Source organism: Vanellus vanellus (assembly GCF_965231255.1).
Source record: "Vanellus vanellus genome assembly, chromosome: 1".
NCBI lineage: Eukaryota > Metazoa > Chordata > Aves > Charadriiformes > Charadriidae > Vanellus > Vanellus vanellus.
The window spans coordinates 194,628,935-194,766,288 of NC_138905.1; the positions used below are offsets into that span (position 1 = coordinate 194,628,935).

At 39.6% G+C, this 137,354-nt stretch overlaps 1 protein-coding gene across 1 annotated transcript; it reads left to right on the plus strand.

Annotated features, from left to right (window-relative positions):
• Nucleotides 1–13,776: 13,776 nt before the first annotated feature.
• Nucleotides 13,777–112,183, plus strand: TRPC4 (transient receptor potential cation channel subfamily C member 4; the record flags this gene model as incomplete). The annotated part of the gene is made up of 10 exons (XM_082498224.1): nt 13,777–14,154; nt 37,398–37,916; nt 71,470–71,806; nt 86,416–86,555; nt 94,724–95,037; nt 97,273–97,468; nt 99,144–99,338; nt 107,471–107,512; nt 109,354–109,443; nt 111,417–112,183. The coding sequence occupies 10 exons, from the start codon at nt 13,777–13,779 to the stop codon at nt 112,131–112,133; spliced, it is 2,928 nt and encodes a 975-aa protein (XP_082354350.1). The 3' UTR covers nt 112,134–112,183.
• Nucleotides 112,184–137,354: the final 25,171 nt, after the last annotated feature.

Genomic DNA, 137,354 nt, shown 5'->3' on the forward strand with positions numbered 1-137,354 from the left:
GAGTCCAAGACAAACACATTCCAACTTAGAAACCTTAGCAAGCTGTCTAAATTTAGGTAGGTTGAATCTAGGTACAGCACCACTCAATGTGGTTAATACCTACAGTATTTACCTTGTACGTTCACTAGTATGAGATGGATGTCATTTTCTTTACTTGAAAAAAACAGTAACACTACAAACTTCTCTTTTTAACCACTTGGTGTTTTGCCTCGCTGGAGAATCTGATAAACAAAATAAAATAAAATAAAATACAAAATGATGGCTCGTATTTATGTTCCACCTATCTTACCTGATAAAATAAAGTGGTGGCAAGTATACTTAGAAGAAAGTTTTCAAGAACAAAGTTCATACAATTCACAGGGAACATTTGACATTCATAACCACAAGAGGTCACAAAGTCAGAGACTTTCTGAGTACTAACAGAGGCGGAGAACTGTGTGATACATGTAAGTATAGAGAAAACTGACTAAAACTCAAGCACTGGGGAGGAAGCTGATTGCTGCAAGGCTGGATGAAAAAATGTCATATATACGCATCATTGCAGAATTAAGTACATGCCTCATGAGGTTTCTTTTGCTTTGCCCTTGAGACCAGTTATTTCACTATTGCAGGAAGCGAAGTATAAATTTTAGTCTAATCTATCTAGGAGTGCAAATTAAAAGATTAAGCATTTATAGAATAAATAATTATCAAAAAAAAAAAAAAGTTTTTTTCCATACCCTGGAAACTTATTAATTGAAAACAGCTGAGGAGGAAAAGAACATTGGTTATCATCAGATTGAAGATGATGATTATGATACAGCCTTGAACAAGGCAATTGTAGATCTAGAACTTAATCAAGCAAAATATGTAAGCGTGACATAGAGAAGTCTTGAAACCATTGTACGAGAAGCATGTCTTGGAGTAAGATGTCAGATCACTCAGAAAAGGTGATATAGCAAAGGAATAGTGCAAACATGGAAGGAGACTCAAGATTCAGTTCAGTTGCCCACTTGTAGACACCTATTACCAGTTGAGTGCCTGAGGCTACCAGGGGTTTGAGGTGTGATGCAAGAGCTGGAGGGGACCCATGCCCTTTCAGAACAGCAGCTGGGTGACATGTCAGGTACCCTGGGGCATTTGAGGTGGCATCAATGTGCGATCAATGGGCTGGAGCTGTAAAGGACCCAGATTTGTGCAGCCTGGCAAAATGAAGTCTAAAGGAAGACACAGCTTTCTCTCCATATATTCTGGAGGAAGGATGGTCCTGACAGCAGTCCTCAACAGCAGAACCTAATTTAGGATTGAGGAAATTATCTTGTCAGAGAAGTGAGGCTCTGTACACCACCACTTACAGGAACAGTGGAGGGGAAGGTGGGTCAAGCAGAGGGATCCCAACTACTTCTAACAGGGAGTCTGATCTGTTCAAGGAAAGATTGTCTGAGAGAGCTGCCTGTGATAAAGAGCCTGGGTTTGGTGACCCACAGAGCCTCTTCCAGCTCTGGCTTCTCAAGACCAAGAAGCAATGCTGATGTTCTCTTGACCTTCCTTATGACAGAGTTCAGATGAGGTATTTGTGCTAATCTTTAAATCTGTGACTCTCTCATAACATCTAAGCTTCTTGATAGCTAAAATAATGTTTCAAAGATTTCCTGGTAACCAAGTTTCATTTTGCTGAAATTTTGATAACATTCCCTATACTCTTCAGCTTTTGTGTGGTTGTCTTGCCAAGTAAGTATTCCCAAATTGAGAATTGGTTGCAGCTCTGAGTTAGGCTAGTTTGTGTTCAGATGAACTTGTCCTTCTGGTTCTAGGTGCAGGAAACATACCACAGATGCTTCAAAATAAAGTTGCTTACTCCCTAGTTCCAGAGATAAATCTGAATGATTACTTTTTAAACTAGATGAGTAAAAACTTGGCCTAAAAGAGTGCAGAAGCCGTCCTCTGCCAGTTTGAAATCATGACAACATGCATTTTCCACAGTGAACATTTTCAATGGCCAACAGCATCCTGGCCTGTATCAGGAACAGTGTGGTGAGCAGGACTGGGGAAGTGATCATCCCCCTGTACTCGGCACTGGTAAGGCCCCACCTTGAGTAATGCATTCAGTTTTGGGCCCCTCATTACAAGAAGGACATTGAGGTGTTTGGAGCGTGTCCAGAGAAGAGCTACAAAGCTGGTGAGGAGTCTGGAGGACAAGTCTTATGAGGAGCGGCTGAGGGAATTGGGGTTGTTTAGCCTGGAGAAGAGGAGGGTGAGGGGAGATCTTATCACCCTCTACAACTACCTGAAAGGAGGTTGTAGAGAGGTGGGGGCTGACCTCTTCTCCCTGGTGACAAGTGATAGGACAAGAGGAAATGGGTTTAAGTTATGTCAGGGGAGGTTTAGATTGAATATTAGGAAAAAATTCTTCACTGAAAGGGTTATTAAACATTGGAATAGGCTGCCCAGGGAGGTGGTGGATTCACCATCCCTGGAGGTGCTTAAAAAAAGGGTAGATGTGGTACTTAGGGACATAGTTTAGAAGTGTTTTTTGTCAGGGTAGGTTAATGGTTGGACTTGATGATCTTAAAGGTCCCTTCCAACCTCAACAATTCAATGATTCTATGATTCTATGAATATCAATTTTTTCCTATTTCCGTCTCTGTCAAGTATAGTTTTCCTGTAAATAACATACTGGAATAATAATATGTTTGGGAGAGGAGTCGTTATTGAGGAGAAAGGACTTTACCGAATACTTCAGAAAGCAGCTGATAAGTGAGTGTTGAGGAGCTAGATTTGTTGTTAAGATTTTCAGGTGATCCATTTTTAAAGTTTCTGTGTTGTAATATGGAGACATACGTTATTCTGACTTTTTCCCACTCCAGGAATAAAACAAAAAACTTCCTGAAGGATGCTCAAAGTATTTCAGCTATTACCAAGCTCACATAACTACTGCTAGGGATCAATAGAGCACTATATGCCCTTGTAAGTCAGGGACTCCACATGACAGCTTTCTGGTTTCATCACTTCCTAGCGATGAGAATTCTCATATTGTTGCTATTTAAATTTTTCACTCCTGTTCTCATTTAGCAGGACACTTTTAATCCTGGATTGTGATTTGGGCATATGCATAAATCACAATTTGGCCATGAAGGCAAATTTCTGGAAAGAATTGTTCCTCTGGATTTAAGCAGCCTTATATAATACCTCATCAAGCTATTCATTAGGGTATGTTCTGTGCTATACATTTAAAGGTCCTGAGTGACATGAAGCTGTCATTTTATGACTTCTGGTAAATAGGAGTTGTCAGACTTCTGGTTTTCTATTCTATTCTTTGAAATCTTTATTGCTACAAGGGCAGGAAGGGGTTAGTCATCATATAAGAATAGAATTTATTGAGAAAAAAATTATTATTTTTGTCAGGCTTTGGTCCAGATACTAATTAGGTTTTGATGTTAAGCTAGTTAAATAACCAAATTATATATTTGATTGATTTCAATCAAATTCTTTTGTTGGGGTATCTAGCCAATGAGCAACCATTTCTAGACTTGTATAACTACATTCTGTGCTACCTAACTATTTAGATTATGGAACATTGTCTACTACTGAGTCTAATTGGTTTGCTTTGATATCAGTTTCATTTTGATTTGATCAATGGTTACAATTCTTTTTACTTGAGTTAGTGCGATATTATTGGTAGCTGAGCTTAGGTAATGTTTTTCTGATTTTATTTTTTTATGAAGTCTTTTAATAAAATACATTAAAATGCACCAACTTACATGTCTCTGAATAAGCAGTGTGAGGGCAGAACCATTAAGGATCTGCGTGGAAACAGGCCAATACATTTCAAAGACTGAACAGTTCCCCCTAACTAGTCTTTATCTCTTGCCAGCTTTTGTTTTATTTTAGTTCACCCTCTTTCAAGGCTTCCCACAAAATACACATACCACTCTGAGGGCAGCAGCCAGTACTAAAATGTTTATGTGAGTGTATATGTTTGTACACAGATCTCTTCACAGCTGGCTCTCTATCAGCCCTAAACACTAAAAAGTGTTTTAACTTACCCTCGGGGTGGCTTAGCTTGTACATCTGAAAATGGACCCACATTGGAGTGTTTTTATTAGCAAGCTTTACTAAAGGTATTTGGGCAGCCTGTCCACAACCTCCCTTTTCTGGCCAAACTGCACACTGCCTGGAGCATCATCACGTGAAGGATGGGAAGACGTGCAGATCTGGATGTAAACACATCCTGAAGCGTAGAGAAGTCGCTGCCACTTGTAGCATGACTCCCACAAGCAACGCTCATGTCCTCTATTTCCCAGGGTGCTCTGCCTCCCCTCCCACTTCCTCCTCAAGTGAACTTGTACAGTCAGACCCTTTCTGCCCAACCGTGGTTTGATTTCTCAGCAGCAATTGTGTACTTATTTCTTCTCCCATGGCTTTCCTCATTTGGAGAAAGACTGCCCACCCTCTCTGTAGGCAGGGGACAGCCCACTCTCCATGTCTCTCGAGAACTGTTGCTGTGCTCTATGAATGCTGCAGGATCATATCCACAGAGAATAAGGTCAGCACTACTGTCGGAATGCTGGAAGAAGGCCTTCTGTGTAGCCAGATGACACTGAAGTACTTTCTCTTGAAAATTATTTTGGAGAGCTCCTTGAATTTACCCAGGAGAATAACACCAGCCAAGGAGACAGGGAGGTCAGCTCAACTGGATGGTGCGGTCACTCATTAAGATCATTATCTGCATTATTGCCTTCTCTGTCCTTCCCACCCCAAACTGGCTGCTTACTGCATATGGGCTTGGCTGGCATCGGTCATGCTCCATCCTTTCAATGAACAAGTTAATGTCAGTCGGTGGAAAGCAGTCTTTCTCTCCTTTGCTCTGGTTGCAGGCTTAAACGCTTCGGTATTCCCCTCTGAGCAGGAACAAATAGTTCAGGCTTCAGGGTCATTCCCTCGCTTTCCCAAGGATATTTGCATACTGCTACCCATCAGCAAGAGATAACTACGCATGATGTTTTTTTCAAGGACTGCCTCTTTCTAGTTGAAATAAAACTGGGAAGATGAACTAATTCAATATGTACTAGAGAGCTGTTATCATCCAGGGATCTCCTGTGAGCTTGTGGTCCTCATTCTTTTTTCATGTGGGGACCCATCTGATTTTTCATCCACAAGGTAAGTGAAATTGGGCTCAGTTATTAGCTGTATTTGAAGAATTTAATTGGATATTAGGAAAATTATTTTTCACTGAAAGGGTTATTAAACATTGGAACAGGCTGCCCAGGGAGGTGGTGGGTTTGCCATCCCTGGAGGTGTTTGAAAAAAGGGTAGTTGTGGTACTTGGGGACATGGTTTAGAAGTGGTTTTGTCAGAGTAGGTTAATGGTTGGACTGGATGATCTTAAAGGTCCCTTCCAACCTCAGCAATTCTAGGATTCTATGATTCTAATTAAGGTCTTGAATACCTCTGATTTTAACAATTATGCAGATTTGCAATACTGCGTGCCCAGCCTCAAATCATCCTCCCCCTATATGATCTCTTAATAATTTCTAATATCTCTTGACAATATTTTTTCCATAAGCTCCTAAAATGGCTCTTCTGATACTTTTCAAAGCTCAGGGTGATACCAGTCCTGACCTTAACTGTCACTGTTTCAAGAAAAACCTGTCATTCTCAACTAAGATCTGCTGTGATGTCAGCCCTCAAAGATGAAAGTTTCCCCCCATTTGATGTACCCTAAGTGAACTTACAGAACATCCTTACACTATATATGAAGCACTATGATTTAAAACCAAAAAAAAAAAAATGCTATGAAATTGCATCCTGTCTTAAAACTGACAAAAAAAAAATTCTAAGCAAGTAATCCGTGTCACCGCATTAGAGGTTTATCACATTCAGTGTCAGCATTTGCACTCTCCTGGGATTCGATCCCTTAAGCTGCTAATAGTAAGACGCCGGTAGAATTTCATCTGTCATATATCCATTGTGTCTTGGCCCCTGGAAGTTGTTCTTTCTAGCTGATGTCCTGCCTTGCTGATTGTGAAGCCAGAACTCATATGAGCAGACAACATGACAGCCTGCTTCCCATCATCCACTGACAGCTGTATGCCATGTCGTGTTCTTGGCTTTACTGCAGCTTGGATTATAGGGTACTTTAAACCAGAGTGCAAACAAGAGGTTTAGCGCTCTTCCAAACGAATCAACAGCCTCGTAGGGAACAAATACCAAATTGCGCTATTCAGTATATCTCCTGCTTGCGTGACTCCGTGTTAAAGTCCAAATTGCTACTTTTGCTCTTGTTCGCTTTCAAGTCTGAAGCTGATCATGGTTCTAACAATGAAAAATGACTTTCGGATGAGGACCCCATATACTGTATTGCCAGCTGTAACAATTGTAACATAAAGGGTGCTAGAAGGCACAGGCGGGCGGTGGAACTCCATCACCTGCACCTGAAGTTGTTAGAACAATCCTTGGAACGGTGTCGGCTCAAGCCAATTAACATCTTCCTATGCAATTTCCAGTCATGGTTTAGGAGTGAGCACGGACCAGAAATTATTCCCAGTAGAGACTTCTCATTCAGCTGTGCTATATTGGACCAAGAGAGTTTAACAGGATGGGCACAGCCTATCCAGTTCACCTCAGTGCTAGAGGCGTGTTTAAGTTACTGGACATTTGGTTATACACCAGTATCTGGATTGATCCTGGGTTCAGAAATCAAAGGTTTATCTGCATCTCTTTTGTTCTTGTTGAAATGAAACAGTCTGTCCTGATGAACTGAAGAGAAGGAACTTCATGCTTCTTTTGCACTGGGGTTTATCAGAGCAGTCTTGCTTTCAAAAATTCCCTTTGAACATCATTTTTACTGTGTATCGAATAGGATTCAGTGTCAGATTAAAGCCGGTATATCACAGATCTGTTTTACAAAGACAATTTCATACTTTCATGAATCTAACAAATGTCAGAAACTTTCCTTTGCCATGAAAAGTGCGTATAAAATAGTTTCAAAAGATCACAGAGTTATCAGCATGTTATTCACTTGTCATAAATGTTCTTGTTTCCTGAGCAGGGTGATTCCATATGATTCCATAGGTACTTCTTATGAAGTTTCACATTTGTTTGGTTTTTTTTTTTTTTTTGCAAATAGTCTGAAAAGCAAACTCAGGAGCAAACCCAGAAGTTTACTTTTGATGACGTCATAGAAGAAGCTTTATCATATAATAATGCTATAATGACTCTAACTTAGTGATCAGTGATGGAAATAAAGTATCTTTAGGAGGGTAGCATCAGTGAGGATTTCAGAAGCTGCGTGTACAGATACTACGGAACACACCTGTGTGAATCCAGCTGCCCATCTGCTGAAGGAGATTTATTGTCATTGGGTGTCTTCTCCTGTCTCTGAAAGGGTTACAATACCTAAGCACTGTGCCCAGCAATAAAAGGGGCTTATCACAGAGGCCCTTGGTGCCTGCTGCGGGGTCACTCTGATACTTCTTTCTCACCATCGCGCCTGGCTACAATAGTGTTTTGAGGTAGGGGACAGCATGCAAGGGAAAGCAAGTCAGTGTCCCCTGGAAAAATAGTGAGGATATCATCATCTGTTTAGTGGGAGCAAATAAGGCAAAAGCAGAGGTTGAATAAAAGCCAAGGAATTCTGATTGCAGTTTTTTTGAGCTTTAGCTTTGATGGGTTAGTACTTTTTAGTACTGCTCATTACAATGTGTATGTGTATATACACGATACAGCAGCAAAAAGTGATTTCCAATGATTTATGCTAGCATCCGTAAAATTAATGTTTTCAACTTTTCTTTAAAAATATCAAATTGTCAAATAATGATAAACAGAGTAGAAAAATTAAAGGTTTGCAAAGAAGGCAGAATGTTGCCATTCCTCCTTGAAAAACAACATATGAAATATACAGTCCCATATAATTTGAAATTGTGGTCTGTAGCAGGTGTGAATGAAACTGCCTGTTAAGAAAGAAATCTTTTCTCATAAGAATCAATTTTCTGTCAAAGTATTATGGTTTTCTTCTTTTGTATATTTCTTCCTCTCAGGTGCTGATGATATTTCCCTGACATCTGCAGAGGGCAGGAAGCACTATATATAGTGTGTGTGTTTCTCTGTGTGCTTTGGTGGGTATTGCTGCTGTAGGTCTGTCTAATCTATAGTAGCTGACTATCTTAGTCAGTATATTGTCTTCAAGGATCATAGTTTGTTGCTTTTGTTTTTTTTTTTTTTTCTTTTAATGCTGGATTTCTGAGAGAGGGAGAGATGCTGGAAAATCCAATAGCTCGGTAATTACCAGACCCTCCTGAGAAAAGATTTAATTAAGATTCCTCCTCATCTCAAGCAACTATTCAGAGTTCTAAGCTACTGGCTATTCCAGGTCTGTGGAAATTTTTTAGATGAATGGAAATTTTTCTGCTGGAAATAACACTGAAATGCTGAAAACCTGGCTCCATTGCTGAGCCTATTCACTATTTTTAATTACCAGTGTATATGAAAATGTAAGCTTTCTGTACCTCAATATGCTCTCTGACACTGGTTTCCTTACTTTCTTCTAAAATCCAACCCAAATTTAATTTGGAGTAAAGGTTAATGCAAATGTGTCATAGACATTTTTTTAGCACAGAACGTAATTGCGACTTTTGCTTCCAAAAAGATTTTTTTAAAATATGGAAGAGGATTCTAAACCTAATTGACTGTGTCTTCAGTTTAGAAAGGAAATGAGGAGTAACTGGGGGCCTATGAACAAGGGAGAAAGGACTGATCAATACAGTAAGCTAGGTTTTAGAGGTCCCAAAGTCCAATAATGTGAGAGTAGCCATAAATCAAGCTGAGGAGGCCTTTGAAAGGGAAATTAAAACCAAATTAGTTTTTAACCACATTAATGGAAGGGTATGACTTTTCTCATCCTAATGTAGCTGTCTAAAACAAGCCAGACAAATTACACTCAATAAATGCCGTACTCTCAACTGAGGGCAGGAGTCAGTTGCTAAAGCAGAATCTGGGGTTTTGGACCATTTGAGATGCCCAGGACATTGGCACAGGGCTTGCATTGGCCAAGGGCTGGCAGGTGTGGCTTGGGACCTGCCAAGGAAACTTGTGCCCTTCTGTAGAAACAGTGGAAGGTGGGGTGAGATACCCTAGGCGATGCAAAAATATGATGATAAATGTCAGTATTTAAATAAATCCACTGTGCTCCTAAAATTAAATGAGATGAATCTTCCATAGGAGGTTGGCTCTGTGCCCCATTTGGACACATTTTATGCCATTGGAGATGCGCTAAAGCATTCTGCCTGGTTTCCTGTCATTGCAAATTGCTTGACTCTAGAGGTGAACAGATCCATTATATTTCATGTGTTATAATTACTTAGCTTATAGCTAAAAATTTTACCAGTGTCAAGCTGCAATGTTTTGTAGATTTAGTATTGTATTTTCAAAAACTACCCCTATGTTCTTAAGTATATTTTAAAGTATATAGTATACAACATGGTCAGACTAATGTCATGAGAGTCATTGAATATTTTTTATAATAATGTATATAACATTATTCAATATTTTTGTTAATATTTTTTCTATAATTTATACAGCTACCTTGGTAATGAATAGCATAGGTGCAAATACCGCTAAAGAAAATCATAAGGACAATGTAGAATCACGGAATGGTTTGGGTCAGAGGAGACATTGAAAGATCATCTAGTCCAACCTCCCTGCCAGGGACAAGGACACCTCCCACTAGACCAGGTTGATCAAAGCCCCATCCAGCCTGGCCTTGAACACTTCCGGGACTGGGGCATCTACAACTTCTCTGGGCAACCTGTTCCAGTGCCTCACCACCCTCAGAGTAAAGAATTTCTTCCTAGTAGCTAATCTAAATCTACCTTCTTTCAGTTTAAAACCATTCCCCCTCATCCTGTCACTACACTCTCTAAAAAAAGTCCCTCCCCATCTTTCCTGTAGGCTCCCTTTAGGTACTGAAAGGCTGCAATAAGGTCTCCCTGAAGCCTTCTCTTCTCCAGACTGAACAACCCCAACTCTCTCAGCCTGTCTTCATAGGAGAAGTGCTCCAGCCCTTGGGTCATTTTTGTAACCCTCATCTGGACTCACTTCAACAGTTCCATGTCTTTCCTGTGCTGAGGGCCCCAGAGGTGGATGCAGTACTCCAGGTGGGGTCTCATGAGCGCAGAGTGGAGGGGCAGAATCACCTCCCTGGAGCTGCTGGCCACGCTTCTGATGCAGCCCAGGATACGGTTGGCTCGTGGCCACCTTTTTATCCACCAGCATCCCCAGGTCCTTCTCCACAGTGCTGCTCTTAATCCTTTCGTCACCCAGCTAGCTGACCCTATTTGATGCTGGTTTGTTTTTTCTAGTTGTGGGAAAGTTAGGCTAAGTGTTTTATTGGTTTTTAACTCTATTTGGAGAAACATGCACTTTCAAAACAGATATATTTTCAGCTATGATGTAATTATCTCATAAAGATTAGTTGGAAATGAATACCTCTTCTTTTTGCATGCAGTGAGGCTGTTTGTCTAGCATAAATCTTATTCCTAAAACATTTCACAGCTGGGTTTACAGTTAGTCACCACAATTTCAAAATATTCTGTGCGTGTTGGGGCCTAGTATTCAGGTATTCCATAGACATTGTATCTTATATAATCTCGTCATACAAAGTGTCTTAAAGAGTAAGTCTCATCCTTACAAATCTTGATATTATTAAGTTTTAGCTCTTTTATTGTAGGTGCTGTACCTAAGTCCCTTATCTGGATTAATAGAGCGTGGATTAGTAGATCAGAATACTGATCAAGGTACTGTCACTTCTTAAAGCAGTAGTAATTTTCACTGCTATCAGCGGGTTCAGTGGAGTCATCAAATGTCTTGCAAAGCCAGTGGTAATAGTTTGTTTTTTCTTTCAAAAATACAAACCAGCCCACAGATTACATAGAAAGATGATATTGTGATATTTCTCCAAACTGGTCAAAACAATTTATTTTGGTTTACCAACTCCATTATATGTTCTTCCGAGAGTCAGAGAGGGTTCCTCCAAATGCTGAATAAATTGTGTTAGTTATGGCACATCTTAAATATACCCAGTCAGAACTGTGGGGATGACAAGCAAGAGCAGAACAATATTGAAGAGCAGTTCTTCTCTTTGTCTTGAACTTCCTTCTCAGTCCATAATTCCCTTCACAGTCTCTAATTCCCCTCACCAATTTCAGTAAAGAGACAAAAATAATTTGTCCAGGATATGACTTTGAGCCCCGTGAGTCTGAGCATTTGGATGCCTCAGGTACAATCTGTCACGTGGTGTTTATTGGCTTCTGGTTATGCTGAGTTTCTGATGGGTCATTATATTCCTATTTTCAAGGCAAGTTATCACGTCTTTTTCTCTTCTCTGAAGTATTTTTATTCTGTCTCAGGTGTATGGACTCTGTGGAAATTATAATTCCACTTTTTCTAAGTTTTGCACCACAAATTGTTTATTTTCTTTTATTCCCTTGGCCCTGGTCTAGTGGACCTCTTGTTTCTTTAGACTCTTCTTCCTGCAGAGGAACTCAAAGCAAATGGAGACTTCCTTATCACTGCTGGCTACTCCTAGCTCTTACAGCTCTCATGGTGTGCCTGGGAAAGTTTCTTATATGCATACATTTACATGTGACAGAACAGTGTCAGTTGTCACACAACACCATCTACCTGTAGATAAAATCAAAATAAATGTGGGGTTTTTTTTTTGTAAACACCCATGAACCGTATCTTTGATGTATATATCATCTTCTAGGAGTGCACTGTATCATCAATCAATCTCTACTTTCTAATTGCGCGTAAACATATATTTTTTTGTTATGACAACAATCTATTTATGGCTGATTATTTTCAGGAAGTGGTACAGGCAAGAGAGGAAGACTAGCAGAGGACAGATTAGAAGAATGACAATGTGTGTTTAATGTATCTCTTCTAAAAGAGACAAACTAAGATTAGATCTAATTTTGCCCATTCAAGAATCATGAAGAGGTAAACACAAGAGGTTCCAGCAAGTGATTTCCTTAGAGCTTACAATGAAGCAATAATAGACCTTCCCCAGACTTATAAAAGCAAAGAACACTCCCCCCCCCCGAATCATCCTAATGAAATCATAATAGATCCCATCTGTAAATCACTGTACTCTTCTTCTACCATAAGCATCTCTATGATGCCCAATTTCACTGATCCAAGTTAATTGCTGGTTTAATTCCCAATACATGGGGAGAGAATGATTCGTTTATTAATTCCTGAGCTTTCAGAGAGAGGAGCTTTTTAGCAATAACCTCCCAGTTGCAGTCACTCAATTTTCTGCAGGAGTCTTGAGGAACTCTTTCTGTAGATATTAAGAAACTGAATAATGTTTATCCATTGTTGTGGGTTAAACCAACATCTGCCTGACAGATATGAAATAGACCCATTGTGAGAAATAAGTCATTCTGAAATGGCAGCTGGAGTGAGGCAGGATGTCCTTCAGGATCCAGCACCAGATGACAAGTTGTAAGCAGTAGAATGGAGCCCTAAATCTCCATGGCTATAAAGGGAATATAGCAACATACCTTTCTTGTAGATACCTACTTGTGCACATCTACATTTAAGTCTTATTAATTTGGAGCTGAACGTACACGACACTATTCTTCTTGAATTGAGCTTGCAATTTTGAAAGGCAAACTGGTAAAATACAGTGCACTGACAACAAGAATGTGATATTTCTGTTCCAAGGGTACAAAACTGTGTAATGTGCATGTACTTTATTTTGCTTAGAGTGAGATTAACAGAACACAATGCACAGACTGTGCAACATCTAGCAGCCCAGACTGCAGACTGGTACCATCTTGGAGGGCGAATTGGGAAACTTTTTGCAAGGCATTACAATTGCTCAGCTTCTGTACATGGATCTGGAGGGGAATTCTTTCTAATGTGTCTCCTTTGCTGTTTCCTGCCTGCCTCAAGCCCTGTTGATCAGCTCTGCAAAACAAAGAAAACAACTCAGTAACAGCCTTTGTACTTACCTCTCATCAGACTGTGTAAGGAGACTGGAACAAATGAATTACTATGTTCTTCACAGTGTTTTGTGAAATTTTTGATGAATCAAACCCTCACAGTAATAAAAATATATATTATCTTTTGCAAATTAGGATCTCAACAGAGCTTTTTTTTATTTTAATGCTTGAAGGAAATGGAGGAAAAGGCAGTGGGTTACTGCAAAGTGCATTGTCAGCTGAGAAAATGACAAGAAACTACAGTTCTTTGACTAATAAGCTGTTCAGCCCCTAACTGAAGGAAATATTTTTGTGTACCCTGCTCTTTTAAGTCAAATTTTTCTCTTCCCTCTTCTCTCTTTTCTTTTTTCTTTCTTTTTTTTTTTTTTTTTTTTTTTGCTTTTATGTAGAAGATTGAGCCAGGAAAAAATTAGCCTGTTAGAAGGAATTATTTTTGCAAAATCCTTGCAAGTATACAGAGTAAAAGCAAAGGAATTAAATGCTTTATTATATGTAAGACTTCAGAGTTGTTTGATAGTTGCAGTGTTTCAGTATTAATTCTAGTTTAGAACGGAATAGTTCAAAATCAAAACCATGATTATTGTCTGCTAGTCCTTGGGAATTTATCTCATTGTAGTTTTGTTCTATTGATAGAGACCATTTGTACTTGTTTCAACATCACTTTTTAGTCTGAGTTTTAAATGCTTATATATTGCAAATATTAATTTGGTGCACTGTATCCCCAAAATATATTATTGATTTAATCTTTCTTTTCATATTGCAGAGAAAAAGTATTAGAATGGCATAAAATATGGCCCAGTTCTACTACAAAAGAAGTGTCAATGCTCCCTACAGAGATCGTATCCCTCTTCGTATTGTACGGGCAGAATCTGAACTGTCTCATTCAGAGAAAGCCTATCTGAACGCCGTGGAGAAAGGAGATTATGCCAGTGTAAAGAAAGCTTTGGAGGAAGCAGAAATTTATTTCAAGATCAATATTAATTGCATTGATCCCCTGGGAAGAACTGCACTCCTTATTGCAATTGAAAATGAGAACCTTGAGCTCATTGAGCTGCTCTTAAGTTTTAATGTATATGTGGGAGACGCTCTGTTGCATGCCATACGTAAGGAGGTAGTTGGTGCTGTGGAGCTGCTGCTAAACCACAAGAAGCCCAGTGGGGAGAAACAGGTATGTGCAGGATTTTCTCTATGTTTGTAGTCTACTCTGATGAAAAGAATTGTGCAAAGGGAGTAAGCAAAAAGAAAAACAAAACCAACCATCATCCATCCATACAAGTATTTAAAATCAGAAAGTCAATGACTTTGATGCTGTATGCATTGTATTCATTTGTGTTTAGACATCATAGAATAGTTTGGGTGAGAGGGGACCATCAAGTCCAACCACGCTGCCATGGACAGGGACATCTTTCACTAGACCAGGTTGAACAAAGCCCCATCTAACCTGACCTTGAACACTTCCAGGGATGGGGCCTCCACAGCTTCTTTGGGCAACCCGTTCCAGTGCCTCACCACCCTCATTGTAAAAAAATGTCTTCCTTCTGTCCAATCTAAAGCTGCCCTCTTCCAGTTTAAAACTGCTGCCCCTTGTCCAGTCACTGCAGGCCTTTGTTCTGTCTTTTTCATAACCCCTCTGTATATAATGAGAGGCTGCCATAAGGTCTCCCCAGAGCCTTCTCTTCTCCAGGCTGAACAACCCCAACTCTCTCAGCCTGTCTTCAGAGGAGAGGTGCTCCAGCCCTCTGATCATTTTTGTGGCCCTCCTCTGGACCCACTCCAACAGGTCCATGTCTTTCCTGTGCTGAGGGCCCCAGAGCTGGACGCAGTACTTCAGGTGGGGTCTCACAAGAGCAGAGTAGAGTGGGAAATCACCTCCCTGGAGCTGCTCGCCATGCTTCTTGTTGTGCAGCCTAGGATACAGCTGGCTTTCTGGACTGCAAATGCACATTGCCGGCTTTTGTCCAACTCTTTATCCACCAGTATCCCCAAGTCCTGCTTGGCAAGGCTGCTTCTCTCCATCCCTTCATCCCCCAGCCTGTATTGGTACCAGGACTTGCCCCAGCCCATGTACAGGACCTTGTTCTTGGCCTTGTTCAACTTCATAAGGTTCGTATGGTGCCCCCTTCTCGGACCAGTCAAGGTCATCTCTGTCATTCAGTCAAATCTGCATAGGTCCACAAGGCTTATCAGTTTAATGTAGTTAAGTCACATGAGATCTAGCTTCCAGTAAGAAAGGGTAAAAACATCCTGCATCCTTCTCCCCCCAGCCTGAATAACAAGGTTTTCCACTTACAGCTGAGTGAATTGTTAACTGCCTTCTATATAAAGTCAGAATTGGGCTCACATTTAACTGATCGTGCACAAAACCCCCTTCTTGGAAGTAAGTGCAGTAAGAAAACTTAGACTTCTTCAAGTTAGAGCTTCACATCCATTATAAACTCAGGAAAATCTAGAAGTTGATAAAACAATTAGGTTCTGCATGTGAGAGCTCTTATATGGTAACATTATTCCTGCAGATATTTGTGGGAAATCGTTAATCATTCAAAGGTGCAAATCATTCCAAAGAGAATAATAATGGTAAGATGTGGTCCATTTGAATTAATTATGAAACTCTTTTTAAAGTCAATGAAGGTTTCAACCCCTTTGTGTGGAGGTCACCATCTCCCAACTTAGCAAGGTAACGCTGAGAGACATGACCCAATTAATCAGAACTTCAGCCCTGTCTCTAGTAGTCATCCATCTTATGAAGTACAGCAAAGAAGGTACAAACTCCTCGCACTTTCTCTCTTTCTCTCTCAAAGGAAAACGTCATTACATACAGTCTTATTTGTGATAAATGTGATACCTACTGTGCTTCCCCTTGCACTGCCTTAAGACATGCCCAGGGCGGGGGCGGGGGGAACTAAATGATCTTTAAGGTCCCTTCCAACCCAAACCATTCTGTGAGTCTATGATTCTATGTCTAGGAGGTAGCTAGCCTCTTGCATATCCTTCACTATTTAAGAAACTAGTGGAGACAGGATAACATAGCCCATAAATTCTGATATTCCTAGGACTCTTCCAGGAAGAAAACCCTTAACAATAGTTACAATACTGTATTTTCATCTATCTCAATTTTCATGTATTATAGGTACTGTATTAATGTATTTCAATGAATAGTATGTTAAAATGATTACAGCCCTTTCACAGATAATGCATACAATATACTTTAATTACAGTATAATGTACTTGCTATGGATAGAATTACAGATAATAAGTAAAGAGTATAATTTTTGCTGATGAAATAACATGAATTCTATGCTTTTTTTGTTATGGAAAGAAGAAATATAGTAGGTACAAATGTGCATGTCTGCCTTCTCTTCTAGAAAGTAAAAGCAGATCTCCTTTATAATGACAACAGATTTCTCTCAGAGAAAGGGAAGAAAACTAAATTGACTTTATGTTTGGCTTGTTTCATTATTTCTCAAATGATAGTGCAGATGAGGATTCAATGCATGGGAATTTCTCAGCGCTATATACCAGGACCCAGAAGGCTCAGTGCACAGCCCCATGCCAAGCCAGTTAAACCATCTGGGTCTCCATTCTCCAGCCTCTGTAGTGGAAGTTGCCGTTTGCAGAGTGGAGTTCATCTCACCTGATGGTAGCCATCCAAAGCTCTGTCTCATCTGTGATCTGGCTGCCTGGGCTCCCCTTGCCAACGGAGAAAAAAGGAGATCCCTGGAGAGCAACTCATGCTGTCTTTCTCAATTACTTGTCTTAAGACAGCATAAACCACTTTTTTGGACTAGCTAGAGTGTCTACAAGTTTACCTTACACTAGATGCCTACATTTCAGGCTTTTCTTTAGATTTTCAGAATTATGTTTTGGTATATGCCACAGCTACGGTAACGGAAACACTTGAATACAAATAGTAAAACTTGGTTTAGGTGAGCTTCATGCTATAGCAGACAAAAACTGCCTTTTTGAGTGCATACTACAGTGTTAAATTAGCCACAAACTGCTTTGCTCCAAACTAGAGGTTAGCTGTCTCGGCTGGAGCTTAAGCATGTTGTTTCAGGGCCAGACTCCACTGCTGGCTGGCATGAAGAGTTCTGCTTCTCCTTCTCTTCCTTGGTTTCCCTTGTTGCAGTTGCGGAAGGTCTTCCCATTACTGTGAAGCATGAAGAATAGTCATAAGTCATGCGAACAGAGGCATCTCCTGTTGTGTCTGTACAAGGCTAGGCTTGCCCATTGCAAATGCAAATGTTGCTTGCGAGCCAGTGCTCGCAAAAAATGGTCTTTAAACAGATTATTTACACATCCATGCCGTTGTTTGCACGAGGGACCCCAATGACCATTCAGCTTCTACCGACGTCATATGTGTAGATAATCACATTGGTTCATTTTCAGGAACAGATCACGCTGAAGAGAATGCGAATGTGGATGACATTTTTGCAGTAAAGCTGCAATGAAGCAGATACAGTTGTGTGTATTTAATATAATCAAAAGTACCTGCTGGCTGAAAAATCATTGCAGTAAAGATATAAAATCTGAGTGCTTAGAATTATATACTAAAATTTACATTTTCAGTGTTTAGACAGAAAGATACTTTTTTGCCCTGGAGAATCAAGTTTCTTTTGAAACTCTGTTTCAAACTGCAACTTGACTTTTTTGATTACTTTTATTTGTAAACATTTGCCGTATTATTTAGATGATGATTCATTTTCAGACTCTCTGCTAATGATAATATGGTATCTTTGCCTGTTTGGTTTTCCTTCTTTGTGTAAAGCTAGTCATGTCTGGTAAAATCCTGGCCCCTTGAAGTTACTGGAAGTTTTGCCCTTGATTCAGGGAGGTCAAGATTTCACCCTCTTGCGGTTTTGGGTTTTTTTTTGCCCCTGATGAAAAGTTATTCACAGAGGAGGCAGATAATAGGGAATAACAGAAATGCTAAATACTGCCAAGCTCAAGGAACAGTTTAGATTCACAAATATTTAATTAGCAATGAAAGTTATGAACGTTCAAATGCAGAAAAAACTGATATGACTCATGATTTACAAGTAAATGGATTAGCTCTCACCATTTTTTATGTTAACGAGATAATATACTATGTATGATGCGTAGCTAATTTCAGCTTCACCCTCACACAATAATGTAATTATATTTGTAAAACTAAGGAATTTTTAAGGACAGGATTTCCTACATAATTCAAGAGCTCATTGACAATTTCAGAAAGCCAGAAAAAAATGTCCTCTTGTATCAAGAGAAAGCTACAGTTCTTCAGGACAGATGAGATGTATCTTTTGAAAGAATTGATTTTTCTCCAAAATTTAGTTCTTCAAACATTTAAATCTTTAAAAATAAAAGGGGAAAAATATAAAAATATGTTTATTCTGACCAAGAATCAATGCATTTAGTTAAAATAAAACATTTTTTGCATTTTTGGAAAAGTTTTCCAACCAATATCTTCAAAATTAGGAGATGCCACTGAATCTTACTCTTTAGTACTTCCTCTTCAAAATAAAACAAAACAAACCCAAAACCCAACAGTGAGTTCTTGTCTACTGACCACTCAGCTATTGAGCTCTACCTAATATCTATAGGTAATGTGCTTTCCATTTCAAAGACCGCATGGGTTACAGCTGAAGATGATTATCAATATATGGATACATCTGGTGCCACCTGGTGACTACAGATAAGGCATGTGTGTTTAACAGCTTTGAATTCTATTTGATTCCTTCTGTTACTCTGCGAGTGAGTTTTTTGTGGTATACATTCATACAACTCAGGAAAAGGTTATTTTGTCACTTGCATTATATTTTCTACACTTTTTTAGCTGTACCAACTGCTAGAGCACATGTAAAAGAGGGTAACATAAATTAAGGTGAATGACTTGAGGAAACTTGTCCTGGTACTTTTAAATTACCAGTTCTTCAAAGCCATATGTCCTGAATTATCTGCCAAGTCACTTGTTGCTTACCCTGATGGATAGTTGAATGCCAAATTAAGAGAGAAAAAAAAAAAAAAAAGCTGTTCTTTAAAATGTAGTATCTGCAGAAAAGGTTTTTATCTTGTTAAATTGCATGCAGCATCCACAGATGGGATGGGAGTTAGGTAGCATAAAAAATGAATAGAATACTTTTATCTAAATCACAGCATGCTCTCCACTTGAGGAACAACCCAGGCATTGATCTCTAGCTGGGTGGTTGACCGTCTAGATACGCATGTCTGTTCAGAGAAGACTGAGGCAGAGGCGTAGCTGTCTTCTAAGGATGCTACAAAGCACATAAGTAAAGCTGAAGTCTCAGTTATTAAACTTGAATGTGTAGCATTATGTTAGCTGACAGTCTAGATCCAGGGCATGGGAACCTGACTGCAATGTTTACAGGCATTGCCTGGCTAGCAAACGCACGTGGTAGTGCTCTTATGCCTCTCTGTTCACTGTTAGATGTCGATCTTGTGACAGTGTGGGTATTTTTATAGGTGGACACCCCAGGGACAGCTTTTTGCAGACGTCTAAAAAAAAAAAAAAATACTATGCTGATGCCAGACTGGCACTGGCAAACATAAGGGAATTGCTAGAGGAGGGACAACTTTAGGACAAGGAGGGAAGTGATGACAGTGATACGTCCCTGGTTCATTCCTTCTGTGGTGTGGAAGTCAATGAATGTGAAAATGCTGCTTGGGACAGAGGGAGTGTCATGGTAAGTACGTGGAAGCTGGCTGGGTTCAGCCCCTACGGCTTTCCTCCCGTCAGTTTGGAACTGAAAAATTAGCAGCCATGAAGGCAGTTTTGGAGGTAAATATCCTAAGTAGCACATTACTCAGTCTGTGGGTGTTTTGGATGCACGGATCAAATGTCATTCTTACACTATCTTCCCCAGAGGTGCTGGTGTCCTCAGTGAGACTTATATCCCTGTATTCCGGCCACTGTCCAGACAGGTTTCTCTATAAACAGGAAGATCTTTCTACCTGTAGTGAATCAATTCCTTGTACATCATCTCTGCATTTCCAGGGTGTCCTGGCAGGGTATATGATACCTGATTTTTTCTCATCTCTTGTTTGGTCAACATTAGCAGAACAGGCAATGCGTAAGAGTCAGCGCATACTTTCTGATGCCCTGGTTTAGGGAACTTTTGTAAGAATTGCTTCAATTAACTCCACCTCTGCAAAAATGCCGTGAAATGTGCATTTCATTTCCTGAAGGGGAGCCAGAAGGTCTTTGGGATCAGCTTGACTCCTCTCTGTTTTTTTGTGCTGTGCTGTGACACCATGTGCAGAGAAAAGAAAAAAATTGCTGGAATTAGGAATCTGAAAAGAGACCATACCCGCCTCCTGTACCTTTCATAGCTTGTTCACTCCCTTGGGACAACCAGTAAGGTCACATCATTAACTGTGTTATGAAAAATCCGTCTTCTACTTGTGGTGCTAAGAAATGTTATACATGTTGAATTTCTCCGTCTCATACTTGCAACCTCTGTTTCTGCTGCTTGCTCACCCCCACAGACTCAGTCACAGTCCCTGCCAGTCAAAGTCAAACCAGGAAGCCAGCCCTCAGCTTCTTCAATGTGGACTTCAGACATTGTTGGCCTCTAAAAATACACATCCATGGCACAGACAGTTTTTTTTCATCAGTTTTCCTGCATTTTTCTGGTGGTGTCTCAAAGGGCCAAGAAAGGATAAGTTCAATGCATTGGCTAAATATTGGGGAAAAATAGCATTTATTAGAACAGACAAAACCCAAATGACCAAAACTTAAAAGCTACAGATAGACATTTCTGAAGGACTGAAAGAGATGCAGCATATTCCTTGGTCAAGAGCCTGTTGCATGTGGGTACCAGAGACAGGGTAAAAAGAGCATGTGGTTAGGAAATGGTAGAAGATACTGATACCTGAATTAGCATCTCAGTACCTTCATGAATTTCTACTGCTTTTTCAAGGCTAGAAGTTAGTTAAGATGGGATTGGACTAGATGATCTTTAAGGGTCCCTTCCAACCCAAACCATTCTATGATGCTATGATGCAAAGTTGGATATGATCATAGTAGGGATTGCCAATGCCACCTGGTAACAGTGGACCTGGAAATGTCGACCCACCCCACAGTAAGACATACTCACTTTGCAGAATCCTCTTCTGCCACTTCAATTCTCCCCATAATTCCCGTGCTTTTACAAACCTGGTTAGCTACCGTTTGGGTTGCACTCAGAGCTATGGATTCAAGTTTCTGATTTCACTGCCAGGTTCTGAGTCTCCCTCAGGAAAAGCATAAGGATAGTTACCATCTCCTCACCAGACAGATGGTAAGCAACCCTTCTTCATCAATATTTAGGGGCCCCTTCAGTAGCCTCTGTGGTCACGGCAGGCTTTATAGCTGGGATATTCCTGAGCAGCTGGGTAAAAGGGATGGTATCTTTTAGCCTTTATCTCTGAGTGAAAGGACCGAAATGATAGAGATGAAAAGTTTAATGTAGGGGGTAAGGAGAGCAAGCTGTGATTTTATGCTTTTATGTTATAAGGAAAATGGCATCTGGAAGAGATGGGTCAGGTGAGAAGTGGTATGTAAGAAGAGAGCACCACTTTACACACCAGATGTGAATCCAGGAATCTAAACCAGCCATAAAGATCCTAATGCTGCTGTATGCCACCTGCACAACGCTTGCCATGGACATTTTAGCCATGTGTGAACAAGAGGATCCAGGACATTTTGGAGTTCCCAGGTCCCAGGTTGTGTGATGGTAGCATCTTCTCCCAGGCACCAGTCCATCATGCCACATCTGGGTGTTGAAAGAACTAGCAGAAAGCTACAGGGAGGTCTGACCAGCCTCCTGATCTGGATGACAGGCAGACCATCACCTCAGAGTTTGCTCTGGCATTTATGCACCACTCAGTGTGTTAGCAGCCACTGTGAACTCTTGGACAGGAAGAGCTGTCCAGGTTGATCAGTAGGGAAGATTGCTATCTTGGGACTTTTTGAAGGTGGGGAGAGAAGGGACCTTATTTTGCTGTGACAAGCTAAGGTTATATTTTATAAATCTTCACGCAATTAGCTGATTGATAATTATTTGGAGTGGGGGAAGTCAGAAGAGAAGAGGAGGTGTTGACAATAGGAGTTGTCTTTCACTTGAATCTACTGCATGCAGTTCTGATCAGAATAAACAATGAAAGGTCTTATGCCAAAACGTGTCTCAACATCTGATTTTTTTAGCAGTGTTGCCATGCAGTTTTGGAGAGAATGAAAGGATGACCCAGGAGGAGGGAATGGTCCTGTGTGAGGATATGTCGAGGATGTTGTACAGTATAGTTTCTAGGCCACTGGAGCAGGCTGCTACGTGGATGTTCAGGCACTTACCTAAACTGTCTGGGAAGGGACACAGACAGAAGACTAGACAGCTTTGTAGGCAAAGTGCCTTCAGTCTGGCAGCATTCCCAGAAATAGATAAAAAGTCTAAAGGTGAAAAGTCAGGAAACAGCATGAAAGCAGCACAGAGTCTAAAGAGCCATTTTCTGTTCCTGAGATGCTGGCAGCCTAGATTCTGCACTGCTGACAGAGCTCCTATAAGGTCTGACAGAGCTCCTGTCTCCTAGAAAATTCCCCACGTGTGGCCTCATACCCTTTCATGTCTCTTAGTATCTTCTTACTTCTTGAAATTGCCCTTTGAGGAGTCCCAGGGTCCTGAGACAAAATCAGTGCTCTTTTCTGGAGCTGCGCTTATAGCCCAACTTCAGTCTCAGTCAGGCTCCTGTTAGTACATGCAGAACATTCATTCAGCTTTGGTCCATTATTTTTCTTGCACGCCTCCTGAGATACCATCTTCCTAGCCCTGCATTGTCCCACAATCCAACAGTGTCTTGAGGAAGTTGCAATGTTGGGGTTGTACCTCCTCCTGGTACATCATGGAGAAGACCAGGGAACATATACAGGTTTTGGGCCCAGCATACCTGCAATGGACTTAAACTACAAAGATGTTGTTTTAAGATGTTAGTTTGAATTTTCACCCAGTTGCTGAACTGGGGCTTATATTGGTGAAGCCAGGGGCAGAAAGAAAAAGGGTTCATGAGCACTGCACGATGCCTTGTAGTTTTTCTTATCCAAAACTCTTGCTCCAGTAACTTTGGAAAATATCAGTCACAATCATTTATGTAATGCTCTTCGTCTGTTGAGATTAAAACATCATTTTTGTTTTGAAAATGTCTCCCACAGAAGTTCATGAACTAAATGCCTTTTCTGAATGTTCTGATTAATGACAGTCTAGCTAGTAATGAGTATGGAGGAGGCAAGGCAAAGCTATTTTGTCGGGCTTGAAGTATACAGCCTTGAAGTGGAATGTGAGGTCACAAAGTTGCTTCTTCCCACTCCTAGCTGCCTGAGTGGGTAGCTGAGTATTTTTTCCCAGTGGAATCTGATTAATTTGACTTTTCTGACAAGTTTTAGTACGTTGATAGACAGAAATGAACGGGAGAGGCTATGTAGGGGATATTTCAGTTTATTGATGAAATAGATATGGTGACCTATCCACATGTTGAGTCTTTCACGTAATCATTTGGGCACATGAAAACAACATGTAGGGGTATACCGTAAAGGTGGAGATAACTAATTACATATGAGATGGAGATATGGATTCACTAAAGTATTGTTCTTCGATGTTTTAGAGGTATGCTGGCTGTTTTCAAGTTCAAAAAAAGCTGCACGTAAGTGTCATTACATCTTGGCAATAACCCCATATTGTCTGTGTTTATATGCATCAGAGGTAGGGTGGGTGGCGGTGTAGAAAAACCTGTGACAATTGCTAAAGAAAGACTCCAGAAGCTGGTGCCATCAAATAGAGCTGCTAGCAATTTCAATATTGAGGTAGGCAATGTGGTCTACAATATGCACCCACCACCGTGTAAAAAATGGTAAATCATAATATTCCAAAGTTGAAGCAGTGGCCAAAAGAAGCATGCCAAAATACGGGGAAGCATGATAATTTCTTGACCTGTACAGAATGATGAGCCATTTTTTATTGGCAACATAAAAAAAATCTATCTAGCAGGACCCTTACAGATAGATTCCTGGCAGGTACTGTTATTGATGATGACTTACACCAGCTGTGAATCTAATCCTCCGTTTTAGCAGTTTGCAGAAGTTCAGAAAATATTGATGATGACAAATACAGATTTAATTCAAAGACAAGTCGCGAACCGAGCTTCTACCAAAACTTTAAGTGTTATAGATTCAGAAAGATTAAGTGCTTTTCTGTCATTATTTGCTGCCTTTTTCACACTTCCTGTTTTCAGCTTATGCTGGAAATGAATGCACTTTTCTACCATGAGATTTGCAATAAACATTTGAAAAATCTAAGAACAAAATCTTTAGAAAAATCTAAAATAATTCAAAATCTTTAGAAGGTTAATGCAAAAATGAGGTCTGTCAAAAAGTCAGATTTCTCCCCAAAAAGTCACATTTTCAGTGTTGCTTTTTTTCCCCTTTTTATATTTGTTGAGCCCTACTTTACAGCAGTCACCTAAGTTTACAGTCGGAATAGGGACAGCATACAAATAAAAAAAGAAAGTGTCCAAAATCTCTGCCTTCTACAATGAGTCGTCCTGTACTGCCATCTTCATAAGACTCCATGACTGGAATCCTTTTTGCCAAACCTTCTTGCTTTCACTTCCTGATAAACTGCAAAAATAGTTTCAACTAAAGATTTTAACGGCCTTTCAGTGCTTGAAAACAAGTTAAGAATCAGCTCTGAGGCCAGTAGTATAAATCTATTAAGACTGAGAGGTTCAACAAATGGAACCTTTTTTAATTGAGGCAGTCTTGTCTTCTAAGGTCTAGAAATCCCCATAGCCAATTATCTTTACATTTGGCTGTGCAATTTAATTTATGAAGTTAACAAACATATAAACATTAAAGGAGCAATATAAACAAACCAGTATCTTCTCTGCCTAGAGCAGCCTCTCAAGAGACAATTAATGGTTTTGCCCTTGATAAAACAGATTGAGAAGCTCTGTGCTATATATAAATATAAGTGTACAGATATATGTATGTAAGGGGTGGGAGTCAGCTCCTGATTCAGATGCCTGCAGCTGAATGCAATATAGCAGTAGAGCCAGAGGTCTATGCAGAGATGTCTCCTGCATCACAGCAGCCTGCCTGTCCTCCACCTGCACTGCAAAGGGGTGAGATCCTCAAGTAGGTCTTGTGTCATATCTGTCTAGTTTTCTCTGATTCTCTAGGGTATCTTAAGTGGTACTAGATACCTGTCTAGGTACCTGAGTCAATCCTGCAGTGCTCACATATAAGCCAGATATTTGAGCTCCCAATAAGATCAGTGAAGAGTTAGATGGTCGGCTGACCAAATGCAAGTGTCTACTGTAAGCGAAGGAAAATAACTCTCTGGACTCTACTGACTACATCGACCAGAGGCCCAGCTCGGAGGCTCACATGCAGTGGCTAAGTGAAATGTGAAGCATCCTAGTATATCTGTGAGACGAGTGGTGGGCCTGGCAGTTATACCACGAGACCTGTGCCTCTGTGGAGTGGTGACTGGAGGTCACACAAGACACCTGGACGTCTCTGAAATAGCACTAGACACCTACATGGGGGCAATTGAGATGACCCCTGGATTTGCATGGGGTATAACAGGAGCTTAAAAACCTAATTCACATATAGACCCTATAATTAGGTGTTTAAATCTGGAGATAAATCCCATCCTTTAGGTTCATCTACAACGTACATCCTCTCTGACAGCGTCCAATGCAGAAACCTGGGAAAGATTTTAGGAATAGGACCACCAAAGCCCTATTGTTGAAAGAAACTCTTTCAAAGGCACAGCAGTTCCTGATGGACACAATCTTCCAGGCAGTCTGATGCTGCAAAGTGGTCCACTGAAAAATGTTTTCTAAGAGCCATTCTAGAGTTCTTCCTTGTCTGTGAGCCACTGTGCTGAAATGCAGCTACCTGGAACTTGCCTGTGGATATACTTCTTAAATAAGTTGTATACAAGGATGAGTAGATTTCAAAAACTTTTTCAAAGTGGACATTAGACTTTGGGAGTCAAACATGAAATCATACCTAATAATCTTTAAAATGAATGGCTTTCCAAACCTTCAGCTATGGGAAAACCACATGAAAATTTAAAAACCAGAAACATGCCGCTGTTGAGAAGCTTGCTCATGTATGGTCCTCAACACTCCACCATCAACTTTCCTCTTGTCACAGGGCATCCCTTGTCAAATTGTTCAGTGAGCAGTGAAATTTATGAAATCTGATTTCTACACAGCTATGTGCATCGTGATTTAATTTCCTCTGTTTTTAATGTTAGGAGTGTTCATCAAAGCTTTTTAAGAAGCTGATGCACTCTTAATATCGTCTTTTTGTATGAATCCTCTGGTATCTAGTAATATTGTTGAGCTCACACTCCAGAATTTTCTTCAGATCTTAATCGTGCATCTCCTTTAGGAAATTTGAAGGAATTTAGAATCTCTAATATTCCTTCTGGTTAACATCCAGCTGGAACAACTCAACAAATTCAAAATTCACAATGGGGTGACTGATAAAGTCCATTAACATCATGACAGAGGCTTACTTTTCTTAGAAGTCTACCAATTTAGCGAGCCGACTCGCAAACTGTTTTCTGAATGGAGGATACACATGTCACATATTGTACTGACAGAAGTGTTTTAATTGTCCTTTATGCCAGTGCCAGGATCCATATCTTCCACATCTTCACCCCAGGCTGGCAGGAGGCAAAATTATTTCCCTTTTCAGTTCAGCTACTAAAAAATTACTGAGGGTTGGTAATAAAATATTATCTAAGTTTATAGGCGTGTCACAATGTGTGAGGCCTTCTGGCAGAAAAAAAAGGAAACCTGAAATATCCACCCTCAAAGCCTTACGTTTCATATTTTGTAATGCCCAGATGCAGCTGGGTATTTGCAGAGAATGCAAAAAACTCTGCCACCATTTCATTTGCTACCAACTAACTTTGTGACATCAACAAACAATCTGGCTGACAAGATGAAATTTCTCTTTCCTGCTCGTTTAAACCTCTGCTTAAGCCTCTGTTATTACCATGCACTGAATTGAGTTAAAATATACTTGCATAAGCTCAAAGAAAAAAACTTTCCATATCCTAAAGCACATTAGGAATACCTCGTTACCTATGCATTACTAGGATGCACCAAGTGTATAAGAAGTGTAGAGATCAAGACCTGTAATCAATCAGTAAGCTCAAGAGGAGTACAATGCTAAAATCAGACTAACCTGAAACAAGAACAACTCACAGTATTAAAGGATTTGAAGCAATCCATGCTCCTCGGCACCAGTTTCAAAGGCTTCTTTCTAACAATCTACCCTAAACTACCTCTAGCTAACCTGCTCCTCCTGCTCTTTCACTGCTTAGGACAGGTTATAACGCACACCCCTCCCATTTCTCCGTTGCTCTCTTTGCAATGGAAATTCTGAAGGAAATTTTTGATTTCTAGCAATCTTCTGTTCTTTACCACATCTTCCCGAAACCTCATAAGCAGTAGGATTGTTCTATTGATTCTTACATGCAGGGAGGATCCTAAAGTGTCTATTGTTAAGGGATTCAACATAGCTGAGAATATCATTAAGCTTCAATAATACTCAGTTGTCAATCCTTTGCCTCTCAAAGGAAGTTTCATTTTTCACTGCTGTCATAGTTGCATGAGTCCTGGTCCCCTCTGTCTACTTCAGAAATGAATCTTTTTTTTTTTTATCTGTGAAAGTTGGAAAACTTACAGTATGGTTCAAAAACTAGAGCTGCTGCTACATAACAAACCACTGAATCACATACTGGGAATAACATACTTACGAAACAGCTTACTATGACATTTCTCTGCATCCTCTGCAGATTTATGGGGTTTCTATGTCCCTGCCATACTCTTTTGTATTCCTTTCTCTTAATATTTTGAAAATATATAAAATATTTTTCTTTGTTTTGCAAATTTTCCCAATTCCCGCTTTGTTCTTTGAGAGTATAACCCTTTTAATTTTCTCAGAAATGAAATTTACTTCTCAGCTGTGAAGATATCTCAAATTACTTTGCAATGCTAAATAATTGCAATCAGTTGTAAAGAAGTTTTGCTAATTCCCACCTTTCCCTCTGAGGTGCCCGTATCTCTTAAACGGTTTATTGATACCCAAAGAGGCCACCAATCTGTTATTGTTCTTTCTGCAAACCATCTTTCTCATTCCTTCACCAGTGGGATGCCTGTTTCTAGATCCATGAAGCTCAGGGGAAAACAAAGGATCCAGCTCAGATTCTAAGAACTCTTTTTTGTAACATTTCTCTCAAGACCTCACTGGAGAAGCAAGCCAATTTCCTCCTGCCTCCCCAGCTAACTATTGCACCTATTTTGGATGAAGGCAAAAATCAGGGAAAAGCAAGAGCTTTTCCACATTTTTTGAATCAGATCAGAGACTTGGGCTTTCAGGAAATGGAATGTCAGACTTCAACTTGACTAAGATGGTTTTGCCTTTATGAACCATGGGGCATTTGAGAAAAGTATCGATGCATCCATGTAAAAATATTCATTTGGGAAGAACCTCACTAGGCCTACTTTGAACATTCAGGAAGTTCCAATATTGGTTTCTTTGAGAGCAAAACTTTGCAAAGTTCTTTGCAAACTTTGAGAGAGGCATATATGAGCTTTCTTATGATGCGACAGAAATAATTTGAGTTCTTCTTTAATCATTTCCATAATAAGATCTTTTTTCTTTCTAAGCTCTCATATTTTTCCAGGCCATTTTCATTTTCTTCTTTCACTGGCCCTGAGTAAAAATAACATGGTTTGCTCCCCCTCAAGCAATGCCTACAATTCTTACTTGAAAAACTCTTCTCTATCTAGTTTCCAAAAGAGCAGGTGTGAGTTTCGGAGATGGAAACAAATTCAAAATCTCCCGACAGTCTTTTATTGTCTACTTTTAAGTCATTTCCCATCCTTGCTCAAGCTATTGACATTGACTGAAGGAAGGGCTTATCCATCAACTAATAATACTCACAGGAAAACATTAATCGAAAATGACCATTTTTGTGTACAGGCTGTATTTTGAATCAGCTCCCAGAGATACAGGGAGGAGAAAAAAAAAGAGAAATAAAAGTGCTGAAGCCTTTTTGTCATCAGTCACACCCAGCAAATGCATGTCCCAAATCTATCAAATCCACTACCTTTTCCTCTGATTCTATCTGGAAACTTATCAATTCATTTTACGGCATTTCCTTTCATTTCTCTATTCTCCTTTTTCAAATAAAAGAAATCTATATTTTTTCACACCAGGGAGGATCCTGAAGAAAATAATCAAACTTTCTGCTTGCAAGCACCTAGAAGAAAACAGAGACATGTATAGCAGCCTACCAGGATTTGTCAAGAACAAATCTTGTCATAACAATATAATTTTCATTCATCACCAGATAGCAAGCTCTGTGTGTTGGGGAAAAGCGGTACATATCATATAGTTTGAGTTTTGTAAGATTTCATAAACTGTCACTCAAAATACAGTCTAAGAAAACCACACTCAGAGTAGTTGCCAACAGTACTGGGTGAAACAGGACGAATGAATCAAACAGAGGGATGAGATGAGCAATTCTGCAGGGGTCTATCCCCATCAGTATATTCTTTCATGACATTTAAGGTGAAATAGAGGGTGTGCTAAATCTGTAGACAACACAAGGCTGGGGGGATCACAAGGCTGTTGCAGGACACATTTAGAATTCAGGATTGTTTTGGCAAACGAGAAATTATTTCTGTAAAAAATAAAAGAGTAAGAAAAAGTGTAAGGTTCTAAGTAGAGCAGAAATAATCAACTAAGTATATATTGGAATTGAAAATTATTAAGATAACAGTTCTGCGGGGGGGGGGGATTAAAACAAGGCTAACAAAAAAAGACCAAACAATATCAGATTACTGTGCAAAAGTCAATGTTGTATTTGGTCACATCAGAATGAGCACAGATGATAAGATATACATGAATTTGTCCTCTGTTGTACTCAGACGTGGTAAGGAACGTGCAGAAATAAGAAGGTTCAGAAAATTAGAAAATATTCCCTGTAAGGAAAGTCTGAAGGAATGAGTGTTCAAAAGAGAAAACTGAAAAAGAGAAAACTGAAACAATAGTAAAAAAATGATGTATTCTCTGTATCCACATTTTATAGAACTAGACATTATAAGCTTAAGCTGCACAAAGGTAAAACGGATTATCAGAACATTATCAGAAACAGTCTGGAAACAACTGTAGGGCTTCCAGAACAGATTGCTCAAATATCTGTGGGATTGATCTAGCTGTAGTTACCGTACTTTGGGTTCAAGGGGGCAAAAAATCCTTCCGACAAGTTCCTTCCTGCCGTCCAGTGCTTCTATCGCTGAATTCTTTTACGCTGTTTGGCTCAAATGTTCTGCAGATGTGTTAAGTATATACTGTTATTTGTATCATGCGGTTATGCAAGTCATCCTCATTGTTTAGAAAAGTGATGTTGGTTTCGGTGAATTATTAAATGCTATTGTAATTTTTTTTTTTCTTAATGTGCAACATTAATGCCTTTTGTGCAATGTGGCTGGCACAGAGACTGGAAGTCATCAGTTCATGCTGTGACTATTGTGACACACAAATTCATTCAGCTGTAACAGGATGAGCATGAAAAGGCATTAGAAAACCATAGGCTCACTTCTTAGGGTAGGTTAAGTGTAACTGATTAAAAAAAAAAAAAAAAAAAGATAAAAACACAGAGATTTTGAAAACTCAGCTTGTGCTTGGAAAAAACAGAATGAAAATAACTCAAACTATGGCTTGTGTCTGCCGAATAAATTTTGTTGGGCTGTATGCAAAGGGGAATGTTTACCATACCCAACTTAGGCTTTCTAAAACTAGGTATCTGGTTTGGGTTGCTTATCAAAGCTTCTCTCTGTTATACACCCTACTTGGCTGGCTTGAAATATAGTATTTTCATAAGAAAATATTAGGAACATCTTTTAAAAATAATAGAATTTCCATAATAAAATAGTATAATCACAATAATTTAATCTGAAACAAAATGTTGGGGGGTTGGTCCTTCTTATTATCAAATTGTAGGCAAATTTTGGAATGAAGTAAGGTTTCAAAATAAATAAAAAGATATTTATTTTGGTTAAAAAAAGCCCGCACAAAAATTTCTGATTATTAAATTAATAGTTTTTGCTATATCTTCCTGGCATTCATTCATAACTGGAATTACATCCTAGGCTGATAAAACATTTGCTCAAAAAAAGTGTATGCAACTGGGAAAAGAAGAAGAAAGAGTTGGTCTGCCTAGGCAACCTAGAGTGACTGTCAGAATTGGTAACAAAACCCACGTCTTGAGGTCCAGATAAGTTGTCCAGCTGTTATTGCCTTAAGTCAGATTTATGTGTTTTCTTCCCCTCAAGGAATCCTCCACTTTTTCCATTCATAACATAGCTTGGAATCTGACAAAAGATACTTCCATCTCAAAGCTGCAGCCCAAAGAAACCTTTGACCACAAAGTCTCAGCTTGAGGTTAGGATTTCATTTTGGCTAGTCAGTCCTTGCATTTTGCTGTGACCCACATCCTATAATTTAGCACAAGATGGAGGTTTTATGGCCTTATGTGTCTAGCAATTAGAATTTTAATTGGAGGTCTTCATGTATTTTACATGAGAAATGATATTTTAATATTTTAAGAACACTTCATTTAAGAGTCAATATTTTATTTACAACCCAAAAAGATAAGCATCACTTAACCTCAAATATGTACTGCTCCATTTTTATCATCTCTGTTGCTTGTGCTTAGACTCCAGAGAAAAGAAATCTGGAAGATGAGCATTAAACACCTTGATGGCATTAAGCAGAACTGTGGGTGTGAAAATGTTAAAGGATGCAATTTGTAATGAAATCTTATCTGCTGGACTTAGACAGCATTTCAGATGTTTACTTCGTCTTTAAAGCATACATTCTTAAGAAGTCAGTTTCTCGAAAAAAAATCATTGCGCATTCATACATTTACATTTAGTCCTCAGACTGTTGTCGGTTAACTTACTGTGCCTTAGGGTAAGGGTGAGGTTTTGTGGACACATCTGTTTCCTACAAAAAGAATAGACGTGGAGGCACAATGTTATAAAAAGGAAAGAAGATACTTCAGTAGCACATTAAGAATGTGGTATTTACCTTTAGGAAATATTATGAGTCCAAGGACAATGAACAAGTTGAACCCTTTCCAGGGACGCCGGGGAAGCTACGTATGGAAAGCAGAAAATTACAATGTACGGGATGGGTGTTGCATGGCTGGTAGCACGCACACTGGTGCTGTCCCTCAGCTCAGCTTTACAACTTCCATCCACTTGCCTGTTCTTACATGCTCGATGGCCAAACAACATGTGGCAACGCACAGCAAGCACCCTGGGATGGAGTAAAGGACTTTCGGCCAAATCTGGGGCCACTGTTGCAGGTCTGCAGTTTGTGCAGTATGTGAGGATAGTTTCAGCACGGCTTTCAGGATAGACCGTGTACAGACCCCTGCGTTGTTCAGTTGCTGCGACAACTGAAGTCAAGTTATCTAGAAGTTAGGTCTTCACATTATTCAAGTTATCTGGTAGTTTATCAGTGACAGTGCATGCGAAAGGAGTTGTGGTAGGAAGTTTTTTTTTAATCCTTCCTGGTGGAACTACTTCCATCATCATAATCAGGCTGTGTTTCAGCTGATATAATAATATGAAACCAAAGACGAGAAGAACTCAACAAACCAGAATGTAAATCAGAAAACTGTATATGCATAGCGATAACGTGTATGCTGTGGGATGTAATGAAATGTAGAGTTCTGCATTTTCAGCGTGTTTGGCTGGTGACAGCTATAGAGCAATAGTGATGGAGCAACTGATGAGCTTGATGAAAGACCTTTATAACATTAATTTCTTTATATAATGTGGTACTGCATGAGATGACATACGTATACATCTTGTTATCTGTCATATATCCTTCTTTTTCTTTGCTTTAAGTTTTTCTTCCAATCATGCTGTCACGATTGACATGACTCAGACATTTATTCACCTAACTACTGGCAGCCATTGCAGGATTTGCTCTCCTTCACAAGCAAAAGGCAAAATAATTGTAAATAAGTAAACAAAGACAGGAACAAGGCAAGCTATCTGTTTGCCCAAGGAAACAGGTTGCTTTACCTAGGTTCTGAGCTCTCTTACCTAAAAAGTAAGTAAATGGGCACTGCAGTTTTCAGTCTCTCTGTTAAGATATTGCAGTAATGAGAGCCATTATGAGACATCTAGACGGTGAAATGGACACACCTGGAGTTTCCTTTCCTCATTTTCCAAACTGACTGTTATCTTTTCTATTTCCTGGATATCTAAGAGGTCATTGGCAATCTTACTTTGATGTCAAGGGACAGAAAATATCAGAGAAAAGGGGCTTCTTTTCACGTAGACCATACAGTGAACTTAAACATACATTGAAGAGGTCTGTTCCACTTGGTATCTGAAAAAGTTCTTAATCTAAGTCAGACTGATTCATTCCCACTTACAGTAAGTGCAGGGAAAAGGAATGCAGCAAAAAATCTCATGTCCTTGAGCACTGAAGTGTACAGGCTTTGAGCTCTGTTTTCTTCTTTTCTATTTTGTTTTCTTTTTGTCTACTCATGCACATACAGATATGCGTACAGGTATACACAATCACCAAACTGCTTTGCTCAGCCCTATAAAGAGTGTTAAAGTAGAAAAATTTCAACAAAATGTAAGAAGGCGAAAATGATTTGACCTCTTTGATTTTAAGCAGCCTCACACTTGACATATTACTCCAAAGTGTATAATATATTTACACCACTGCTAAGCCTTGGGAGGTCACGGTCAGTGGCAGTGACTGTAAGACCTAGTAGCTTCCCATCCTCCCAGGATTTAAGGAAGATTCATGTCTTTTCTCTGAGTGTGCTGTGAAAGATGCAGATTGTGTGGCTAATATCAGTATGTGCTGGTTATTTGTTTTGGCTTCTTTAAAGAGAATTATTTTTCAGTAGTTTGAAAGTAAAATTCATCATAAGTCTGGTAACTTCAGAGCAAGTACTCTGGGTCAACAGTTAAATACTGAAATATTCTGAGTGCCATGAGAGCACTCAGAACTTCAGAAGATAAGTACTTCATTATGCTGCAGATGAGGGAATAATTTGACCTTATTGCTTTAGCATTCTGTATATCTTTGATTTAAATGAGTAGGAAATCTTAAAATAGGAGGTAAAGGGTCAGGGGTTAAACTCATGATGTAATTAAAGTTGCAGTCTTAGGGTTTGCCCTTTAAATGTTTCTGTAAGTTAAGGCTGAAATGATTTAATACACGCTTCTATATTTGGGTAAATTCTGATGTTATGAATTCCAAAATGTGTGCATTAGCCTTGTAGTTGAGTTACCTTAAGATGAAAGGTTTTGATATGCTATGAGAAAAACAACCAGCTTTTGAGTTAATGGACCCCATGTACAAGTCAATCATTCTGATGCCGTGTTGTTTGAAGCTCTGTCTCTGTTAATTTTTCAGAGAAGATTGAGGTTAATGACATGTTAAGATAGCCTTCAGTTCTGGCAGGGCTTGAAGCAAATATTAGTTTAGTACTGTCAGAAAGTACAAAGATAATGACATGCTAAGTGACAGAGGAATACTCTGAGCAGTCGGTGAGTTTGAAGTTAGAGCTTTGTATCCTCGAGTTTTCTGCCCTACCATCTCTCTCCTCTACTCCCTGGTACCCTGACCCGGGGTCCAAGGGGGAGTCTCACTAGTTATGACAGACACTGTCAGAGCACAACACTGTAAAGCTTTTTCAGACCTATGACAGCCCAAAAGCTCACTTCTACTAATGCAAAGTTTGAGCTTCTAGTGCCATTTTCATCTTTTTCTAGCCTCAAAAGCATTGAGCACAGTTGCAGTGTAGAGAGCAGAAGTGTGTGTGCATGTGTGTGCTCTCTTTTTTTTTTTTTTTTCTGTGCAATATGTAGGTAAAAGAGAAGATGAATCTAAGACTACAATAACCAGTGAGGTTTGGTGTTGGAAAAGGGTCTCATTTTCCCCACTGAAATCACAGACAGAGGAGAAAAGAGATATGGATTTCAAGCCCCAGTCCATACTGGACAGAAATAGTAAAGTGCTCTGGGCACGTGGGCATCTCCAGGAGGGCTCTGCGCAGTGTTCAGCCTGGAGGTGACAGATCACCAGAGGTACCCTGGAGGCTTCCAGCATTGGGAAAGACCTGACAGAGCAGTGTGGGCATAGCCAGAGTCCTCTGAGAAGTATGCCCAGGTTGTGTTTCTTGTCCTGACCACAGCAGAGACTGGGCACAGCGTACAGACCTTCTGCTTGTCCTTGCGCTTTCGTGTCTGCCCCAGCCATATGTACCTTCAGTATATTCTCAGTTGGGTTCCTTACCTCCTAATTTTAAACCCATGTGTCTCTGTATGCCTGCACACACCACACAAAGGCATTACTTTCTCTTTGCACCTTGGAATAAAGAAGAGGAAAGCAGAAAAGAACTTGCTCAGGAGCTGCTCAGCTCACAACCCCTGGTTGCAAGCATCTTCCATAAGCCTGTGGGGAGGACTGTGAGGGACGACTGCTCCCTCTGCGTGGGGTCGGGAGGGTGGGTGGGCTAGCTCAGGCATCCCACAGCCCTGCTCTGAAACAGACTCCGTGCCAGCCTCACCCGGTGCCAAGCCAAGCGTGCATGTTCGAGTGCGTGGGAAGGGAGAAAAGGGATTTCCGCCTGTTGACTCCACATACCTTCTCAGAATCCGGCACAGCTTCTCGAGGTCAGAAATATGCTATGGCCAAGCAGGGATCGTTTCCCTAGGGGGGTGTGATTACAATCCCAAACGCTGAACTCCAGTCTTGACTTTCCACCCCATTTTACATGAATAAGTGGCCACCTCCCAAAGTAATTCTCCCATTCAACTAATTAATGCTTCAGGCCCCTATTTTACAGCCCACACACATAGCAGCTCTTATACATGGACACAGTCCCGTTGAACAAACATGAGTTGTTTTACACACAGAACAGCTAAAAAATTTACAAAATACCCAATGTCTTCATTAGAAAGAGGGAGAAAAAAAATCCATGATCTATGGATTTTATTTATGGATTTAGATCCACGGACTACTATTTATTTTCAGCTTAATTTCATTCTAGTTTTCTTTTCCGCTGATTCTGTGCATTTAATTTTTTGCTCCACTTCTTTCCCTCCCAAGGCTCTAAACATAGCTCATTTCAACTCATTCTTACACTGTTCTCAGATGCTTTACCTGTTTTCTGTTAACTTCGCTTCTTAGCTATTTGTGTTTTTTCCACCTGGCAAGGAGGTCATTCTGCTGTCGTAAGACTTCTTTCAAACGTTTTTTCCTCCCTCCAGTGGCCACCTATTTCTCTAGTCTTCAGATAAATTTTGGTCAAATGTTTTCCCTTTGTCTTTGTCCTACAGGAGCATCACTCAAAAAACCTCGCTGACGTGGATTGAGTTAGTACTTGGTTATTGAGCTATGGACCAAAGGCAGTCCATAAGTGATGCTGCCAATACCATTATTTTTTTGATTGACATTGGTTAATTACACTTATATGGCTTCATCGCACCAGTCTAATGAGCTGCCTTGGTCTGGGAAAGACTTTAGAGTCTGGTATTGTAAAATGAAGAAACAAGCTTAAAATGAAAGACCTTACAGTCTTCTGATAAAATACAGAAACACATCAGAGGACTGAAAATACGGAAATGCACACCAGAAGAGGCTTTAGAAATTCTCTCTTTAGAATTTCCTCTCTTGGGGCCCTGTGCTACCAACTGTCCCATTTTCCTATAAAGAGAGTATGCTTGTTCGCACATGTGAATGTAAAACTGAGCCTTAAGACATTAAGCTCTTTGGAGCAGGTTTATTTGTTACTCTACACAGTCATATTTCCAACCTTCTCTTAAAGAAAACATATCTTTTCTTTCTCATTTACTCGCCCATTTTATCTTATAACTCTAACTTCTCCGTGTCCTGTTCACCGTTTCCTTCAGAGAGTCACAATTATGCCATGGTTCTGCCTTCCCTATAAAACTGAGATTAAGCAGTGAGAGACGAGAAAGCATTTCCATCTGGCTCACAGCTGGCACTTAAAGCTACCTGACAGGAGCGTTCGTGTCTGACTCTTCCTTGTTTATCTAATCATTTGCTCTAACGAATCGTTGCCCGTGGGCTGTTTACGTACAAACAGGTTTTATGAAAAATCACACCCTGTTTATAGCAATTCATTAACTGGAAAGCTAATTGAATTGTTATGTTTAAAGTGTTTCCTTCAACTCTGGCCAGAAGCAAAGATCCATCAGTAAGAGCACTACCTGGTAAACTACTTGTAGCTTAATTTTGTGTAGCTCTTGTTCGAGGAAGAGGCCTGTAAGGGTTTTTGCCTTTTTTCACAGGTACCACCAGTGCTTCTGGACAAGCAGTTTTCAGAATTTACGCCGGATATCACACCCATTATTCTGGCTGCCCACACCAACAATTATGAAATCATAAAGCTCCTTGTGCAGAAAGGGGTCTCCGTGCCCAGGCCACACGAGGTCCGCTGTAACTGCGTCGAATGTGTCTCAAGTTCAGACGTGGACAGCCTCCGCCACTCTCGATCCAGACTCAATATCTACAAGGCCCTGGCGAGCCCATCGTTGATTGCTTTGTCCAGTGAGGATCCTTTCCTTACCGCTTTTCAACTGAGCTGGGAGCTGCAGGAGCTGAGTAAAGTCGAAAATGAATTTAAGTCGGAGTATGAGGAACTGTCACGGCAGTGCAAGCAATTTGCAAAAGATCTCCTGGATCAGACACGGAGTTCCAGGGAATTGGAAATTATTCTTAATTACAGAGATGATAATAGCTTGATAGAAGAACAAAGTGGTAATGATCTTGCAAGATTGAAACTGGCAATTAAGTACCGTCAAAAAGAGGTGAGTGTGCTGGAGAATATTTAAGCATATTTAGTAGTAGTAATGTGATAGATAATAGCCTGAAATACATCCTTTTAACTGAGACAAATTGCTGCTTATCTTTTTTTGTTCTACAGGGTCTCTTCTTCTTTTTGTATTTTTAATTAGATGAATTTGAATAGCCGTTATAGTTTGATAGTATCAGAATTTAAAATGTTCTGCTATAGCACAGATCCAAAGAAACTTTTTTCTTTTGCACCTAAATAGACAGAGTCTCCAGTAGTTGTGCTCTGAAGAGCTCATCGGTAATAGAATGAGAAATATACACAGCATGCTTCACAGACAGAAAAAGGAGGCTATGTGTTTAAACACCTATAAAATACTACAGGTACCTCTATAGAGAGGTTTCTTCAAAAAACAGCTGTTATAAATAGATACTAAAACACGAGACTAATAGCAGTGCATGACTCCCCAGAACATTGACATTCAGATTCTTTTTCATAAAGAATCCAAAATGGAGATACCTGGGTATTGCTTTCCATGACAGTTAAAAATTCATCAATTTGCTTCACTAACACAGATATTCAACTGGAATCAGAGGATGCCTGGATTTCTTACAAAAATACTCAAGTTCTTATGTGCATGCAAAAGCAAAAGAAACAAGACAGAAAAATGAGTTAGGAAGACAGTTTCCCTGATAGTTCCAAAACTTCACTTAATCCCTGCTCATCATCATGTCAGAATGTGTTTTATTCACCTCATTTGGAACCTGTACATCTGAAATTAACTGAACTGTGGAAGTATATAGGCAAGACAAATGCCATTAATAATTAAATGTTACTTGTTCATATAAAATGGCAAACGCTTAAGAAACTTCTGCGTTAGATTGAACTTATCTATCACTGCTAAATTTCTGTTCTGCAAAATAGAATAGTAAATGCATTAATATATTAAGTACGTTAGAAAGGTTTGAAGGAACAGTAATCAAGCATGTAATGATTCTGTTGTCCATTTGAAATACAATTTAGTAATGCTAAGAACTTATCATGAAGGTAGGGACCTACTGAAGTATTGCTTGAAAAACATCTCAATTAGTCTCTGACTTCCTAAGTCTTCTAATAAGCATTTTTTCCTTCAGGAAATGTATTGCATATAATGTTTTAGGCAACATATTCACTGCCTTCATAAATTATTTTCAGATGGTACTATACCAGACTTTTTTTAATAACTACTATTCCTATTTCTTCAAGTGCCAATCCTGCCCGACAGTCATTTAAGAAACTCTAGCTTGGACTTCTGTTTTCCAAAGGATTCATGCATTGAAATAAAATTCTGACCTCTCATGTTTTGGTTGTTTTTTTTTTTAACCTAAATACAACACTTAAATTTTCTTAATTTGAGATAGAGACAGTGAGAGACATCTGTAGGGTGAAATGGTTTTTTATAGTTGCATCTGATTCACATGCCTAGTTAAATTGCAGTAATAGAGCTGATTATACGTCATTGATTCTTCGTAATAGCAAATATTAAAGCAATACTGATTTAGTGCGACAGTTCCAAATCAGTGGATCTTTTATATTTTATGTACATTTTTCATTTCCATAAATATTTCCCTCTATACATACAGTTTCAGTCTCCCTGAAGTAAAATCAAGTTTTATTAGATTGTTTTGCTGTGTTCCAAAATGTATTTCCTTCTAGATGATGGAGCAACTAGTAGCCACTGTAACTGATCAGTCCTTTTATTCCAGATTATTACAACAGTATTCTGGGAGGTACAGCTCCAAGGTCAAGAAACTTACCTCAGGCATAACAAATGCTTGGATTCTGGCTGTCCTGGTGCATATGGATCATGATGAAAATAGATCAGACGGGTCTTTCTCTTTCTTGTGTTGAGGATGTTAGAGGTGCCACTGAATCCATCATCCTCTGGAGTCTGGGGATTCTTTCAGCCCGAGCAGTGCAGCCCAGCCAGGAGCACCTGGAGACCCAGGGTCTCCGTCCCAGCCACAAGCATACTGACCAACCCTGCTTATACAAGATCAGCCCCTCCGTTGCCTTCTCCTCTCCATTTTGCCATGCTTCTTCCTCCCTGATCCTTCCCCACCCTTTAACTTTCCCCTAAACATCCCATAATAAATTTTACATAATTTCACAAGACCACTCCGATATCCAGTAATAACTGTGAATTTCCCATAAGTCCCATGAACCCCCTCACACATCCCATATTACTTATGATAATGATGCTTCCCCCTCCATACGATCACTTACAAAGTTGAGGTTGACCCTCCTCAAGTGAGTTGCAGCTGGTCCTTTAATAGCCCATTCGTCAGAAGCTAAAGTCTTGATCTTCGTCATTGTCTCTATTATACCCCAGGTTCTGTGTTGAATCTACCACTTTTCTTGTTGTTTTCTATTTCTGTTATACTAATTAAAACCCTTAACCAGATAATTAAATGAACAAATAATTCAATGAACCAGATGCTCTCGCATTTCATATACCCTTATACTACAACTATCCAAGGTAAGCTTGATGGCAAGCAGCAGAGGCAACTTATAAGTCTTATTTTAAAAATGGCAGGAAAAAAGTGTGGGCTGGATTTTAACTAGCACATTAATATATTATTTTGGATTTAAACTGTTTAAAAATACTGGTTTGGGGTGGTACATCTGTTTCCTCTCCTATGAGGAGAGGCGCTGAGAGTTGAGGTTGTTCAGCCTGGAGAAGAGAAGGCTCCGGGGAGACCTTATTGTAGCTAAAGGGGGCCTACAGAAAAGATGGGGAGGGGCTCTTTATCAGGGAGTGTAGTGATAGGATGAGGGGTAGTGGTTTTAAACTGAAAGAGGGTAGATTTATATTAGATATTAGGAAGAAATTCTTCACTGTGAGGGTCGTGAGACACTAGAACAGATTGCCCAGAGAAAGTTTTGGAGGCCCCATCCCTGGAAGTGTTCCATGCCAAGTTGGATGGGGCTTTGAGCAACCTCGTGTAGCGGGAGGTGTCCCTGCCCTGGGCAGGGGGGTTGGAACTGGATGATTAAGGTCCTTTCCAGCCTAGACCATTCTATGATTCCTCTGCCCTATGTGTCTCAAGCACCAAAAGTCAGTTCTCCACCAAAGACTTTTCTTTATAACAGGAGCAAACATGGATTTGTGGGGTTTTTTGATGCTGTCAGTTCTAGTTATTATCTTTCTTTCTCTGAACTTGCTGGCTATCCTGCAAAATAATAACAAAAAAAACCCCACCCCCAACAAAACAGCAAAACAGATAAGAATGCATTGTCTTCCCTTCTTATCCTACCACCCATCCCTAACATCTCAACCTTTATTTATGCTATTACCAAAGGACAGTGTAATGCTATATTGGGGATGAGGTCAGAGCTCCATGAGTAAGTAATCAGGTCTGGTTGTTCAGAACATCTACTCTAAGTCCAGAAATTGCAGCTAAAAGTAACAAAATAATGAATAACGAAGACAGGTAAAACAGGAATACATGTACTTTTACATTGCTTTTACAATTAATTGCTCAGGACTTAAAGATTACTTTTTTTTTTTTTCAAGTTGAAAATAGCACCAAAAATTGCTAGCAATAATACCTCTTGGCATTAATAAGCAAGTGAGTATGAAACGCGTTAGAACTCAACTTTGTGAAAGGCTGTTTAATCTCAACGACACAAGATGTGTGAAGTGATTAAGCAGTGCTTGGTGTAGTGGTCTGCAAGCCCCTGGTACCACCTCTGTATTATCATCTACGGAAATGAAGAAAGAACATTCATTCTCAGAGCTGTCTGCATTGTTCATGGTCCCCACATTGCCCCTGAAGTGGGCCTTCTCCACAAAACCAAAATGTTTATGCCAGTTGGATTTGAGGTTCTCCACAAGGAAAGGTGCTGATCATGTGAATTTCCATTCCTTTCCCACTTGCCATAATACTGTGATCCTCATTCATGGTACTGTCAAAAGGCATTGCAGTAGTATCAATTCTCAGTCCGTGGAGTCATGTCAGAGGGAACCTACTATGTATTACCAAGGAAGAAACTTCCCTGATAAAACCATCTCTCTTCTTCCGTTAATAACTAATGAGGTTGAAAGAGACTTACAGTTTCAAGTTTACACTGCTGGCAAGACTGTGGGTAATATCTGTTTTGAGTTAGGTGGCAGAACCAGAGAGTATCTGCCAGCATGTATGTTTTGTGTGCTCACCCACATTTTTATTTTTTTTTAGCGTAGCACATGGGACAGAGCACCCAAGGTACCTTTTTTTTTTTTTCTTGTTCATTTTGCAGCACTGATGCTGTTTGATTATAAGCAAAGAGAGGTTGCTGATGCTTGAGGTCCTGTTTCTGACACCTACTGTTGCCTGGGCTACAACTGGCAGCAGACAGGAGAGATGCATTGGGCACAAACATTTCGTTGTCTAATTATCTACTGCATAATATTATCTCAGCTAGGGGACAGTTTGATAAGGCTGTCACTTACCATTTCACTGTGCTAGATTCTAGGCACACAATGTGAAATAGTTTCTAATTTTCCTGAACCAAATAAAATGTTACCTGGTTCAACTGCAGTTTCATTAAAGATATGGAAGGGAACCCCTGAACCTGTATGTGATTCACAAGCAGTTGTTTTTATACCTGGAATAATAATAATAATAATAATAATAATAATAATAATAATAATAATAATAATAATATGTCATTCTGAGTTTAAGTAATTTGCAAAACCCTGGTGCAGCAATGCAATTAAGTAGCAGAGGATCGTAGCGGTCTGTAATAATTAGTAGACAGTCATCTTTGTCACTGATTACAAAATGCATGTTCTGTCTCATATATAATGAGAGTTTTTAATAGAGAAATCACAGCAAAACCCCAGTGTCTCTCCACCCTTCAGTTAGCTTTGTTTTAGCTTTGGTTCTGTTTAGGTCTCATGCATATATTTGCACATATATGAAAGAGTGCTTGCTAAAACGCTTACTAATTTTCCCATGTATGTGAAATAAAGAAGGGGGAAGGAGGAGATTAGTAGATCTGAATCAATATGCTCTGGTTTCACAGTAGGTTTAATTAGTGTGATTTAGATACTTATAATAGTAATTTTTATCTCTGTCTTGTCTTGCCCCATACCAACCGGTCCGTGTTACTTAGGCTATAGCTCTATAAGCTCAAACACAGTGGCAGGCTCAGGTTATAATTATTGGCAGTATCGTCTCATTTTGCTTTGTTATTAGGCATTCTGATATCAACACAGAAAAAATATGAATTTTTAGGTATATAGCTGTTAACCTTTTCTCTTTCACTTTTCAAATGAATAAAGACAGGCTAGATTTTTGGTTTGTTTTTTTTTTTTTTTTTCTTTTTTGTTTCATGGAATCACAGAGTGGCCAGGGATGGAAGGGACCTCTGGAGATCATCCAGTCCAACCTACAGCAGGTTGCACAGGACAGCGTCCAGGCGGGTTTTGAATGTCTCCAGAGTGGGAGACTCCTCAACCTGTCTGGGCAGCCTGTGCCAGTGCTCTGCCACCCTCAAAGGAAAGAAGTCCCTCCTCATGTTAAGATGGAACTTCCGATATTCAAGTTTCCATTCTTAGATTACTCTGATCATCTTTCAATTCCTCTGTAAGTACAGGATCATTAGAAAATCTGGAATACTTGATATTAGCAGGATGTAAAGTAAGTTAAATTCTGCACATATCTGTTTGACACTCTTGAAACATTTTAATAAGCTTTTTTATGCCTTTATCTTTAAAAACTAAAGTAAATACATAGATACATAATACATAAATAAATAAATACACCCGTGTATGGTTATGGATCATTTTGAGGTGTAGATAAAGAAGCAAGAACCAAATTTGCTAAAAGATACATTCGGGAATGACATTTTTCCTGATCCTGAATGAACTTTTTGAAAAGTTTAAAACAGAGAGCCATTTCTAAATTTTCATTTCTCTTTTCAGTACATTTCTATAGAGCTGAATAATCAATATTTACCAAAAATTTGGCTGCTTGACTACTAAAACTCTCCCTAATGCCTCTAGTTGGTCTTCTGACAGTTCCCACTTCCCAGGGGCAAACCCTGGTTTTCTGAGTTGTTAGCACCTGCAGAGCCTCAACTGGCAAAGAGGCAGAGAAAGAGTGAAAGAGGGAGTGGATTTTAACAATATATTTAATGTAGGTAAAGACATTTAGATTTAACAAGAGTACAGGCTTTATTAATAAGAATTTCAGGGAAAAAATTTCAGGGAAATCGGTTTCAGACTAGCTTGCTCGCTCACTTGCAGGCAGACAAGAAGTGAGACAGGACTCCCCCACATAGGACACGCACATCATGGATCAACTGTTTTTAACATAAACCTGTATTTTCCCATAAAACACACACCAAAGATTACTGATATGAGAAATATCACTATTGATTGGTTAATTAAATCTTAAATATAATAACATCATATTCACATTTTGTAGATCAATTCTTGTTTTCTTGGGCAATGGTGCTGCAGGATAAAAAAAGTTGTTGCTGATAATAAAAACCATCTGCTCAAAAGAGGACTTTTAGAAATGCGATCACCAGTTCTTCACTAGTTTTCTATGCAAAATATAGCCTCAGTGAAATGGAAATGTTTCACAATAATGTCACAAATTCAGTGAAATTCTCAATGAAAACATGTCAAATCATTTCAAATCTGTCATTTCATGTTGATGTCTAAACACTTCATTTCAATAAAGTAAAGCATTTTCTTTGACTGCCGTTTCTTTTTACTGCACTTGGACTTTAACATTTTTGACAATGTCATGGTTATAGCTGATATCAGCCATACCATATTATTATACAAAACAGTATAAACATGATAGAAAGCAAAAATTAGTCCTTATCAAAACTGAGTATCTCAACAATGCCTAGAGAAAATAATTTTAAAGTACTGAAATGAAAATTTGCCGTGTTCTTAGTTATGTTTTTTAATGTTTAAACAGCCATTCTATTGGGAACGCTGGCTTTTTATTCGGATATGGAATATACAATATGTCTGGAAATGCTGGAAATTTCTGTAGAGCTCCTCTGGCAGCAGTACAGTTTAAGAGTCTAAGTCAAGCTATCTGACTGTCTCAGAGAGCAGAATTTTCCTTTTGAACCGCAGATTGATTTTGAGTAATTTTCATAGCCATTATAATGAATTTCTCATTAAAATTCTTTCAGATGCAAAAGCCTGAATTATTGACTCTGCAATCAGGAATGACACTGGAAACACAACATCTAAGAATTAGCCTGTGTTTAAATAAAATACACCTGAAAGATAAACAGAAACACAGCAACCATGTGTTAGCAAGTCACTGTGTATGTGAATATTTGTCAAAAGACTGGAAAGGTGCAGTCAGAAATCTCCATGTAAAAAAATAACAAAACTCCACAAAAAAAAGGGACTCTGATAATATTTGGACATTTTTAACACCAAAGAAAGATGTGTTTAGTCTATGAATCCCATAACTGAGAGGAGTGATATATGCACGTTTGGGTCCGTGTCTCCAAAAGACCCATTTCTGCAGACTCTCAGCCATAGTATTCAAAAAGTTTAATAAACATTTTTCCAAGCAAGAGCCAGGTACTGTAAAACAGGTCATATGTTTGCTTTGTAAATCATGTAAAAGTCCCTGTGTTTATAGATAAAGACTCCCCAGATTGTTAAATAGCATAAATTATGTAAGTACCTTATCTGCTACACATACTTAAAGTCTTACTGTAATTGGTTATCTATTACCTCAGAACTGAATGAAGTGTAGGTGTCCCTGTGGAAGCTGTACTTATTGCTGCTAGAAAAAAATGTTCTTTAATCACAGGGTGGGAGCACATCTGCTTAATACAGCATTTAATTGTGCCTACATTTTAAATGCGTGGTGAAGCAATCCTCCTAAAGTATGCGAGCAAATTCCTTATACAGTCAAGAGACAGAGGTATGCACAGAGGGAGATCCCGTCTGCCCAAGATAAGGCATCTAAGTTAACTCCAGAGACATCTCTCTGCTCCCTTGGCTGGGTAAGGAAACAAGGCACTTCAATTAGAAGAATTACGTCGCTAGGCATTGAAAATGTAGCTGCAAGTTAGCCAACTTATCGCATCAACTGCAATTTCTACCCTGTGGTAACAGAGATTTTGGATTCTGAAGGCTCAGAGCCCACGGAAGGGGAAATGAATCTCGGCAGTAACTTTTTAATGATGTCTCAGAAGGCATCGGTAACCTTTGAATGCTATATGCCGCACACAAGTTTCAACCCTCTCATCACAGTTCTAGTTAAACTATTCATGAACTGACACCAACGTCTTTTTATTTTGAACACTTGCTAGAAGTAATTAACTCAAAGAGGAGGAGACTTGCTGCTAACGAAGTACAGTGGAAATTTCTCATTTCAGTTCCTTTTCTGCATGTTCCTTAAATGAAGCGTTGCTGGGATGTCTGCCTCAAGCAAGAACAACCAGTAGTGCATATCCCTAACCAGCAGTGCACAATCCTTCTGCTGGGATGTGACCAGCAGCAACAGAAGTTGGCTTCTGGTTTGAAGGAGTCACTACTAATGCACCTACAAGCTTCCCTACAAACCTGGGGTAGATTTAGCACCATAAGCTATTTTTTTGCTGCTTACAATAACAAAACGTTTGCTTAACAAAAAAAATTTTAGAGAAGGAAAATCTTTAACAAGGTGAATAAATAAGGTTGTGCACAGGATTTCATTTTGAGTGTAAACCTTTAACTATAGGAAGTTTACAGCCCTCGTTCCTCCCTCCATATACTTGCTGGGGATCTGGCTGTTCTTCCTCCGACACCTGCAGGAATATCTAATCCACTGCTCAGCTTAGTTAGTTTTGCTGGGTGATGAGGCCCAGACTGAGCTGCGGTCGGGTTTGCATCTGCTGGCTGCCTCCATCCTTCCCATGGCCTCCACCAGCCACTCCTGATTGCTGCCACCCTCTCCCTTGTGCAGCTCCTCCCTCCTGCTCCCCACACCTTCTGCCACAGCTGCACCAGCGGCTATGCTTCACTCCACTCCTCACTCCAAGTCATTTTGGCAAAGCCCAAGAGCTCCAAATAATTGGTATTATTTCAGCTGTAGTAACTGCCCTTGTAGCATTAAGAGCTCATACAGGCATCTAACTTGTAGAGGAGTATTTAGCTCCTTTCTATTTTTCCTGTTTCCAAGCTCCCAGGGCGCTCTTAAGCAGCCCCTCCTCTCTCACGTATCTTGTAGGAGGCTCTTAGACAAAGTCTTCAGTCCTTCTATCCAAGATCGAAGCTTTCCATGCCTGTGCTAGGTGCGATTGGCCTGAGATAAGAGTGACTGCTTAACCAAGGCATATTTGAACATGGTGGCTGAAACTTCTGCGTGCTGTGGCAGTGTGAATTTTTCCACTGCTTGGCAGGACTCCCTCCATTAAGATAAAAGTTTATTGAACAACAAAATGAGAGAGCCAAAACAAACTTGGTTTAGGCCTGTCTGCTTGTTCTTTTCATCTACCTCCTCTTTGCTGCACCAGATGTCCACAGAGCACTCTTCCCTCCTTCGCTCTTGTTTTTACTGTAGGCCTTACCTATCAAGGTTAAAATAGTAAAGGGTTTCTTCACCCATTTCCTTTACCAATATGTACATCCATTATCAAACAAAAGATTTAGGAGAAAGAACAAACTCTAGTTATATGAATTCACTCTTGTGCCTTCAAAGAGATCAGATCTCTATTTAAATTTTTGAGTAGAGAATAAGACTTTCTAAACTTTACAACTCCAGGAGTTAAAGTAGAAAACTGAAGAGGGATGTTGAGTATGGCACTGGTATGACAAACAGGAGCTTATGTTTGTGAAAGTCATATAGCTCTCAAGTTTCACTGTTGGCATTTGAACTTCTAGGGTATTTTTCATACTGAAAAGAAAATGTTCCCACAAAACTATTAATGAGTTCTTCTTACAGAGACACTTGGCTTTCTTCTGCGAATAATAGGATGACATTCCCTCTTCATCAGATCATCATTAGGCCATCTCCTTTGGCATGGTCGTATGGTGTCCCCCATTCTCCTTTGGCCCACTTCCTTCTCGCCCAAGACTTGATAAATTCTGGCACGTAGTGGAGGTATCACAAGTAAGGGGAATTTGCCAGCACTCTGATAACGCTCATTTGAACTGTGAGGTTTCACCATCTATTATTTCATGGTTATTCCAGATATTAGAATAGCTTTCAGTCAATAGTTTGGACTGAACAAGAGAGCTGAGAAAATTAAGAACTCTCTTGGTGGTTATTTGGACACATAAAATATACTAGAGACTCTATATTCTTTTGATACCGTCTCAATAGCTTTCCCTTGTGATACATCTAAACATCATTTCTCCTTTTTTTTGGCATGCTCCAGGAACCTCAATATCCATATTTCTTTCTTCGTGACCCTTTGTCTCCTCTTTTTTTCTAACCCTAGCTCCCTTTTCTTACTGAATTGCAGACACCATTGCCCACTGCCCATTCTCTATCACCCTGTCCACAGGGACAATATTATTACAGATATTCCTGGTGCCATCCACTGCTGCTGCTTTTGCCTACCGAACAGGGAGGCTACAGACCCATGTCAGCAGCAGGTAAAAGGAGCTTGAGGCTTAGAGACAATCATTCCCTAGGCTGGACACCAGCAGAACAGTGTCTCATAGCCATGCAGTCTCACGCATTTCGGTTGAATCTTGTTTTCCCTCATTAAGTGACCCTGTCTTGGGAGATAGAGTGGATCAAACAGAATTCCTAGGACAAAAAACCCTTGTAAAGACACATAGGTCATGAAAAGAAACTGATCTTGTTTCCCAGGCTCAGTTACAGAAGAGACAGTTTAGTTAAGCAGAAAAAACAGTGGATTTTAGTCCTTCCTTTGCTACCAGCTCGCTCAGTGATTTTGGAAAGATGATTGCAAGTCAGAGTAAAATAAAGTATAGGTACCTGCAGCTTCTGTCTAACTTTGTAAGTATATAGACTCCCTAATCACTTAAAGATTTAGTGGAATAATCACTTGGGTCACTATCTGTGCCTGCTGTCTATTCATCCACTGAAATCCACGTGTTGAGTTTCCTGGTGCTTTATTCATACCTCAGCCCCCAAAGGGATTCCCAAAGGGGGACAATGAACACCTTACTCTGTCTGAAGAGGTGCTCCCTGAGAGTGCCAGAAGCATGGAGAGTGCCCCAGTTTACCTTGCCTTGGGATTATCTCAGTCTTTTCTGATGAAGTTGACAAGTGTGCTTCAGATCGGCTTGCAAGGTGGACTTAGCCCATAGTCTATACATAGCTTCAACATCCGTTTCCATGTCAGTCTGTCTGAACAGATCTTTGGTCTCTTGTCTTTCCATAAGAGTACAACGCTTCGATCTACATGCAGCAGTGCACCTTCAACCAGATATCACCTTCTATTATGAAGCGGATGTATCGGATCTATTATGTATAGGATCTTCAGGATACTTTTTGCCTGTTGTTTATGGGGTTTGTGCTGTGCCCAGTACAATCAGCCCTTCGTTGCAGGTCGGGCCTGTTTGTGCTAACACTTTGAGAGCAGTAATTGAATTGTAAGGCTGACTGCAGCTCCTAATGATAAAGGGTAGAGTAAATACAGCAGGAATCACTTTTTTTTATTATTATTATTTGTTTCATTTCTTAAGGCTTGTATTTTACTCATTTTGAGGATAAAGCGCTCACGACACAAAACAAACAATCTAGTGGTTCGTTTCTTTTTTGTGAATGAAACTAATCCAACCTACCTCAGCAGAACGAGGGTACAGCTGGAGCAGCCTATGGTACTCATCGACTCAGCTTTTGCCTTTGTGTTACTTGATAAAGCTCTGGCTTAGACCAGACACAGAGCTGCTCTATTTCTTATGCTTCAAAGAAATTTTGAGGACTTTTAAAATTTAAATCTGCCTAAGAGAATGTCTTCTTGAACAAAACTCTAGAAGAAATTGCTGTTGCTAGTTACAGCTTCAGTTGTGTAGAAAACAACACACCAATGCCTGCTAAATACTGTTGGAAGGATTGGGGGAAAAAAAGCATGCTGAGTTTTTACTGAAAGATTGTGAAAAGCTTGCTAAATTTGTTGCTTAAACAAATCAGTTTGATTTCATTAATATAACTAATGAATATAGAATATAACCAGTCTTCTATGTTGCTTAACTTCCCTGGTAATTTCACTTACATTTATATGCTGCTAGATTTAGAGGACCTGACACAGCTTAAAACCAGTGCAAAGGCATGCTGAACTAGAATAAACAGAGGAGATAACTGAAAGCACATGTTTTTTTCTCAGTGATGTTTTCCTTTTTACATTAAATTTGGTCTCACAGTAAAGGAAGTAGACCATTGGGCTGGTTATATATGTTGGAAGTCGTGCTTTGCAGACACGCTCAGGAACTGATCTGCTTTTCTGATACATAACTACTTCCAGTTTTCTTTTTTTCCTGCTTAGGCATCTGTTTAGCAAGCCTAGGACAAGGAATTGAGATTGAAGACTCATTCTGGTTTGCACACTCCACATTAGAAGGTGTGTCAGGGATTTAATAGCTCAACAGTTTTCCTTTACACTATAACCCGTATTTCCTGTGTCCTGTATGTCTTGCGCAGACATCTTGGATGTACTTGGGCATGTCAAATGGCACAAGAGGTGTAGGAATTGGAAACTCTTTCAGGTCTACCTGTTGTTTACAAGTGAGCTAGTTAGGTAAGCTGCTGTTACGGTCAATAGGTCCTTAGAGCATGATTCAGCTGAACAGGCACTGGGGACCAACTTGGTTTCCTAAGCACAGGTGTCTAGTGTTATTTGAGATAACCTAAGCTATGACATGAATAAACAGAGCTGGTGGATATGGCACAATACCTACAGGGGATATGTGCCCTTCCAAACCAGGAACCAGAAGCCAGAATACTTCAAAACACTTGAAACAGCATCAGATGTCTGTATGTAGGTAACTGAATTGTATCTCCAGATGTAAGGTAAATTTCTTCCTGGGATGCATTGACTGTATTAACTAGCTAGCCACTGATGATGGGAACTGAGTTAAGCAAGGCACACTACATACACGTGCTTAAATTTAGGTGTTTGAACCACAAACTGGGTCCCTAGTCTGTGGCAGGCATTCGTGGAGAGGAACAGCCACTTGTAGAATATTATTCTGTTCATCTAATCTAAAATGAGATTATTTGTCTTTTGGAGGTGCCTTTTCTCCCCATTGGGTGGTGAAGAGAAGTCCTGATGACTGTCTTAGACCATATTTTCTATAGTGAAAGTTATAATGGAATTTATTTCAACTTGGGTGTCCAGCTTTGCGATATTCAGAGTTTCTCTGCAATACTGTCATCTACTAGTGAAAGCACAGGAAGGATAATGCCTTCTGGCATCACCATTTTATACCGTCACTTTCCCCCAATACCATATGCAGCAGCCACTGGCAATGTTTCTTAGCGAACATAAGTCACACAGCTGTGTGATTTAAAGACTGCTTCCTTTCTTCACAACTAGTGACTTACCACTATTCTTGACCAGTTCTGTACAACGATGTGTCCATTCTGGAGGGGCAGATTTCCCTGTCCTCTGCATATGTGTCTGAATAGCATCTTGACAGTGCCAGCTACTTAAGTTTGCCTCTTCTCTGTTCTCCCCTGACACAATGAATCTATCAGCATTTTCCACTCAGTTTTTTTTTTGTTTCTTTCTTGGCTTGAACTCTGTAATCTCTGTGACATCTCCAAATAGGGTATTTTATTGTTTTTTCTGTTTTTTTTTTTTTTTTAATCTTTCTGCTTTAATTCAGGTCCTACCATTCTAATTTGATATTTACTGTTTCCATTATTGTATTCATATCAGATACTCCTCTAGTGAAAGATGCAAAGTTTTAGCAAGGCAAAAGGCTAAAGAAATTGTTGAGGTACTTTGCAAAAATAAGGTATTTTGAGGAAATTTTTTTTTTAAATGAAAACTCTTTTGCTAGGAGGAGAATAGGCTCCGTTGTTGGTGAGCACTGGCAAACAAGCAAGGATTTCATAAGGAAGGATTTTACTGAATGTTTTGAAGAGCAGGGAAAAGCCAAAGGTAAATGCATATGAATAAGAGAAGAAACAAATCTAGAGCTGAACATCTTCTGGCATGTTCTTTATTACATCAAAGCATAGCTTTTATGCTATGAATGTGTTTCATTCCTGAATAATGTTGTAAAAATGTGAGGGTCTTTAACATTTGTGGGAGAAAAAGGCCAATGCAGATCTTCATCAAGTAGAAATTGCAGAAGGTCTGCAAAGTGCAACATGCCTATGCTTTTTTGCCCAAGTACAGGATCTGTCTCATTGGTTTTTTAGGTGGATGAAGAGGAAAAGGAAATGTTTTGCTCTGCCTGCTGTGCAGAAAAGATAATAATATTTAATTACCAGGGTAATGTAGTCTTTTAAATTAGAGGTTATTCTAAATAGCTAACCTTAAGGGCTTCATTAGCAGCCCTGTTATGGTTCACAAAAAGACATGACTCAGTTACACAACGTTTGACACTAAGACAAGCTAAAAGTGTAACAGAAGGTAAAAAAGGTTTGACACATTATTAGTAAAATTAGTTCAAGTCTTGGACTCTTCTTTTCTGCCCTCTTTATAGCATTTAGACAGAAACTAGAAATAGCCATTCCTGTAGCGTGTTTGTGACATGAGTCCCTGACTCATTCCACATAGCCTCAGGTATTTAACTAAGGTACCTATGTCAGCAGCGTAGCCTTGGGTCCCTTCGTAGTTAGTGGGAAGAGACATCTCCAGACCGAAACTCAGGCCGTCTAAGAATAAAATCATTTTTGTCACCACCTGCATTATTTACCTTTATTGCAGAGGAGACATGGGATAACTAGATGTGTTGTGCAGACTAAAAAGAAAGTAAGATCCTTTAAGAAGGATAGCATGTAATTTCTGGAAGGTAGGTGACAGTGAGCATATGCTATTTTTTTAAGTTTTGATATACTTTTATTCTAAGAACTGGAAAATCCCCTTAAGCTGAGACAGATGAACCTTGAGGGCCTGTTTACTGGAATCCCTTTGGCAATCTGAGATGTAGCTTCCCTTCTAATGCACAGTGTGATCTAAGGATCTGCCCTAGCAAGTAAGTTCAGAGAGAAACCAGGTTTACCACAAAGACTTATCTATATTGTTTATACACAGTTACATATTTAGACTCGGAGGGCTTAGACTCACTCTAGAGTTTGTTGGAGGGGAAAAGCCTAAATAGATGATCTTTAAGGTCCCTTCCAACCCAAACCATTCTATGACTCTATATTAAAAGTCTGTCTTGCCTTAGGGATAAGGCCTCACTCATGCAGTCTGGACAGGTCATGTTTGAGTTATAGAAATGGTCGAACAGTCTCAGATCAGCTCTTCCTAAGCATTTGAATGTTTCTGGACCTGAGCTACATACAGATTAAGAGCCAAAAATTTGAACAGAAATAGGTAAGCCCCAGAGTTCACTGCACTGATGTCAAGAATTAATGTTCTTGAACCTGTTCTTCACTTTTCAAAGAAACATCACTTCTCTTTGACCACCATGATCCATGTATCCACCTTCCAGAGGAGCTGGCAGTGCGTCCTCGGAAGATAGCTCTATAGGACTCGTACTGTTTGCACCTTCCTCCTAGCAAAATCAGGTGTTTGGGAGCCTCCATCATGCCTTGCTGGGACTTATTTTCACCAACATACAGAGACTGGGTGATACAAAGCTACCATTCAGAGGTTTGGTCTGAGGGAAAAATCCTTAGTTTTACACGAAGACTCTCAAGATTAGATGGAAAGTTTTGCAAGAGATAGCTTGTTAGAGCTATGACAGCCTGAAAGACTCCACTTATGTTGAGCCATTTCTTCATCCTTATTTCTAAAACTGGGAACCTGTACTGAACAGATTCAAAATCAAAGTCAAAATCTTGAAATAAAGAGACAAAGCTTTTATATGCAATGAAAAACATTTTCTTTCATTGCATGTGGCCCTATGCTCAACACAAATATATTAGTCAGATCACATTAAAGGTGAATAGCATAGTCACATCTGAATGAAGAGAGATTATCATTTTCATTACAGTAAATTAATGTCAGGTCTTCCTAAACCTGGCTGTGAAAAATTGCTCTTTGCTCCGTACTAAACCTTGGCAAAAGTAGTCTAGGAGTAGGAGCACTTTTTGTTTTCAGTGACAGATCTTTCCAGGTGTAATCATTGCAAATTACAGTGTGCAAATGGTGGTTAAACAAGACCTTGTCAATACTTAAGACTATATTGGTTTGAAGTTGGCTTGCTTTTCTTGTTACGGCTTTTTCAGTTAGGGTATGCATACCTGACCACAGAAACACCACTTGGACACTAACTAGGTTTGTGGCCAAAGAAATATCATTTACCTTGAAATCAGCAAGGCTTTCAACACCATTTCTCACTATATTGTTGTATCCAAGTTAGAACGTTACAGTCTGTGTGGAAGAACAATATAGGTAAAAAACTAGTTGGATGATCAAGCTTTAGAGGGCTGTAGTTGATGGGCCATACTCTACCTGAAGACAGGTAAAAACTGCAGTGCTGCAAGGATCTGTACTGGCCCAGATTTATCAGTGACCTGGGGAAGATGGAGGAGTCCAATCTTAAAAATTTTGCAAATGACACTAAGTTAGAGAGACCAGCTGATATGCTCAAGACAGGGCTGCCATTTAGAGAGACCAAGACGGGCTGGAGGAACAGGCTGACAGGAGCCTAGTGAAATTGAACAAGGACAAATTCCAGGTCCTGAAACTGAGACGGGAGAAGCTCTGCAGTGACACAGGCTGGGGACTGACTGCCTGGCAGCAATGCAGAAAAGGAGCTGGAGGTGTGAGCACCTCCAGCTGAACAAGGGCCAGCAGTAAAGGCAGCTAACAATAACCTGGGCTTTATTAACAGGAATATAGCTGAGGTAAGTGATTGTCACCCTCTAATCAGCACTCATGCAACCACATCTGGATACTGCATCCAGCTTTGGGTCCCTCAATACAAAAGATGCATGGATAAACTGGAGCAAGTTTAGTGAGATGGTGGAGGGCTGGAGCACTTCCTCTCTGAGGAGGAACCAAGGGAGCAAGGCCAGTTCAGCCTTGAGCAGAGATGACTTCAGGGAGAAACAACATCACCCCCGGTGACTACAGGGGGGTCATTGAGGATATGGAGCCAGGCTCGTCACAGTGGTGCATTGTGGAAAGACTATAAACAATGGGCATCAGTTGCAAGAAGAAAAGTTTGGACTGGATATAAAGAAAAAACTTTCCCCATGAGGACAGTTAGGCAATGGAACAGGTTTCCTAGACAGGTTATGGTTTCTCCATCCTTGGAGATTTTCAAGACTTAACTGAATAAAGACCGAAGCAACCCAGTCTGATCTCACAGGTGACCCTGGTTTGGGCAGGAGGTTGGGCAAGTGACCTCCTGAGGTCCCTTCCAGCCTGAGTTATCCTATGATCTGATGACAGAAACTGAGGAGCCATATTCATTGTAGCCAGCATGCTTGGAAGTCTCTGTGAAGATGTCATCAAGCATACAGAGGATGACAGATACTTGCCTCTCTCTTCTTCTGTGGTATTAAGAAATGTGACCACGTTAGTCTTTCTCATACATGTTTGCTGGTATATGCCCTGGCATTTCAGCTGAAAGCATGAGGAACATTTTTCTATCTTCTTAACCCTTAACACCTTTTAAGGGTAAGGAACAATATTGCTGTTGTTGTTAATATTGCAGCAATACTCCAGGGATATTTAACTTTACATATAGTTCAACAAGTTTGAAACAACCAAACAATATGAATTTTGAAATGATAATGGAAGAAGAAGTGTAGATCAGTATAAAACTATTTACTACATCAGAAGATAGAATATGAAAGTGTTCGGTTTAGAGATTTTTTTTTCCCCCCAGGCATGAAACACAAATACTTAGTATTAGAAGTAAAAGTAGTCGCCACAAAAACAAAAAATTAAGACAACGGACTGTTTAGTAATTGTATATTATTCTTTCTCTACCAATTTTTCAATAAATATGATGATGTTACCTCAAAACATTTAGGTGAAAATTATTATCTTGTAATTTTCAAAAGGAAAATTAAGGCAAAGAAATCCCCTTCTTTTCTGCTTTCCTTCCTTCATAAATGCAATTAATGTAAATTGACCATAGTCGTAACACTGCCAATGTAAATATTATGCCAATACAAACATAAATATTATTCTCTCAGCCTTGGGTCCTTTGGCTTCTATCCTTCCTCAATTTCCATGGAAAGCTGGGTTTTGTAACAGGTCCAGCAAGTTCAGTACTTCAGAAAAAGAAAAACATTTCCCCAAAGCAATGGTGAGATATATCTGCCATCAAGCCTTCTTTTCAAAACAGAAGGTGAGTTTTTGCCTTTGTAAGCTGTCAAATTTAGTGATTAAGGGTTCGCTATGTCAGATCCCTTGTTGGGGTTTCTAAAATTCCCCACAAAAAAAAAAAAAAAAAACAACAAACCACCCTGATGTTACATTATCTCTGAAGTTCTGAAATGAAGCACTAAAGGAGCTCGCAGTTAAAACTGAAGAGTGCTGCTGCTGTTTCCCCACACAATTACAATGTAATTTAGTTGACATTATAGTCCAGTTACCACATATGGATTTTTTTGGTTGCCATCCTCTCTGCGTCTCACTGAAGCGTTTGGATGCTGAAGAAATCAGAGTTTTGTGGTGGTGATGGAGGCTGGACTCAGGAGCACTACAGCTTCTGTCAGGGTTGGAGCTGTCTGGCAGAGTAGGCAGCGGAAAGGAACAAAGAGGAGCGACGGTCTTACGACCGTCACCTCAGCAAGGTGGTGTTTCAGGAGTAAATTTAAGAGGGGTGTTTGGTAAAGGGGCGTCTGATGGTGTTAGCATGAGACCTTTACAGCTGCAGGCTGGATATTGTGGAGAAAAATAGATGCTGAACATGACTCTGGCTCAGGAGGCATCACCCAGCCTGCCTGGGGGTCAAGGAAGAAGTCCTCCATCTGGGTGATTTCGTTAAAGCCTGTGTGTTATGCATAGGTGCAAGGGATGGGAAAGGTACTTGTGCAATCTACATTTAAATTGCACTTCACATAGGAAATTCAATGTTTTTGCAGATTTGCTATGGATTTTTGCCCTGTGTTCACTTATCTCTTACTGTACAATAAGCTTCTTTATTCTTACTTATAACATATGTCTGATTCTCAATAAATTTCAGTTTAGGGCATCATGACTTGATGCATATGATCAGGATACATCTGCATAACACCACAGAAGAGTGCAAAGGAAGCAGAAGAAAATACTCCTTCAGAGTACCAGCGAGCTATCTTTCACAAGGATTAAAGAGCAGCTCTTTCTTAGAAATGTACCTTTTCTGACTTGCTGGAGCAGAAGTTAGGGCACGCATGTCATGCAGGCAGTGACAACAGCCTGTGGAGCGTATTTCTCTGTCAGTGAACAAATTGCCCGTGCTTTGTCAAGGAAGAATGTAGCCACAAACCTTCAGGGACTGAAAAAAGGCCTTTGGTTATATCTTTCCGCATATGCCTCTTCCACCTCCAGCTTTTTGCAAAGGGTCATTTTCCTCCACATTTTTAAATAAAACATATTCCTTTTAGCTGGAACTGTAAGCCAATGTGTTTTACTCCATCTCCGCAAGAAATACCTATGGAAGTTGGGCGAACAAAACCATCTCCTGAGTTACCCAGTTTCTAGGAGCATGCAATGAAACACCAGTCTAACACAGAAATGCATCACATAATTCGGTAAAATATTGTACAAGAAACTGGTCTTTGAGACTTTGTACTGCTAAATGAGAGCAGACCATAGCATGACCCTAAGGCCAAGTGATACTAAGGGATTTATATGCAAACAGGCTGCAGCAAGCTGCAGATCTGCCTTGCACAGAGACGTCTGGAGATGTCACAACTGGAACTGGGCAAGAGCAAATAGGTAGTGGGGATGACTGGGGTCCAGTGCTCAAATTCAGTCACTGTTTGATTTCTTAGTGTAGATGTTGCCTCAACATCCCTAAAAGTGACACGTAAGTAAAAACTCTTTATTGATTCCTTCATCGCTCTGGTTCTTTGCCATGAAAGAAACCAGCAGTGTTCGGACATCTCTGTGTACAAGAACAGTGAGAGTAGCTCCAGGTTTTCATTTCAGATACCAAACTCTGATGTTTTGCCACAGATAGCAGAGCTTCATAAGGCTAAAGAACTACCCAAGGACTGTCATTATTTCTCCAGGCTGGCAGATGCTGGGGACACAGAATTTAATTAACAGCTATTGTCGGTATCTTCCCATTATGGGAAAACACAGGATTTCTTAGGTCTGTTCACAAGAGTAGGCCATTTTCTTCAACCGCAACCTATTCTCAAGTGTAAGGGAGGTTTTGGAGAGCAAAGCTGTTGAGCAAGCAATGATACTCCCTGCAATTCTTCCCAAGATTCATATTCTGTGTTTAAACCTCAGAAGCTGCACATGGTGGCTGTCGACTGGCCATTTAAGAGCAGTGCCTCGGAACTCATTTAAGGCAAAACTGGGAAGAAAGGCAAATTGTACAGATAATGAAAAACTTGAAAAACATCATCTCTGAGGGCCAGAAGGAAAGTTAACGAAGGCTGCACTTGACTGATATAATTGATGCATCAGCTACAGATTCATGTGCATTTCTCCTGCAAATGGTCTCAGAATAATGCTCACTGAGCATTGCTGCCAAAGACCTATCGTTTCAGCTTAGTCTTTATGCAGGAACTGGGTGATTAATCTTATTTCTCAGCCTTTAAGATGCTCAGATAAACACACAGCCAAGTTAAACAAGAGGAACTTAAAGATGAAAAACATTAAAGTATTTGAAGAATAGCAGATTGAGTGATTATATACATTCTGTTCCTAAGTATTAATGAAACTACAAAGACAGACCTCCCTACAACATGTTAACAGAGAACTTTCAAGAGAAAACAGGCAGCTTATTGTTTTATTTAGTTTAAATGCCTTTGTAATCAGTCTGTGTTTTTATTTTTCCCTCATCCCTCTAATTCTGTATACAGTCAGCTTTCAAATGAGTGTTATGCTTTCCAAAAACTGGATTCACACTGATTTTGGAGAACTTTGGCATCTTCAATTCCACACAAGCTTCACATAATAAACAGCGAGTTCTAAAGAAAGTGGAAAACCTTGGAGTTTATCATGGTTCTTTTATCGCTTGGCTAGAAAAGCGAAAGCTTGGCGTAAAGAAGGGCTGTGCTCATAACCATTTTTCACATCAGGATTCAGGGTGGCACCTCATAAAGCTAAGCTAACGGAGTGAAACCTAAATTTGCCCATTGCTAATGTAATGTGACCACCATTGTTTTTATAGGAAAAAATCAAATAACGTAACAAAATGTCACTGCTCCAAGAAGGAGCAGAAACAGGCAAAAAGCCTGAAAATGGAGAAAAGGATGAAACAAATTTGTAGTCAGTTTTCTTCCAAATGCCTCAATACCCTGCTCAAATCTGAAAGGATGTTCAAAAAAGGAAAATGAAGCTAAGAATGTCTCTCTACCTTGTTTTGACCTCTGCAACAAACTGCATAAAAGAGGAGCGGGGCAGTCTCCAGTGATACCAATAGAAATTCTCAGATGAGCAAGCAATGCCCAAAGAAAGAACATGGCTTTTCTAGTCCCTTTCCTGCCCTTCCCTCACTCAGAGCTTTTCCCAGCTAATTTTTCTCTAATTAAACTCACACTGCATTCTGTGCTTCACTTGGTTTCAACATATTTGTAGCTCCCTCATGAATTTTGAAAGGTTGGTTTATTAATTTGTAACTTTTCCTTCTGGCGACATGGCAGCTACAGAAAGTAGACAAAATGCTACAATGAGCTGGATGCGAGGGAACTCATTGATTCTGTCATATGGCGGGATTGTAACTAACTTAAATCCTAACCCCTTCTGGCTGAGCAGTTAATGCTTACAAGGATGGATGTAAGAAACATGCTACTGGTAGTTGCTGACTGGTTCAGAGGTGTTGTGTTTTGTTTTGGTTTGGTTTTTTTTTGTCCTTTATACAACCCCTGCGGCTGACAACAGACTATTCTTTATACAAGTGGCTATTTGTTTCCAAATCAGTTTGAATTGGTAGCATGATTTAAATGAACTGTATGCTTTGAGCAGTGCATTCTAGATGCTTAGAATATATATTGATTTTGGTCTCCTAAAAGGAATTTGAACTTTTGAGATGATAAACAAAATGTGTTTATAATCTCATTTTATTCAGTGTTAGAATGAATTAGAGAGGGAGAATGATCAGCCAGTATTTCAATTCTGTTATCAGTTAGTTTCTTTTGTAGAAGCTATTGGTGGAGACAGCAAACTTGGTGTCAGAAGTATATGTAGTATCTGAAGACTGTTTGGGGAATAATAGGATTGAAGTGATAGAGACCTAAGCAAATATTTTTACTATTACGTCTTTTTCTCCACACATGAGGCACAGATTATTACAGCACAAGTGTTTGGAACAGCTGAAATGTTTTTACGTATTGTTGGCAATAATATGGTTCAATTATATAAGAGAGACAGGCTCTGCCTTTTTTCAAAGGGAATAACCAACAGTGAAAAAGATTTTAGTAATACCTTGTATTCCTAGAAAAGTAATTCAAACCTAAATAAATAAATTCAAACCTGTAAACACAATTACTATGTCTCTTACTAAGAATTTTGTTGCCCCAGGAAACACTGCTTGGCTTAATGCAGTAAGCCTGTGGGATCATAAAAAATACTTGGTTGAAAGATATCTCTCAAGATCATCTGGTCCGACCTCCTGCTCAAATCTGGGCCAACCTTGAAGTTAGATCAGGTTGCTAAGGAACCTGCCCAGCCAAGTTTTGAATATTTACAAGGATGGAGATTCTGCATCTTCCCTGGACAACCCGTGCCACTGCTTAACTACTCTCATAGGAAAGAATATTTTCCTTAGATCAAACCAGAATTTCCCTTGATTCGGGTTGTGACCATCCTTGCCCTTTCATTGCGCTCCCGAGAAAGGCCTGCTTCTGTCCATAACCTCCCTTTTGTTTGTGTAAAACAAGTGAGTCCCAAAGATGATTCTTCTCTTTTTGAGGCTGAGCATACCCAACTACTTTCTTTTCTCCCTGTACTTCATGGGATACAGCCCCATAACCTCTTGGAGGTGCTCTGTAGGACTCGCTTCAGTTTGCCCGTGTCTCTGTTGTATTGGGGGACCCAAAACAGGACACTGCATTCCAGCTGTAGTCTCACAAGTGTCAAAGAGGGAAACCTCTATGACATGCTGCTACTGTCTCCCAGGATATACTTTTGCACTGCATGGGCTCAGTCATATTCAGCTTCTGGCTTACCAGTGTTCTTAGGTCTTTTCTGCAAAGCTACTCCCTGGACAGTGAATTCCAGCCTGTTATTCTGTCCCAAGTGTAGGACTTTGCATATAAATATTGCTCTTATTTTTTGTTTCCTTTGCATGGAAACACACCAGCTGGGTATGTAAAACCAGGGATCCAATATAATAGGAGTATGACTGTATGACTGTAAAGTCATGTTTCATTATCTCTGCAGATACTTATAGTTTTTCCCTAGAAAAATGATTTAAACTGTGAGTCTAACACTTGCCCTGAATGGGAACCCGAAGTATTTTACCAGCGTCTCAGTTCTGAAATTTGGAGCTATTCTGTACTCTTATCCCAAAGCCCAACAACTGATTCACTTTTCTTTACTGCTGAGAAGTCTGATAAGGCTATTCATGCATAGCTGGTTCCTAAGAACTGCTTTCTAGTTTCAGTTGTCATTGCCTTTTCTAAGCAATTAATCAGAATCACTGCAATTATAGATAAGTCTTGAGTTGTTTAATAGATATTTAATAGTTTTCTGTGTGCTGATTCATTTTACTGAGAAGGAGCAATGAATCAAATGAAGAGCTTTTGCTTGTGTTGATGCGGCAAAAAAGGAAATTTAAAATGTTTAAATTAAACCTGCAATGTCATTGTTTGTATAAAATTATTCATTAATCCTTTTAAGGAAGCATTTCAGTCTTCACTTTTATGTTTTTCTTTTCTTTTGTTTTCTTCCTCCTCATACATGAAGTTAAACAATGGGATAATTACAATAAAAAACCCTGGCGTTGTATTCTATTCTTGGTGACAGCAGTGTAAACTGGATTTTATGATGAAGTTATCTATGCTGTGAATATGTTTTTCTATAGGGACATGATCTGAAGCTGGTTGCCCTGATGATATAGAATCATAGAATCATTTAGGTTGGAAAAGACTTTTAAGATCATCGAGTCCAACTGTAAACCCAACACTGCCAAGTCCACCACTAAACCATGTCCCTAAGCACCAAGTCAACACATCTTTTAAATACCTCCAGGGATGGTGACTCAACCACTTCCCTGGGAAGCCAGTTCCAATGTTTGATAACACTTTCTGTGAAGAAATTTTTCTTAATATCCAATCTAAACCTCCCCTTGTGCAACTTGAGGCCATTTCCTCTTGTCCTATCACTTGTTGGGAAAAGAGATTGACACCCACCATACTACAACCTCTTTTCAGGTAGTTGTAGAGAGTCATATGGTCTCCCCTCAGACTCCTTTTCTCCAGACTAAACAACCCTCAGTTGTTAGTGGCAGCTTTCCAACCACTCTTCCCCACTCTTTAGTACTGCATGGTGTTGTTGCGACTCAAGTGCAGGACCTGGCACTTGGCCTTGTTGAGTCTGAAAACAAGCTGGCACAAGCTGGTGTGCTCTGGTGCTCCCATCCTGAGTGAGCCGGATAGTTCCCTTAATGACAAAGCTGCAGGCAGAGCTGGGGAAAAGTTGACCCAGTGGTTTGGGTCCAGCAAGAATCATGATTATAATGATAGTCTGCTCCAGTCGGTGCTAGACTTAGATGGGATGGACATAAGAAGATTCACACTAATAGGCAGAGGAATCAGGGCTTCTGGCCTGAGGCAGAAAACAGACAGCATAAGTATACCCGAAGGAGTCCAGAACATGTTCCTTAGCTTTAGAAAGGAAAATGTAGTCCTGATCCAGTCAATAACGTTAAAGCATTTAAATTGCAATTAAATGTTATTTGTCTTAATGAACCAGTCCTCACAGAGTAAGTGCCAAAATCCACAAATATAATCTTTGAGGGAAGATACAGAAAAGACTATGCAGTGATGTTTCTAGAGGGAAAAATGATCTACCAAATTTAGGAATCTATTTAATGAGGTTGGGACTTGAATCTGTCATTAGTGCCATGCAAATATACTTTTCACAACCATTAGATAGAGAATTTTGACATCTAAATTTGAAGTTAAAATAACTAGAAGAGCTTGGGTTTTCATTAATATCTGGGAAAATATGTAACATATGAAAAGTAAAATGTTCTAGAGAAAGAAAAAGTAATTGGGCTTAATTCTTGTTTTACTGGAATACAATCATTGGAAAATGTGCGTGGCAGAGTAGCAGACCTCAGAGCTAACATTTCCTACCAGCTTGGCTGTAATGTCAGTACAAATCAGTACAACAAAGAATCTGGCCATGGCTTTATAAAAACTATTACTAAGAAAAATTATGATAACCATTTTCTTTTACTTCCTCCCTCCAAAAAAGATCTTTAACCTTGATCTGTTAGAGAATGGTAACAGGGATAGTTCTTTGACAGCTTTCATTTCCAGAAGACAAATCACGTTCTTTTTCTATGTTACATATACTAAACCACCTCCTGATCTCAGAATGAGAATTTAATTTGGACCTTCGAAACTAAAGATCAGATTTAATCAGCAGTGAAAATGAAATCCTGGGCTATGTATATGCTTGAATATCACTAGAATCAGGCTCTGCTATTATTTATACCAGATTATTTTTGCTGGCACTGTGAATAATTTCTGATTTTCACTAGTCTCAGGGAAGAGCCAATTCCCAGCATGACAACTAAGAGAATGAATACCAAAACATTTTCAGATGGGCAGACTCTTATGAAGTAGCTAAAGATGTGCAACCAGGAATAATCATTACAGCAAAATCCCTCGCATAATTAAAAAATGCTGGAAGCTATTGGAAGCCATTGTAATGTGAAAATATAAACTTGCTGATTTCTAATTATAGGGAGACAATGTCAAAGTCAAATAACATACAACATAATACTAACAGTACAACAGTTACTTTGAATACCTCAGAATGTAATATCTCCAATTAAGGAAGAAAAAATATACTACAGTGAAAATATTTTGGCATAGGCAATGCAGAACTGGCAAATTAATGTCACAGAGTATTTCTATTTCTGCTAGTCATAAAATATTTGGGTAAAACGTTTAAAAAAGATTATTTGTTTTTAGCTCCAAGTTCATCAGAGGACTTATATATTGACTTAGCTTTATTAGGCAGTCATCCTAGATGCAATCCCATTCACTTATACAGGAAGTGTCTTATGGTTTGGAGAATATCTTTTTTCCATCCACTTCTACTGTTGCTTTCTAATAGAAGGTTTTATAACAGCTAGAGTATAAATCTCATTTGACCAGAGAATTTTGCCTTGAAAACTTTTTTTTTTTCTTTACCGTAGAGAAGGGTTTTTTGGTAGATAAATGAAAAGTCAAGTGTAATAAGCATTCAGGACCAGTAATAAAATATATTAATCACAGGTAAACTTACTTGACCTGTATAACCTTATGTAACCTCTGAGTAATGTCTGAGACAGCCTATACAGGTGGAATTTACATTGTGGGTCCCAGGAAGACTTCCCCACCCACAGTTCCTGTATGCACTCAAGTACTTACTTATTACATGAAAACAAGGTGTGGGTATACAACACCTTCCCCTCATTTCTTCTGGAGAAACAGGTCCGTAGGACAAGAAGGGTGATGCAGTGTGCGGTCACAAGCTCCTCCTCTCTGAGCAGCTGAGGAACAAGACTACAGGTTTCACCACTGACTACACTTTTCTTGCCATCAGGGCACCCCAGCTGTTCCCCATTCAAAAACTTCTCTCGTTATTCAGCTAATGTAATAAATAATGTAATAACACTATTGAATGTATTTCACAGCATATGAAGAAAATCAACCACAAAAAAGGAGCGAGTAGTGAAATTTGTGAAAATGATTTTGGACATTTTTAATAATGTCATACAATTCCTTGATAAATGAAGCAGAAAATAGTAACTATAAAAGAAGTGTCAGCAAGAGATTTAGGATAATTTTCCAGTTGTCTGAAGAAAACTCTTTGGAATGGTTCATAGTGTATGTTATATGGCCAATGCAGCTCAGAACCATAAAGCAAAAGCTGCAGTGAAGAGGCAGATATTTTTGTTGCTTTAGGACATGGCTAACTAACCTTGCCAAAAGTGTTGTTAGATAAAAATGACAACATGAAACTGGATGTCTGGACTTCTCAGAAATGCAGTATATCATCTGTAGACACTGTGTTGTGGTTTCTGATATAGACCTTTGCCTGTACTGTAGTACTACAACAGCTTCCCTATACATGCAGCTCTAAAATCATGGAATCATATAATCAAGGAATACTTTGGTTTGGAAGGGACCTTTAAAGGTCATCTAGTCCAACCCCACTGCCCTGGGCAGGGACATCTTCAACTAGATCAGGTTGCTCAGAGCCTCGTCCAACCTGACCTTGAATGTTTCCAAGGATGGGACATCTACCACCTCTCTGGGCAACCTGTGCCAGTGTTTCACCACCCTCATTGTAAAAAATTTCTTCCTTATATCTAGTCTGAATCTACCCTCTTTTAGTTTAAAACTGCTGCCCCTTGTCCTATTGCAACATGCCCTGCTAAAAAGTTTGTCTGCATCTTTCTCATAAGCCCCTTTTAATTACTGAAAGGCCACAATAAGGTTTCCTTGGAGCTTTCTCTTCTCCAGGCTGAACAACCCCAACTCTCTCAGCCTTTCTTAATAGGAGAGGTGTTTCATCCCACTGATCATCTTTGTGGCCCTCCTGTGGACCCATTTCAAGAAGTCCATGTCTTTCCTGTGCTGTGGGCTCCAGAGCTGGATGCAGTGGTGGTGTCTCACTAGAGCAGAGTAGAGGGGCAGAATTACTTCCCTCGACCTGCGGGACATGCTTCTTTTGATGCAGCCCAGGATATGGCTGGCCTTCTGGGCTGCAAGTGCACATTGTTGGCTCATGTCCAGCTTTTCATCCATGTGTACCCCCAAGTCCAAGCAGTACTGCTGTCAATCCCTTCATCTCCCAGCTTGTATTGATACCGGGGGTTGCCCTGACCCAGGTGCAGGACCCTGCACTTGGCCTTGTTGAACCTCATGAGGTTCACATGGGCCCACTTCTCAAGCTTGTCCAGGTCCCTCTAGATGGCATCCTGTCCCTCAGGTGTGTCAACCACACCACTCAGCTTGATGTTGTCTGAAAACTTGCTGAGAGTGCACTTGATAACACTATGTCATTGATGAAGATATTAAACACTACTGGTCCCAGTACAGACCTCTGAGGGACAATGCTCATCACTGATCTCCATCCGGACAGTGAGCCGTTGACCACTGCTTTCTGGATATGTCCATCCAACCAATTCTTCATCCACTGAAAATTCCATCTATCAAATCTGCATCTCTCCAATTTAGAGAGAAGGATGTTGTGGGGGACTGTGTCAAAGGCCTTACAGAAGTCCATCACGATGACGTCCATACTACTTCCCTTCACCACTGATGTAGTCACTCCATCATAGAAGACCACTAGGTTGGCCAGGCAGGACTTGCCCTTGGTGAAGCCATGTTGGCTGTCTTGAATTATCTCCCTGTCCTCCATGTGCCTTAGCATAGCTTCTAGGAGGACCTTTTCCATGATCTTCCCAGGCACAGAAAGATCCTCCTTTCTACCCTTTTTAAAAATGGGTGTAATGTTTCCCTTTTTCCTGTCACCAGGGACTTCACCTGATGCTGATATAGCATTTCACCAAAATGCTGACATAGCATTTTATATGGTTTCTCCATACTACACTGTTAGTTTCTTCTTATGTGTTTTATATCTAGTAAGTCATTTAGAATGCGTTACCGATGGTGCTCCCCTTAACTCTAGCCACATCAAATGTATAGTCTATGTTAGTTTCTCCTATAGTCAGAGGGCCCAACCAGTGCTAAAACTGTCCTGTCACAGTCATAATTGGAAGAAAAGTATGAGAGCTAATTTATTTTTAAATTAAAATTAAAAAAAATGACTCCAGTGGGATTTTCTGCACTTAACTGAAAAGCTTCCCGTGCCTCAGAAAGCAATCCTTGTCTTTAACACATTATACCTTAGCAATGCAGTCACAACACAACAAAATCTAATGTGGGTATTAGGAGATAAGAAAAAAATTTTCAAGCCTGCTCAGAAATCCTCTCTATATTAACACTGAATTTTTTGCATATTATTTTGTTTAAAGATTAGAATTTAGCAGCTACTGCCCACCCAGTGTGGAGCACCCTCCAGATGGTGCAGTCAGCAAGCATCTCCTCACAGCATGAGGTAGAATCATAGAATTGTCTAGGTTGGAAGAGGCCTTTAAGATAATCGAGTCAAACCATCAACCTAACACTGCCAAGTCCACCACATCTACCTGTCTTTTAAATACCTCCATGGATGGCGAGTCCACCACTTCCCTGGGCAGCCTGTTCCAATGTTTGATAACACTTTCTATGAAGAATTTTTTTCTATTATCCAATCTAAACCTACCCTGGCACAACTTGAGACCATTTCCTCTTGTCCTATTGCTTGTTACTTGGGAAAAGAGATTGACATCCACCATGCTACAACCTCCTTTCAGGTAGTTGTAGAGAGTGATAAGGTCTCCCCTCAGCCTCCTTTTCTCCAGACTAAGCAACCCCAGTTCCCTCATTAAGACTTGTGCTCTAGACCTCTCACCAGCCTGGCCAGACCCCTCTGTAGAGCCATCCTACCCTCAAGCAGATCAACACTCCCAACCAACTTTGTGTTGTCTGCAAACTTACTGGGGGTGCACTCGATCCCTTAGTCCATGTCGTGGAGAAAGGTATTAAAGAGAACTAAGCCTTGGGGAACACCAGTTGTGACCGGCCGCCAACTGGATTTGACTTCAGTCACCACCACTCTCTGGGCCCAGTCATTCAGCCAGTATTTTACCCAGCAAAGCGTACACCCATCCAAGCAGCCAGTTTCTCCAGGAGAATGCTGTGGGAAATGGTGTTGAAGGCCTAACTAAAGTCCAGGTAAATGACATCCACGGCCTTTCCCTTGTCCACTAAGTGGGTCACCTTGTCATAGAAGCAGATCAGGTTTGTCAAGCAGGACCTGCCTTTCATGAACCCATGCTGATTGGGCCTGATCACCTGTTTGTCCTGCATGTGCCATTTAATGGCACTCAGGATGATCTGCTCCATAACCTCCCCAGGCACCGAGGTCAGACTGATAGGCCTGCAGTTCCCTGATCCTCCTTCTGGCCCTTCTTGTGAATGGGCGTCACATTTGCTAACCTCCAGTCAACTGAGACCTCCCCAGATAGCCAGGACTGATGATAAATTATGGAAAATGGCTTGGTGATCACTTCTACCAGCTCCCTCTGTACCCTCAGGTAGAGGGTACTGTTGATGCGGGTGAGAGGATATGTAACGGGAAGATATTATGAAGAAAGGGAAAAAAAACATGGATCTGGCACACTCCGGGGGAAAAAATATTACTTCAGGAAAATATTTTACTCAAGAATTAGTCCACGAGTCCTACTTTGTCACTAGTCAAGGAAAGCACTAATCTGTACCTACCCAAGGAAACGGAGGTGAAAAATTTTGTAGGGAGTCCCCCATTAAAAACTTGTCAAAAACATAACTTTGAAACCATCTGCTCTGACTGCATGCAGTATTGTTCCAGACATTTGTATCTTGAAACAAACACCCTGAAACCTTGTGAATGCATTTTTCCTAATGGAAGAGAACACACTGTTACTCTTCTTTAAGGCTATTTTCAAGATGCTTACGGTATGCGTAAATTTTCTTGTCTTTCACAACAGTCGGAGGCAGCTTCAGTGGTGGTGTCTGGTAGGTAAATATGTCTCTGCTAAGGACACTGGCAGTTCATTAACATACTCTAGGTTTTAATTTGGCTCAGGATAACGTTTCTGAGAATTCCAGACATATTTAGAAAGATGCATGCTTGCTCTCATGTCATTCCAAACTAAATAGGATTTTCTACCAGTAGTAATTCCAATGATTTCAGAAACTGTTTGAGAAATTACTTGTTATTCATACCCAAAGGAACTTGGCTCCTGTGGTTATAAGTATTATCAAAATAATGTAAAATCCCAAACTGGGTGTTGTTGGTTAGAAGTCAAATCTGAAATTATTTGGTGTAAATTAAAAATTATATTATTTAATAAGATAAAGAAGATTCTGCATAGCTTTATTATGTCTTCAGCTAATGTTTTAATCCAATGTATGTATATATGGATGTGTGTAACTGCATTGGGTTTGCGTGGCAAGGCTTTGGTAGCAGGGGGGATACAGGGGTGGCTTCTGTGACAAGCTGCTAGAAGCTTTCCTCATGTCTGATGCCAGCTGGCTCAAAGATGGACCCGCCGCTCGCCAAGGCCAAGCCGGTCAGTGTTGGTGGTAGCGCCTCTGGGATAACATATTTAAGAAGGGGGAGAAAAACCTGTGCAACAGCAACTGGAGCCAGAGAGAGGAGTGACAGTACATGAGAGCAACAGCTCTGCAGACACCAAGGTCAGTGAAGAAGGAGGGGGAGGAAGTGCTCCAAGCACAGGAGCAGACATTCCCCTGCAACCCGTGGTGAAGAGCATGGTGAGGCAGGCTGTCCCCCTGCAGCCCATGGAGTTTAATGGTGGAGCAGATATCCATCCTGCAACCCATGCAGTACCGCACGCCAGAGCCGGTGGATGCCAAAAGGAGGCCCAAAGGAGGCCGGAAACCCATGATGGAGTAGGGTCCTGGCAGGACCTGTGGACTCATGGAGAGAGGAGCCCACACTGGAGCAGGTTTGCTGTCAGGACTTGTGACCCAGTGGGGGACCCACACTAAAACAGTCTGTTCCTGAAGGACTGCACCCTGTGGAAAGGACCCACACCAGAGCAGTTAGTGAAGAAGGGGAAGGACATGGAGAAGTTCATGATGAACTGTCTCCCATGGGAGGGACTCCATGCTGGAGTAGGGGAAAAGTGTGAGAAGTCCTTCCCCTGAGGAGGACAGAGCAAGAGGCAACATGTGATGAACTGACCACAGCCCTCATTCCCTGTCCCACTGTACCATCTGGGGGGAGGAGGTAGAGAATTCGGGAGTGAAGTTGAGCCCAGGAATAAGGAAGGGATGGGGGAAAGATCTTTTAAGATTTGGTTTTGTTTCTCATTACCCTACTCTGATTGGATTGGCAATAAATCAAATTGTTTTTTTCTGAGTTGAGTCTGTTTTGCTCATGACAGTAATTGGTGCATAATCTCTCCCTGTCCTTATCTCAACCAAAGAGCCTTTCATTATATTTTCTCTGCCTGTCCAGCTGAGGAGGGGGAATGATAGAGCAGCTTGGTGGGCACCTGTCATCTAGCCAAGGTCAAACCACCACAGTCACATAAGGAAAATGCTTCTTTTCTTTCTCTTTTTTTTTTTTTTTTTTTACAAAATACAACAACTCTGACTCTCTTTTAGGCATACGTTGCTTCTATTCTATATCTCATGTCAAGTCTAGCATGCTGCTACTCTATGTTCCCTTTATAAAAGAAAGCATTAAGGAAAACAGGAACCAGTGATCAAATAAAGATATGACATAAAACCCTGGAATATAATTAAATCTTCTTTGAAAAGATATAAAAAATTATTTAGTATTTACTGGGTTTGGGGGGGCGGGGAGTGTTGGTGAAATTTAATTTTAAGGCTCATATTTTTAAAACTGAAATCACATCATGGAGAACAGACAGACTATAAAATATTGTACAGGATAGGAATATATCCTGACAAGGATTAGTGAAGCACTGGGGAGTTCACTAGTGCTTTGTTCATATTGTGCAAGAATTATGTAATGTATCTCTAAGAGTTGTGTCAGTATAAAAGCATGTAAGCCTGATTTTTAGAGAATTAGCAGGGAACATACTAAGAATAGTTTGTTCATAGCAGTGGAATTCATTTTCACTGTTTACAGATCTCAGTCTTGCTTTTCATTTTCATACTGACTTCCACCTCGCGTTCTTTCAATTATCCACAAATGTTGCTGGTTGAATAATGGAAGTATTTGTGAACTCGTTTTTCAGTCTGAAATTAGCTTTTGAGGTACATGTGTTTTACAATCTGTTGAGTCCTTGTGTACTCAGTGGATGGGGAAGTCAAGCTTTGTTGTGAAAAGTGAATTTTTATGGCTTTGTACTATACTTTTTGTGTTGAAGGAAGGGCAGGCTGACTCAGCCCTGTCTTACTGGTATTATCAGTAAGAGTGGCCTTGCACAGGCTTACTTTAATTTTTTTTTAATCTCTATCCAAAAGATATCTCCTATAACATACATAGTATGTAAGTAACTTTACAGAGGTAACAAGGAACTAACTGTCTTCTTCTTCTCTCTGTAGTTTGTTGCTCAGCCCAACTGCCAGCAGCTGCTTGCATCCCGCTGGTACGATGAGTTCCCTGGATGGAGGAGGCGACACTGGGCTGTGAAGATGTTGACATGCGTTGTGATAGGACTCCTTTTCCCGGTCTTCTCTGTGTGCTACCTGATAGCTCCCAAAAGCCCACTAGGGCTGTTCATCAGAAAGCCATTTATCAAATTTATCTGCCATACTGCATCCTACTTGACTTTTCTGTTCCTGCTGTTGCTTGCCTCTCAGCACATTGACAGGTCAGACTTGAGCATGCAGGGACCGCCACCAACCATCGTCGAGTGGATGATATTACCGTGGGTCCTGGGTAAATGTATTACTAAAGAAAATACAGTGAAAAGTGTTTTGATGCCTGTGGTTTTGCCAAGTATTCTTGAGGCAGGAAGATACAGTAGAGAGTTCTGGCATGAATTATTGACCTACCAAAACAGGCAAATGGTCCATCTCCTCCAATACCTAGCAAGAGCAGTAGACAACTAGGGAAGAGTTTAAAAACCCAAAGTGTCACCACCTGATATATTACAGTGAGGGAAAGCAAAAGATATTGGAGGTTCCTTCCTGTGATTAAGCAGTGCTCTGAAACATACATATTCATATTCTTTTTAATATCTATTTTCTCTCAGCCATAAATTGTTATGATTCTTTTAAGTGTCCATTTTTTTTTTTAATTTGTTAATCTACTTTTTAAAAAAGGTCCCTTTGCCACAATATATTTTTTTCATGTATTAGAATGAGGCACTGTCATTTCTGGAGTATTATCATTAACCTTAGTTACCTACAGTATGCTTCTTTCTAATATGACAGACCCATCTATTGCAAATAGTGCTGACCAGCATTTTCAAGTGAGTATTTTCTTTACTATTGTAAAATAGTAAAGATAATAAAATACCATATGCAGAGTATTTTTTCTGTGCAAAACCGTTGATGAGAACTTGTCACTCAACTTCACACATAGATCTTGACATGCCAAAGTGGGTTTTATCATTAACCTGTCTTTTTAAAAAAAAAGAGCCTGGAGCCAGGCTCTTTTCAATGGTTCCCAGTGACAGGACGAGGGGTAATGGGCACAAGTTAGAACACAGGAAGTTCCGTTCAAATACACGGAAAAACTTCTTTACGGTGGGGGTGACGGAGCACTGGCACAGGCTGCCCAGGGAGGTTGTGGAGTCCCCTTCTCTGGAGATTTTCAAGACCCGCCTGGATGCAGTCCTGAGTAATGTGCTCTGGGCAATCCTGCTTTAGCAGGGGAGTTGGACTAGATAATCTCTAGAGGTCCCTTCCAACTCTGAAAATTCCATGATTCCATGAAATCAGAGCCCATATTAAAAAAACCCACAATTTGAGAAGGGTAAGGGCTAGTTTCAGTTAAAGGCAGTCCTAAAATTTTGATGACCAGTTCGTCTCCAGTAAACGTGCAGTGGGAAAAGGAAGAACCTCCATTGCTCTCAACCTCTGACACTGTTGTTTTCTTAGGAAAGGGTTTAAGTAAGTCATCATCCCAAAGCACTTGTTGGAAGAAGCCATTAACCCTGAGAATTATGACTATCAAGATGACTATCATTTCTAAAAGCAGCATTAATATTTGCAGTATAGACTCATATGGTCAGATTATGCCAGTACTGCCTGTGCTGAATAAGCCCGTCCTCCACAAGCAGTACAGGTCAAGTCAAGGGAAGTGCTTGCGTAAACAAATATTCATAAGCATGAATGAAGATCAATAGTCAGATACCATGTGGTCAAATAGCTTGTCGTTAAATCTAGACCATAATGTTCAGAGAAACCATGCCTTCCAAAATCTCTTGCATCTAAACCGAGGTATTTTATCTCTAGTGGTTCCTAACTGGTGGTTTCCTGTAGTTCCAATTTGACATTTGCTGGGTTCAGCTTTCAGACTTTGGTTGCTGCTGTGCCTTAGCCCACCCAAATAATAAGGCCCCAGATTCATCCGTCATAATCTCTGGCAATTCATAAGGTACCCAAGTTCCCTCTGTCACTGAAGGAGTCAGACACACAACTCCATTTCAGCTCACAGAGTGTGATGAACATGTCTATTTCAGCCTTTGGGTTTGGTTTGTTTTTTGTTGTTTTTTTTTTGTAAAGGAATGAATCTCAGCCAAAACCTGCTGTTTTCATATTCACATACATACAAACTGCAGCCTAGTCATCTTTTAATAAACTAAATAGTTTCATTAGTTCTTTATCAGTAAGCTAAGGTTAGTTTCCAGGCCACAGTTTAGCCTGTCATCTTATATCTTCAAACTATACAGTCATGCAGTATCCTTAAAAAGAGTAAATGAAGCACTCTTGAATTACACAAGGGAGCCTAAATCTGAGGTACATAGATAGATCTTTGCCTTTTTCTGGATGTAGATGAAAAATGCTGAAGTCTGAGACAAAACATGACCAAGTAAAACCTTTTCCCAAAGCAAAGGTTATCCTGGAGCAGCTACAGCATGTCAAAACTATTAACATTTTAAACAATCGCATTCTTTGTTTGTCTTCTCTTAATTCAAATAGTTCTACGTGTCATTTGCATTTTAATAGCTACCTCCCTTAAAATGAAGAGAGGAAGAGGACTTTACTTTGCAGGCTTCTCATCGACATGAATTTCAGTATACGTATATTTCATAGAATTTAAGAAGTTTGAAGATTGTCCGTAATGATCTAAGCTCTCCAATGATCAAACACTAATAGCATTTGCCTACTACTATGTAATAGAAGGCCAAATGTGCATAATTAGCACACATTAAAGTGTCACTAGAGTAGCAGGCTCAGAGGAAACCTGTATAGGGCTGTATTTCCATGGAGACTATTGATTTTACATTTTAAAAGTCTGTTAAGGAAACTTCTGCATTAGTTTTGTCTTTTACACGTTTAAATGATTACACACGTGGTGTTATAGAATGTGGCAATTATCTGTGGAACAATAAGTCAGTATAACAAGGCTAATGTTATAGCTTTAAGCAGCAGTCCTGGAAAAATCTCTTGGAAAGAAGAGTCAGAATCTCCTGTCTTTGCATTTAAACAAATAAGAAGCAAGCTTTCGCTGGTAAGGAAAATGAATTCTTGTTATTCGCTGTTGATTCAAGTCTCCCTAGCATGCCAGATACTTCACACTACAGAAACATAGGCCTGTTTCCTATGCTTGAGAATCCGTCACCACTGAAAAAAAAGGACAGGAAAAACAAGAACCCCATCTTGGGGAAAAAAAAAAAAATAAGGAAGAACAATATTTTCCATCATCAAATTCCCCATCCAGTTGCTGAGTGGCCTCTGAGCATAATAACAGTGATGCAAAGGGGAAATCAAATAAGGTCCGGCTTCACCCTCTGTGTGTCTTGGCTGGAGCTCACGTAAGGATCATATTGATCCCTGTAGACTTGCCATACCTCGTCTGCTCTAAACCCTAGCTTCAAACTTAACAGTGACCATGCTAAATGTCCTTGCAATGGGCATTTGGCTCACCAGGGAGTGCTACAAAATTCAGAGGAGAAAGCCAACAACGAGACAAACTTGGTGCTTAGTAGATGCGGTTAAAAATTTCCCTGCCAGTTATTCAGGGTGGCTGCAGCAAAAGAACATTTTTTAGGCAAATTTGTTTTGATGAGTTTGTTGCTCTTTTATGGACATCTTTAAATGTTCATCGTAATTATGTTGTTCAGAATAGTGCCTGGAGCAGGAATGCAGCCTTACTGAAGCCGTTCCCCATCCTTTCTGTCAGTGGTTTATCCTATTGGAGTATGTGAATCTATAGAGAATGTGGATGCTTGGGAACTGTGCAAACTGCAGACGTTTGTGGTCAACAAACTGCTGGTGGGATGTATGGGAGTGTACAGTTTTGTCAGTACTTAGCACAATGTACATCCAAACTGATGGCACAGCAACACACTTCAGAGTAAGTGATCATCGAGGTGGCAAGTACATTGTGCATCATCTTCTAAATTTGTTCAAGAAAGCGTTGTGTAAAAAATTAAAAGGGTTAGTACAAATGGATGCGTTCCAGGGAGCAGATATAAAGGAAAATATGGACAACAAGATGAAACAGTACATAAGCAGTAGTGACAAATAAAGTGCAGAAGAGGAAAATAATCCCAGACAAAGCTGAAACACAACTTCAGTCAGAAAGGATAATGACCACTCAAAGGCATTTAGTCCAAACTACTGCTAAACTACTGCTCAACATAGGCTAACTACAAAGATAGCTCAGATTGCTCAGGTCCTTGTCTCGTCAAATCTTGAATTTCTGCGGGGGTGGATATTCCTCTGCCTCTCTCATTAACCTGTGCCTGTGTCTAGCCACTGGTGAGCTTTTTTCCCAGTATCGGTTGGAATATCCCATGCCATAATGTGCAACCATTACTTCTTGTCCTTCCACCGTGCACCTCTAGGACAAGTCTGGCTCCAGTTATTGGTAAGCAGCAATTTCATTAGTGGATGACAGCAGTAATAGTCCTCCATTAGTGTCCTCTTCTCGAGGCTGAACAAACCCAGCTCCCTCAGCCTCTTCTTGTACATCATGTAGTCCAGCCCCCAGTCACCTTGATGGCGTTTCACTAGCTTCACTTCAGTCAGTTAATATCTATTTTTTGTTGGAGATCCCAAAACTGGACCTACTAATGAAATTATTTATTTAAACATCAGGAGAGCCACTTCTTGTCAGGACTGCCGGCTTCATGCCATAACAGGACCTTTTACTCAGTTTCTTGTAGATTTACCAGGTTTAAAATATTTAACATTTTCTGTGTAGATGATTTTATTTTATTCTTTGGTTGTTGGTGGTGTTGGCTGATAAGTGTCTTTGTGTGTTTGAGATTTAATCTAGAATGGTGTTGCTGTTTCCAAAACTGAGGCCAAAGAAAAATGTCTTGTTTTGATTATGATAAAAAAAGACTCAGGAGGCTTTTTACTTGGGAAAACACTTTCAATGGTTCCATGACCTCCAGTTAAATTTGGGTAGCCTTTGTAAATGTGTCTTCCATCTAAAATGCAGCTACAGACTCTTCTTTGGTTTCTGAATCCCATCCATAGTGTCAAATCAGCCATAACCAGTGGCAAGCATGTGATCTGTGGACAAGGATACCCCAGCACTTAGCAAACCTAGAAGCTTTTACTTTATCCTGTCTTCTAATCGTTTCCCTAAGCATTCAGGATCAGTCACAATTTAGGCTAGATGGAACAGTGCTCTGCCTATTTTTAATGGCCTTTTACAGTAAATAGAGTACAAAAAATAAAGGGGGTTCTCTAATGATGACTGTCTGAATGTTCATTTTAAATACACTTTTATTGACCGTGGAAAACTTCCTGCCCACAGGCAGTGCTTTAGAGCTGCAAACAGGGACTCTGCTTTTACAAGATAATATAAAATTGTCATATATAGACAAGTATTCAGTGCAGTCAGATGTTTTCTTGTAAAGACAATATTTTGCTGATGGAAGCAGGTTTTGGCAGGATCCTGAGATACTCTTTGGACTTCAGTCCTGTTTTCAATTGAGTAGCATTTTCTTGCTCCTCCAGCATTCAAATATTTCACATTTTCATAACATTACAATAATGTAGCTTGAGGATAAAGAAAACATAAAAAGCCTGCAGTGTGCGTGTAAAGCCTGGCTTTGATGCTTTTGCTTCCTAGTAGGGGCCCTTAGTAAGGAGGCTAAAGACACCTGTTGGGTTTTCTGTCTTCTTTAATTCTCTCTTCTTAATTTTCCCTTTCTCCCATTTTTAGCAGGAGTGGTGAATGTTTCATCCCCACCCCATTATTCCTGCCCCAGAACTCTCCTGGCATAGAGGTTCAGTCTGAGAAAAGTCGTGTTTCCCGTTCCCTGTGCAAGAATTTTAGCCATAAAGCTGTAGTGCCAAACATTCACACTACTCTCGGTGGACATAGTTTAAACATTTCAGGAAAGGAAGATGTTTCGGATGCTGAAACTCAAGTCTTAACGTAGACGTCTGTCTGAAGCCCTGAGATAGGCTTCTAAGTGATGGTGAGACGCAGTGTTTGAGACTTATTTCTCTTTCCAATTCCTGCTGTTCCTTGTGTCCAGGCTGTCTTAGCATTCAGTATTCATAAACTGTGGACCTCAGCTAGGTGCTTGAAACTCAAAGTGAGCATAAAATGCAATTTACGGAGAATTTAGGTCTCTTGCCTGGTGAATTTTACTTTCAGCACTGTGTACTTAATTTAGACATTGAATCACGGAATATTTCAATGACTAAACCCCTTCATGGGACTGGGCTCCAAAATATGAAGTTTAGAACCTCGGTATCAAGACGTTTAAATCTTTACATGCCTGTTAATAGGAGAGAAGAAGAAGAGCCGTTTCCTACATCCCTAATTATCCACTTTTGGCTGTGCCTAGAGCTGGTCTCTACAGGAATCTGAGAGCTTTTGAGCAATGCTGTACAGGACTTTCTGTGTTCCGTAGACTATACATTCATTTATTCTACCTGCAGGCCTTGCGTCTCTTTGTGGATTTTAAGCCTTGTGCATGCCTGAAAACTGTATTTCTTACTATTAACTACATGATAAGAACATCTTCATTACATTATGCTAGCAACACAAGAGGATGTAGTAAGTACTGGAAAAGTTAAGAAGCCTGCAGATGTTTGGAGATACAACACTTTAATGAATATTAGATTGCAGTACTGTACACATTGGATAGATATTGTTTTATAAATTAAGGCTGTCTATGGTAATAGTTAGGAGAGAAGCCTTGCTCCTTACACTCTCCACAATATTTTTGTGAAAGCAAGAAAATATTTTCTGTATTAAATCAGTTTTGATAAAGACATACCACAAACCATTTCAAAAAAAGCCCTGGAGTTTAAAGGATAATGAGTAAAATTATGCATGCTCTGCTCATCATGTAAACCTGTTGAGCTTAATAGAGATTTACAAGCAATAAATGAGGATATACTTTTTCTTTAAAGAGATTTATAGACTCCTATGCAAAAAGAATGGACCAATACTTTTTGGCTGGCTAAATTTCTGTTTACAACATTATTGTAGAACAGATGACAAAAGCAGAAATGTAAAGAATTTCTGTACTCTATCTCCATATTTAGCTCCATAGCCCCTTACTCCAAACTCAGGCATTTGCCTATTTTGGTTGTTGTGAATTAGGAGATTAAATCAAAGCAAACATAAAGAAAACAACTCCGGTGCCTACAAAGAGGCGACTTAGGTGCATGAACCTGAAATGGTTTGGATGAGCATCTCTGATTAATTTGAACTTTATTAACCCTGTTAGCCAACTCGTATTGAACATAACAGTCAATCCAAAGTTACAATTTATTTCGCATACACTCCAGGACATTAAACTTCTTTTCTTGGCTTATATTCCTATTCTTTACCAAAACCCTGGTTTACGGAGTTAAAAAAAAATAGAAGAAAAAGGGTCAATAATGTTAAGATAGATGTAGCAAGTTAAATCTCCTTTAATCTTCCACTGTGATAATGAACTGCAGTTCATTTGCATTTCAGAACATTTTGCAAAGGAAATTCAAAAGACTGCTTAAAAAAATTACACGTGTTTGCTTTTGGCATTTATAGGAGTACCGTGAAAGTCAGACTTCTCGCTATTCGAGTTATGAAAGAAAGCATGCCGTCTAAAGATACTGGCTACGGTCCCTTCTAAAGATACGAGGTTAAGGGAACAGCTATCCCAATTCTGTGGGTGCCTTTCTGCATAAGAACTCAAACAAATGAAAAATCTGATTTATTGGACTAGATGGTGAAACTAAGCCATAAATATTTGTGGGGCTGTTCAATGCTGATTATCCAAACCATTTGCACCTGCTATTCCACAGTGGGTGAAATACATATGTAGAACACCATAATTCATAATGCCACGCCTAGACCAGTTTCATTTGCAGCTGATCCCTGTTTCTTAGAAATTATACTTTTCCTTGAATCTAGAGTAAATGCACTGCTGGTACATCATCAGTACTGAATGCTTTCAGTTCTGATAGAGTATAGTTCATCCAAAAAGCACAAATGCTCTATAATCCTTGTATTATTCATCACCTTTTCACTGCGCTCCAGAGGCATTACTAAACTCATCTTCACCGCTTCTGTGGGGGAAGGAATTAAATTCAAATGTACAGATAAGAAAGTGAAGACAAAGAGTGAATTGAGGTTAGATATCAAATATTCTGAATGTTGAGTCGTGTGTACAGATAATTTAAACCAGCAATTCCCAGACTCAGTTTGCTTGAGTATAACAGTCCTGGGAAGAGAGCTGGGACACAGATGGTGACTCTGGCCATGTCATTCCCAGCTCTTTGCCTGACCTGACACAGGACCCAGACACTGTGCACAGTTGTTCCTCTCCCATTTCCCTGTGCCCAGGGGAAAGCAGAAAGCGTGCTTTTGGTTTTGTGCATGCTCCTTTAAAATAGCTGTATTCTGATAAAAAAATATGCCCCAGAGTTTGGGAGCCCCTGAATTACGCCAGGATGCCTCTCTGTTCTTCTTCTCACCTTTATATAGCTTCAGCAGAGATCGGTTCATCAGCCCAGGTGTAAAACAGAAGAGATATTTCAAGCTTTATCAATGCTCACTGAATTCCCTGAAATGACTGTCCTTTGCTTCAGAGCGCTTTAGATCATTAGCAGCTTGTCTCGCTTCTTGTTGTAGCTGTGAAAATCTCTAGATAACATAGTAGAGCAAAGTTGAGTTTGTCAGTTAAATGGTTTTGCAGTCCAGTGAAAATATGTTCTCCAAGAGGCGTACTAAAAGGTTGTTGTTGAACTTGGCATGCAGAGATTGACCCTGAAGAACCTCTTGCTTCCCATCGCTTAATGGTAAGGAACAAAAATAGCGCAGAGCAACCAACCTTTTGTGGGAAAGGTAAGGACAAAATTAGCTAGGGATCCACAAATCTCTTTAAAACCAAAAATAGTTCAGGATATTGCCTTTCATATCTTTCTCTGAAAAATCTTGATGTTATTATTTACAGTGAGACTTTAACTGTAGTTCTATTTATAAACAACAAAAGGCAGTGTTGTGGAGATGGCATAACATTGTTGTGAATTTTTACAGTTGATGAAAAATGTATTCGTTTTTTTGTAGTTGCTCAAAATTCAGTACGAGAAAGGAATTTAGACAAGGTATACCTAGGATTTTTTCTCTTAGAACTTAATATACCTTTGAACGGATTTCATAGGGGAGGTTTTTGTTGTTGTTGGCTTCTTTTGCATGGGGATGAGAGACATGTTACTTAGGAGTAAAATCACATGTCTGGGTAGCTGTGAATTGATAATTGAATCAGTCAGGATAGATCCAGGATTTTTACCATCTGAACGTTATCTGTCAGGCTGCACAAAAAGCTATTGTGTCTAACCCAAGGCTTTATCCAAAGGGACAGAGAACATTCATAATAGTATTGAGGTGCTGCCCGGCTTAAAGTTGTAAAGTGTGAGTGTGCAAACCAAGTCTGACTTTATGAACAGAAAAGTAGGTCCACATTTTTTAAAAGGTATTTCAGTGTCTAACATCCAAGGATTTCAAGACTGGAAATATAGCTTCAAAATCTAAGTCTATAGCTAAATATATAAAAATAAAAGTCTTATCAGTGTGTATCTACTTGTATATACTTACATCAGTATGTATCTATTATGATGTATCTACATATACAAAATTCTACAGATTGATCATATGTAGTATGTGATATCTCATTACTCAGTTCTTAATGATTTTTAAAAGTCTTATGAGAGAATTATAATGAAAGATGGTATTTTTCTAAGAAAAGTCTTACTCTATTTCAGTGCCTTTTGTTCTTCAGTAAGAAACATTTTAAATTCTATCCATTTTGTTGCCTTGGATAAAATTTATTTTTACAATATGTAGGGTTTATTTTAGAAGAATGAACTTTTTTCATCAATGTTCAGAAATGTTTACCTCAAAAAGAAAATATACTTAGCACACAGATTCCATTTTTTTTCTCCAAATTTGTTTTATCTGATCTATTTTAATTCCTTTTTTGCATCAGGCAAACTGGACTTCAGTCAAATGGTTGCATTGATCATCTTGCATGTATAATACTTCACACTGCTATACAAAAACTCTCCATGGCGTTTGTCATTCCTAGGGCCTCATGTGGTCTGTGGGATTCTTGCCCTGAATTTATGTCTATTTGATGCTATTAAAACCACAGGAAGTTTAATGAATTTTTTTTCTATTATCTCAGCCTGTTTCAAAATATCCATGCTGTTATTTTTCTTTTACTGCCGCAGTGTCTATTTATAAACAATGCAACAAATTCTTGAAAGTCTCCCCTTCAACTTTTCAATTTAAGTCCTTGATTAATGAGGTGGAAGAGCTGCATAATGTTGATAATTTTCTTTCAAGTGGCAATAAATGATAAAAGCAGGTTGATGAGGAAGGGGTAGGTGAGGGTATAAGAGGCAGGTGTGAAATCTAGCTGGTGTGAAGAGATAGGAAGGGCACAGTTGGAGAAAAGAGATAACCAGAATATAGCAAAGATTATCCAGCTAAAACACTGAAATCTGCTCTGGGGGGAATTATTTCCGCTAAATACAGGCACCTGGAAGTTTGACATCTGTTTTAATTCAGCCTAATCCTCCATTACTCCCTTTTCAGTAAGTGGGAAGATCGAGCCACCTGCAGATGACAGGATTATCTCACAAACAAACCTTGGAGACTCTTGTTTCCTCCCAGGGAGGTAAAGACACCTTTGGGCACTGAACTTGTCCCCAGCCTGACTGTCTAAAGGCTCTTGCTCTCAGATCTACCCCTTGTATTTGGCTGGTTCCTCTTAGCGGTTTTTCCCCAGCACCTGAGTGCAGACTGGTGGTACCCCTCTGCTTTGTTGAGATGCGGTCTTTCTTGCTGCCAAACACGTAGCTCTGACATGAGCCGTGTCACATGTGATAACATTGCCACTTTGGCACATTAATAAGCAGGCAATGCCTGGGCTCTATATCTCTTTCCTGCCTGTAGCAATGCCCCCATTAGACAGTCTTGTCACTGCATGTCTTCTCTTCTTCTATCATGTCAGGTCGTACTTTGGAATTGCCCAAAAGTCTCCTTAGATAATAAAGTCAGGTTGTGTCCAGTCTTCTAAATAGAAAAGGGAAGTGGACAATAGAAAAGGGGAAAAGACATTTCTGGATGTCTTTTTCTTTTTCTTCTTCTTCTTAAATACATAATTTTTCCTAGGATTTTCCTCATTCTTCCAATGGATGTAACAGAACAAAATTGGCATATTGTATCAGACCCTGTGAAGATAACAGCTGACTGATCCCCTGATCATTCTTCCTCCCAAAAAAAATAAAGATATGCTCTACAACAAGATTTCAAGACCTCTGGCTATGTGACCATAAATTAATCCTAAACAGCACAATTTGTAATCCCTGAGATTCGTTGCTCAGAATAGCTCTGTCATCTAAGCTCACCAGTCCTTAGAAAAGTCTTCTGCTTTGCAGAAAGTATCCAGGATTTCAGAGTACGCTTTTCTAAGATAACCCTTCAGGTACGCTCAGGAGGATTTACAGAACTCCAGAGATCCCAGTTCTTCCAGCATTCATTGCTCTAATTGAGCATCTCTCAGGATACCTAACCGTGGAGACCTGGTACCTCCAAAGACTCTGATCTCAGCTTTCATGGTGAGATTGCCCTGGAGTTGTGGATTTTGGCAATCAACCTTAAGATTTTGTACCTTCAAAGATTTGCCTTCAGGAAGACGTGTCTGGGAAGCTCTACTGTGCATGCATGGATTGTGTGTCTGTCACAAACATAACATCCACCAGTCAGCCTAGCTTCAAGTTCTTTGGAGTCCCATAAGATCTCAGTAACTGTATTTATATATGGAATTTGCACTTAGATTGTTTGGCTGGCAATAAAGACTAAACTATCACATCTCCAGTACAGAAAAAAAAAAAAAAAAAAAAGTAGGATTTCCAGTTTTCCATAATCATTTGCTTGAAAAGAACAAGCCCTGCATCAGAGTGAAAGTAAAAGCTTTCCTGAACTAAGAAAAAAAATTAGAACCACCACCATTACAATGTCAAAGTATACTCAGAATTTTCAGCTGCCAAACAACATCAGCATTACTGGTAGTTTGGGTTAATTGTGTTTCTAACTCGAAATGATCAAATTTACAATAGCCATATACTTTCTTCCACTGTTCTATAATAGGTCAGTATTTCTCTGTTAGTGTCAACTTTACATTTCATTTTCTGAAGCCCAGGAAATGCTTGGAAGAACATTCTATCTTTTCACTCACAAAAGAGATCAAATGCAGCAGCATTAGTCAGCATTTCTTTTTCAATCTGTACATAATTCTATTATATTTTAGGCAGTGCTATCAAAGCATATGATGCTGAGCAACAGTCTTACAGAGAACAGCCTTGGTGCACTTGTGTCAGTTCAGGTTGTGAATCATGGAGTATCTCAGCAGAAGACATTAATGAACCTACAGCCTCTTGCTTAAGCATTCATCTTAATCATCCCAACCTATTTCTGCTCTGTTTTTAAAGTATACATTAAAGGGAATGCTTAACTGTGATGAATTACAAAAGAGTTTATTTAATTCTATGAATGTGTATTGATTTCCATAAAACCTATCCATGCAACTGTCTGCTTTCTGTGCCATAGCGGTGTTCCCAGTGTCAAGATCCTGGGGCTACGCCTGTATTATTAAATAAAAAAGACCAAGGAACTGTTCTCTAACACTGAGGCTTAGGAGCCATATCCATGTTACACCGCCTTTGGCTCCGGGTCTCCTCTGAGCCTGGAGCCAGTTCTCCTCAGGCTTCTGCAGCACAACGGTTATTTTTATGTGCCGTTCTGCAGTTGAAGCAGGGGTGATTCAGAGCAGCATCTGAAAAGCGAGGGGTATATTGCAGCCTACAAAACAGCTGCTTTTATGACATGCTGATGCTTAACATGTTCTGTCTAAAAGGTGGTGGAAGAGCAAGCCGGGACATTTGCCAGTGCATGGGATGTGTGTTGAAGGTTGGATAAGACTGTGGAGGGAAGGGGTAGCCAGACCCGCTGTTGTCATGTTCACACTGTGTGTCAGGAGTGACCAGCTCTTTAAAGAGTAGGTGGTTAATTCATTTCACAGGCTGAAACAGGCAGGCATTTAAGAGCCTGCCTAGTGGCCCTGTGAAGGTGTATTTGTTCCCATTTTGATAGCACTTGGGCAGTTAATAGCAGCAGTGGATGCTGTTATCGGATATTAACCTGCCATGCGATAATGTTCAACTGTTTTCTTACTGTGACTCATCACAATTGATTGCAGCTTGAAAATAAATGTTAGCTTCTTAAGACTGCTATATTTTGTATATTAGTTTTATCTGATAACCTAAAGATAGAGTTGCAATCAGCCTGTCTAGGTTGCTGTAGACACTAAAATGGGCACATCCCACTTTCCTGTCTACATGTTCCAACCATGGTCCTTTTCCAGAATTTTTTCCCCCAGCTCTGCAGAATGCTGAAATAGTGACGGTGGCATGGCTGAAAATGAGCCCTATGAAAATAAGAGTTGCTGGATCAATCAGATGATTCGGATAGTCCCGAGGCTTGTGATTACAAGACACAGAAACAAGATGGGAACGCGTGGCTCAGATTTGAGAGGAGAAGAGAGTGAGGAAGGGAACCTTTCCTTTTGAAAGCAATCAGGAGACAGAAAGACTCAAGCCAAAACACTACAAAATGAAATTGTATTCCTCCCATCTATCCCCCTCCTGCCTTCCAAATAACTCAAAAACCTACCTGACACAAGCAAGAATAGGCCAGGAATTACTTCTTAGGGATCACCTTTGACAGAAGACACAAGTTTTCCATGCAGTCAACTAGAAGACCATTGAAACAAAATGTTAATGTTCAAGGTGAATTAAGCCCAGACTAGAGTGATGCAGGACTCTATGGGCCACTGCACAAAATCTGTTCAACATTTACTAAAGAAACATGTGATAAGCAGGTAGAGAAAAGCCATGTTGAATTAACTGTATCTCAACATCTATATATGAGAGATTGGTCTCTTTTGTGGTGAATTTTGTCCCTTTAATGAGCATAAAACTAAGAAATCCCTTTAAGAAAAGAATTAACTGCAAAAAATTAAAAGCTCTATTGGTATTTTTATCAAAAAAAGCTCCGTCGATAATAACATGAAATATGCGTCTAAATGTTCCATGTTGTTTTATCATAACATGTTATACAATAATGTGTAGTATCTTCTTCAGAGAGGCTTTAATGTTTATAACGTTAAAGAGTCTCCACACAGTTGTCTCTGGAGCTGTTAAATCAAGTTCATGTCAGACAACTTGCAAAATTTCCCATTGGGATTGAATATTTCTGTATCGCTTTGTGTCCAGTGCAATGCATGCTCTGCAGACCTGAAATCAGTTTCCATTCCTTCATGTCCCAAAGAAAGGAATCAACAAAAAATATTCTGCTGGAGTCACTGATCTTTCCTATGGAAAAGGGATATTTCAGTTCAGCATTGACAACAATAGAAACTCTCTTCCTTATTGTGTGGGTTCCAATTGAAATAAATTAATGTGTTGGATTGATTCCTGCAGTCATAAATTTTCCAGTTTGAATTATATTGCAGAAGATACCAAGGACAGAGTTGGCTTTGGTGACTGGTTTTCAGACTCTTTTGCTACTTATTAGGATACACTGGGAAAAGAGACTGAAGAAAGCAAAAGAAAGTGCCCTTATACAAGCAGAAATTTTTTTTTTTTTTGGTTTTGCCTGACAAATTAATTCCGGAAACATTAATGGGAAGATAAAATTTCACCTAACTAGATGTGTAATTTAAAGCACTTATCCACCTTCCCTTTATAATTAATGTAAGGAGAATCGATCTGTTGTGAGATATGTGTCTAGAATAGTCACAGCCTTTTTCATTTAATATTCACGCTTAATGAATTATGTTCTGTTTACAGGTTTTATCTGGGGTGAAATTAAACAGATGTGGGATGGTGGACTACAGGACTACATTCATGATTGGTGGAACCTCATGGATTTTGTAATGAACTCCTTGTACTTAGCAACAATCTCTTTGAAAATTGTTGCATTTTCAAAGGTAAACTTTTTTTAAAATTCAGCAGAATATTTCAGAATGTTTAAGGCTTTTTCAAACTTTGTTCTGTATTTGGAGGTTCCCAGGCTTAGCAATGCAAGAGATGTATGATGTGCTCATTGAATCTTCTGCAGCTATGACAGGAAGCTAAACCAGGATGGGAGCGAACACAACTTGTGATTTATACTTTTTTCTTCTTGGTCCGGATAGTCTTTTCTTACTTTTCTAACTTGATCCTGAAGACTCATACTGTCATTTTCTTGGAAAAGGAAAATTACTGTTAATATTTAATGTTTGCACAAAATTATGCTCTGTGTTAGTCTTTGCCTATTTTTCAGTAAGAAATTATTGCCCCTAATACAATTTTACGCACCATGCAAAACTTCTGGACAAGACTACAAGAGAAATATTTACTCCAAATTAAGGGGAAGAAAAAGCTAAAGAGCAAGATTTTAATTTTGTTTTGAAAATTTATGATAAGTGCAATATGAAAAAGTAAAGCCGAAGGATATAAAATGGTCACTTGTGGCTGGGTATGTTCATTTTCTCATCCTTTTAATGGACTGTTTATGAGTAGTTTTATATTCCCACTGTTTGAAGTATCTTCCAGCAAAACGGCCCTTCTTTCCAAAGCCATGGAACACGTTGCATTTTGTATGTTTTCAACATGAATCCGTAATATGATAGAATTTCCTCATAAAATGAAATACTTTCATCAAAAAAATGGTCTCAAACTCAAGGAAACCACATCTGAAGCGAAATGAAAGCATTTCTCAGCATCTGTCATGGAGCTCTTCTCACACCCGAGTAAAGATAACAAGCCCATTTTTACTGGCCAGTGTGATCAGCGTCGTATTTCAGCTGTTGCAAGTTCCCTGCCACCAGCTACCCTGTATGCATGGAAGGAGAGTCTCTCCTCTGCCAAGATCCTTTTGGCTGGGAAAAGAAGAGGAGACAGCCGTCAGGTAGCTGGTTACAGCTCCCTATCCTCAAACAGCAGCGCTTCCTGCTGCAGCCCTGCCATAAGTATAGAGGAATGTAGGAACCTCTAATTTATATAATCTTGTGTCTATTCAGAAGGGTCTGTCGGTCAGCCGGTCCGTGGGGGGGATGAGCAAAGACCTGTGAAGCCTTGACAGGCCAGCCGCCTCCTGTGACAAAAGGTTTCTGGCACGCTGGCTCTCTGGCTGCAAACCTTGGGAAGTCTTCTCACTCAAAGAAATTCAGAGCTGTTGCCTAAAAGAGCAAGATGCTCGAAAGTGTGAGGAGAGCTGTCATTTAAAGCCGATGAATTGTCTTTTTACACACAAGGATGCCTTATCGTAAAGCAACCGGAAAATAAATAGTCGTTTCACTGTCCGTGTAACCAAGTGAGCAGTTCATTGAAAATGCGTGTTTCCAAAGCATTGGAGATGACCAATTATTCACTTTAGAGTGATATTAATTAGAAGACATTATAATCCTTTCGTCTCCCAGGCGGCTTCTGCTTACGGTGACCAGACTCCAAGGTGACAGTATCTGGTGTAATGTGCATTCATTACTCTACAGATTAGTGCTTGCGTGCCAGTCATAATCAGCACAGTGCATGAAGCACTATCTTTGGTTCTGTAGCTATTGGTTTTACTGCATGTGCGATGTTGCACCCAAATACTTTTTGTTCCTTAAAAATGCCTCAGTTTTGGTAGGCAATTGAAACGCATGATGATGTAACGAACAGAGTAACGCAAGTGCAACTTAATACCCGGCCACACTTCCTTCAAATACCTACAACAGAGTTCCCCGCCTCTATGCCAGATGAGATTGAAAGGACGCCAAATGTAACCAGAACGTTTTGATGTAAAGGTTTTATTTTCATTCCCTAAACCTTACAAGGTAGGTTTTTCTAAAATACAGCTTTTCTGTATGTATTGAATCAAATCTACAGCCCGTTTTTCTTAGATGTATTCTACCTTCTATGAATCAGCTCAAGCCACCTAAAAAAAAGTTTTAACCAACTCCCTTGAATAAAAATATGAGACTGCTCTCATACTAATCTCCCGTGTGATAGATGTTCCCAGAGAAAAATGTAGTGTTTATTGCCTGTTCAGGGCTCTCTGACCGACCCAGTAGTTAAGCAGATGGATATTTACATCAGCTGATGGGATAGTGTAAAATACACCAGAGTGTAATTTCAGGATGAGAGAACTGCTAAGATAAGTCAAAGTTATCTGTTTCATTGCCAGTATTCAAATAAAATGAATACTTCTCATACTTCTCAAAGGACTATGCTTTTTGTCTCTGATCGTATATCAACATGTGAGGTCTTTTTAAACTATCCAGTAGATCCACTGAAAATGCTCTCTCCCCAATAAACAATGTGATTATAAATAGTGGATTGTCACATGTTTTATAAATGACTGATTTTAAGCGACGCATCTGTTTTAATGGAGGGTTATAAATATAAATAGAAGTCGTTGTGCTCTAAGAAAAATGGTTCTTTTTATGTTTTTGGAAGATAATTTCTTTTGTACTGGTGTGTAAAGTTAGGTGCAATGCCAAGTTATGTACAGATCCTGATTGCTTTATCTTAAATAGTTGTTAAATGTGAGCAATGGACCTAGTGCTGCTTGTGTCCAACTCTGCTAGAGATTGCGTGCAAATTCACCTTACTGTTTATGTGTCTCAGTCACTGACATGAAAAACTAGTAGGGAAACAGATTGCTATTCATGTCAAGAACTCTGAAAAGTAACTGAAAATACGTTATTTGTCTCCATATTTACTGGCTTAAAGATCACCGTGTCAGATACGCTCTGTTTAGTAGTAAATAAGATGCTATTTCTCTTCTGCCACCAGTTCTGTAGAAGCTAACGTCTTCTTCTTATACATTTGCATTGTAAAATGGTTTTGATTGATGTTTCACCGGATTCACAGGCCAAATGTCCATTTACATAGGAGTATTAATCCCTCTTCTCCCTGAATAATTATAGACTTATTTCCTCAATGTAATCACTGTTTTAAAGCTCTCCCCCTACCCTTCCTGCTGCTGCTCTGAAATTCAGCATAATGAATGCAAAGATTGGGACATACATTTTAAAATAGGAAGAGTTCACATTCGCATATGACCTTTCAGAAGAGGATTGAAAGTTCTTTTCCTGAAGTGGATATTATTTAACCTTTCTTTTTATTATCAGACACAAGGAGGTCACGTTTGACCGAGATCCAACAGCCCATTAAACATTCAGGTAGCCTGATCTATATGGCTATTTGATCTCTCTTGGTGATTTCATGAGATCTACAGTTCATGATTTTTTTCCTCATGGGACAACTCAGATTTTTTTCTCACAAATGGTTCTGATATTAGATTTGCATTTGAATTCCTTTGAGTAAGAATTAAGAATTATTCTTTTGTATTCTCTGGGTGACATCACACGAATGTATTTGCCTTGAAACTCTACTGTTTATATGCTACTCAATTTGTTTTCTGCTCTTCTTAATTTTCCATTGATATACTGTGTATATTTCCTTCAGCCAACCAGCCAATGATAGGTATTATTTAATCATGTTAAATGGTGGTTGGCTTTGTTACATGTCAAAAGGTTGTGTTTGCATTTGAAGTGGGGACAGAAATTCATCAGGGTCACAAAATAATGAAAGAAAGACTGCGAAGTATCAACATCATGATTTACAACAAGCTCAGCATTGCTATATTTGCTGTTACCATTTTCCATTCCCTAGAACAATAACCATTTATTTATTCTGCTTAGAACAGAAGAACATCAACAAGCATGAGTGAGAGAACAAATACTTCAATTCTTCATGGTTTGGGTTGTTTGGTCTTAAAATACAGTTTTTCTTTTTTTTTTTTTTTCATATTTTCACTGTTTCTGGTTTTAATATGCCTAGACTTTTTGCTCCTCTGCTTTCTTTTCCTTTTTATATGTGTGCTTCTTTGTTCTCCTGGTTCTTTGATATTTCTAGATTTCTTTTCAGTATCCTCTAGTTAGTGGAATCAATAGGGTTTTGTTGTCAAAACCCTCTCATACTCATGACTTTCTTTGTATTATTTGCTGCCTTCTTTCAGCTAGTATATTTCACAGATCATTTCCAAACTTACCTCTCAGGCCTTCACCTTTCTCACTATTTTTCAGCCAAATATTTCCAGTCTCTTAAATCATGTCTCTTCAAAACTAAAATAACAGCCCTCACTCTCCGCTTACAACTGTGAGACCTTTTGCGTTGTATCCACATTGCAGGAAGCACTTGGGCCCAAGAAAGGCAGAAGCAGTTAAGCTGAAATAACGCAGTTGTGCTTTTGATTTCCCTTTTACAGATAAAAGGTCATTTGATCTTTTCTGAGTGTTTTAACACATCAGTTTTGTGTCTCAATCCAGAACATCATAGATAAAGTTCTTTCTTCTCATCTTTCTCCTTAACCTCATCTCTTCTAGAAAAGGTGACATTGGATACCTCTTGTCAGACTACAACTATAAGACAGCCTCTGCCCTACCCCAATAATCAATTAGCAGAAACAGAGAGTTAAAGAATGACTCATCTGACCTGTTTGGGATATCTGCTTTCCTACTACTCTAGAAATGCCTGTTTTTCTTTGCTGATTGTAAAAGGAGATGACAGAGAGCACAGATGTGGCTGTCCACACCTGATTAGTTTAACTTGATCCTTGATCTCTTACTATATCATATGCTATCCTTATTCAATGTCCTGTAGTTACATGTTTTTCTTAGAAGGGTATTTCCTTGGATTCCCCCCCCACCACCATCGCTTTGTTTAACTTCCTTGGAATCTGCCACTACTTACCTTCACCTAAAATATATCTGCAGTTGGATGCTTCTGATTCTCTGCCAAAAACTCTGTGTCTTCCTAGTTTCAAATACCTTTAATTTTTTTTCGTGAATATATTTTACCTTATTCCCCCAACACACCCTGGGTACTTTTCCCTAATCTGAGTATCTACTGCACTGTTCAGCACCTAATCTTTGCTTGTACTGACAACTGTTCCTAATTATTTAATAGGTGCAAGTTTTCACATACCAGGGTTGTAAAGTGCCATCAGAATTCACAGTAATTTACTGTATAATATTGTTCAAAATAATACATTATAGAAAACATGCTGAGGAGTTCTCACCTCTTTTCTCAATGAACATTAAAATTTTTTTCTTCATTTTCTTCTTCCTTTTATCTCTTAGCTGGTGTCTCTGGTAACTCACTTATGTTTTCTACTGCCTGTTACTTCATCAGTGATGTTGAATCAATCAGAATTGGACTGAAGGGCAATACTGGATGAGACAGAATAGTATCTTTTTTGGAGCTACAGTGTCAAATGCAGTAAGATTTGATTTTACAGCATGGTCATTAGGAGAGAGGGTAGTCTAATGAAGAGAGTCCTGACCTATAACTCCAGCAGGTCTGGATTTAATTCCCTACTCTGTAAAGAACAAATATCACTGGTGGTTGGAATGTAAGACTGAGTAATTTGTAAGTCTTCAATGAACTACTATTCTCCAATTTTGCAGTTCTCATCCCCAAAACCACAAGACGGTCAGGCTGCTTGTATATGAGTAAATATAACTGTGCCAGGGATTGCTGTCAGACACTGGGACTGTCTCACCTGTGCCACCAGTTGGTTAGAGCAAGCCTAGCACGGTGGGGTCCTGTGCCAACTAGCGCTGTCCAAAACAATGCCCAGTTCCCATCCGTAATTTGCATCATAGAATCACAAAACCATAGACTGGTTTGGGTTGGAAGGGACCTTTAAAGGTCATCTAGTCCAACCCCACTGCCCTGGGCAGGGACATCTTCAACTAGATCAGGTTGCTCAGAGCCTCGTCCAACCTGACCTTGAATGTTTCCAAGGATGGGGCATCTACCACCTCTCTGGGCAACCTGTGCCAGTGTTTCACCACCCTCATTGTAAAAAATTTCTTCCTTATATCTAGTCTGAATCTACCCTCTTTTAGTTTAAAACTGCTGCCCCTTGTCCTGTCACAACATGCTCTGCTAGAAAGTCTGTCCCCATCTTTCTTATAAGCCCCCTTTAATTACTGAAAGGCCACAATAGAGTTTCCCTGGAGCCTTCCCTTCTCCAGGCTGAACAACCCCAACTCTCTCAGCCTGTCCTCATAGGAGAGATGTTTCATCCCACCGATCATTTCTGTGGTCCTCCTGTGGACCCATTTCAAGAAGTCCATGTCTTTCCTGTGCTGTGGGCTCCAGAGTTGGATGCACAACTCGAGGTGGTGTCTCACCAGAGCAGAGTAGAGGGGCAGAATCACCTCCCTCAACCTGCTGGCCACACTTCTTTTGATGAGCCCAGGTGATGGTTGGCCTTCTGGGCTGCAAGCACACTCATGTCCAGCTTTTCATCCACCAGTACCCCCAAGCCCTTCTTGTCAGGGCTGCTCTCAATCCCTTCATCCCCCAGCCTGTATTGATACCAGGGACCTTTGCACTTGGCCTCATGAGGTTCACAGGGGCCCACTTCTCAAGCTTGTCCAGGTCCCTCTGGATTGCACCCCGTTCCTCAGGTGTGTCAGCCTCACTCAACTTGGTGTCATCTGCAAACTTGCTGAGGGTGCACTTGATCCCACTGTCTATGTCACTGATGAAGGCAGTAAACAGTACGGGTCCCAATAGAGACCCCTGAGGGACACTGCTCATCACTGATCTCTATCCGGACATTGAGCTGTTGACCACTGCTTTCTGGATATGTCCATCCAACCAGTTCTTCATCCACTGCACAGTCCACCCATGAAATCCATACCTCTCCAATTTAGAAAGGAGGATGTTATGGGGGACAGTGCCGAAGGCCTTACAGAAGTCTGGCTAGATGAGATCCATAGCTCTTCCCTTCTCCACTGATATAATCACTCCATCACAGGAGGCTACTTGGTTGGTCAGGCAAGACTTGCGCTTGATGAAGCCGTGCTGGCTGTCTTGAATCACCTCCCTGTCCTCCATGTGCCTTAGCATAGTTTCTAGGAGAGTCTGTTCCATGATCTTCCCAGGCACAGAGGTGAGGCTGATAGGTAGGTAGTTCCAGGAGTCCCCATTTCTACCCTTTTTAAAAATGAGTGCAATGTTTCCCTTTTCCCAGTCACTGGGGACTTCACCTCACTGCTGTGACTTTTCAGATATCATGGAGAATGGCTTGAGAACTCCCTCAGGTCTCTGGGATGCATCTTGTCTGGTCCCATAGACTTATGTATGTTCAGGTGGTCTCAAACCGCCTTGAGAGCAGTCACCTTCTTTGGAGGGTAAGTGTGGTGTGGAAATGTGATGCCTGGCTATGTTTTTTTCATCTGGTCTCAGTGACACGGAAGAATCCCTTTCCTTACTACTGGGGGCACGCTCAGCAGCTCTGAAGGATGCATCTGGCTAGCGTAGGTAAATACAGACTGCACCATAGTCCATCTTTGAAATCTGCTTCCTATTATTTTATTCCATGGTGCTTCATAGCATAGATTCTGTCCTCTGAAACATTCTGTAAAACAGATTAATAAGACCGAATAATTAATAATGACTCTGCCACAGTAGCTAAGCCTCAGTTCAAAGTATCATCTTTCATCTTCGAGCAAATTTTTGGTAGAGCCGGAACAGTAAAGACTCACAGTTCCAGGGATCAGATTCTTTGCTAATGACACACACAAGCAGTTTGCCATTAATAAACAGCTTTTTCATTATTGGTGCAGTGTTAGTGATTGATATACTTATTCCTTGATTAAATGTTTTCTTCCAACTTGCCAAAGTTCTTGTGTGTTTCTATCCATCATTGTCGTATCTGCACTGTTCTCCAAAGAACTAATTTACCTGATTTTACAGCTGAAAGTTTCCATAATTCTAAAACCCGGGTGTTCAAAAACTGTTCCTTTTACTCTCAGTCAGAATTGTTAGATTTCCTTTTGCTACTGTGAAAATTAGAACCAAATGCAAAACACAGGCAAAAAAATGGAAAATATAGACCATCCTGCAGATAAAAATGAAGGACAAGTACATGGGTACTGCCCATTATTTTGTTTTGCTAAAATAAAAAAAAACTCACCTGAAGACATGCTGCTTTCCAGATTTTTCGTTTTATCGTGCTATCTGAAAACGAATCGAACAGCTTATAAAGAAACTGACATACTTGTGTGTGCAGTAAACAAGGAGTAATTTCTTCCCTTCTGCTTGTTTTCAGTATAGTGGGTTAGTTCCACGGGAGAGCTGGGACATGTGGCATCCAACCCTGGTGGCTGAGGCCCTGTTTGCAATCGCAAACATCTTTAGCTCCCTACGCTTGATCTCATTATTCACTGCAAATTCTCACCTGGGACCTCTGCAGATATCTCTAGGAAGAATGTTGCTGGACATTTTGAAGTTTCTCTTCATATACTGCCTTGTGCTGCTAGCTTTTGCAAATGGGTTGAACCAGCTGTACTTCTACTATGAGACAAATGAACCCGGCAACTGCAAAGGAATACGATGTGAAAAGCAGAATAATGCATTTTCAACGTAAGTGGCTGATCTATTCCTATCCTCCCCCTCTGCCCCCAATATTTTAATCATTTAGATGTTGTTTACAGGAAAGAGGTTGTCTGTTTTCTATTGGTATTACAGTGGTATCCTGACAGACACATCTAAAGTTACCCTAATAAAAAAAAAAATATTAACATTACATCACTCTGTAATAATGTTCATCCCATACCACAGTGAAGTCTGTACAATTCAAGATATCTCAAAAGACAAAAAGATAAAATAAAGAGGAGGGGGAGATAATATGAGATTAGAAAGTACATATTTAGAATTAAGGGAAAAAAGGTCACCAGATCAGAGCTTGTTTATCCAGGCAGCTGTCACTCTGCATTTCTTCCATGTCTGCTTGTGGGCATTAAATAAGTGGAGTTCTAAGATGTGAAGATTCCTGTGTGATGTGATAAATTTGATAAACTGAGGCAGGAAAAAACATTCAGTTCAGGCTTCTACTGACCCTGAGTCTGCTCCACACAATCAAATACTGCATTTTAATTTCTGTTTGAAAGCTTTTTTTTTTTGTCTTTCACTTAAAAATTAATTTTATTTTAATCTGTTCTGTCATAGTACAGAAGCACTACCAAATGAATACTAATTCTCTATCTCATCTTTAAACTTCCAATCTGAATCAAACTCCTGCTATAAATACTTTTTCCCTATTACTTTCTATGAATTATATCTGGTTTTAAAATATATTTAGTACCAATGGCTTCCTTCTCAAAGTAAATAATTCCATAAAAATAGCATCTTTTATATCATCTTAATCAAGGAACTTTGCTCAGGCACAGCATATTTATCTTGCATATTAGTAACATCTTATGCAGGTCTAAACTTTGTGCGATCTGAACGGAAAAGCACGGGGAAATTTTTCAGAGCTGAACACCGAGGGAAGCATTATTATTCATCTGTAAAATAGTGGGGACTACAGTTACTAGTGCCAGAAGATGGTGTCAAGGCAAACTGTGATGCCTTTTGAGCCTTTTCTGCAGCTGCGAGCAGGGGAGAGTAGTGGTTGTTCAATTCATGCTCAGACAAGTGTAAACCATACAAGAGACTCCAGAGCAGTACTTTACCACTCGTGTCCACTGTATTACAGGAGAAGAGAGACAGGACGTAGAGTTTCTATAAGTAAAAGCATACTGCCCCCTCGGGTATCTGTCGGACAGCACCGTATTGGGTTGCATGACAAAGTTCCATTTCAAAGGTGGTACCGCATGGCAGGAAAGGGACTGAAGGGTCCCAGCGTCCAGGGTGGTACAAGTCCCCCTCCCTGCTCCAGGTGCAGTGGGGCCCACATGTCCTGTCTGGGTAACCTGCTTCTGGTGTCAGGGTGAAGGAGCAGGAGAGGCCATGGGGAAAACTCACTCCAATTCGTCTCAGGTATGGGACCAGACAAGCAGAAAATTTTGCTCTAAACTTTTCAGGAGCAACTGGGATAACCAGGGCCCGTGCTTATGACAGTATAGTGTAGCTGAACATTGTGATGAACGTTGTAGCTGAACAAAAGTGAAATCACGTCAAGGTAGCCGGTCACTGAGGATTTTTTTTTAAGTTGGTTATTGTTATTTAGCTTCCTAGCTGTTGTCCCGAACTTCTCTAGGGGAGTATCATGTCATTTAGTTATAAAAGCACGAGTTTCATTTGAGAGTGGCATTTTTGTCTTTTTAATGTCTCCATTCTTTGCAAAACAAAACATACGCTGATGATAATAATGTCCTTCTAATTATACAGCTCCTTTTATCTCAATGACTCTCAACACAAACTAGAAATTGCATAAACTGACAGCACCAAGTAGGTATAAGGATACCATAGTTGTTTTAACATCTTGGTGAAACAGTCATTGAGTTACTTTTGGATCCTTGTTGCCTTATTTTTGGATGCCTCTACAGTCAAGGCAAAGGGTCAAAATACTTCAAGGCAGGTGTCCAAAATAAGATCTCTAAAACTATATTTATCCCTCAGGAGCTTGAACAAAATCAGCCTTTTACTCACAGGCTTATTTATAGGTTCACTATTGTATATCTAGAGGCTCAGATTTGAAACATTAAGCCATTGTTTCCCTAGAAAGATACTCCCATATGTGTTGCCTATATTGTGATAATTATCATTCATCTCAATCAAGGCAAGGACTTCTGTGGTTTTGGGGAAAAAATGAAGAACCGGAAAAGTACATATATTGTTGTTATACAGCTATTCCTTTTGGGTTTTGTTTTTCAGATTATTTGAAACACTGCAGTCATTATTCTGGTCTATATTTGGACTCATCAATCTCTATGTGACCAATGTGAAAGCAAGGCATGAATTTACTGAATTTGTTGGGGCCACCATGTTTGGTACCTATAATGTAATCTCTCTGGTTGTTCTACTCAACATGCTAATAGCCATGATGAATAATTCTTACCAACTTATTGCTGTAAGTTGTTCCTTATCCTTAGATCATTCCTAATATATACCTTCTCTCTATTCCTACATACCATTTTTCTGGCAGGAAATCTTTTTTTTACAGATAGGATATTGGGACAAATTCTCTGATTTATTCTAATTCTTTGGCACTGTTCTGGAAAGACAGAGAAACCAGACCCCAGCTGGATCGGGAAGATAACCCTGAATGGGGAAGAGGTGGCCCTGCTGCAGAAGTCAGCTCGTGGCTTAAGAAGGGTGTCCTGAGGCTGCTGACAAGTGACATGGGCTACAGCCCTGCCCAAGCTGCACGGTGCAGGACCTTTCCTGAGAAAGAGACTCTGACAAAGATTGCTCTGTCTCTGCTTTATTTTTAATACATTATATTTATTAACCTTTAAAAGGCTGTTATTTGGGGATTTTTATACGGTGTGAACATACAGTTAATAGAAACTGGATGCCCATGTTTCATGGACAATTTTGGACCCATTAGCAATTCAAAGAAAAGGTCACGACTTCTCATTCAGCGGTGTCCTGTTTTCTCCTTTAGTGAAAACTGTCTTTATCCTTATCAGAACCATTGGCTTATTTTTATTTCTCAGCTGTCTATTAAGGAGACTAATGAAAATAAACACTGATTCATCAAATGAGAATTCAAATATGATCATGCAGAAAGCAAACGAATAAAATAAAGCTCCACAGTCTTAAGATTTTTAAAAGTGCCTTTTTTCTAATCTGGAAATTATAAGTTTTTCCACAAAAGAAATACTGACTACATGTGTTTATATAACAGCAGTTCGCAAAGTCTGGTACACAATGTCACAACATACTAGCATTCATCAAAACTCAGATGCAGGTAGAATACTTTTCCTACTACAACTTCTAAATTACTGTTTTGATTAGTGCATATCTTGCTAAATATTAAAGGCGAGGGCTAGACCAGTAGTTTAAGTTTTTGGTTGCTATGTTTGTTGTCCAAACCTAATATTAGTGATTCAAAATTCTTTTTCAGCTGCTAGGATTTAGCAATCTTTCCATTAACTTTAGTTTTGATTTTTTTTCAAACTTTTCAAAATTATACAATAATACATAGAATCCAAAAGAAATAAAATTTCAAATAAAAATTAATTAAAAAACCCCACAACCTATCCCAAATATATAACTCTAAAGTAGGAGGAAGAAAATGATACTCAACACTTTTAAGTAGCCTCATGGTTTGTTGGATAACCTATTTGTGAATTTCTGGGGCTGGCAGTTGCTGAGAGAGTGCATGAGACTTACAGACTTGCTGAAGCTGCTACCCAGCAGAGTAATTGGAGTGATCTATGTGGAATGACGATGAGCTGCTATTATAACAAAACATCTCTTCCAGAAATTTAGCATTTTTCTGCTTGTAATTATCCTTTGTTGTTTGAGAGGCCTAATTATTTAAAAGCCTGTAGCAAGGAAAGAAAGGTTGAAAGTGGATATATACTATACATATCTAACATCTCTTTACTGAAGTATAGCAGCTTAGCTTTGCATTGTATTAAAGACATTCTGTGAAAAGAGATGCCAGTATTTTAACAAGAAAAATCATTAGAATTTCATGGTTGTTCTAGTTTTAGGTTTTCACATTTTTGTAGAGGTTTGTTTCACCTCCTTAATTGCAGCCACATCTGTGCTGACGTTGTGTTTCTTGTGTGCAGGATCATGCAGACATTGAGTGGAAGTTTGCTCGAACAAAACTCTGGATGAGTTACTTTGAAGAAGGAGGAACTCTGCCCACTCCTTTTAATGTCATACCAAGCCCAAAGTCTCTGTGGTATCTGATCAAATGGTTATGGAGACACCTTTGCAAGAAAAAAATTAGAAGAAAGCCTGAAAGCTTTGGAACAATAGGTGTAAGTCCTGTGGTTTATTCTGTCTGTACTCCTCCTCTTTGCTATGTAGATTAGTCTTATTCAGCTTTACAGAGCTTCCAAACTGTTAAATAATGTGCATATAAGTTAGAGAATAATTCTAGCAGAGGATGTTTATTTTTTACATTCATGTCAATGTATTTGACTGAACAGAAAGAATCATCACACTCCTGTGAAATGACAATATGAATCATAACTGTGCCTTATCTACAGATAATGCAAGAAAGATTAGAAGCAATACAAATATGAGAGATCAAATGTGTATACTTGTCTACCAGTCCCAGAGGTGTGGGTGATGGTCTCAAGCTCGTGTCACAGTTCAAGTGTCATTGATATATCATGAACCACAGACTCCTGTGGTATTCGTCATAGGATATTCTCTGTCTCTCTGTCTCTGTGTCTCTCTACATGTAATGAAATGGGATTACCATAAAAGCATTCTGACCAAAAGCTGTTCCCACTAAAGAAAACATTTTGAAAGTTAAGAGCATTTAATTGGAATTGCTTACTTGAATTTACAGGTTAAGTTATTTCAGAATCACATTGGTACCCTATTTTAACAGTGCTGATTAACAGTGAAATTCTAGAAAAAAAAAAAAAAAAAGAGGGGAAAAGACACAGAAGGGGAGCAAGAATAGTCCTGCATCTGGATTCAGCAGATGCCTGTGGAATATCTCAGCCACAGACAGACTTTCTCTGGTAGCTGCAGTGGGTAAAGCAGATTTGAATTTGTCCCTCCCAGCTTTATCCAGTTGACATACCTGTCAGCGGCATAGTTTGTCTATATTGTCAGAGGAAATAACCAGGCAACAACCTAACCCACCAACAACTAAATGTCTCCAGTTATGTTTTCCGCATTTCCCATAGTGAGCAATTCAGTACCTCAGTAACTAGATTCCATTTAGCCAACTCCAAAATAAGGAAAACTGTAGCGGGTAAAATGTGGATAATAGCACTTTCCCTATACCATAGGGATCTGGTGAATATACATGTTTCCAAGTCTGTTAGGAACTCAGATAGCAAAGCATTAAGTGAGAGTACAAGAGTGTCATGAGTGGGAAAGGGGAAGAAGAAAGGGTTATAGTTCTCATGCTATTGACCCTCGTAGCAAAACTTCCTTTAATTTCAAAGAAGCCAGGGGATACAATACAATTCTTTGCTGGACCATTGCTCTATCGACCTTTTCTTTATATTTCTTCCCAGTTTCTTGAGAAGTGAGTAATAAGGATAGGCTTTTCCTACATATTCTCTTGTCAAATCCTGGCATTCGGTTTAATCGCCAGATGTGCTTGGAGGAACAAGTTTACAGGGGGTGTAGAGATGTATGATAAAGAGGAAGAGTGACATACAAAATAAACGCACAATTCCTAAGCTGATGAGTGGATTTTGTCCTCTTTGTGGAAAGCTTCTAATCAGGATTATTGCAATATCCTCATCTTGTTGGCCAGTACCTACACTGTGAAAGCAAAATATGCTTCACTTAGCTGCCATACTTTTAGATAGGAAATAAACAGCCAGAAGAGGAAGCTCATAAGCATGAGGATGACATTGAATCAAACCAGTTATAGATTACAAGAAAAAACACTGCAAAAAAACCCCACCAACATTAAAATTAACATTAGAAAACCAGTGGAGAGAGACAAACAGTGATTGAGATAAATATAAAAATAAAAGACATTAGCTAGCATGAATGGTGAATGTCAAGACTAAAACATCACTGTGTAATCTAGCAAGGGAAAGAAGTAAATGCAGAGACCAACAGGAGGAAGAACTGTGAGATTTTGTTAGAAAGAGAAAATCAAGAGTGATGTACTTGTGTGTGTGGGAGAGTGGGCAATGCTTGTAGGCATTTGTTAAACATTTGGTAGGGATGATTAGCTAGTGTAAACTGGTAGAGTGATATTAAAATTAATGGAGTGGTGCCAGTGTATAGCAGCTGAGGATCTAGGGTTGGTTAATGCTGTATCCCTGTTTGACTGAGACGGATTCAGAATACCCTTACACATCCCAGCAAAACCTTCAGGACAATATCGTCTGTCAGACTTTCCATTCAGGATAAGGGATTTTTCTCCCTTTTTTCCCCTCTCAAACTGCATCTCTGGGAGTAAAGTCATTCCTGACTCTGTGGAATAAAAAAGAAAGAGACAGGGTGCTTTCAACCCCATGGTGAATGGCATGGTGAGGGAGGGCATCCAGAAAGATCACACCCCGGTTCCTGCAGCTACCTTCTGCTGGCATACATAAATACCACCTTCTTGGTATTTAGCAGCTTGGGTTTTGGAAAACTGGTGCAGCAAAGGGTCAAGGGGCAGGGAGTCTATACACAGAACTGGTTGGGAATTTTTCCAAATAGAATTTTCTGGTTTTTTTGTTTTGGTTTTTTTTTTTTTTTTAATTAAAAATATGCAAAATCCTTATCCCCCAGACTTCTTCATTAATATATACCAGTTTCAAAGCAGCTTTTGTTGGGAAAGACTTTTCAGCTTCAGGATGGAGTTTCTGCTTGGAGAGAGAAGGAACAGATGCCAAGTAAAGCAAATGGTTTGGCCTAAGGGACACCCAGGTTCACTTCTATTCTTCAGTGAATATTTAATTATTTACCCCAAGCAGAACAGTTCTGACAGGAGAGGTTTCCATCGCAACATCATTAAGACTAGGGGAAAAGGTGCTCTCTTGGGAGAACAGAAGAGAAGGAGCTGAACCTGGCTTCCTTATGATTTCAGTGTGAACCACTAATTACTGAACTGTTTGGGAGTGGAGGACATAGGCAAGGGAAAGATATAGGACATTTTTGGTTAGCTTCTGTAAAGTAAATTAAAAAAAAATGTTTGATGAGAGAAAGTGGAAATCCCAAAGTCTGTGAGACAATAGGGACATATCCATCACTACTTTCCACTACAGAACAGGCACTTAGCTGCAAGTATAGCTGAAACCCCTCCGGAGCAGAGGGCTCACCAGCAGAGCCATCATGGCAACAAGACTTCCAGCTGCCTGGAACAAATGAGTGCCTGACCAGGCAGATTCAGTCTACACATCTGGGTATCTCATAAAACTACAAAGTTCTTCAGCTAGCTCCTCAGCTGTAACAGAAACCCCATTAGGGCTATCTGATTTTGGAACTATTTGCAATATCTAGGCCCAGTTACGCACCCAAGCTCCAAAATGGGATAAGATGTGGGTATGCACTATGCGCTCCGATTTCCACATTAGAAAAATCTGTCCACATCCATCAGAGTGTGAGAGTCACTATTCACTCCAGCGGTCAGGTCTACACATAGTTTGGGTAGCTGTAAACCAGATGCTGTTAACCAGATGCTTTTCCCCAAGAGGTTAAGTCATCGGAGAACGAATGGGCGCACCATGGTGATCTCACAGTTTGTCCCGGTGGGATGCGCTGCTTTCTGGTTTTGAAAAACTTATCCCCATCACCCACAGTTCAGCCTTGGGTTCCCAGAACTTCTTCAGTTGTCCCAACAAACTGCATCACAAATTATATTTAGAACCTCTATGCCCTTTCAACCAAAGGGAAATGAAGAGTTTTCTCTGCTTTTTGTTCAGGGATCTCAGATGACAGCTCTCTGACTCCAGCTCACTGGAATCTCCCCTGTAATAACTCCGGCCGCAGAACTACAAGATAATCTTTGTTGGGACCTACTGCTTTTCATTATGAACTCTGATTCCTTCCCTATGACCCATACTGGGGAAAAAAACACTATACGCTCCCATTCAGGCTCATTTTCTTACATTGGCTATATGAATGTATGGATGCCATGTTGTCTGTGAGGCAGAACCTAGATTTCAAAACATTTTGTTCTGAAACCTCTAAATGCTAACTTTCCTATTAGGAAGCTCTAATCAGTGGTGACGTACTATGGTGTTTTCCAGTAGAATAAGCACTAGTGTGCATCCAAAGGCTGAGTCAGTGCTAGAGGATACAAAACAGATGATAGACAGAACGGAGCTGGCTTGTTAAAGCCAGCATTTTTCATGCATGATATCTGCATAAGAAACCTTAGTACTAAAGAAAACAGGAATCATGAGCTAGGAATGAATTAAACGTGTCACCAGCAATCCACTGTAAATATATATATATATACACACGTGTACACTTGAAAGTTCGTTATATGCAGGCAGAACTCGTAAAGAAAGGGTTCAGTGTCAGGATAGTTTACAGCAGAAAGGATTTTTCTGGCTCATATGTAGAAGAAAAATGTCAGTAGAAATAAGTATGGCATGGTTGCTTGGGAGGACAATCTACAGTGCTGCTTATAAGAAAGCTACCATGGGAAAGAACAGGGTCTGCAGGGAAGTGAGGTGCCTCTGAAGAGAGCTGATTAATTTGCTTCTCCTTGGATGTCAGTTCTGTGGTTCTGCCATCCTTTGTTGTACTGGGACAGCTGAAGCAGTGGGTGGTGGTGTCAAGGGGAGCTTTTACAAGGGACAGGTTTTTTCTCCAAAGCAACATGCTGCCCAGCCATGCTGATGGCAGCTCCTCTAGCCACAGCTACAGCTGAAGGAAGGCTGGGATGCTTACACGTGATTTACTATACTTCAGCTCTGCTATTAATCAGACAGAGATCTTCTACCTTTCAGATTTCAGCACTTTTTTATTTTCTGTCATTTTGACATATCCCAGGTATGCAGCATTCTCTTTAGCTATTATCACAAAGTATCTCCTACACTTAAAACTCTGAAATAACAACGTGTGCTGCTCTTTATATATATATAGCACTTCTGTTAACTTTGTCAGCTCACCTTTGCAGAAGCCAGATTAGTAATGTAATTCTATTGATTAGGCCGAAGTTTTCCTGACTGCCAAAGGCCTTTGCGTGTCTCAAGGCTACTCCTGTTGGCCATCTGAAATCCATTGCTATTTCAAAAAAGAAGAGATGTAAGAAAAGAAATCCCAATCCCACTGGAAGAAATCATACTATTTTCCTCAAATTACATTCCACTTTATGTCTGATCAGTTGCCAGAAAGTGTTTTACCTATAATTTTAAGTATTTCAGAGGAGAAAAGTGAAAGGATTGTCAGGGATATCTTCAGTAATATTTTTTTTGTGCATCCGATGTTTAGATAAACATCACATTTTCTAGCTATCCAGATTTTTGTGCCATTTTTCTAAGCAACCTACATGATAATTATTATAACTTGTCAGAGAAATCTCCTTTCCCCTTCTCCTATTCTTTGTTCTCCAAGTGGAAAGTGATGCAACTCCTAAGTCACTGTAAGTATTTTGTATTTTATCTGTAATGTGTGTTATTCAAAGTTGAGCAAAGAAATAACACCTTCCACCTGGAATGGAAATGATTAGTCTGGAGTGTTTGTTGTATAGCCAAGGACCATCTCATGGGGAAACCTCTTTGTCAATACAGATAAATTCTTACCCTTTTTATGGGATTCTTCTATTCAAGGTAGGGAGCATATCCCGTGACTTAAGACAATCTTTACATTTTCTGGACCTGTATCACCAAGCAGTCAAATGCCGGCATTAAATTTGATTTCCTACTTTATAAAAGATCTAATTTTGATAAAACACTTCAAAAGAAGTAATTTAACGTTATCAAATTTCTGACTGCTAAAGAGATTTTTTTTTTTCAAACAATGCAAATTACTAGGAATGGCATAAGCAGGAAGACCAAAATAATTATCGCTACTAGTAGATCTACTATTAAGGCTTCCTAAAGGATATTAGTGCCCCCTTTGGAAAGTAATAAAAGTAATGAAAGTATCTCATTTCATGATCTCATATGACATTGTCATCAGAAGAGTTTCTTCCCCTGTTGCTATTTGTAGTCAGATTTAACTTTTATCCCTTTGCCAGCCATAGTTTTCAACACTTCATGCACATAGCACAGAGGTTACTAGAAACAAGTTTTGAACAGCCACAAATTAGACTATGACCAGGAAGAGAAAAGCAGGCTGGCTGAGAACTAAGTAAGGACAATATGAGTGTTAATGTCATTTTATTTATAGTGAATAGCTCGATTTTCAATTATATTTAAGCAAAGACTCACTCTACTTTCAGAAGGAATGAAAAGGTGATTGTGAACTGGAGACTGAATCTGAACATTTAAACAGGAGATAGAGAACTGATGGGGGTAATAACTTTGACAGGTTATACATATGCATAATTCCCTGTGTTGGTGTATGAAAACACACCATTAAATGTGTTCTTTTTGAGCTTCTCAGTGGTATGGATTGAAAACAATTAAGTACAGTAGAACTGTTCTGGACAGGCTACTACAAAAATAAATTTGTTTACATTGTCATCCCAAATTGCACTTGTTGACCTTGCATTGAGTGGAAAAGCCACAGCCTCTGTTTCTGGGAGTTTCAGAATCAGCTGCAAAAAAAAAAGGATAAATCTGATTTAGCTATTTCTTGTTATGGGTACAGAATTAAACCTATGTATTTATTTCACATTTCAATATAAAATAAAGCAGATCAGGCAGCAACTGCAGAAAGTATTCTGCAAATCAAGAATCAGCATTTGTTTTATTTATAGGAGTTATTAGCTTTACCTTAACTGAAGTGAGTTTCAATTACACCTTAAAGTGTTTTTCCCCTTTACCTGTGAGTCATATCTGTTGTTGAGAGCTCTCTTAGCCGCGGACTCCCTGGCTGCTCTCTCAGCAGGAATGAAACATCTCCATCGTGTGGTCGACTACGAAAAATCAGAGGTGTTTTTTTTTTTTTTTTTCCTAAAAGCCAGCTAAAAAAGAGTGGTGGGAGGGTATCAGCCTTCCCAAGGCTACCTTGCCCTCTCCGGCCCCGGCGGTGGGCAGACTGGCCCATCCCTCCACCCGTAAACACAAGGAATTTCCATCTTCTCTTTGGATGAGGCACAGATACAGAAACACGATCCAGAAAAATACTGAGGATGAGATGCTTATGTGTAAGCCCTACCCCACAGTGGCTGTTCAGAGTGATTAGGAAATAATGATTTTCCCCTTTCTTGTATTTTTTGCCAAGCCCAACCACACAGCTACTGCATACCTCAAATTAATTGCAAACAAGAAATCAACCCTACAGTGTAAACTGATTCCGAATAGAGGGAAATTGTGAATCATAAATTGCCAATCAGATTCAAGTAGAAGATGACAAAATACCTTACTCTGCCTGCCTCGTTATGCAGCTGAGATCAATTTTAACAAGTCCCTTGGATGTCCTTTTATCCCACTTTACAATGCTCTAAGTGTTCTGTTTTGTGAAAGTACAATCAGTGGTCAGACACCTTCTTTTCTCACCAGCAGCAGATATAAGAACCCAAGCTAATACTGTACGTCTGTCTTTCACCAGTCAGTGGTAATTAAGGTAGAGAATAGGAAGATGTGACTCAGTATGCTAATGAGGACAACAGTAATTGAAGGACTAAGTATTCAGGCCTTTTTGCTCCATCTTCTTCCAGACAGCCCTTAGATATGGCAGTATAATCTAATGCAACACTTGCTTGAAGCCCGTACGATGCTTTCAATCCTGCTTTTTGCTGTTCCTCTTCAGAGTTACGATCACTATTACCCTCCCTCCTTATCAACACCAAATTCCACATTGCAAGCTAAGTTTCTTCCTTCCATATCACTCTCTGTGACCAAGTGTTTTTAACAGGGAACTAAGCAGGAAATTTTCTCTTTAATATGGTTTTGTAGTGCTGGTTTTGGTTAGCTCTATTTTAAATTAGACATTAGGACATATAGCAAGTGTCTTGCAAACACCATGCTTATGTCAAACTTGTCTCAATTCAGTAAAATATGCATCAGTCTGTGCGAGGGACATCATCACATTGTTCCTTTTCTACCTCAGATCAGTGAGTTTGGGGCTCTGCAAGCAGAGACCTGGCTGCCCCACCACATCCATGCCAATGCTGGAATAGCAGCGCATTGATGAAAATACAGAAAATCCACTTTGCCTTCCAAATAACAACATTGTCCCTTCTGTAAAGCTAATGACAGGCTTTGCTCCAACACTGCCGTTTTTCAACAGACTTCGAACCGTCTCTCTCAGCTTGCTGGATACCACATATTGCACAGACCTGCTGTTTTGCTATGCTGTAAGTATTTTACTACCAGGCAGGGATTCACGGGTTTTTGTTCTTTTCTTTTCTTTTTTTCAGAGACGTGCAGCTGACAATCTGAGAAGACATCATCAATACCAGGTACAGGCGCATGTTTAGGTTTTTTGGCAATTATTTTTCTATGCCTCCAAAAGATCTTTATGAGTGAAAAAAAAAAGGAAGAATTTCCTGAGAAAGTAGAAAAAAGAAAAAAAAAAAAAAACACACAAAATTCGTACTTATTTCATCCTCGACAAATGAGCATAGTATTTTCAGTGTTTAAACAAACAACAGCATTTGAGAAGTGGGGTTGTCTACTTTTGGGGTGCAAAAGGATATTTCCGAGAGCAATTATATGCTAACCAGTATTTTGCCCACCATAACATGGATTGCCTTTAAAAAAGCAAACACATAGTCCCACCTCTCGGCAGGGATTCATTAGGATCATATGTGCAGCTCACTGACATGCTCCATAAGTACCTGCTCTCCCTCTCTCCATATCTCCAGCTCTGGTCCCTCATAGACAAATCCCTGTCCCTTAATAACCCCTCTGCCTAGATCCCCTGTAAGCTCCTCTTCTTCTTCTTCCATCGTGCTTCAGCATCTGAGTTTTTGAGATTATGGTAGCACAAGGAATAATTTTGAGGTTTATTTTCAAATTTTGTTGTGTTAAAAAGGCTGCACGTTAAACAAGATGTGGGCTATACACTTGTAGGTTTGGTAATTAATGGATTCCATATGGAAAACGACTAGGTAAACTAGGACTTTTCCAAACTGAAGAAGAGGCAGCTGTGGGGAGTACAACAGGGATCTATAAAATCATGGGGAAGGTGAACACAGAGCAGCTGTTTACCATCTATCCGCAAACTGAATACCAGACACGTACTAGGCTGCATTAGTAAGGCTGTAGGCAGCACTTTGAGAGAAGTGATTATTCTCCTCCAGCCCACACTTGTAAGACGGCATCTGGAGCAGTGTGTCCTGTTTTGGGCCCCCCACTGCAAGAGAGATGTTAACAAACTGGAAGGAATCCAGCAAAGGGCCACCAAGATGGTTAGAGGGCTGACATAAAAGGAGAAGCTCAAATTGCAGCCTGGAGTAGGTTAAGGGGGATCTAATTGCTGTCTTCAATAACATAGTGGGTGGTTGGAATGAAGAAGGAGCCAGATTTTTCTTGGAGGTGCACAGCAAAAGAACAGGAGTCAATGGACACAAGTTGCAGGAAGGGAAATTCTGTAAGGAACATCATCACCACAGTGAGGGCAGTAAAGAATTGGAAAAAGTTGCTCAGGGAGGCTGCAGCATCTTCGCCCTCGGTGAAGCACTTCAGCACTTGCCTGGACATGGCCCTGAGCTGGATTAGACAGCCTCCAGGTATCTGTTCCAACCTAAATAATTTTAGGATTCCTAGTAGAAGGCAATAATGGAAACTATCAGAGAGCAGGTTAAAAATAAAACCCCAAATGGAACCTTATTCCAGGTATACTGTGGAATTCATTGGCAGCGGATTCGTGGATGCTGAAAATTTACATCAGTTCAAAACACATAGGAAAACCTGTCATAGCCCATTAAACCTAGAGCTATCATTTCTGATACAGAAAGTCTCCGAATCTCACATCGCAGGAGGCTTGGGAGAGTGTAGCTGGAAATAACATTATACAACCGTACGAGACTTAAACTCCTCATGAGACATCACCAACTGCTCACTGTGAGGCTGCACGTTACTGGCATGAGACATACCTTTGGTCAAACCCAATACAGCCCTTTTCAGGATAATTAATATCAGCATTTTCCATTCAAAGGCAGAACAAATTTTCAACCACACCTAAGGTTTGTACATTTTTTGTTGTGTTCCTAAAGCACAAAGAAGTACAAGCAGGCCCAGTGAGTGTAGGTTTAGTAACTAATACCAAGAAAGCTAACGCGATGTTTTATATTTTTAGGAAGTTATGAGAAATCTGGTTAAGAGATATGTTGCAGCAATGATAAGAGATGCCAAAACTGAGGAAGGACTGACAGAAGAAAATTTTAAGGTATGAGTTTATTTATATATTTATAGGTGTTTTAGTAAGATATAATAAGACTGTGAAGCATATTTCTCACACTCCTCCGTTGTTCCAGTAGCATATAACATGCTTTCTAGAGCAGTGTCTGTGTCCTGACGGACCACACACAGACAGTATTGTTCATGGACTCCAGCAAGTCTCCTTCGTTCTTTAGCTGGGGCAATAATCAGTTTTATCAGCAAGTTTGAATTGTGCCCGTGTAAGGGGACACCAAGGGGGACTAAGCGTGTGTAACAACATATTTGCTAAAGCAAGAGGCAAATAGTTTCAGTACCTTAGGAAATAGGTTTTTTCTGTTAAAGAGTGCTGTTGTGCATTTATTTGTATACAGAACACCTTTTATATGACTTAAAAGACGGAAAACTTAAATAAGCTGTCAAATATTAAAATTCTTTGATACAGATGAAGTGAACAGGGCCGTATATATCCTAGCACAGTGATGGATGCGTTGTCATATAGCGTCAAACATTTTTGTTACTCTTGCTGCCTCAAACTCCAAAAATTCAAAATTATATTAATCTGCCTCAGTTTACTCATGCAGAATATACAGCCAGAACCTAGCTGAGGCCAATGGTATGAGGTTCAACAAGGCCTGGTGCCGGGTCCCGCACTTAAGTAATAACTACCCCATGCAGCACTGCAGACTTGGGGGAGAGTGGCTGGAAAGCTGCCCAGTGGAAAAGGACCCGTGGGTACTGGTTGACAGCTGGCTGAATATGAGCCGGCAGTGTGCCCAGGTGGCCAAGAAGGCCAACGGCATCCTGGTTTGTATCAGAAATAGTGGAGTGAGCAGGTCTAGGGAAGTGATCCTTCCCCTGTACTTGGTACTGGTGAGGCACCACATTAAGTACCATGTTCAGTTTTGGGCCCCTCATTACAAGAAAGACATTGAGGTTCTGCAGTGTGCCCAGAGAAGGGCAAAAAAGCTGGTGAGAGGTCTAGAGCACAAGTCTTATGAGGAGCGGCTGAGGGAACTGGGGTTGCTTAGTTTGGAGAAAAGGAGGCTGAGGGGAGACCTTATCACTCTCTACAACTACCTGAAAGGAGGTTGTAGAGAGGTGGGGGTTGACCCCTTCTCGCTAGTAACAAGTGATAGGACAACAGGAAACAGCCTCAAGTTGCACCAAGGGAGGTCTAGATTAGATATTAGGAAAAATTTCTTCACTGAAAGGGTTGTTAAGCATTGGAACAGGCTGTCCAGAGAAGTGGTGGGGTCACCATCCATGGAGATATTTAAAAGACAGGTAGACGCGGTGCTTAGGGATATGGCTTAGTGGTGGACTTGGCAGTGTTAGGTTTACGGTTGGAGTCGATGATTTTAAAGGTCATTTCCAACCCAAATTATTCTATGATTCTATGATTTCCCCTTTAAAGAAAATGAAGAGAAATAGGGACCTCCTGAAGGCCAGGTGCCTTCTCCTGAGACAGGCCTTTAAGAGACAGAGGTTGCACGGGGTGAAAGCAGCCTGCAACGATGAGCTGTGACTTAGCTGCTAGCTGCCAAACATTTAGTGGAAACGTGTGAAGCCCTACCTGCACTTCTGCTGACAGAGAAGCATGTGTCCCCATGTGTGTGTGTGTGTAAGGGATGGTGTTAAGAGCGGATCAAAATGCTGTTATCATGATGAGATAACACTCTCTAGCAAATCGGTTATAGATCTTCAAGTTGTCCGTGCTCCTTCCTTCACCACTGCCAGTTGTTTCTATCAGTAGTCTAGGCTAAGGCAAATTTCCTCTGATAAAATTACTAATCATTCTTCTGTCTCACCTGGAAGATCCATTAGACAGTCTGCAAAGCACCTTGAAGATGCCGGGTATAATCCAGATAGTGAAGTTTATTACCGATCCCTCGCCTTTTTTTTTGTCTTTTTTTAATTACAAGAGGAAAAGTCAAATTAGCTTTCATGCTCTCATGTTTCATCTTTCTTCCTAATTTTTAGGAGTTAAAACAAGATATTTCCAGCTTTCGTTTTGAAGTCCTAGGTTTGTTAAAAGGAAGCAAGCTGTCTAATTTGCAGACCGCAAAGATGAACAAAGACACTGCCTCTCTGTCAGAAAATGAAGAAAATGGTGAGAGTGAAGGAAACAAGAAAGGAAAGAAGAAGACCTTCAGCCTTTTTGACATAACAACGATGATTCACCCAAGATCAGCCACTATTGCCTCTGAAGCACATAATGTAAGCAACGGCTCAGCAATGATGGTGTCAGAGTCCACTAAGGAGAAACAAAAGCGTGTCAATTTTGTAACAGACATAAAAAATTTTGGGTTATTTCACAGACGATCGAAAACAAACTCTGTGGAACAGAGTACAAATAAAATATACACCGTTTCTGAGGAAGTTTCCCGTCAACAGGCAGAAGAACAATGTGAGAAAACTGCTGAACTGGAAGAGGGAGAACTGCCCGTGAACTGTGAATTAAACATCCAAAGTCCTGACGAAAAATGCATGTTAGCTGAGTCACAAAATAATGGCAACTCATCAGATTCACAAGAAGAGGGAAGTATTTGCGCTTCAGAAACGGAGAAAATAGAATTACAGAACTCTGAACCAGCCACACCGCAGGATGAGCTGGAGAAGGAGTTGAACATTAGCTTTGACTGTGATGGGAAACAGGAAACAATTGATCAGGGTGATTATGTGATAACAAGGTTGTGATGCTTACAGGAGGAAGCATTCACAAATATATATATTTTGCATAGTGCTTTTGGGGGGGGAATGTTTTAAGAATTACATTAGCAAGTGCAGAATTACACTTTATAGTACTCAACTGTGGCACATGATCTTGTAACATAGTAGTCAAGAGGAAGATAATACGGGGACCTTCTGTTTTGTAGCCTGCTTTAGCTTTCACGATTTGTTTTACATTTTTTAATAAATGGAAGCATCTTGTATTCTTGTACTGTTGCAATAACCCACTGAAACTTTTTAGCTATCTTTTTCAATTACAACAAATGCAATTTCTCTCATATGATAGTTGACTCCTATGATAAATATTTTTCTATGCAAATAAAAAGTAGCTTAAGAGACTTGTAAGCCTTTATTTAACTTTGTAGATTCTTAAAAGATTCTGAGCACCATAATAATCATGTGACTCCTGTCAGCATAATTCATTTCAAGCTATTAGAATCATTTATTTAAATTGCTAGAAACTTGATTTGTTTCAAAAGCTATACAGAATCAAAAGATATATTCTTTTATTTATTGAAGGAATACAAATACCTGTAAATTATGAAAGATCAGTCTATTTGATTATTTAATTACAGCTTCTCCCTCCCAGCAAAAGGATTATCACTGTCCTGATACCATTGTTAAAAATGCATTTGCAGGATTTGAAGACTGTAAAAAAGTGTTTCTTATACTAAAGGAAATATCTGTGGCTTGCTAAAAACTGGTGACGGATTACTCCCCAGAAATCCGTAATCATGACAGCTACTGCTTCTTCGACCGTTTATTTTTCCAAACGTGGACAACCTATGCACTTTAATATTCAACTGCTTATTAGCTTTTGCCTTCACAATATACTCATATTTGCTAAGAGAAAGACACTTCAGGAATGAACAAGCATACAATGAACCCCTGAGTACTTGGAAAAATATGGCAATTTGTTGAGAAGTTTTTAAAGGCAAGCCTTAAGAGAGTTTCTTTGACAATTTCAGAGTTTGGGGGAACCTGATTGAAGGTTTTATAAAAAATACTTAGACATTTAAATGTATAAAGAAAACCTAATAGTATTTTTCATAACTGATGAGTGACTTATTGTCTTAGTCAAAAACAGTATTTTTAAAATTAAACGCTCTGTTTCTTTTTAATCAGTGACTGGTGTCCTACATTATTAAAAATGTAATTTTACAACTGACCTAAGAATGACCATCCTTGAACTCTCAGCACCATCCTTCTCCTCCCTTGGAAACATGTGAATAGACCACACCAGTGTGGTCATCTCATTCTTAACTTCCCTACCCTGCTATGATAGATTTTATAGTTCATATTAGCCTGCATTAAGGAGCCTCCAGATCCATAAAGTACACTTATATTCCAGATGGAATCCATCACATGTAACTCCCACGTTGTAGGACCTGACCTAAAGTATACGATTCTGGATCTAATCTACCCTGCTACTGAACCGAGTTTTGAAAATCCAGACAAAGTCCTCTTGTCTATATACTTTTAGGCGAGTTTTCCAGCTCTGCTTTACACATGTGCTGCTCTTCCTGAGCTCACATATCGAAAGCTTCCTTCCTGCCCATCTCGCTGTGCTATGGCACTTAGGAGTGAACTAGTTGAACAAAAATGGAAAATATGAGCAGCAATTGGAAAATAGTTTGTATAGCTTTTCAACCATGTGTTCAAACCACATTTGACTGCTAAGATATGGTTGATTTCCATCTTGGCCTCTTGACTTCTCTGCGGACTCCCTCTCCTTCATGTCTCTCTCTTTGTCCACCTTTAGATTGTGAGCTCCTTGGGGCAGGGCGTGTAGCTTTTCTGTTTGGAAAGCACCTGAATTATTACAAGCCTAACAAGAAATAAATAATAATAATAGTGGAATACCTTCATATCATTTTTACTAGTTTAGCTCTTTTAGAGAGTTCTCTTTTCTTCTGTAACATTTGTGCTAAGAATGACATATGGCCAATGTGTCACACATTGTCACAAAGTTCTCTATATCCCAGGTAACAGTCCTTCTCCATCACTGATTTCACTTTCTCATTCTTCATCATGGTTTGTAACACCTTGGAGTCCAAAGTTTACTACCCTTTCACTAGCCAAATTCAAAACAGAGAGTCCTTGCTCCAAAGAGCTTTCAGTGCATTCCCACCACGTTGTTTCATTCCAGAAAAAATGTGCCTGAGTGGGGTATTTATAATGCCATCAGCACCATTGTCAGAACAAGTTAGCGACCACAGGTGTAGGAGCTCTGCATGTTATTCTGCCATCATAAGAGCCTGTTTCTCCTGTGTGTGAAGTTCCCATCAGGGCAAAAACACAGGACAGTTAACCTGAAACGTCAGCCATGCCATCACTTCATGACCCCACTGTGCTGGGAGTCGGTCTAAGTCTTGGAGTAGATACAAGACAGAACAGCGAAGACAGCACAGGTGGGAAAGATACTTAGGCATAAGGTCATGACATTGTATTGCATAGCAATAGGTGGTCAGTCTTTTGCTGTCTTTTTTCTTTTTCATTTACAGCTAAATATTTAAATGAAGGTCTATTAAATAAATCATACTTCAAATCAACATTTGCTCTATTTTTATGTGATTCTTAGGTATCAAATCCTGATGCCAACAAGGACCTGATCCTGTTCCATTTAAATTTAAAGGCAAATAAGCACCTCATTCTGTGAAAACAGATAAAACCCAAAAATATGCCCAAATTTCAAATGATGGTGGACTTTTATTGCTTTGCAGACAGACAAAAAAAAACCCTTCTCATTGGATGCCTCCAAGAGGACATTTGTGCCAAGAAAGATTTAGAGGTGCACAGAGCAAGTTTTGTAACACCACAGCAGAGGCATTATTAAGCTTTGCAAAGCTGAGCATACTATTTTCTCAAGAGAAATAAAAAGTTCCAGCCTACCTGTCCCTGTCTGCAGCATCAATATAGGAGGAACACACAAAAAAAACCAGGATATAAACCCCTACCAAAGACAGTCTTTTGAAGCAGAGCTTAAAATCATTAAATGTTTCAAGGTGTTAGAAAGTTGTCTAAATAGAAAGGGGGTTAATCCCAATATTAGGTTATTCAGAATGTTCAGAAAACATTTTAAAAATCCATAATCTTTTTTTTTTTTTTTTTCTTGGTAAGGACAAAACCTGACTGCCCTTTGTGTTTTCATCACCTCCTGGAGAAACAGAGAGAGTGCAGACAGCACAGCAGGACTCTTCTACCCTGGCATAGCCGGGCAGGAGCCAGCTTGAATTCTTTCAATGCAGTCCTCCCAAGCACAGCAGGTCTGAGCCAAAACAGTGTGGGTAGCGGGTACCTTTACCAAGGTTGGTTTGACTTCCACTCTCCCCAGGCTATGTACGGGTTCACAGAGGTCAGTGATGCAAGGACAGCACGCTATACCTTCAAAACAAAATTGCAAAAGCTGCTTCTGACTCTGCACGCTTCGCTGGCCTTCAAGAGCACGGCAGAGGTGAGAACCATGCATCAGAGAGTTCAGACTGCAGAGTCCTGTGAGCTGGCTGGAGGCCATCGCGCTACCTGTATGTGGTACGATATCACCAGGGAGCAAGCCAGGTAGATGTCTCTCAGGGAGGAACCACGGCTCTGCATCTGAGTTTAATCTTGTTTTCTTGGTTCACAGATTGAGGCTCTTACATTTTGACTGGTGTGTGCCAAACACATCACACATACTGTTTGTATGAGGCACTTGGCACACCACACTTTTTTTTTTTTTTTTCTGATAGGTCATGATTTAATGAGAAATTCTATGACTTTCCTAATATGAGTTTTTCTGTGAATATGCACTGTCTAGTTCCAGGATAACGTATGACTTCATCATAACTGTAACTGTTAAGAGCTGTAAAAGGCAAGGAAATTTCTGGTATTTGGGCACCCAAAAGTTCTTCAACAGAGTGTTTGAAACAAGAATGTCTTCCTTAGCAGCATCCTTGGACCAATCTTTCAGGAGAATTTTTGCGTAGCTTCCTTACAGGAATAAAGTGTAGACAAAAGACACAAAGAAATTATTATACGTCCGTCTCAAATTCAACTATATACATATTGCAGGCTATAACATCCCATTTCCTCTCTAAACATCAGATGAATATTTGTTCAGATTCTGGGAAGTAGCATGAAAGAGAAAAGAAGTGGCTCATACTTAAAGATTGTGATGAGGCAATGAACTTCCGAATACAGTTCAAAACATTTGGTATCAATTTGTCTTCTGGGAATTTAGAGGTACAAGCTGGACAACAACATAATCTGTCTTCATGGATGTCTCTTAAGAGATACCAACAGCTTTACTGAGTAGGGCAACCTCAAAAAAACAGTAGTACTGGTAATGGTGATGGTAGTGGTAGTGATTGCAGTAATAGTAGTAGCAGTAGTAGTAATAGTAGTAGTAAATGTAAGCGTAATAATAGCAACCCTGTGCATTTACCCATGGGGAGTGGAACTCCTCAGTTCTAATCCCTGCTCTAAAGTTTGCCTGTTCTCCAGGTCGAGCAACCGTTCAATAACACCAGTAAGCTGTCATTGGGGACAGCTGCCCTCCGACATAAGTACTCAAATTTCTAGACTAAAAATGTTACTTCTCTGTATTTCAACTCTTTGCCTAGCTGAAGCTTTAGTTATGAACCCTACATTCACTGCAGTAGGAGAGGATTAGAGATCCTTTGAGCTGGTTTATGGTTAAGTAGTTGGACTTACTCCAAAATAAATTGCTGCAGTTAAGGATGAGTTTGAACCCCCCAGATACAAAAAGGAATTTAACCCATTGAACTACATCAAATCAAGTTCACTAACCACTGATTTAATACCTGAGAAATTGCCTTGTTTGTATAAGTGTAAAAGAATGGAGCAGAGATGGCTCCTCATTGACAATAAAACAACAAAAAAAGTTGCAGCCTTCAACCTTCATGAACATAGGACTGTCAGAGAACTGTCATACAATATACTTCGATTTTATCACAGGTTCTTCCATCACATAATTATCTTCCTAAGTCAATCAGATCCCCTGCTGTTGTTAAATATAGTTATGAAATCATAGAATCTTAGAATCATAGAATGGTTTAGGTTGGAAGGGACCTTGAAGATCATCGAGTTCTAACCCCCCTGCCATACGCAGGGACACCTCCAACCAGACCAGGTTGCCCAAGGCCACGTCCAGCCTGGCCTTGAAGACCTCCAGGGACGGGGCCTCAACAACTTCTCGGGGAAACCTGTTCCAGTGCCCCACCACTGTGAAATGTTTATACAAATATATCATTTCAACTGTTTATATTTGTACCCTTTGTACAGTCTCTTTTAACTTTATAGCTTTTCTCTGACTAATGTTTGTTCTTCTGACTGTACTCTTCCCTCTTCAGCTTTGGGTTTCTTTGAGCGTAGTCTAAACCAATTATGCTACTTTCATTTTAACTAAAATTTCTGCTCTCTTTAGTTGACTGTCACAGCTACAGTCAAGTGCTGTGCAACATTAGGTGTTGCACTGCTCAGTACTGCTGTGGCCTTTTCAGTCTGCAGTTAGTAATCCAATACCTTCTACTGTGGAACTCAATTGGTACATTCAGAGGCCAATGCACCTTTCCTTTTCAAAGACTGTCCTTAGCGTCAAATTAATTGTCTTTGACAGAGATCCTTGCCTCCTTTGTACATTTTAGAGGGAGTTTAGATAGCTATCTATGACTAGAAGCCTTGCTTTCCAATAGCTGATATGTGAAATGAATATCAGTTCCACATGGGGCTTCTTCAGTATCTTTTCTCTCACCTCTTCTTTGACAGTGCAGTTGATGACGACCTTGTTGATAATGCAGTCTCTTTAAGGCAACATACTCACTATTGCATTTGAAGAGTATCAGAGCTGTGCTTGCAATAGGGACAGAGAAAGTATTCAAGATGTAAAATAGGAGCTTCCAGAGAGACTCAACCTCTAAAGACACTAATGCTTTCTAATTACGAATTACTGTTATTAATGCTTTCTAGTCTAGAAATTAGTGATGGAATCTCACACATATAGAACTCATGGGAATCTCTTCCACTGCATGGCATCAAGAGTTAATTCGTAAGAGCTTCCATACTTTTTGTTCAATGGAACAGAAAAAGCAAGAATAGCCCCATCTGTATTTGTTTCATATGCTCAACTTTAAAAAAAAACCCCAAGGCATTCTCAATAAAATTATTCCTTGAATGTTTAAAAAGGCAATAAAAGTCCATGGTTAGTAAGGAAAATAAAATAACTTTCTAGAAATACATGTGTTTCAATTTAGCAGGTTAGATTCTTCTGTAATAGAAAATCTTTAGAGATTGAAGTACTGTATCCCAAAACTCCACTCCCCATTAAAAAACAAAACAAAACAAAACCAAAAACAAACCCCCAAAACTGAACCCCGAAACCCAAAACAAAAATACATGGATTTTTTAGACTTCAGAGATTTGTGAGTTTTCTTAGTGTAATTATTACCCTAAGACCACCTGAAATCATTGAGATAACCTTTTGTAAATTTAAGGGACATCATACACTGCTCCTTAAATGTGGCCAAGTGAGAATAGTAACTACAAAATAACTCATTCTGGTTAATGATTAGTGTTTTTCATATACAAAATGCAATTTACAATGTGGGAGATGCATACATCACCATTTTCTGAAAATGTCAATTATGTCTTGAAATAAATACAGGAAGTATTCATACACATTCAGAGAAACTCATGAAGTCCTACACAAATACTCATTTTTGCAATCATTTTCATACCTTTTTCTTCCTCTCATCTTCCCCCTATCTGATGCTTTATTTTTATAAAGAACGTGTTGCTTCCCCAATAAAGACAGATATCTTACTGTTGTGGTTTAGGCCAGACTGGCCACTGAAATGAACAACAGGTGCTCTCCCCCACCTTATCTCCAAGGAGAGGAGGGAGAAAGAGAAAGAGATTTATGAGTTTAGAAGAAACTAAACTACTTTAATGAAATATTAATAAGAAAATAAAAAGAAAATAATGAAATATATACAAGATATATAAAACTCCCAGAATTATGACCACGTCACCAGCTGTCACTGGGAAAATCCCAGACTGGTCTCAGTGACAGATGCGAACTGGATTCCAGATCTGGATTCAGGAATGCAGGGATTGGGATCAAAGGCGGATGAACACACAGAGTCCTCCTCGGATGCCAGCCATTGAAGAACGAGGCTGACCCCTTTGATCCCTCAGCTTTTATACGGGAGATGGGATGGAATACCCTGTTGGTCAGTTTTGGGTCACCTGTCCTCTTCACTCCTTCCCGCAGGTGGAACCCCTCTACACTTTTCCACTTCCAATCCTCCAATGGGGCAAATAGTAAAGTTATCTGCCCCTGGGTGTTATAGCAATATGTATAAGCAAGAGCCCCTCTGCATACCATACCTGGGCATCAACTATAAGCAGGTCTTATCTCTCACTCACTCTCACTGAGAGTGAACAGTGTCTGCACAATATGCTGTTAATTTCAGACAGTTTAGTTAGAAGAGACTTAGCTGCAAAGTAAAATTACTGAACAGAAAATTGGTCCTGTGTTACCTCAAACCAGGAAACTTTTACATTTTTCCGCTACGTTTCTAAAAGTAGACAGTAAGACCCAATAATGCAATATTTTATGTTGCATCATCTGAAGTATAATCTGGGACCTTGTGTCCATAGGATAGTTTACTACGGAACACTAGAAACAGGTTGCTTTGGATGAACTATATGTGGTACTGAGAGATACCGTTCAGCCATATCACAAACACGAACACCCATATCCACCTTCAAAGCATGTAAATAATCTTTCTCCATATAACCAAATCCAGTTCTAACCCAAGAAAAAGAAGAAAGCAGAAAAAAGAAAATTGAAAGAGATACTTTTTATGAAATTAGACTGTTTATTAGTATCCTTAGTTCCCTTCATTTTTATTAAGTAAAATTAAAGGGTTTGTTTTTTCAGCATCCTTTTTTTTTAAAATGGCACAGTTTCTTCCTTGGTTTGCTTTGCAAGACATTCAGACCTTGTACTTAATAAATTATAAGAATTTCATTAACTGAGAGACTGTAGATCAGGAGACCATAAAGGGAAACATCAACTAAGGACTGGTCCTATCAATTTTGTTTTGACAGGATTGTAACTTCCCAAGGTATAAAACTCCCTGACTATGTCCCAGATTAACTCACAATCCTTGAATTACGTGGCTGTAATCTGAAATCAGATCCACATGGAGGAAGCGTTAGGATTTCAGCATCAGAGGAATGTGCTCTGCTCATTTTAAGACTCTACAATAATGATTTGCTTTCAGGAGAGAGGCACATTGGGTATGATTTATAGGTATTTAACAGTCATGTCTAAAGAATAATAACAATAATACAAAGAATAGAAATGCACAATGTATGTTGGAAAAACAGAGAGAATAATCCATGTTTCAGTATTTAAGCAACAGACTTCTGTCTAAAACAGACCAACCCAAAACATGAGTCCAAACATCCAGATTTTTAGAAAGTCACACTCAAACCCAAATCTGGCCCAAATTTCCCCAGAGAAATGAACACTAAAAAAGTTTATTTATTAAGGACCATGTATGGTGGGGAAAGAACACATCATTTTGGGAGCTACTTCTTTGTTTGTTTGTTTGTTTTCTATTTCTGCTGAACACGAATAACCTCTGAAACCTGAAATATTCCCACACACTCACACCCTGGAGCTGATGAAGAGAGAACCAGATGTATGATACTGAGCCAAGATTTGTCCAGCATGGTCAGGATAAGTAAAACCAAGTGAAAGCATCGTAAACCTGAAACTGGCTGTTAGTATTGCAAAATACAAAACTTTTCATAAGAATCTAGGAAAACCACAGTTTCCCCGAGAAATCAATTTTCCACATAAAGACAGTATTAAAATCTCATTTGAAGTATTCACATTAGTCAGCTTCTGACATCTCACCTGGAATTTGCTTACTGATCTTCTGCGACACTGTCATGAGTGTCGAAAAAAAAACATAATAGCATTGACGTTATCTCCTGACTGTGTCAAAGTGATTTTTCAAACTAGGAGCAACATTTCAGAGTTTATTTTGGCTTATTTTCATCTCCATTCTCCGTTCTGTTTATTTCTGAGTTTGAAAAACAGAGGAGTACAGTTGGAAGAAAGGCTTTATTTAGTTCACATCCTCATACCTCAGATGAGAGTAACTATTCCGTTAAACAGTGGTAATGATTCATCCCGGAGATAGGGCAAGATAGAATTGTAGAGCAAGACAGAATAGCTCCTCCTTCTACGTCTGTTTAAGATAATAGACGTGCTGGAAAATTTAGAAGTAAATTACAAGGATATTACTACATATTATTGCTGCATCTACAGGCCAAGACTGCTACCTATTGGAAATATATACCTGCGGCTGCTACAGTTTGACACACGGCTGAGCTGCACGGTATGTATAGGAGGGCTATACCTCAGTTCCCACACCGTCTGAGTGGGAATAGCAGTAGTGAACAGAATTTATGAGGAAAACACAGCATGCTAAGTCATGTCCTCAGCGCCTGCTTCAGGAATCACATAAAATCATTCAGTCAATGGTTCTTTGAAATCAATTCAGTCAGTAAATGACATAGATGAACAATATACATACCTCTATGTTGACTTTGGTTCTTTCTTTTCCAGACTTCTCTCTGGTATTCCAAATTCCCTTCCCTTCTGTTTCTATGCGTATTTACTATTGACTCTCCATGCTTCTAAATTCAGTCCTTCAGTATCTCTTCGTCCTCCACCATTCTTTTCCCTGTTCTCACATCTCCTAGTCTTTTTGCACATTTTGTTTCCCTACTCTGTCCTCCATGTTCACTCAGTCAAGTCACTCAATCACACACAATTTATGTACTAGTATATTCACTCTTCATAAACCACAAAAAAATGCAACCAGTTATTTCAACCTGATTAATGTATTCCTCATCTCACATATTTTTTGATCCAAAATATTTTTTTAAAATCATTTGTCAGTATTAAGCATGAGGCAGAACACCAAACAACATCTTTTGTGTCAGAGGTTCATCATACTACATGACCTTTTTTCAGCTGACTTTGGATCATGATGCATTAAACAGATACTACAAATATTGAAGAGTACTCTAAAAGCTTAAGCTGAGAGTGAAGAAATCCACATCCAGCCGAAACTGCAGTTAGAATTTATCTCCAATACAGTTTGGTAAAGACATTTAGTTTAATACACCTACTCACACAATTGGGACATAGTTTTTTAATGATGATAAGCAATGAGTATTTAGGATTATATTTCATCATCCTAATTTCCAGCTTGGGGCCTATTTTGTGTTTTACGCCTTCTTATCTGAGGTACATAGCGATGCTTTTGGACAGAACCATTTCGGTTAATGGAAGGCAGAAGTGAACATGAAGACGACTAAAGCATTCCCATCATTTGCAGGAAGATCTACTAACTGATCTTTGTTTCTTTTTTAACCTTTTTAAATACAAATAAATTTTTAAGAATGAATTGAAATAACCTACTCTTTTTTATTTATTTTTTTTAGTTTCATATTTTGCTTATTTGCTATGAAAAAATCTTTTCAACCCTTTCCCAGAAATGTTCTGTCCTTCCACTCCCTGGGAATATCTTGTATTTTAGTAGTGTATTTTCTGCTCTTAATCATGTTTTGTTTGCTAATCGTGACCTTATGATCTTTGTATTTTTCCAGTAAATGATTCGGACATGTTTAGGATGTGTTTTCAATTTGGCATCAAGGCAGTGAACAAGCATATATTTTTAATATCCAAGCATGCTTCCTAATGCCTAGACTATCTCTTTTCACAGAGGTTCTTGAAATGATCACAACAGAGGTGAAGCTAACACACGTTTTATTGCACTATGACCTAGTTAACTAATGATTGAAAATTAAATACTTCACTGCTGTACCTGGAAGCAGACTTGGGCATTTCTGTTTTGAAAAGGTAAATATATTGTTATCTCGTTGTTTAGCACCCAACTTCCGTTGCAATTTTTGAGGATTAGAAAGAAAACCCCTGAGTATGAAGTCACTTCAGCTACTCTAGGGAAAACTGGAAGCAAAGGGGAAGGACGTGTTTCCCTTTGGCTTAGACTCCCAGGACAGAAGAGGACTGCACCTCTTTCCAAAATATTGTAGAACTATTTCAAAGGACACTCAGCTCAGAAGAACAGGTTCCAATTCTTGCTCTCTCTGAGGTACACATCTACAAAAAGATTGTCCATACCTCAAGGACCTTAGGTAGCCTGGAGATAGCTTCCCACTCTTAGGTGAAATATATACTGTAAAAGAAGCCTAAATATCCCAAACCCCAACTAAGCACTCTGAACATTTTCTCCGTTTCTTCTTACCATAAAAAGGTATTTATAAAGTAGAACGAGTCTAACAGGAGAACCTAAGAAAGATGCTTATTAACATACAATATTCTGGTGGATTTGGCATTTGTCCCAGCTGCAACACACTGTCTCTGACGGAACTTTATCGTGGTATGATCAGCAGCCAGTAGCTAGGTCTCCCCCTAGACTACTGGCGTTTTCTCAGCATTAACCTCCTCTGCTACGAAAGGCTAAGTATAACCCAGACCTAGCTTGGAAAATGCTTGGCTTGCAAAGAGCTTGTGTCCCTCTGGCACGACGGACTTGAAGCTGCACCTTTAGCCCAGGCTTCAGGGAGTTCTTCATTTGCAAAGAAAGGCAGCCACCGAGCGGCTGCTGGGACTTCGTCAGCAGCGCCTCCACCATGAACTTGAGCCCACAAGTATTTCTGGAGGCGTCCCAGCCCCACTCATAAATCCCTGGGAACACAAATATATCAGATGCTGAGAATTCATTTGAAACCCATAGCAAAAAAGCTAAAAGGTGGCTTAAAATCATTTCTCCCTTGTCCTTGTTTCTGCCTTGAACAAATTCAGGGGATTGATGTCTAATATTCTGTGAGATAGAAAGAGCTGATGTTTGCAGCATTATGTTATTGGTTTGACCTTGCCTTTGAAAAAACAAATCTAGGAAGGGATTTTGGTGACTAGCTATTGCTGCATTCATTTTTAAATTGTCCATTAGTTTTTGATGGCTTAGTCTTGATGCTTATCAAGAACTACTTCTCACCTACTCTTATCACTTCAGAGTTGTAAAACCTCAAAATGAATTTTCAGATGTTTGTAGAGAATGTACAGACCCCAGGTAATATTGTGGTAAATAAGGAAACCTTTCAGAACATCTAACGGTCTTGAATATGTTCACAATACTGGAAATTTTTTAAATGACATAGGATAAAAAAAGATTATAAATTAAAATAAATGTTTTATACATACCAAAAATGGCAGATCTAGGGGAAAAAAATAAAACAAAACCAAAAACTGAAGCACTGGAGTAGCTTTATAGGTCTCAGGCCAACACACTTGAAAGTCTAAGACCTATTTCCAAAACAGTTTTATGACACAAACAGAAAAATAAAGATAGCTTTCCATACTTGGAATAACTTAACATGTCTTCTCTTTATTTAAAATAAAATATATATATATATATTTATATACAATTGTAAATTCTGCTTTTACTGGCTCATATTTATTTCAGAGAACTCTGTTATTTCAGAAACCTCTGGCCAAAAAAAATATTTCTGCTCTCGAAAGGAGCTTACTCTAACCAAGTGTAAACAGTCCTTAATCTACCAACACCGCTACACTGAGCTTTACATCTATAAGTACTCCCACTGCAACTGAAGCTGGTTTGAACTATGGATTAAATATACACATGCAGCTTCCCCTTGTGAAATGACTGGCCTTCTTTCATTTTTATGTTGCTACGTTGACAATAATCAGTCAATGAAGTAACAGAAGTCTCCCTGCACTCTAATGCAAGGCGTTATCAACTGCTCAGCTGATTTTGTTGAAAAATATGAGAATCTTCAGGAAAAGGGTAGTACATTATTAGTTTCTCATGTCAAAAGTGCAACATGATTTAGCTTCATGTAATCAAACACAGAACACTTTAAATCTCAAAAGTGCTTTGCTTTATGAAACTCAAAAGGAATATTTCCCCTCAAAAAATTGCCCAGAGTTTTGATAGAAAGTTGCAGGCTTCAGCTCTGACCCTCAGAGGCTGTCATGGATTTATGCTAAATAGTTTGTTTTGATGTTTCTGAGTTTCTTCCTTTAGCATAAAAAGCTCCCGAGCCTCTGAGGAAAGACAGGAGTGTGAAATATGGTCCATCTCTACAGAAAAGGCTCCAGAAATTTCTGAATGTCGTTCTATTTGTAATTCCTGACGAACAGGACTTAATTCTACCTTTATATAATGAAAATCTTCAGAATGTATAAGGTCTCACATCCCCAGGCACATACAGGAGTATAGAATGACAGTGATTTGGGCTCCTTTTTGTTTATGTTGTGTTGCACACAATTCTGCTCCTTCCTCAGCGCCTATTTTTAGGTAGTTATTAAAGTAAAAGAAGATCTATCCATGGGCCCTGCTCAGAATTCGCCTTTAGATTCAATACAGCTTAGATCCAGTATTCCAATATCAAAAATATTATCAACAGCGCGAATGCCCTGTAGTGCTCTATGTTGCAAATACTTTGACACAATACTTCAGCTTTTAGCAACACTATGTTTTTGATGTATTTCCTTCCTCTCTGTTTATACTTTCCTCTCAGCTTACAAGCAAATTATCTGGGAATCCAGTATTGGGACAATATTAAGGATGACTCTAGTTTTGAGCTCAGCGTGTACCTCTTCTTCTGAAATAAATATTTCCAATTAATCCTCAGATGTTATGGTAACATTGAAAGCTTTCCTTACGTATAAGAAAAGCGAGTTGGGGAAATTTCGCAGTCAGGCTCTTTTTTGTTTGTTAGTTTTTTGCTTTCTTCTGGTCACTGATTTAGTTTTGTGTAGGAGACCGCAGAGGAAACTACACAATACTATACACACCAAAAAATCACCTTTGCATACTTTAATTACATCTAGTTCCCAGTGTGAGTAAAGACGTGAGTACAACCCTAGAACTGGAAAATATAGAGCTTACCACAGACTCATCCTACTGTAAAAATTGGGAGGAGAACAAAAAGGCGTTATTACAGTAATGTCTCCATGACAGTCATTACATGTCATAGGCGTGGAAAAAATCACTACAATTGGGAAAAGGATTTCAAGGGATTTTTGTAGAAATCTATCAGATTATCAGTTCCCCTGTATGACAGCTGTAAGGAAAAAAAAAAAAGGGTCTGTAGTGTTTCTGAATATTATAATTGAAACATTATTCTCTGTTCATCAGGCACTCTGAACAGTTAGAAGTTTTTGAGACAACCATGCCTTAGAAAGCCAGAGCTCCGAGTTTAAATGTACAGCCTCTAAAAGTATTGAGTAGAGAAGACAGACAGATTTAGATGGCTCCATAGGATTTTTTTTTTTAGAAAACATAACATGGATTTTCAATTGAGCTTTTACCAGTTTACGTGCAGCTTTTTAACATGGGCATATCAATTTACCTTGTAACTACTATTCATAACATATACTTCCATGACTATTTCCCTTATTGCTCAGGCCATATATTTCCTGTTAGCTCATTTAAATTATTTAAATTATTTAAAACTAACCAAGTTACTAAATCTAGTGAACACAATTTGGGCTGTAGATTGTATACAAACAGTTTCTTCTGTCTACTCAATATCCAAACCTGAACTGTCTGGTCTTGATTAGCTCTGATGAGTCACACAAGATTCAAAGTGGCTGATCATTCTTTCACCTGTCTAAGGCAAAGCAGTCAAAGCGTTCAAAGCAGCTTTTAAAGTTCGTTCACATCTACAAAGTAGATTGGGTGGTTTAGTAGTAGGTTTAGTAGTGGGTCTGTTTTAAATAGTTAATTGGCAAACAATTTATTTGAAGTTTTTGGGTTTTGATTTTGTTTTTTAAAAAAGTGTTCAGATGATTCTAGTACTTATTTATTGTAATGTATTTTGGTTTAGCTTAAGATTCATGCCTGTTCTTTGGGTTTAGAAAAAGATTATGTGGAACTAACACAAAAACAAGCCACGGCAAATTAAACTTGCTTAAAACGCACTTTCATTTTGATCAACTCTGTATGTAAGAAGCTGGAGTCTGCAACAATGAAAGGCTAATTTAAAACACAAAATTCAACCATCATAGGAGCAATTATCCTAGCTGAAGGTTTATGTTTGTATATCTAGAGTTCAAAGGGAGTGTAATTTGAAGTACCCTTTGCTACATCTGTAAGGGGGAATAAAAGGTCCGTTACAGGCCTTATGGCAATATGGCTTTGGGCTTAAACCTGCCAAGCACCAAGAATAATGGTTGAAATGCTTTCATGAAGATAAGTTTCATGCTCAAATCTCCTGGATTCTGCTGCCATTTGTTTAATAATAAAATGGTCACTGAACTCTTACATCCCTGGTTCATCAGTTCACAGAAACAAAAAAAAACACATTCTGCTCTACACAAGAGTCAGGTGAGTCTTTATAGATATTTTTCAAAAGAACTTAGATAACTATTTTTTAAAAAGCCATGTATCTAATGGGAGGGCATAAAGACGACAGATACCCAGTGGTATCTAGTGAATGGACAAGAGGCAATGAGTAAAAACTGAAATACAGGAAATTCCATTTAAACATAAGAAAAAACGTTTCACAGTGAGGGTGACCAAACACTGGAACAGGTTTCCCAGAGAGCTTGTGAAGTCTCCATCCCTGGAGATATTCAAAGCTTGACTGGACACAGCTCTGAGCAACCTGCTCTAGCTGACTCTGCTCTCAGCAGGGGACTGGACAAGGTGATCTCCAGAGGTCCCTTTCTGCCTCATTCTTTTCTATCTCTGTTCTTTTAAATCTGAAGAGCTTGAAATTTGAACAGTACAGCTGGAAGAACTGCTGTATGAACATACCCTATCCATTGGCAATTTCATTACTGATTTTTTTTTTTTTTTAGATTTGCAATGCAGTGAGTTTCTGGAAGCCTCCAAGAAGTACAACTTGAAACAGTGAAGAGTTTGCCTGTAGGCACCTCAGGACTTAAGCTCTCACCTCGTTTGCTCACCCACAATGAGAAATGCATAGAGCCTGGTGATGGAGGCTGCTTTGTGGTAAAAAACACCAGGGGGTAAAGCATGCAATGTACCACTGATCAGGTAGGCAGAATGTACCTTTGAGGTCAGGGAAGCCGCATGACTTCCCAGGGGAAGGACAGGGAAGAGCCTGACTGCAGAAGCTAAGCTTCTGCATAGCTGAAACCCATCCAACTTTAAGATGTTTGCGTCCAATATGATCAACTCTCCCTCCCTGAGAACAAGCCCTCAATACAGGAGATGGGAGGGGTGGCAGCAAAGCACCTGATTCCTCCAGCCTGTAGGACCCGGTCTTAGACTGACAGGTGCTTTTTCTTATAAGGAGAGTGGGCAGAGAAAGAATTTTGTGCATCTGAGGAGGTTAAGATGTATACAGAACTTTTAAACTCCATGGTATTTCTATTGCAGCAGACTATATTTTCCAGGTAGTCTGTAGTCGTTGCCATGGACAATCATATAGTAACACATTTGTTAAAGCAACAATTATTTTCTTTATAAAGTGCAATGACTCATTTAAAACTCTTGCTATTTATTATGTCAGAGGATATTTACTCACTTCTTAGAGGACCCCTGCCACAGTTAACTATAGCTTTTCTTTGAGACATCACTCTCATTCCAGAACTGCAGTCCTCAGAGAAATGTTTACTTCACCAATCAGTAACTGGATAAGGCTGTAATGTATAAAACAAATGAAAGAAAACTCTCTGTTCTGGAACATAACCTTCTTTAGTAGAGTAGGAACCTTTGAAATTCATTTTAATGTTTATACGCAGTCCCTTATTTTTAATCTGAGCCAACTACGACTCAGCTATAAAGCTGAAGAGCAAAATAAGTTAGTTTATTTAAACAAAAAAAAAAGTTTTGCTAAATTTAGGGGTGTTTATCTGAAAATAATTTTAAAATACTCAAGTATGAAATATTTAACCATGAGGCTTCCTTTTTTTTCCATTTAACTCATATCAAACTGCTGCAAAACCAAAACAAAAGGAACTCCTCTCACTTCTGTTTGGTTTGAGTATTGGGTTCATCTTCAGATTTATATCCTTCTTTCCATGACACTTATCAACACTTATGAAGTACAGCAGTTAGATAAAGGGTAAATGCAAGACATCTCATTGAACTGTTGCATTCAGTTTCCATTTCTAATTTCCTGATCCCAAGCCATAGCGCTGGCCCAGACTCAAGGAAGGGCGGCTTTATCACTTCTCAGCAGTCCCAAAGGGCGAAGCAACATAATGTGAATACAGCCCTCCACTGACAGAGCTCCTCAGCCACAGCTTTTACTCTGAGGGAAGTAAAAGTAGTGGCAGGAGATCTGTCTGGTTGCTCTTCTTTTCAGTCCCTTGATGCTTCCTGGGACAGAAATATTTTGCCTTCCCTGGAAGGACTGACTTTGAACTCAGACAATAAGCTCCATTTAGCACCTCCAATTCTATGTCTAGCGTAAGACAAAAACAGTTTAGTCACATAAAGAGGTGAACGTGTTATTGCAATCACATGAACACTTCTTATTGAATAAAAGAACTCATTAGCTTTAGTTCATGTTTTCTTTTGGTGCCGGTCAGACTGCAATTAGCTACTCTTTAATAGTAAGAATACCACAAAAATCTTCCATCTTTTATTTACTTTATTTTGCTGTCAAACTTCTTTGCATTTTGGGGCTCATTCACTTAGAATAGGGGCTATTTACTTAGCCAATAGGCTTTCTAAGCTTAAGATTTCCACAGTCTCTTAAGGATTTTCAAGCATGACATATTGTTCTGCGCTGGAAGGCAGCAGCTGGAGCAAGCTTCTCTGTGGTCTGCACATCAACATGAACACACACCACACACACTAACCCACACAACCTGCCTCTGAAACAGGTGCCAACAATATCATCACAACCCAGGACCAGTGCAAAGTTCCTTGGCTGTGTTTACATGATATGTTCGACCATATTTATTTTCCATAATCATTCTCCAAAATCCACCAAATTAGTATTTGCTGTTTCCAGAAGCTGTTTCTGCAAAGGAACCTTACCTGCAGAAATAATCATAGCTGGAACACAAATCTTATGTCTTTAGATATTCAAGACCTATAAAGATTGGCAAGTGTTAGCCCTCAATTGAACAGGAAAACAAATGAAATTATATTTGGAAATGAAATACGCACCATAACTTGACTGATTTATTTGCTGAAATACATGCACATGTTTAATTTTTCATTTCATAAACCATACAGCTCCGGGGTAGCTGCTGAAAAGATACCTAGTGAGAACCTCTGTATTGAGAAATTCAAATTAATCAAAGTCTTACGGAGAAGGAAAACCCTCAAGACACCTTGTGATTTAAATCCAAATAAATCCACTCTTGTCTTCAAACACAAATAATTAAAAATACTAAAAATTTTATCAGCAGAATCAGATCTTACTGATGGTGTAAAACATCATTTCTTGAGAAAGGTCATACTATACAAATCTTGGGAGGGGGAATTCGACACTTCATCATGAACACTCAGGAAGACAAAAGGATGCACAACATATCCCACCCTTCACCTTGCTAAACAGGTATTTAAGAACTGTTAAGGCAAACAGCCTCCCAACTGCACTCTTCCACCCAGATCTTAGGGACCAACACTGCAATGACAGACACACCCTCAGCAAAACGCCACCCCTCGCCTCCTCAAAACACAAAACCAGGAAGGCAGCGAGGCTTTGAATTTATCTTCAAGACAAACTCCACCCCTGGTTCTTGCTGGATGGGTTGTAGAACAAAAAAACAAGAAGGGTACAAAGTTTTGGTTGGAGTAGCATGGGTGGCAGGTTGGCTTTTTTCCATTGACAAGTTGTTTGGAACCGGCACAGCCCAGCCTGCAGCCCGAGGTCAGATGTCCATTGTTATTTAACAACATCTGCTCAAGATGCTCCCAAACATTCCTTCTGGATATGAAGAGCAGCCTTGTGCTGTATAAGAACTCAGTTCTCCAACGTCCCTTTCTCTTAAATCTCTGTCTGAAAGCTTAGCTGTGGAGGGGGCGGTTCTGCAGACAGATATTAGACATTTGAAAACCCTTTGTGTTTGAATTTCTGAGAACCAGACCAAAGCCAGGCACTGTTTCTGATGGCACCTTCAGCAAAGAGGAGTTTCCTAAATTCTGTATGCACGTGGCTACCCAGTACACAGGGCTTTAGAGGCTGGGTCGCATGTCTCATGTCTATACTCACTTCAAAAGTCCAAAACTTCAAAGGTTTTTTTTTTTTTTTCTCCAGCTTTGATGGAAACAGCCAGAGCTTTAAGGCAAGTCTGGACAAGACATCAGCATAAATGTGCAGTTGCTTTGTAATGACACAAAACCCACATGCAGTCACAGTTCTCATTAAATGTTAGCAGTATGTTTAAAAGTCTGGTGTGAACTTCATATACAGTTTGGATTTATTATAATTTATTCTGACAGCTGCATTCTCATTTATATGTCTTCCATTTTACTTTACTCTGGAAGTCTTAAAGGTTTCCCTAAAGTGCGTGCAGGTTTATTTCCTTTCCGCTTCAGCCATCCTTATCCTGCCAGAAGGAACTGTGTGAAATAGGAGGAGGCCTTAAGTGTTTTAAAGCAATGGCGTGTCAAAGGGCAAAGCATTTGGAAGCACTGCTAAAAATGACAGAGCAAAGCATTACATTTTTCACTATTAACCTCTATGCCTAAAACATCTGTTAGAAACGAAGATCAATCTTAATATTCCCAGGGCTGCGCTTCTCACATTTTTTGCTCTTCATCCTCTTTAACTCTAGGTTTTAATTACAGATGGGGGAATCATCATATCCAAATTAAGGCCTGTGTGAGCAGAACATAGGAAGAAACTCTAAATTAATTTAGACACAACCTTATATTAAAAAGGAAACCTTGGAATTGATGATTACTCATGCTAGAATTATCCAGTGTTACTCAAGCTAGAACTGGAGATTTTTATTCAGTTAGAAGTAACATAAGACATAATATTGACCAAGTGTTGCTCCATACAGCTTTGATGACATGTTCATATCAAGGACAGTTTGTGTCAAACTGGTCAAATATAGAAGTCTGAGAAAAAGCATCCAGACTCACTCCTACGAGCTCTGGGTGCTCAGCTCAGGAGAAATCATTTTTTATGGAAGCATCTGGACTCAATGTTATTATTCTTTAGTCAACTTTCTATAACAAAAATTCTACTTTCTAGCAGTTTTATAGCTCACGTGAAGTAATTATCAAGGTATATTTTGCAGTATATACCTTGCATGCTATCACTATAAAATTCGTTGCCTGATAGTTAAAAATAATCTGAATTTTTATCGGGCTGTATAATTGATTTGTTAATTGGCTGCAAAGAACAGGAACACAGTGCCATTTATTCTTTCTTATTTCAGAAGAGAGTCCAAGATGACAAAAAAAATCAAGTTTTCTCCCATAGTATTCTTTTTTTCTCAATTCCAAAATCTCAGTTTTGGATTTCTTATCAGCACACTTTCTCATGCATTATAATACCAGTTCCCCATCCAGTGCACTCCCCATCATTTATTATATTGTAGAGTATTCAAAATATATGTTCATCCACCCTAACTTTATTGATTAAAAGTTAAATACCACCTTAGGCTTCATTTGTACTCAGTGGAAAGAATCATGGAATCATAGAATCTTTTAGGTGAGAAAAGACCTTTAAGAACACTGAGTCCAACAGTAAACCCAACACTGCCAAGCCCACCACTAAACCATGTCCCGAAGTGCCACATCTACATGTCTTTTAAATACCTCTAGGGATGATGACTCCACCACATCCCTGGGCAGCCTGTTCCAATGCTTGACAACCCTTTCTGTGAAGAAATGTTTCTTATTATCCAATATAAACCTCCCCTGGTGTAACTTGAGGCCGTTTCCTCTCACCCTATCACTTGTTACTTGGGAAAAGAGATGGACACCCATCTACAAGAAGAGAGGTATTATTAGAGCACGATACTTCCCAAGCTAAATTAGGACCTCTGGGGAGGCTCATTTCACTCCAGTAAATGAAAAAAAATGCAGAGGATTTAGGTATCTAACTTTAAATGTCTAAAGCTAGATAAGATTAATTTTTCCTCTAAAAACTGTGATTATCTTTTTTCCACATCAGACACTACAGTCATCAATATTGTCTAAATTTTTGTGCTTTCCAAAAAATGTAATTTCTTGTTCTGTACGTACTTTTTATCCAGACTTGTCACAACAGTCCATCAATGCAGCTCTAAATAGCAATTATTTTATGTCCTTGTCTTATCTACCCATCATTACCACCTATTTGCCAATAATGTGTTTTCCATTTGAATTTTTAGATATGTTTGTGACAGATAAAACCAGCACACTCAGGTTAGGACATTTTGCATGCTGTTTCAGAAGTAATAGACTTCAGAATCCTTGTATTTTCCTATTTGTGTTTGAAGAAGAAAGCCCCAAGACTATTCTAATTGTAGCATAATTATTTAACTATCTAACTTGCCCAGTAAGGAATCCAGAGTGTTTGTATCATTACTGCTGAAGGGCTATTTGTATCTCTTCAGAGAAAATTTGCACTTCTTCAGAACCAGGCATTTTTCCCTGATGCTAATACACCCACTGTGCTAAAAACCAAAACACACAAGTATAAAAGAGTCAAAATCCATTAGTAGAACAAAACATGCAGACACATAGAAATGAGCCAAAATCAATTAGTAGTGGGAAACATTTATTTTTGCAAAGCTATGAAATTATCTTTATATTAACGTTAATCTGTCAACGACCGTCTCCCTTCACTGTCTATGCATCTAAAGCAACATGATCTTAAGTTACTAGCTGAGTAAATGAAAGAAATGCAGAAGCTCACTGAGTTGAAAAAGCCACAAAAGGAGTCTGAGACGTTGTCTGTAATTGCCCAAGCCAGCAAATTATTATCAACTGAAAAATATCAGCTGCAGAAAGGCAGAATACCTGTATTCTGTGTTACATACAGCTCCTGAAGGCTCTCCAGTTTCATCCAGACAGGAAAAGTGGAAAGTGGTGCTTTGATAATGTAATTATTTACAGTACTTGCTGCCCATTCTTAGGCAACACTTGGTAGGAAACAAGCAATCCAGTATCAGTTTTCCAACTGTTTCTGACAGGATTGATTTGGACTGGAATGAGGGCAGCTCTTTCACCAGCCCTTTCGAATGGACGTGTAGCTTAGATAGTTCTGGTTGGGTGAAACAACTCCTCATTGTGATTCTGGATCAGATGCTGACGGGCCCCCTGGAGAGGTCCTTCAGATTAGGTTGGCCAGAAAGGGACAATGTTCATCCAAGACAAGGGACAGGTGCCATTCCCCAACCGCCGGGTAAGCCGTGCATCCACCGGCAGCTACACGTCCCTTCTGCCTCCAAAGTCTGCTCCTCTTCTCATTCTGTCTGTACCCAAAAGGTGTCAGAGCTGCAGGTCCTCTCCTGCTAAATACACAGAGGCTGACGTGTTGCTTTAGCTGACATTTTATGGCAGCAATACAGTATATTTGCCAATGTTAAACACCACGTGTTCTCATACTGCTTCATGATTTGATGGTTGCCTTTTTTTTTTAAGCTGCCAAACCCACAGGATCTCAGAGAACCTTATGACTGGCTGCCGGTTTTCTTTCAATCTCTTATAGAAAAAAATATAATTTTTTTATGTTTTCTCTTTCTCCAGATAGAAAGGCATATATATCTTATACATAGCAGTTTTATATAGCATGTACATATACAAATAAAACACGTAGAATCATGGACTGACTTGGATTGGAAGTGGCTTTTAAAGGTCATCTAGTCCAAGCCACCTGCAATAAGCAGGAACATCCTCAACTAGATCAGGTTGCTGAGAGCCTCGTCCAACCTGACCTTGAATGTTTCCAATGGTGGGGTATCTACCACCTCTCTGAGCAACCTGTGCCAGTGTTTCACCATCCTCATTGTAGAATATTTCTTCCTTGTATCTAGTGTGAATCTACCCTCTTAGTTTAAACCCATTACTCCCTGACCTATTGCAACAGGCCCTGCTAAAAAGTCTGACCACATTTTATAAGCCCCCTTTAAGTACTGAAAGGCTGCAATAAGGTCTTCCTAGAGCCTTCTCTTCTCCAGGCTGAACAACTGCAACTGTCTCATCCTTTCTCCATGTCTCTGATCATTTTTGTGGCCCTCCTCTGGGCCCACTCCAGCAGGTTCATGTCTTTCCTGTGCTAAGGTCTCCAGAGCTGGACACAGTACTCCAGGTGGAGTCTCACCAGACCAGAGTAGAGGGGCAGAATCACCTCCTTCGAGCTGCTGGTCACACTTCTTTTGATGCAACACAGGATATGACTGGTCTTTTGGGCTGCGAGCGTACATTGTCGGCTAATGTCCAGCTTTTCATCCACCAGAACCCCCAAATCCTTCTTGGCAGGGCTGCTCTCAACCCCTTCATCCCCCAGCCTGTATTGATACTGGAGGTTGCCTCAAGCCAGGTGCAGGATCTTGCACTTGACCTTGTTGAACCTCATGAGGTTCACATAGGCCCACTTCTCAGGCCTGTGCAAGTACCTCTGAATGGCATCCCATCCCTCTGGTGTGTCAACGACAGCACTCAGCTTGGTGTCATCTGCAAACTTGCTGAGGGTTTACTCAAAACCACTGTGTCATTGCTGAAGAAATTAAACAGTACTTGCCCCAATACGGATCCCTGAGGGACACCACTTGTCACCAATCTCCATCTGGACATTGAGCTGTGTCATAATAGACTGGATACATATGTTTCTTCCAATGTCACTGCCTGCAACTGGAAGGAGAGAGGAAAAAATAACCTTAAAAAAGATTCCCTTACCAACTCTGCCAAGGCCCTGAAGTGTCTATTGATTACCCTCAAATTACTCATTGCAGCTTCATCTCAACCCACATGAAAGAGCAGTAATGGGTAATAGTCAAAGGGCCGTACCAGGCTGGGAAGTTTCCTAGTGATTTCCTTAACCCGGGCCACAGGGAGGCAGCAGACTTCCCTAAGAGGACGGTCTGTCTGGCATATTGGACCCTCCGTTCCCCTCGGAAGGGAGTTGCTTACAACTACAATCCGTCTTTTCTCCTTAGGGAGCTCTTGTGAAAATGAGTCAATGGGGAGTTGTGGGATGATTCTGCCTCGCTGGTGGTGCTGGGACTGGCTGGCCCAGCTCAAGGAAAAGCAACTGGCCAAGTTCTGGGAGCTAGTAACTCCCACCATGCCACTTCTTGCTCAGCCAGTTGAGTTCCTGGGGCCTGGAGCATCCCTGCATGGTGGCCTTTATCCTCTTCTCCTCCTGGCATCCCCTTTTGATGGAGACAGAGCTTGGGGAGGGAGTCACAGGGGAAACTGCAGGGCCTTCCACTTATTCTACACCTCTTATGTGTCTTCACAGTTCCAAACTAGAGTCATGCACCCAGGGACTGGTCCTGCACTCAGGGACTGGTCCAATACTCTTTCTGTGTCTTTCTTATGTCTTGTGGGGACAGTGGAAGGGTAGAAGATAATCACCTGCTGGGGACTGTAATCCCCATGCAAGATATTTCTGGTAGGAATTTCTTCCCGTCTTTATACTTCAAGTGTCAGGAACAGAACAACCCCACATGGGTGCCTGTCACTGCAAGAGAAAACAACCGGTGTCAGCATGGTACTGCTGCTGGGCACCTGCCATGCCTGTGGGATGCCCTGGAAAAGGGCTTGTACCTGGATGCATCCTCGATGGCATCATGCATGCCTACAGATGGGGAGCATCATAATTCGTTACGACAGCTTTTACTCCACCAGCTCCAGGAAAATAATTCAGGAGGCTTCCCCATCCTGATGTGCCTACAGTGTTTACGCTAGGCCATGCTGGTGACGTAGGGTGATGGAGGATGGAAGAAGTGGGTAAGCTCAGGGTGGGGGGCACATGGTAACCGCCACTTCTTCACTTGGATCAAGGTAGTCCTTACATTTTTCAGGCCTCATCAAGATCATATAGCTCAGTAGAGAAGAAAGGAAATTTAAAAAAAGCAGATATACAATCTAAAATAACCTCTTCCTAAAGCAGATTTTTTTTCTGAAGAGCTGTTTCTGCACAATTGCCGCTTCTTATGTTATCGTGACAATGGTTTGA